Source organism: Caretta caretta, chromosome 2 (genome assembly GCF_965140235.1).
Source record: "Caretta caretta isolate rCarCar2 chromosome 2, rCarCar1.hap1, whole genome shotgun sequence".
In the NCBI taxonomy this organism is placed as follows: domain Eukaryota; kingdom Metazoa; phylum Chordata; order Testudines; family Cheloniidae; genus Caretta; species Caretta caretta.
This window is the reverse complement of record NC_134207.1, coordinates 221,096,595-221,240,773: the sequence shown is the minus strand read 5'-3', so window position 1 is coordinate 221,240,773 and position 144,179 is coordinate 221,096,595. Positions and strand designations below refer to the sequence as shown.

At 41.7% G+C, this 144,179-nt stretch overlaps 1 protein-coding gene and 1 long non-coding RNA gene across 3 annotated transcripts; both read left to right on the top strand.

Annotated features, from left to right (window-relative positions):
- The first annotated feature begins 33,393 nt into the window (after positions 1-33,393).
- Positions 33,394-112,287, top strand: SDHAF3 (succinate dehydrogenase complex assembly factor 3). 2 transcript variants are annotated; one of them, XM_048838208.2, is made up of 3 exons: positions 33,394-33,904; positions 34,545-34,619; positions 111,605-112,287. In XM_048838208.2, exons 1-3 carry the CDS (start codon positions 33,722-33,724, stop codon positions 111,806-111,808), a joined length of 462 nt encoding a protein of 153 aa, XP_048694165.1. In that variant the 5' UTR covers positions 33,394-33,721; the 3' UTR covers positions 111,809-112,287. The 2 variants fall into 2 exon arrangements, with proteins under 2 accessions (XP_048694165.1, XP_048694166.1); XM_048838209.2 differs by lacking the exon at positions 34,545-34,619 and having other exon boundaries at positions 33,408-33,904.
- A 9,894-nt stretch (positions 112,288-122,181) lies between these two features.
- Positions 122,182-132,359, top strand: LOC142070872 (uncharacterized). Its single transcript, XR_012666789.1, has 3 exons — positions 122,182-122,275; positions 126,088-126,174; positions 131,899-132,359. It is a non-coding gene; the product is annotated as an uncharacterized LOC142070872 (long non-coding RNA).
- The last annotated feature ends 11,820 nt before the right edge of the window (positions 132,360-144,179 follow it).

Below are 144,179 nucleotides of genomic sequence, written 5' to 3'. Positions count from 1 at the left end.
TCAAAAGTTGTCTTTGTATTTTTTTTTGTAATATGTAACTGACATAATAAAAAAGACAGCATTGTTACAATCAGAAAGATATTCCTTCTGATGTTGAATTCATTGAAATTTTTCACTGAGTTTTGGAAACCCAAGAGACAAATTCCTTAGGCAGAGTCTCATTAGAGTGCATGCTCAGGAACCATCACTAAAATTGAAAATAAACGCAAGTAATTACCACGTGGTTTATCTATTTATTTCTGTTTTAATAATTTTTGATGAAAGTGGCCTGCACCAAGTGGCAGGGTATCGGATCAGGCCTGTCATATGAAATGAGTCTGATACCTCTGCTCTAAAGGATCTTTACAGAGCATTTTCTAATTCTCCAGGTGGGTTCATCACATACCCATTTCATTGCAGAGCCCTGCAGTTGAGCTTTGATTGATCCAACATATAATCATTTTCTCCGCCTCTCAGTTGTCATTCCTTGAGGAGGAAGAATCCCATACCATCTTTGCGGATTGCTCCTTTGTCATGTATTTGTCTCAATGTATTTGTAGTTCAGAAAGCACCATAATAGTTTATGGGACAGATGAAATCATCTCAGTGCAGCCTGTCTCAGGGCTCATCTAACTTCTCCATAGGGATATTGCAGTCCCACTGCAGCTTGGGCAACACATATAGTAGCTTCCTACTTATAGTGGATTAAAGGGACAAAGGTCCAGATCCCAAGTGTATTTAGGTGCCTGCCACCTACAATGGGCATTAGGTACCTACATGCCTTTGAGGATTTGGGCCATACAGATGGCACCAAAGCCAAAAGAAGTCAATGGGAGTGTTTCCAGTGGCTTTAACAGAAACTGGATCAGGTCCATTGTTCTTAGACATGTTTTGGCGTAATAGCTGAAATCCTTGCCCCACTGAAGTTCATGATAAAACTCCTATTGAGTTTGGTGAGGCCAGGATTTTACCCAATGTGTGCTACATTAACTGATGTTGCTGCTGTTAATAAACCAAAACACTGAATCAATTCCACCTCCATTCAAAACATAAAAGGGCAAAATTAATAGGGGAAATATTTTCAGGTTCCCATGGGCAGGGTTTGAATTGAGGAAAGATAGGGAAGAACACTGCTTCCTTTGGTAAAACAATTGCTAATATTGAGAGGCTCAGGATAGCAAGGAAGGAGAGCTGCTCATGTTAAATATTTAACATTTAATCTTTGCCCAGCATGATTTCACAAACCAATGGAGTGTTAAAAAAGAGTGACGGTTACAGATTCCTGCACATCTTGTTTTTACAATTATGACATGATAACTGTGCTTATTTATCCTACCTAAGCATAAGTATCTAGGCAAATTTACAGCGGGTACTTAAATTCATTGTCTGCAAAACAAACTTTACACACCACAGATGAAAACACTTCAGGCTTATTTGAATAGAAAATAAAAGGGATTACATTACTCTACTCCTTTGCACATTGAAAAAAAGAGACCTATTCTCCCTTCAAAGTTCAGATTTCATTTTCTTCAAATGAAATTTTGGCAGTTATATTTACAAAACCTCTATTCTTTGCACAGATCTATAAACATTCCAGATTTTTTTTAAAACAAAACCCTTGTAGTGAGTTAAAAGGAAAATAATAGGCTTACAAAAATTCAAACCGAAGGTCCCAGTTTAGCATAAAAATGGCAAGAATGAAATGTGAGCAGTCTCTAATAACACTATAACCCCTATATCACTTTACATTGTTAAATTCATCTCCCCAAAGCTATTACATTTTATATATAAGAAAACTGAATATGAAGTGGAGAAGAAAAGTGTATAAATCACTTGGATTGTTAGAAAAAATACCTGAGTCATATGCCAATATACATAACCTATATTATAGGTGTGTATACAGAGTTATGGTTTGTTTTACAATTTGGCATTTTTTTCAGACTTCCATGATTTCGTAATTTTAGTACATTAAAACAAAGCGCGGAAACACAAAATACTTCTTCTACAGCTGTGTTTACTCCTTTTTTTTTTCTTCTCAACCAGGCAACCAGTCTGGAGATAAGAGGTTTTCCTGCTGTGCAACACAGTGTAATCAGTTGCACATACAGCACACACAGCACACACCTGGTGCAAGAGTAGATGGAAATGAAAGCATTAGAATGGAAAAGTCAATAGCTTTTCCAGCGAGGCATGTTTGACACAGCAATGGACTCATTCCCCTTTTAACCATATACATATATAAAGGAGCTTGGAGTATTTGCTTACAGTGTAAGTCTGGATTATACAGGAAATAAACAAAAGGGAACTCAATTTTTTAAATCAAAACTTTATTTTAAAGGCTTTCCAAAATATTTCCATATTATCTGTTTTTTTTACTGATAAGCATGACCTGACTAGTTATTTTACAGTGTTGTTAATACTTCTTGATATAGATTTGGCATTTGTGAACATGAAAACCTAATGGACAGAGATCCAATGCAAATGAAATTATTTTGCCCCAATTTTAAATTCTTGACAAATTTCAACAAGTCTGTATTAGATGGTCCCAAACCCCCCCAACCCAACTAGAACATTGCTGAATTTTTTTATAAAATATTTTTGAAAATGTTCATAAACAGTTTTGGCCAGCTCTAATATCTACCTTTGAAATGAAATGTACATGTCTGTGGCACTCTTTCTACCCTGGGAAAAATAGTAGACCTGGTGTAGAGAAATATACTCTCTCATCTTAAATCAATAATGCTGCTTTCTATTCTTCATCCATTAGTGACAGACGGTAACCTTTTCTAAAGCACCTATGTGACTTAGGAACTTAAGTGCCATTTTCAAAAGTGTCTTAGGTACTAGGGAGCCTAAGTCACATTTGTGACAGATGTGGTGCTTTCCTGCAATATCCTAGACATACTTTATTGAATTATATTAAATCTTATTCGATTAAGTTTATGTATCACTGTGGGCCAGGGATTGGATGTAATTTCCTGGGGAAGGGTGAGCATAGCTCTCCAGGAAATAAGAACAGTGCGGGGTGGTTAGGCAAATTCACTCAGGTTGTAATACCTCCAGAAAGCTACCTCCACTTAGGGTCAGATTTGCATATACTGGTTCAGACTGGATTTTCCAGGGACCAACAGACAAAGAAAAGATTTTTGGTTAAATAACTTGAGTTTAAATTGACTCAGGGCCTTCTTTCTGATCCAACAACTGGATAGGACCTTCAATAGGGCCCTCATCCTTCCTGTGAAGGGTTGGAAGGACTTGGCTCAGTCTGGTGGCTTGTTCTGAGCTAACAGCTGTTATGAACTGGTGATCACAGGAAAACCCAGGATGGGGTTTGAAGGTCTGCTCACTGGACAGAGCCCTTGTTGGAATGGGGGTGATCTCTGGTAAGCTTATTAGCATGCATGCAGGTTCCTTTTATTATTTTTACTATGTTTTCTCTGTACCGCTTTTACCCGAAGAATAAATGTGCTTGCTTATAAAGAACTGCTGGTAAGTTAACTTGCTGCTAACTCTCTGAGGAGAAAAGTAAAGAAGGCCTGCTTAGGCAGCTTGATTTGTAGGCTTATTTTTCAGCTCAGAGCGTCAGCTTTTCTCAGGATTTACGAACATTATTAAGTAAAAAAAATAGATGTGTGTAGACATAGACTGATCACATCCACAATGCCTACGCATTTCTTTCCTTCAGGATTGTTTACTATTATATCCCTATGAAAGACACTTCAAGTGCTGGTGTCCATAGAGTAGAACTGAATGAGAAGTGTTTTCCTTCTCATAGTTTTGAAACAAAGGTGATAATGTACCTAAATGAATAATGGGCCTTCAAATTAAATATTGAAAAAGAAACAAAGACATGATTCTTAAAAATGTGAACAGATTAAAAAGCAACAACCCACATTCTGTCCCCAAAGATCTCCATGCAGGAAATTAATGGACAATCTTGAGAAATCCATTGGATACAAAGCTATTTAACTGCCATGTGCCAATTTCCCTTTTACGTTGTTTGAGCATTTCTGTCATAACAAACATTGCCCAAAACTGTGGCACCCTTTTCTCTTACGATTTTTTGAGTGGTAGCAGAACACACGTGGATCTTTTCTTTCATTTTTTGACATCGTTATGTCATCTCTATCGATTTACTCTGACAGCATTTCATTTTGACATCATTGTGTCATCTCAACTAACTTTGCATTGAGAACACCACAGGAGTGTTGTGATGATACTATGCTAAGTGCAGTTTGCATAAATAGGGTCTTATCATGACTGAAGAAAAACAAATCCTATCCAAAGTAACTGATGTACATGCTCAGTAACAGAGTTTCAGACTCAAATATTTCAAAGCCTTTTCTTTTAAAAATGATGAAAAGACTTTATAGTACATGCTATGGGCAACATTTAGTCCCAGTGTAAGCGGGTGCAACTCCAGTAAAGTTTATATCCCTGTTGTGTTAAAAAAAAGGTGTTAAAACAATGTTGTTTATGTGGAAAAATCAAGCACGTGGTAGTTAAGAAATGCCACAATTTAGGATGCCATGCAACTTTAATTCTTCATCCATGTGTATATGCATTAGGATACAGTCTTTAATTACATGATCATATAACATATTGTTTTAGAGCAGAGCGGGCCAAACTACGGCCCATGGGCCATATCCAGCCCGCAGGACCCTTCCCTCTGGCCCCCGAGCTCCTGCCAGGGAGTGTGGTCAGGACAGGCTTGCAGAGGAGCCAGCCCAACTCCCTGGCAGGCAGCGTGGTGAGCGGGGCGGAGGCTAGGCCCTGGCCCTGCCCCTTCTGCTCCCCTCCTTCCCTGTCTCCCTCCCTCGCAGTCACAGTTACCCCAGTGCCTGGGCAGCATGGCTGCAGCTCCGGCCAGGCGGCACGGCTATAGCGCCGCCAGACCTGGTGCTCTAGGGCGGCGCGGTCAGGCAGAGTTCGGGGGAGGCAAGGAGCGGGGGGCGCGGTCAAGAGGCCTGGGCCCTGCTGCCGGGGACAGGGGCAGAGCAAGCCAGGGCCCCCCTCCACCCCCAGCATGCTTGGCCCCTGTCCCCAGCAGCCAAGCCCAGACAGGGAGCGAGCCCTGCCTGACTGCCAGGGAGAGCAGCCAAACGAGCAGGGGAAACGCACAGGGAAAGAACTGAGCCCCCTTTTCCCCCACCTCACAGGTAATGTGGGGCGGGGAGAGCAGGGAGGGTTGGCTAGGGGGCAGGGGGGCCCCAGGGGGGGCGGTCAGGGGGAGGGGAGCGGGGGAGATTGGATGGGGTGGGGGTCCCGGGGCTGGTCAGGGGGTGGGGAGCAGGGGGGATTGGATAGGATGCAGGGGCAGTTGGGTGCAGGGGTTGGATGGGGGTGGGAGTTCTGGGGGACTGGAATAGGGGCAGGGGCCAGGGCACGCCTTGCTGTTTGGGGAGGCATAGCCTCCCGCAGCCTTCCCTTCCCAGCCCTCCATACAATTTCTGTACCTGATGTGGCCCTAGGGCTAAAAAGTTTGCCCACCCTTGTTTTAGAGGATCCCTGCCTCATTCAGTGCAGAGGATGGAAGGTGCTCAGGGAATTAGGTTGTTCAATATTTTTTATCATCATCATTACATTAGTGGTCCCTAACTTATTTACTGCACACCATGCAATAAACACTTAGTCTTTACTTCATAGTCTCTTCTAGGACTCTCATCACTGAAATATTCAAGTGCAAGGTACACCCAAACTTAGGTTAAAATGTTCATGGTCACTTATTATTTTGGCAGACTCCTAATATTTTGTTGCTGATCCAAGCAACAGAATGGAAACAATGATTTCCAAAAGTTAGTATCTCAGTCAAACCTGAACTGAACACCTTGGGGAAAAAGAAAAGGCACTTGTCTGGACCTAGGGCTTTGTCCCAGCTGACTTGCAAAGGCATGGAGGTGTTAGTACTACTCACTAAAGGTCAAAAGAATCTTTTATAATGAAAAGTGTTAGGCAGCCTAAATCTAAGGGTTTCTGTCATCATAATTGCTCCTTCCATAATAATTGCCATAGAATTCTTTCCCCCCAAAAAACTATAGATGTATTTCTCATCTCACTTTAGAGCAATGCAAATCAGGTGTAACTTCAGTTTTTACACCAGGGCAAATTAGGTTATAATTCTACTGGAATCAAAGAATTTGCAGTTAGTGTGAGATTAAACTCTATGAGAGGAAGCATGGCCCAGTGCATAAGGGTACTGGACTGAGACTTACAAAATATGGCTTCTATTCATGATTCTTCTACCAATTTTCTGAATGGCCGCAGACAGAGCACTTTACCTCTTTGTGCCTCTCTTTCTCTCTTTCTATTTAGACTGTAAGCTCTTCAAGGAAGGGAAAATCTTATTAAGTGTTTGTACAAGGTCTCTCTGAATGGGGCCCTGATCTCAGTTTAGGCCTCTGTGTACTACTACAATACAAACAATAATATATGGTTCTCTCAGATCTAAATTATGTTTTTGCTTCGTCATAACTTAGCAATGATGTAACTAGTTAATACTATTTTGGACATAAAATGTTCTTGAATTATTAACTTTAGAAAAATTACCTTATAGAATTAAACTTGGTATCAACATTGACAAATGCTACCAGTCATTCTTGGCTTTTTTGTCTGAAGATAACAATACACACTATGCTGAATACATAAGTGCAGGGGGCTGGATGAGATGCCCTCTTGAGGTCCCTTCCAGCTCTACATTTCTCCGATTCTATATAGATATGGATTTTTTTCCCTTCTGCTTGGGCAAAAATTGCCATCTTTTATTATTTTTATATACTACTATAGCTTTGCACGGTGCTTTTCAGTCACTTTTCAGTTGCTTATTTAATATCTATTGATCAGGCACTTTTAACCTGAAAAATGACTTGAGACTGAATCCTACTTGCCTTATTCATATCAATAGTCCCAGTGAAGTTAGGAATGCTGGGGGCTGAGATTGTTTTTGTCTAAGTAACACAACAGTGTACTTTATATGGCTAGGATAGCAGATAATGGCAGGTGAGTATTTATGACACAGATATGTCATGGTATGAGGGACTTGGGTCTGATTCCTGTGGTTTGACTAGGAGATTGGAGTTGGTTTACAACTTGCAACATGATGCTTTCCTGTTGGTGGCGGGGGGGGGGGGGGGGGGCGGGGAGATCCCTGGAATATCTCTGTAGTGCTGTGTGCTGTGGCCCCCTCCCCAATAACTCCACCCACCCGTTGAGCCACCTACCCCTCCTTGCCACTTCCCATACACCAGGGCTTTTAAGGGAATCCTTAGAAAGCAGCCATATAGTGTCTCCAGAGTGCCTGCACACAGGAAATTCTCCACTGGCCAGAAATTGGTATTTTAGAGCCTCTACGCTGCTTCGGCCAGTGCAAAGGGGGCAGAGAGAGAGAGCGAAGGTCTGACCTAGTGTGCCTATCTGTGGTCCTCATGGTGCCTGCACATCTAAGGTAGCCGTTGTGCATCGGTTATCCCACCTAAAGGGTAGTATATTTTTTTTATACTGGACATGACCTCATTTCAGCCAGATTCGAACTAGTAGGACTTGAAATAGAATTTGTTGAGGTAAAAATGCTCCTTTTAAGTCAAAGCACACTGCCTTTTTCAGACACTTTGGCCCCAACAGAGGTGTGTGGGACACATCCCATGGAAAACCTATCTGTGGCCTATTCCAGAGCCAACTGAAATCAACAGAAAGATTCCCATACACTTCAGTAGGCTTTGCAGCAGGCCCTTGGAGCCTAAATTATCTTGTAAAGGGCTACTTCTACACTGAAACTGAGACAAGGGGCCACATTCTCTACTGGTGTCAATTAATGCAGCCCAGCTGAAGTCAATAGCTTTGCACCAGTTTACAGCAGTAGAGCATTTGGGCCAATAATGTCTTTTCTGACACTCATCACATGAGAAGATTTCACCCTCAATTCATATTGCTTTTGTTTCCAAACTCAAACTCCATTTTCAGAATTTCCATTTCAGAAATGAATTATAGTTTAGAGTACAGATTTATTTTTTAAATATCAAACCTTATTAAAATAACTAGTTAAGTTTTTAAAAAGCTATTTTCCAACAAAAGCCTAAAATGAAGTTTCTTGAGTTTCTGTTGATCAAAAACCTGCAGTGTCTTGCAAAGCTTAAATCTGGGATTACTGCCAAGTGTTTGGTGCTCTATTGCTATCATAGTCTGACCTCAGATGGAACGCTCTAACTATATTACAAATATTATTATGTCATGCAAATTAGGAAATGTTTAACATAAAGCCTGAGATACAATAGTTGCTCCTGCTGCTTTCAGTTATTTTATGAAGGGGGGAAGCTGTGAAGTATTTTAAGTATTCAATCGTTTCAGTTAAAATGTTGAAGAATAAATTACTCTGCAGAAGAGTGTCTCTCGGAAGTTTGCTGAGCCATGATACAGGTCATTGTCTTCTTCCCTTGTCACTTTCAATAATAGCTCCTGAACAGTGTTTTCTGTCCCACTAAGAGTTATGTTTACTTTACATCATAGGTACCATCCTAGATTAATCCAAAGGTATTCTGGCCAGTTAGTCACAGCTAAGACATTCCTTAAACTTAATTTTCATCTTTTTTTATGGTAAAGATCTTAATTTTTAACATATATTTTGCTGGAGGGGAAAAAATCGCAGAACAATTAACAGTATTGTTTACAGGACTGGGTTCTTCATTTGCAGCCAGATGAATATGATTAATATGCTGTTGCTGTGGAACAACAATGACACCTAGCGTTCAGTTAGAGTGCTCTTAGGAGTGTTTCATGACTAATATATGTGACATCTCGTCACCAGATTTTCTGGGGCAGCTGATGGCAGGATAAGCTAAACACTAAGAACATAAAATGTTGTTTTAATAAGACGTGCATTATATGGAGAAATTAGCTGGCAATCGGCTAGAAATGATAAGACAAATCAAGTGTTTTACAACTGTGCTTTTATTAATATTTGAAAATAAAAATAATTGGCTAGCTCCTCAGCTGGTGTAAACTGGTGTGTCGCCGTTGAATTCAATGGCATTTTTAGTTATACTTCGCAACTATAGAGACAGTGGAGCTATGCTGATTTATAACCTCTGTGGATCTGGCATAAGAAAAACGAAAAGCAGAGGCAGGAAGTACACAATAAAGGAAACATCTACTCTTCTCTTTAAAAAGAAAGAGACACAAATAAAGGCTTCCAACATTTAAAATTATATAGTCATCACTTGTGTGCCACATTGCTAATGCTATTTGCCAGTTTTCTATTTGAATATTACAAACTCTGTAAACTTCATGCAAAATGTTGCCCCACAATCCCAGAGAGATACACGGTATTCCAACAAACACTTTTAAATGTAATTCATATACCGTGGCCTTTACAAATCAATAAAATAGGCAATCAAAACAAGTATTTTTCTGAATATGTGGAAGGTAAGTAAATTTCACGCCAGCTAAGTTCAAAATGTATCATTTTGAAGTGCCCTGTCTTCCATCAACTCTACTCCTACAATTTTTAGTTCGGCTGCTTCACCAAGATGATGCAGTGCAGCAGAACCAGCACCATAGAAAATCATCATATTCTCCTTCTAAAAATGCTAGGTTGTACCAATTTACTGATGAGTGTCACTGGCTTGGAAATGGAACACGGCTAGTGTCAGCGTACCATCCAGTGGAGGAATACTGTGCTTGGAAAGAAGGTTCTGACTCAAGGCCCATGAAAGCAAATCAATCCGGAGTTAAGTGCAACAAAGGCCTTGACTCATCTCACTGGACTAGACCCAAGTCAGGATTACCTGGGGTTCCCAGGTGAAAGGCCCTCAGCAGCAGAATGTCTGTCGAGGCAGCAGAAAATAGAATAGCCAGTACTGGGCAGGGAGAGTATAGCCTGGGGAATGCATTGATTCAAATATATGGATTAAGAGTTAAGGCCCTGATTCAGCAAACTACTTGAGCATGTACTTAACTTCAAGCAGGTGCTAAAGTCCCATTGACTTCAGTGGGACTTAATAAGGTGCTTAATGTTAAGCATGTGCTTAAGTGTTTTACTAAATTGGGGGCTTACAATGCAACAGAGCAGCTGAAATCCCCAGTACAATTTTGAATGTATTTTTTGACTTACCTTTGTTACAATGAGCTGCTCACAGGACAGCCAGAGGAGGAGACTGGAGAACAGAATTAAAGGGGATAGGGGAACTACCTCTGATGTCACAGCCCTACTACCCAGCAATGAGATTTTCTCAAGGCAGTAGCGAAAAGAAGAGGTGGAAGAGAGGGAGAGAAGGGAGGAGAAAAGGCACGACGTGCGAAAGGAACAGAAAAATCAAAGAGAGGCAGAGCAGCACCAGTCAGGCCTGTTATGCTAGTAATGATATTTATTTGTTGTAGTAATAAAACAGAAATCTATGATGACAATGATCTGATGTTTGAAACACCACAGAAAACGCTAGGAAACCTTATGCAGTATATAGGACTTCAATCTCCTGGTGTGCGCTCCACGCTTAGAATTTGCCTTTAGGTCTTCGCTGTGGTAATGCTAGCAGCTGGAAAATTGTGAAATGAATTCCCCCTTCAAATGCCATCAGAATGTAGCATTTGAGTCCTGACTTGCAGCATTCAGAATACGGGACAAAACAGGCATGCACATGTGTGTTACGCTGCTTGTTTGAGTCTGATATCCCGGCTTTCAGTTTTGAATGGGTAGATTGTATGTTGAAAAAAATCAAGACCAGGAAAGCATTGTCCATATTTTCACATACATTTAAGTTCTTTTAAAAGAAATATCATGAGATGTGAATTTTCATGTTAAACACAGTGACCTCTAATAACGAAAAAAGAATAAATCAGATGTAGATTTCCGGGCTGCTCTCACAAGTTACCAGTTCATTCATAACTTCTGTAAGAGTTCTTGCATGTTTGTGATTTCCTTAGCTGCAGTAGCCAAGATATATTTAGGTGGCCTGAAAACTACAAACATAACACACTTATGTCCCTGTTTCTTGATTATATTTACTTTAGAGTGGGTGTTGAAGTGATTTGGACGAGTGTGTGGGTACAGAGTGAATGACAATGTAGTTGTCCCCTAAAGAATTAAAGGAGCCAATCAACATGGCTTTATGGAAATAGATCCTGTCAAACTAACTTGATATCTTTTTGATGTTGTTGTTGAGATTGCAGATTTTTCTGATAAAGGTAATCGTGTTGATGTAATATGCTTAGACTTCTGTGTTTGCCTGAGTATCGCATGCTATTTTGATTAAAAAACTAGAATGATATAAAATTAACATGGCACATATTAATTGGATTAAAATATGACTAACGGATAGGTCTCAAAATGTAATTGTAAATGGGGAATCATCATCAAATGGGCATATTTCCAGTGGGGTCCAACAGGCTTTGGTTCTTGTCCCTACACTATTAAACATGATTATCAATGACCTGGAAGAAAACATGAAATCATTACTGATAAAGTTTGTAGGTGACACAAAAATTGGGGTAGTGGTAAATGATGATGAAGAGGACAGGTCACTAATAGAGAGCAATCTAGATCAGTTGATAAATTGGGCACAAGCAAACAATATATGTTTTATCATGGCTAAATTAAAATGTATACATCTAGGAACAAAGAATGTAGGCCATACTTACAGGATGGTGGAATCAGTAGGAAGCAATGACTTTGAAAAAAGATTTGGGAGTGGGGCAGATAATCAGCTAAACATGAGCTTCCAGTGCGACACTGGCCAAAAGGGCTAATGCAATCCCTGGATGTCTAAGGAGGAGTATCTTGAATAGGAGTAGGGAGATTACTTCACTTCTGTATTTGGCACTGGTGTGGCTGCTGCTGGAATACTGTGTCTAGTAGTTCTGGTGTCCACAATTCAAAGTGATGTTGAATAACTGGAGAAGAACCTGAGAAGAGCCACGACAATGATTATAAGATTAGAAACTCTGCCTTATAGTGATAGACTCCAGGAGCTCAGTCTATTTAGCTGAACAAAGAATTTTAAGGGATGACTTGATTACAGTGTATAAGTAGCTACATGAGGAACATATATTTAATAATGGTCTCTTCAGTCTAGCAGAGAAAGTTTTAACATGGTCCAATGGCTAGAAGTTGAAGTTAGACAAATTCAGACTAGAAAGTAAGTTGTAAATCAACAACAGTGAGGATAATTAACCATTGGAGCAATTTACCAAGGGTTGTGGTTGATTCTCCCTCACTGACCACTTTTAAATCAAGATTGGATGTTTTTTTCTAAAAGATCTGCTCTCGGAATTATTTTGGGGAAGTTCTAAGGCCTGTGTTATACAGTCAGACTAGATGATAACAATGGTGCCTTCTGTCCTTGGAATCTATTAATCTGTACTGTGAGAACCAGAAACTATTTAGAATCTCTTTGAGAATTCTTTGTTTTACTTTATTTAAATTCCCTGCAGTCAGTTACATGCCATTTTTTATATATATATAAAAGTTTAAGAAAGATAATAATGGGGTTTTCTTTTAACCAACCAAACAAAAAAATCTCTTGAACAGTAAAAAGACAATTTATTGTAACCACCAGTCTCCCACTGAAAAACATAGGGTTGCTCAGGCTTTTTGTCTAAAGGGGCATTGTGATGTCGGACTGGAACCTACTTTTAGGATTTGTAAATGCAAGTTTTCACATTTCCATATTGATAATTTCCAATGGAAACAGGGGATTTTGTTTACCACAAATAAACCTCTCTCTATAAGGTCTGCAGCTCAAACATTACAGCCATGCCCATAAGAGCCAGAGAGTGAAACTGACTAGAAATGGATTACATACAACTGAAACTAAATTTTTCTTGTACAAATTGAGAGACGTGTGAAAACACAAAGAAGCAGCTAAATGGTGTAAAATAAATCAGGTCTTTGCAACGATCTAAGGTGTGGTTAGTGAAAGAGTTCAGAACAATGGTTTTAAAAAAATATATTGGGCAAGATCCTCAGCTGTGCCATAGCTCTGCTCCATTTAGCTAAGGAGGCTGTTAAGCCACTTTGTGCTACTCCGACCTTTTGAGCAGCTGGGGCCTGGGTCAGTTCTGCTTCTTTTTGGCAGAATCATTTAAATTCAGATTCCCATTCATGGTGACCATCTAATCCTGACTACATACCATCTATCAGACTACATACCTTTCAAGTGAGGTACTTTCTTATGTGGAGCATGTCCTTTTATTGGCATCTTTTGTCCAAGACCAACTTCACCCATAGCAAAGTAAACGATGTTTGATGTATCAGAAGAGTAATTTTAAGCTCTTGTGTGTTAGTGGCCTGATTTTCAGTAATCGGGTCTGCTTACAGCATGTGTGTACAATGATGTACCTCCTTTGCATACCCACTGCTGTGTATGTATACGTGAATTAGGGACTTCTGCACACACATGGCTAGATAGACCATAATGGCCTAAATTTTCACCAATGATTTTGGGTGCCTCAACTTGAGACATCTGAAAAGGACCTGATTTTCAGAGACACTTTGGTATACTTCTGAGCTGTGTCTTGCCATCTGAAAATCAGGCTCTATTAAGATGTGTAAAGTTGGGCACTCAAAACACGGGTCACTTTGGATAGTTGAGGCCTTATAACATATAACTGTCACAAACATTATCAACCAAACCCATCAAACTGCAAATTTCTTGTCTAACCTTAGGACTGCAAGAGATTGTTCACGTTAATCTGCCAAACGAGAAACTCTTCTCTTCATCTTGAGGGACATACAAAAGATGGACATGTAGGCTATCTGGGTTGGAGAGATGAGCAAAGGGCTGGAAGTGAGGATGGTCTGAGTTCTAAATCTGGCTCTGCCCCTTACTTGCTACAAGGTCTTGGGCCAGTCACTTCATCACTGTCTCAATTTTCCCATTGGTAAAATGGTGGTACAGTACTTACCTTCCGCACAAGGCTGGGTTGTAAGGATTCATAGTAAGTGGCTGTACAACCTTTAGAACATGCAACACCCTACATATGCTAATTATTATAACAAGCTCAGAGTCTTCTTCCTCCTTAGATGTTTTCCCTTTGTGGGCATGGTCAGCCTCCTTCCTCTGATCATGGAATGTAGTACACTGGCTGAGATGTACCTTTCCATCATCATGGGACAAAACAGTCATAATGTCAAGTTTTTATTTATTTTTTAACACAAACACTACAGCCAGCCAGTGCTGACACAGGTATCCTTCCTTCTCTCCCCTCTCTCATTTTAGAGACTAAACAAAGAAAAGATTAAGATGTGTTTAAAGTCTCCTGAGACCTACAAGCATCCTCTTATTAGATGGTGTTCAAACTATTTCTGAATGCTTCAGCATATCTTTACTTTTCTTTGATTCTTCTGAGGTTATATGGGTGGTTACTGGCAGAACTGTACAAATACAGTGTTCACAGCTCAGCAATTCTTGGATCCAGATTTGGAGTTCAATGTGGGTGGCATGTGAGTAAATGCCAATAAGGAGGCTACGACAGGGTTGTTCCTTACAGAAACTAAATGACTCAGTATAGAGCCTTTGCAAGCTGCAATTTAAGGGCCAGAAGTATTTTTCTGTAACTACTCAAATGCAAGTAGCAAAGCTCAAATTTTGCAATGATGTTATTTATATTTTTTATGAACATTTTTAATCTTGCCTGAAGGCATCTTTCTGCTAGCCAGTGTCAAGAGACAATCAATGTCTTTCAGCACTATTGCTGCTAAGAGCATTTGCAACTCTCTGTGCTGCTGGAACAGAATTCAGCTCATTTTAGGGTTAAGACTTCAAACCTCAATAACTGTGTTCCCTCTGAGACAGCCTAAATAATCTATATATAGATTTCCTTAGCACACCCTGTACTTTTCACTGGTTTCATGGATAACTTATCTCATGATGAGAAAACATCGCCCAAACTACTTTTCATAAAATCCATCAGATCGATAGATTTTAGACCAATACAAATCTGTGCAAACCATCGAGGAAACAGGGTCTAGTGGACTAAGCATGGATTTGAGTGCCAGGAATGATGGCAATATAATCCCAGCTTTGCCACTGACTCAATGTGTGGGTGGGTTTGGGGCATATCACAAGCTCCCAGATTCTCCATTTGTAAAATGGGCATACTAGCACTTTCAAAGGCAGGGGTTCTCAAACTGGGGGTCCTGACTCCTCAGGAGGTTGCGAGGTTATTATGTGGGGGGTCGCTGTCAGCTTCCACCCCCAAATCATGCTTTGCCCCCAACATTTATAATTGTGTTAAACATAAAAAAATGTGGTTTTAATTTATAAGGGGGGGGTCACACTCAGAGGTTTCCTGTGTGAAAGGGGTCACCAATGCAAAAGTTTGAGAACCACTGTTCTAAGGTGTTCTGAAGTTTAATTGGATTAAATTTGTACAGTGCTTTGAAATGTAAAGTAATATGTAAGTGGCAAGTATGTGTAACTATATTTGCATCATAACACACAATAGCCAGCTAGGAATCTGGAACAATATCAATGACAGCAAGAAAACAGACGTTCAATTTATGTAAATGCTAAGTATTTTATCCATATGTGTGATATCATCCATCTAATGAATATATATATATATATATATATATACAATTAAAATTGGTGATATATATCAATTGCAGCTGATGATCACCTACTGAGAACATCCTTTGCTGGAGTCTGCTGTTTGTCACCCAGGGTACGTCTACACTACAGCTGAGCATGCCATCTTTTTAATGCTTCTGTAGGGTCCCCCTCTGTCTTGACTAACTTTGAACAGGTCTGTGCTTATCCTCAGATTGAAGTTCTTCTGTCTGCACTTTGTTTCTTTGCAGAAGATTCCACAGTCTTTGATATTTTCATAAATGTATTTAATCGGTCCATTAGCAATGGAAAACTCACTTGTTCCCAGTTTTCTAAGTCTTAGTTTGGTCCAACACCAGGAGGATGGAAAAGCTGTACACATCTGTTTTTTTTCTCCTTATCAGTACAATTGTCATTCTTTCTTAAACCTGATGTGACTTGTGTCCTGTGATCATTTTGCTGTATTTCTGAGCTGTGTCTTGATGTGTTTCTAGTAAAGCAATAGATCTGAAATATTTCAAAACTGGTCCTTGGTATTGTTCAGTAGCTGAGCTCAGGGGTGATGTATGCTATATGTTTCAAGAGGCTCAGAGCCTTAGATTCCCCCTAGATCTACAACAAAATAGTTATAAGAATCTGAAATTGTTATAAACATTCATTTTAGGGTTGCTGTATCTCAAGAATCCCTTAACCAAACCTTCCCAATTTGATCTGCACTACAACCCCTGTTGTGGAATACCAGTTTCAAGACAATTGACTTATGAATGTGCATTATTCTAATAATTTGCATATTAAAAGCAGCTTCTTACTGGGGGGAGCAGGGAAAGGGCTTTATCTAAGGAACCCTTGGATCAAATGACTCTACATTTGCACAACCAACCCTACTCGTGTTCCTGTTATGGTATAGAAATGTTCAAAACAACCAGGGTACGCCTGTGGATTTTACAGCTCTTAAGGTTGAGATTAGTGTAGTGTTTAACTATAATGGAGCCATTACCCTGGTATGATACACTTTGCTTAGATATGCCCTGAAGGCTCAATTTTCATTGATTTTCCAACATGTGAATTAAGTGTTTCACCCAGTCATTAATCTAAAATAGATATTTTCCACCTTTGTTCAATGATCAACATTTTTATTTAAAATAGGAGACTATATGTTATCAGGACACTTCATTCATAGCCTCTTAACAACAGAATTTCCTCAAAATAAACATTCTAATTTCAAGAGGTCAGTTTCCAGAATACTTTCTACAGTTACAGTGAAACATAATCATTTTCTATATATTAATTTGATTTCCCATAAAACTGGCATGTTATTTCCATAGTCTCAATATATTGCTGTCAAATATGATAACAGTAAATCATCACTAAATATTTCACTGTATACCAGGTCACTGAAAGTTAAAAAGCGAATGTTGTTCACAAATTCACCGGGAGTTTGTAGTTAGTAATCTTGTCTTTTCCAAATCTGAAAACTAGTTTTATGTGGCACATAGAAAATACCTTCCATTTGCCATATCAGGGTTTCAAGCCTATGATCCACAGAGCTAATTAACAATATAATTATAATTAATATTAAAATCCATATTTCATTCATGTCATCTTCTCAGTGATGAGAGACACAGCACTTCCTTTAGATTATTATTAGCCCTGCCTCCAGATGTTATTTGATATGCAACCATGGCATTGTAATTTCCAACTAGGCCAAGGAACTTTCAGTATTTATACTTTTCCATGTCATGCCAGATTTTAATCTGGATCACTGATACCTGGTGTTACACAAAGAAACCACAAAGGAAACATATTTAGAAGAAAATCGCTTGCCAAGGCACCAAAAAAAAACCCCACACAAATGTGCAGATCAGATGAACAAAACAAAAACATTAGGATGAATAAACAGCCACTCTGATGCCCTCAGTCTGTAATCTAGTACTGATTTTTCCAACTAAGGAATGCCATAAACAGAATAGAGTGGTTACAGTACCGCACATTGTTTCATGTTGGGTTTATAGTTGTCATATGATATCAGCCTCTGAAATTGGTTTGAGAGAGGAGACTCATATCCAACAGTCTAGGGAAAAGCAAAGTATTTTAATAGATGGCCAAATGGTTAAACTTCCCTGGACAAGTAGGGTGCAATCAGAGAGCATCTAAGGGGATAGCAATGTTGTTTTTCTGGTAGAATATTGCTTGACAAATGATGAGTGCCAGCAGATTATGTATATTTTGTTTTATCAATAGAAAATTATTTGGATTCTTTAAATGCCAAATCATTTTAAAAACAAAGTATTGTATCTGAAACCCCCCAAATTCTGATGAAGTGGATCCACATCTGAACTTTGTGGCTTTGTGAGAAATCAGAATGATGAATATGAACACCCTCAAAGTATGGAAAAGTTCAGATTTCAATTACACTTTTCAAGTTCAGGCTCAAGCTGTGTTTTAAAGTTTGCAGCATGGTTTGGCTTGCCTTTCACCATGACATCTCACACTATCAATACATTGTTCCTACAGTGGTTGGGTATAGTAGAGTGTATACCGGGTGCAAACTGTCACAACATTTAACAAGGCTCATGCTTTGTTACTTTCATGTGTTGTTTCTCATCCCTCTGTCTTGCCATGTTGCAAAGGTAGAGGAATTATAACTGATTTGTGATTAGACAACCTGGAAAAAAGGGTATGTTCTTCTCAACTCCTTTGCCATGAGTACTGCTGCCAAAACTGAAGCAGCCACATAGAGTGCCAAGGAAACTTTAAAAACGTAATTAAGGGAGAAAGGCAAACAAAGTAAAGCTGTAGTGTATTTACTCAGACTGCAAGATCGCCAGGGAAACCACATAGTTTGAACTTATATGCTTCTCATATAAAACATATTTAACTAAAACAGGAGATGGGACCATGAGCTTACTTCTAAATTCATTTCAGTATATGTTTGTTGTGTTCAGATTCCCTTTGGGTTAATGTAAAGTTGATCTCAAAGCTTTTAGAGCAATGTAAACCAATCAGTTTTTTCCCTATGGCCTTGGGGGGGCCCTATCCTGTGAGATTTGGAGTGCCCTTAATTTTCATTAGTAGTGGAAGCTGCAGATTCTCAGCTGCTCCAGGAAGTGCTCTGTTCTTCACAGGCTTGGGCCATAAACGATGCTATTGTTTTACAGTCATATACATTTGTTCTACTCACCTGGCAACTTTTTATAATCTTAATTAATTTGATGTAGTGATCTTCCCCTTTGTATCGCTTTCCCTCTCCCTTGGAATCATCCATGTAATAATTTTAGAGATATTGTTGTGACCCTTTATACAATACTTTAAATCACTGATAGAAGCATCTTGGTTTCTTTCTTATTTTCTAAATGGCTTGCTAACTAGAGTAATAAAACAAAACTCTTCAAATGAATATTGCACACATTTAAAATATATTTTAATAATTTATTGTACATATTGTACATATTTCATATTGTACATAAATATATATACATGAACAGAACATGAATTATGTTTAGGATTATTTTCCAGCATATTGTACATTTTTCCTTTACATTAATATATATATTAACTTCCTAAAAGGCTAGTATGTATTGCAGAGTAAGAAGGTGTATTAATATCTTTTAAAAAAAGGATCATTAAGGAAAGGAAAATAGAGTCATTCTAAACATTTAATTTTTAGGCTATATTTAAACTTTCAAAAGTGGATTCATATAGTCAATTCTGCCTTGATCTCCATTTAGTTACATATTTACACTGAATACTGAAAAAAAATGTGTATACCATATAGACAGAGCTGGTAGTTAAGGTTCCCTGGTCCTTCCCATTGTAAGACTCTGTTTTCAGTTGTTTATAACTTGCCAAACTTCAAATGTTCAGATTGAAATTTTCCATTCTGGGTGTCAGCCCTAGGCAGAACTCTTTTGAAAAGTTTCATCTAAGATAATCAGTTTCTGAGAAGAAAAATATAGTTTTGGCCCCTGTTAATAAATTCTTTGGAGCAGAAACTTGAAATCTGGTGGGGGATGGAGTGCTGCCCTAATTCCAGGGATGTTCCTTGCATTGTTTCAGTGAAACTAAGCTTAAATTCAGCTGAATTAGAAGTGTTTGAGAAACCTCAGTTTGCACATGTTCATTAGAGTTTCGCAGCAAAATTCTTTGAAGATTCTATCTGCCTTGGGCGTGCTTGAACCCAGGGCTACACAGGCTGAGCAGGACTTACCCTGCAGTTGATCCTCCTGGGTCTAGCAGTTGGAAGAAGATATATATCAGTATATTTACCAGGAGATCAATATATGCTTCAGAGGAATGATACAAAAAATCCTGCAGTTATGGGATAACCTGAACTCAGGGAAAGTTTCCTCATCATCCGCAAAAAGCCATCAACAAACAGATGATGAAGGTGGCTCAAGTTCAGAAGCACAAAGCTTTGTATCTGTTCCAAGAACCTTTTCTCCCCCAATATTTACTATAACGCTGAATATTCTTTTATCCACATAAATGTCTGCATTTGTACACCAATCCATCTACATGAATATGAAATACATAATTTATTATGGTTTGCTCCTTGTTTACATATTTCCTGAATTAACACCATCTTTATGTGCCCTGTGTTCTATGGCTCTAGTTATTTTATTCCTACACTTTTTCAGTGTTCATGCCATTCAGGTTCAAGGATGTCAAAGTCATTCTGATATTTTCAACTGACATTTACAATTTACATTTACAAAATGACATTTCCACCACACAATTCGTAACAGGCCCCAAAACAGCAGGGCCAGGTAGGGCCCAGTACACCACAACTGTGGCTCACTGTTAAAGAGTTCTTTTAAAATCTCTAGGAGTCATATAGCTCTGTGCTGAGCCCTTGGGACTGACTGTTCAAACTCAGCAGACAGCCGCTCCATCTCCGCAGCAAGTTTTCACCCTTTGCTTCACAAATATTACGCATGATACAACAGGCAGCTATAACCGTTGGGATATTTTTCACACTGAGATCAAATCTGGTGAATAATCAACTTCAGCGCCGTTTCAATCTACCAAAGGCACATATAATGGTCATTCTGAACCTGCAGAGCCTGTAGCTGAATATTCCCTTGGCACTGTCGAGGTGGCTGGTGCATGGCTTCATGAGCCAGGGGAGCAAGGGGTAGTCTGGATCCCCCAGGATCACTGCTGGCATTTCAACATTACCAATGGTAATCTGCTAGTTGGGAAAGAAGGTCCCTGCTTGTAGCTTTCCAAACAGTCCTGTGTGAGCATCATGCACCTTCCCTGACCAGCCAACACAGACGTCAGTATAGTGTCTCCAGTGATCCACCAGCACTTGCAGAACCACAGAAAAGTAGCTCTTTCTATTGATGTACTCCAAGGCAAGGTGCTTAGGGACCAACATAGTCATGTGTGTGTGTGCCATCTATTGCACCACCGTAGTTCAGGAACTCCATAGCTGCAAAGCCATTCACTATGTCCTGCACATTGCTGAAAGTCATAGTTCTGTGGAGCAGGAGACGATTAATGACCCTGTACACTTGCATGACAGTGGCCTCCAGTAGAGTTTTCCTTTAGAAAGTGGCAAGAACTTAGGTCCTAATTCTGCAGTGATCTCCATGAAGGCAGATCCTCTCCAAAATACCCTGATTCTGCAGGGTAATTATTTTGGTTTCAGCTTCAGATGGTAAAATACATTCTAATTATTCAAATTAGTTCTAAATGTGGAATAAGCCCTATTTGGTGTTTTGAAAAACAAAATATTCATAACATGACCAATATTTGTTTAACACCTCCTTGAGTTTGTGTATTTAAAACAGATGGGGAAATAATACAATGCAGCCACCAGGCCAGGTTATGCTTTGGTGAGTTCTGTGCATGAATCCCTCTGTGTCCATGTAGAAGGATTTAACTGCCTCTGCAACAAAATATCCCTGTCCTTCTAGACTGTGGAGAGCCCTCCATTGGCTTTGGGATCTGTAAACTGGCAGAAGGTGGGATAAGGCTGTTGGGTGGCCATATGTCATTCTTCCATTGACCTCCTGGAGAATCTACTGCCAAGTTGATAGATCCTAAGGGAGCGCTCTCTGTGATGTGAAATGCCAGAGGGAGGTGGGAGAATCCAGGCATGGCATTCATTCCAGGGAACCAGGAAGGGAAGAAATAGGAGGCTCAAGAGCTGACATCTGTGCAGATGGCTGTTATGTGTGCTAGTACTGTGGACTGAATAACTGCTTATTCTGTAAGGTCAGAAGAGACAACCCTCTTCTTCTCCAAGACGGAATTCCTAGGAAACTCCTCTGAGTTTTCTCTCCCTACACAAGGGGACACAAACTGAAGCAAAAAGTTGTAGATTAAGTTTAAGAAAGTTCTCACTAACAGGCTGATATAACTTTAAGTTAATCAGTAGCAGAATAACAAAGTATTTGTCCAGCAGCAGGCTCACATAGGCCACTGCAGAAAAAAATAAAGTATTAAGAACCATACATGCTGTATCGATAACAAATACTGTAGGTCCACAAAGCAAGTTGCCTGGTCATTATCGCAAAAAAGTCATGGAAGACTTAAATAAGCTTCTCAAACCAATGCAGCTTCACTAACTTCAGTGGGGTTCCATGAGTATAGGATAGGGCAGAAATTGGCTTCTTGAGTTCATCCTTTTTTCTAATTTGGAGGGTGTTAATGAGACACTGACAAGGAACTCAGGCTCAATTTATTTATTTACTTTAGGCACTACAGTAATATAAATTAATAATAATTTCATAATTACAAACCCCATTACTAACAGAAATGTAAAAAAAAAAATTAAATATTCAGTGAAAACAGTTGATTCTATGATTTAAACAAACCCCTGCAGTGTTCACAACCCTAACAATGCTGCACTATGCATAAGAATCAGAAAATGATAGACTAGAAACTGATTATAAGGAAATGTGAAAGTGACTAGGGCCCAGATCCTCAACGGTACTTGGGCTCCTAATTTCCATTGATTTAAGTGGAAGTTAGGAATATAAATACCCTTGAGGATCTGGGCCTAGCCCCTTTTCATTGTCCAAGTGGAATGGTGAGAAATTAAATAAGCATCATAAATGGTTATAAGTGAATTATATTCATATAATCCTTTCTAGAATAATGTAAAGTATTATTATATATTATTTGTAACTTGACAGTATGCTGTTACTACATTTCTTACCAACCTTGATCCAATATTTATTGGCAGGCCTATCAGGCCTGTAGAAAAGTTTCCTTGGATTTTACGAGTCAGTTACTTGATTGGTTACAAGAAGGTTAATATTTTATAATTAGGCAGGCCTTTTGTCACAGCTGCTATTGCTTGATTTTCAGTTTCTCTTAGGGTACAATGGTCTCACATTGTAATCTCAGATTACAATATAAAACACATTATTTTGGATATTATATTTAGTACAACTATATACTAATGATGCCTTAACCAGTTACATACCTAGTATTTTAACCCCTTGTTGTCTGCCAGACCATGCCTATGATTTAGCAGCATATTTCAACAGAACGTTTATTCAAATGAACAGAAATTTGATACCTAGCAGGTATATTGAGTAACAGTGGAGGACCATATTTCCTGGATTAAATCAGTCTTGCTGATTCCTAGCTTTACTATCCTGATGACCAGTGCTGTATAGAACTTTTGTGTTGTGCAGCATACCACTGACCAGTTAGTTCTCCAGTCTTGTGAATTTATTCTTCGTGAGCGCTAATAACGACTTTTATTTAAAAGACAGTAAGCAGATACATTATTTGACTATTCAGCGAGCAGAATTGGGTGCCCAGAAAATCACTGGGAGTCACAAAGCCTGTGTTAGGTTCTCAGGCTTCCTATACAATGAATGGAGGAAGATATACACCTAAAAATGAAATTCACAAAAGTCAGTATGTTAAGCAGGGAGCCACCTAAAATTGCCAATCAGAGATGTCAAGGGAGGGGTATGCTAAGCTCTGCCCTGCTCAGGGTTGTTCAGCACCTAAAACCAGGCTGCAGGGAGGCACCTATCTCTACTTGGGATTCTCATTTGTGAACCCTGTCCTGGAGTAGGCACCTAAAGTGTTTCTTGTGGTGCGGAAGAGGACCTCCCTCATAACTTTTAGCCCAGTGGTTAAGGTACTCACCCAGGACATTGGAGACCACTTCAAGTCTCCCACCCACCTAATGAGGAAAAGGAATTAAAACAGGGCTCAGCCGCATCTAAGGGGAGTGTGACAGGTTTAATGCCACCTGATGTGCTGGGGTCCCACTGATTCTGCCCGTTCCACCAGCCTGGGTTTCCTTACCCTGTCCTAGCTGTGCCAGGCCCTCAAGCCTTCTCCAGCACACACACAGGTAAGGGCACACCCAGCTGCAGATGGACACAGAGACACTCAGATTAGCTCTGTGTGGGAGGAATCAGGTTGGGGATTGCTCAGCACTCACATGCACACCACCTTTGGGGGTGTAAACCCAAAATAATAATGTCTTGGGCTGTACAGAAAGATCTGCACAGCGCAAGCTCATAAAAATCACCCTCTCCCTCAATGTGGAGAGATATAGGTACAGCTTCTTGCCCCCCAGGTATGAATTGCACAAACTGGGTTATGTTATATACAAGAAATAAGTTTATTAACTACAAAAGGTAAATTTTAAGTGAGTATAAGGGATAGCAAACAGAACAAAGCAGATTACTGAACAAATAAAACAAAACATGCAAACTAAGCTTAATACACTTAAAGAAATAGGTTACAAAATGTAATTTCTCACCCTAAATGTTGTTTTAGGCAGGTTGCAAAGTTTCTGTAGCTTAGAGTTCCAGTTATTTCTCTTTACAGACTAGACTCCTGTCTCAGCCTGGACTCAGCTCTTGCCTTACCCTCAGCTTAGTTCATCTCTTCAGGTACTCTCAGCAGTCTTTCTTCTTGGGCAGGCAGGTAATGGACAAGAGCCTAGATTGCCTTGCTTCCCAGCCGTAAACAGAATTTACATAAGGCGGGAAGCCTTTGTTTCCAGTGGAAAAGTACCAGCAGTGTCCAAGGTGGTATTTTGTACCAGTGACCTTATCACCTGACCCTGCAGTGTCAAAGCAACCATGAAACAAGGTTTATTTGCAATGTCCACAGGAAGGAACTGGGAAGATGGGGAATCCACATTTTCAAAGACTCACTGTCTTTTCCTAATGGTCCATTTAAGGCTGATTGCTTACTGTCTGGTGGATGTTTCAGAGTAACAGCCGTGTTAGTCTGTATTCGCAAAAAGAAAAGGAGTACTTGTGGCACCTTAGAGACTAACCAATTTATTTGAGCATGAGCTTTCGTGAGCTACAGCTCACTTCATCGGATGCATACCGTGGAAACTGCAGCAGACTTTATAAATACACAGAGAATATGAAACAATACCTCCTCCCACCCCACTGTCCTGCTGGTAATAGCTTATCTAAAGTGATCATCAGGTGGGCCATTTCCAGCACAAATCCAGGTTTTCTCACCCTCCACCCCCCCACACAAATTCACTCTCCTGCTGGTGCTAGCCCATCCAAAGTGACAACTCTTTACATAATCAAGTCGGGCTATTTCCTGCACAAATCCAGGTTTTCTCACATCCCCTCCACCCCCATACACACACAAACTCACTCTCCTGCTGGTAATAGCTCATCCAAACTGACCACTCTCCAAGTTTAAATCCAAGTTAAACCAGAACATCTGGGGGGGGGGAGTAGGAAAAAACAAGAGGAAACAGGCTACCTTGCATAATGACTTAGCCACTCCCAGTCTCTATTTAAGCCTAAATTAATAGTATCCAATTTGCAAATGAATTCCAATTCAGCAGTTTCTCGCTGGAGTCTGGATTTGAAGTTTTTTTGTTTTAAGATAGCGACCTTCATGTCTGTGATTGCGTGACCAGAGAGATTGAAGTGTTCTCCGACTGGCTTATGAATGTGATAATTCTTGACATCTGATTTGTGTCCATTTATTCTTTTACGTAGAGACTGTCCAGTTTGACCAATGTACATGGCAGAGGGGCATTGCTGGCACATGATGGCATATATCACATTGGTGGATGTGCAGGTGAACGAGCCTCTGATAGTGTGGCTGATGTTATTAGGCCCTGTGATGGTGTCCCCTGAATAGATATGTGGGCACAATTGGCAACGGGCTTTGTTGCAAGGATAAGTTCCTGGGTTAGTGGTTCTGTTGTGTGGTATGTGGTTGTTGGTGAGTATTTGCTTCAGGTTGCGGGGCTGTCTGTAGGCAAGGACTGGCCTGTCTCCCAAGACTTGTGAGAGTGTTGGGTCATCCTTTAGGATAGGTTGTAGATCCTTAATAATGCGTTGGAGGGGTTTTAGTTGGGGGCTGAAGGTGACCGCTAGTGGCGTTCTGTTATTTTCTTTGTTAGGCCTGTCCTGTAGTAGGTAACTTCTGGGAACTCTTCTGGCTCTATCAATCTGTTTCTTTACTTCTGCAGGTGGGTATTGTAGTTGTAAGAATAAATGGACACAAATCAGATGTCAAGAATTATCACATTCATAAGCCAGTCGGAGAACACTTCAATCTCTCTGGTCACGCAATCACAGACATGAAGGTCGCTATCTTAAAACAAAAAAACTTCAAATCCAGACTCCAGCGAGAAACTGCTGAATTGGAATTCATTTGCAAATTGGATACTATTAATTTAGGCTTAAATAGAGACTGGGAGTGGCTAAGTCATTATGCAAGGTAGCCTGTTTCCTCTTGTTTTTTCCTACTCCCCCCCCCCAGATGTTCTGGTTTAACTTGGATTTAAACTTGGAGAGTGGTCAGTTTGGATGAGCTATTACCAGCAGGAGAGTGAGTTTGTGTGTGTATGGGGGTGGAGGGGATGTGAGAAAACCTGGATTTGTGCAGGAAATAGCCCGACTTGATTATGTAAAGAGTTGTCACTTTGGATGGGCTAGCACCAGCAGGAGAGTGAATTTGTGTGGGGGGGTGGAGGGTGAGAAAACCTGGATTTGTGCTGGAAATGGCCCACCTGATGATCACTTTAGATAAGCTATTACCAGCAGGACAGTGGGGTGGGAGGAGGTATTGTTTCATATTCTCTGTGTATATATAAAGTCTGCTGCAGTTTCCACGGTATGCATCCGATGAAGTGAGCTGTAGCTCACGAAAACTCATGCTCAAATAAATTGGTTAGTCTCTAAGGTGCCACAAGTACTCCTTTTCTGTCTGGTGGATGTTTCCCAAGTACATAAACACACACACACACACAGTTGCAATTGTTACGTAGACAATATTCCTACCTTCAGATACAGAAATGATACATGCATGCAATTGGATAAACACATTCAGTAAATCATAATCTTTCCAATGATACCTCACATGACCCATCTTGCATAAACCATATCTTAGTTATTCCATATTCATAACAATATTTATATGAAAAATATGTCAGTGTAATGTCACAGGGAGTGCCCTCACCACTGGGCTATGGTATATTCTGATGTAGGTCTCCTTCAATCTCTCCTGTTAAAGTTGTTCCACTTTGGATAACTAAATATTACTGGGCCACAGAGACAGTGAGAATGATGCTACAGCCTGGTGGATAGAGTAGGGCACTCATTGTGGAAGGGGGAGACCCAGGATCCAGTCTGCCTACTCTTTAATTATTTATCCAAAGAAGAACAGCTTCAACAGCAGACACTGAGGGAGCCCTACATCAGAAAATCCCACAGTGCAATGATGAAGGCACTCACCAACGGGTGGCAGATCCCTGTTCCAATCCCTTCTCCTCAGTGGGAAGGGAACTTAAAAATTGGTGGTTTCACATTGTGGGTGAGCACACTAACCACTGTGCTAAAAGTTATGAGGGAGCTCCCTCCTTCTCTCCCCTCAGGCTGTTTTGTGTAGCATTGGGTGGCCTCTGAGCACACTTAATGGATTTGGCTCAGCATGTGAGTTAGGCAGACAAATACCTTCCCTTCCCCTAGTTCATGAACTGTACTGGAGCTTAGATCTTGAGTGAGGCTGCAGCACACATGCACCGAGGCAGAAACATAAGCATCTAGGGAACTTTTACTGCAAAAATGTAGGTGCTGAGTGTGTTTAGGCAGCTACAGGGTTAAACAGCAGCCACGTGGTGGTTTTGTGAATACCAGTGGCACCCCTACATCTGGAAGTCAGGACCCTAAGTAGCTTTGTGGAATCGAGCCCAATGTGCCCACATGCAGAATTCCAAATTTCCACAGAGTGGTATCTTTTTTTGCTAACAGTCACTTTTAGACATTAATGTTAATATTTAGACATTAATGAATATTTTCTAATTTCTGTTCTACATAACTTCTCCCACAGTTCATAATTTAGATAATTATGCTGTCTGAGTTGTACAGACTTCCCATGTAGAAAACAATGTTGGTTACTATGGCAAGGTAACTGAGACCAAGTGGCTATACATATACAAAGACCTAAGGGTACAGGGGATTTAATGCATGGTGGTGACATTACATCATGTAACGCTATATTTTATTATGTTAGTTAAATTCAACTTCATGTTTTGAAATTATTTGGCTATTTTCATTGTTACTAATTAATTTGGTGGGTACAGCTGAAACAAATGAGTGTTGCTATTTGAAACCCTCATCCCCCAACCACATACAAACACACCTACCTCTTCCTTCCTTGATGGGCCACACACAACTCTACCTCCCCAAAGAGACATTTTATATAGAGCATTTTCATCTCAGCCTTGCAAAAATTTTACTTCTTTGCTTGCCTGGGGAAAGCGCTCTTTGGACAGGCAAATAAAATATTATTTTTTCATTACCCGGGTAAGGATGGAGGAACAAATTACCACAGCACGGTAGACACAGCAGGGCACTGTCTGGCAGTGATCTGGGGAGAGGGTTATTATTTTTATTTCATAGTGTCCACACGTCTGCTAGGCACTTCACAGAACATGCATTAAAAAGCTTTAATGCCACCTGATGTGCTGGGGTCCCACTGATTCTGCCCGTTCCACCAGCCTGGGTTTCCTCACCCTGTCCTAGCTGTGCCAGGCCCTCAAGCCTGGCTTTGAAGAGTTGAGGATCTGTATGATACATTTATCAGAGGAGTGAGGATATCACACATGCCAGGGAAACATGTCTGCACTCAGGAAAAATAAAAAGTATAGTTTTTAACTCATGTTAAGCTAAACAATGTTCAAATCATAGGTAGCCTTCAGTGAAAAAAATGTGGTATTTACATATAGTTATTAAGGTTAAGATTTTGTCACAGTTAGTTTTAGAAAAGAAGTCACAGACAGGCCGCGGGCTTCCATGAATTTTTGTTTATTGCCCACAACCTGTCCGTGACTTTTACTAAAAATAATGAAGTGGGTGAGTGCGGTGGGCTGTCCGCTGGGGGCAACTGACAGCAAAGGAACGAGCTGCAGGAATAAAAAGATAATGCAGGGAGAAGTCCAGCAACAGAATTGGGGCTATCCAATTTATTGCACCCAATGCAGCATGTATGATTACGTGCCCTATGGGCAGGTGGCATATGTGTGTATTTGGTGCCAGGAGCTCCTGGCCCTCAGATACCGTTCACGGGCTTTGGAGACCAGAGTGGCTGAACTGGAGGAGCTAAGAGAAACAGAGAGGTACATAGATGAGACTTGGACAGAGTAGAACAGTCTCTCCCCTGGTCTGACAGCCTCTGTACTGTTGAGGAGAATAAAAGTTTCAGGGAATTAGAATATCCAACTGGAACAGAGAGAAATGATCACATAGTTGGGACCCTCGTTCCAGATGATGTTGTGGTATCCTCTTACACTAAGGATACGCCTCCAGGAGAGGGAATTCCAGTTATTAGGAAGAGACAGGTATTAGTAATGGGCAACTTGATCATTAGAAACATAGACAGCAGGGTTTGCGATGACCAGGAGAACCGCATGGTGACTTGCCTGCCTGGTGCAAAGGTTGCTGATTTCTCCAGACATCTAGATAGACTTATGTATAGCGCTAAGGAGGAGCCAGTGGTCATGGTACAGCTAGGTAACAATGACATAGGGAAGGATAGGAGAGAGGTCCTGGAAGCCAAATTTAGGCTGCTAGGTAAGAGATTAAAGTCCAGGACCTCCATGGTAGCATTCTCTGAAATGCTTCAAGTTCCATGCGCAGGGACAGTTAGACAGACAGAACCGCAGGATCTCAATGCGTGGATGAGACTATGGTGTAGAGAGGAGGGGTTTAGATTTATTAGTAACTGGGGAAACTTTGGGGAAAGGGGGAGCATATATAGGAAGGATGGGCTCCACCTAAATCAAAATGGAACCAGATTGCTGGCACTTAAATTTAAAAAGGTTGTAATTTTTAAACTAAGGGCTGGGAAAAGCTGACAGGTGCAGAGGAAAACGTGGTTCAAACAGAGACATCCCTTAGGGGAGGATCTATTAATGGAGATTCTCTATGTCCTATCAAGGAGGAAAGGATGGAAGATAATAAAATACAGGTATGATCTGATGAGAAACAGTCAAATGAAAAAAAGTCCCATTCAATTACATCAGCTAAAAAGTGAAAAGTTTTTAAAAGTGCTTGTATTCAAATGCTAGAAGTCTAAATAATAAGATGGGTGAATAAGAGTGCCTCCTATTAAATGAGGATATTGATATAATAGGTATCACAGAAACTGGGTGGAATGAGGATAATCAATGGGATACAGTAATACCAGGGTACAAAATATATTGGAAGAACAGAACAGGTCATACTGGTGGGGGAGTAGCACTATATGTGAAAGAAAGCATAGAATCAAATGAGGTAAAAATCTTAAATGAACCAAACTGTACCACAGAATCTCTATGGATAGTAATTCTGTGCTCTAATAATAGGACTATAGCAGTAGGGATGTATTATCCACCACCTGACCAGGATGGTGATAGTGATTGTGAAATGCTCAGGGAGATTAGAGAGGCTATTAAAATAAAAAACTCAATAATAATTATAGGGGATTTCAACTATCCCCATACTGACTGGGTACGTCGCCTCAGGACGGGATGCAGAAATAAAGTTTCTTTACACCTTAAAAGACTGCTTCTCGGAGCAGCTAGTCCTGGAACCCACAAGAGGAGAGGCAATTCTTGATTTAGTCCTAAGTAGAGCACAGGATCTGGTCCAGGAGGTAAATATAGCTGGACTGCTTGGTAATAGTAACCATACTATAATTAAATGTAACATCCCTGTGGCAGGGAAAACACCACAGCAGCCCAACACTGCAGCATTTAATTTCAGGAATGGGGACTACACAAAAATGAGGATGTTAAACAGAAATTAAAAGGAACAGTGAAAAAAGTGAAATCCCTACTAGCTGCATGGAAACTTTTTAAAGACACCGTAATAGAGGGTCAACTTAAATGTATACCTCAAATTAAAAAACATAGTAAGAGAACCAAAAAAGTGCCACGTGGCTAAACAACAAAGTAATAGAAGCAGTGAGAGACAAAAAGGTATTCTTTAAAAAGTGGAAGTTAAATCCTAGTGAGGAAAATAGAAAGAAGCATAAACTCTGGCAAATGAAGTGTAAAAATATAAGTAGGAAGGCCAAAAAAGAATTTGAAGAACAGCTAGCCAAAGACTCAAAGTAATAGCAATTTTTTTTTAAAGTACATCAGAAGCCTGCTGAACAACCAGTGGGCCCACTGGACAATGGAGATGCTAAAGGAGCACTCAAGGACGATAAGGCCATTGCGGAGAAACTAAATGAATTCTTTGCATTGGTCTTCACGGCTGAGGATGTGAGAGAGATTCCCAAACCTGAGCCGTTCTTTTTAGGTGACAAATCTGAGGAACTGCCCCAGATTGAGGTGTCATTGGAGAAGGTTTTGGAACAAATTGATAAAGTAATAAGTCACCAGGACCAGATGGTACTCACCCAAGAGTTCTGAAGAAACTCAAATGTGAAATTACAGAACTACTAACTGTAGTCTGTAACCTACCATTTAAATCAGCTTCTGTACCAAATGACTGGAGGATAGCTAATGTGATGCCAATTTTTAAAACGGGCTCCAGAGGTGATCCCGGCAATTATAGGCTGGTAAACCTCACTTCAGTACCAGGCAAACTGGTTGAAACTATAGTAAAGAACAAAATTTTCAGACACATAAATGAACATAATTTGTTGGGGAAGAGTCAACATGGTTTTTGTAAAGGGAAATCATGCCTCACCAATCTACTAGAATTCTCTGAGGGAGTCAACAAGTATGTGGACAAGGGGGATCCAGTGGATATAGTGTACTTAGATTTTCAGAAAGCCTTTGACAAGGTACCTCACCAAAGACTCTTAAGCAAAGTAAGCTGTCATAGGATACGATGGAAGGTCCTCTCATGGACTGGCAACTAAAAGATAGGAAACAAAGGGTAAAGATAGGAAACAAAGGGTAGGAATAAATAGTCAGTTCTCAGAATGGAGAGAGGTAAATAGTGGTGTCCCTCAGGGGTCTGTACTGGGACCAGTCCTATTCAACATATTCATAAATGATCTGGAAAAAGGGGTAAACAGTGAGATGGCAACAACATCTGAGAAGGGGGTAAACAGTGAGATGGCAAAATTTGCAGATGATACAAAACTACTCAAGATAGTTAAGTCCCAACCAGACTGTGAAGAGTTACAAAAGGCTCTCTCAAAACTGGGTGACTGGGCAATAAAATAGCAGATGAAATTTAATGTTGATAAATGCAAAGTAATGCATATTAGAAAGCATAATCCCAATGATACATACAAAAAGGTTGGGGTCTAAATTAGCTGTTACCATTCAACAAAGAGATCTTGGAGTCATTGTGGATAGTTCTCTGAAAACTTCCACTCAATGTGCAGCGGCAGTCAAAAAAGCGAACAGAATGCTGGGAATAATTAAGAAAGGGATAGATAAATAGATAGATAGGTCAAAAGATATTGTGTTGCCTCTATATAAAGCCACATCTTGAATACTGTGTGCAGAGGTGGTTGCCCCATCTCAAAAAGATATATTGGAATTGGAAAAGGTTCAGAAAAGGGCAACAAAAATGATTAAGGGTATGGAACGGCTTCCGTATGAGGAGAGATTAATAAAACTGGAACTTTTCAGATTGGAAAAGAGACGGCTAAGGGGAGATATGATTGAGGTCTCTAAAATCATGACTGGTGTAGAAAAAGTAGATAAGGAAGTGTTGTTTACTCCTTATCATAATACAAGAACTGGAAGTCACCAAATGAAATTAATAGGCAGCAGGTTTAAAACAAATAAAAGGAAATATTTCTACACACAATGCACAGTCAACCTGTGGAACTCTTTGCCAGAGGATGTTGTGAGGGCCAAGACTATAACAGGGTTCAAAAAAGAACTAGATAAATTCATGGAGGAAAGGTCCATCAATGGCTATTCGCCAGGATGGGCAGGGACGGTGTCCCTAGCCTCTGTTTGCCAGAGAGTGGGAATGAGCAACAGGGGATGGATCACTTGATGATTCCCTGATCTGTCCATTCCCCCGGCGCCCCCGTGGCACCGGCCACTGTCAGAAGACGGGATACTGGGCTAGATGGACCTTTGGTCTGACCCCAACAGTAGGGCTGTTCTTGTGTTATGCCCTTTCCAGGTCCATCAGTAATCTCCACGCATGGGGCTTAATTAAGCAAAAACTCCCCCTCCCAACTCTGCAACCAGAGGTAGAACGGCAGGGGAGGCAGAGCCACCCTTGGCCTATTATACCCGCAACCCAGGGCTGGTGGATTCTTACTTATGTGGCTCCAGAGGCTCAGGCCGCCCCACAGAGATAGTGGTTGTAGCCCCAGCCAGGGAGCCTCCATACGAGAGCATGGGGGCGCCTGAGTGCGCTGGGCTGGGGACTCCCGGGGCTCCGCTGCCCCTGCTCCGCCAGGGGGCGTCCCGCCCCGGCTGCTGCTCGGCTGCCGCCGGGGTAGCGGCTGGGGGCGAGAGAGCCGCTGAGCTCGGCCGGGCCGGCTTGCGGGGAGTCGCTGATCCGCCCCCCCGGCCTGGCGGCTCCCGCTCCCTGCGGGCCCAGGGCCAGGCGGGGCGTCCCGGCTGGGGAAGAGCCCGACGCGCCGCGTCCCGCCCCCCGGTGCCACCGCCTCAAAGCTCCGGCGTGCGAGCGCTTCTCTCCGCGCCCCGCTGCCCCCGGGGGAGCTTCTCCGGGGCCTGCGGCTGCCCTAGCACCGCCCCAGCCCGCCCGCTGCACTGACCGGCCCGCCCCTGCTGCTGAGCGCAGCCCGCTGTACTCCCAGCCATGCCGGGCCCTCTCGCCCCGCACGTGTCCCGAGTGCGGGCTCTGTACCGGCGGATCCTGCTGCTGCACCGGGCGCTGCCGCTGGAGCTGAAGGCGCTGGGCGATGAGTACGTGAAGGAGGAGTTCCGGAGGCACCGCTCGGTCGGGCCTGCTGATGCCCAGCGCTTCCTGCGGGAATGGGAGGCAAGTGCCCTAGGACAAGCCTCACCCCCCCCCCCCGCCGCTGCTGGGGGGGCTGCGGGCCACCCAGCTCCTCCCTCACCTCGGTGTTGCCTTCGGGCCCTGCCTCGGCTAATCCGTCAGCTCGCAGCCTGGGGCTAAGGCCGGGGATGGGGAGTCAGGAGATCTGGGCTGTGCGCTGACTTACTGCGTGGCGTGACCTGGCCTGGGGGAGTCTCTAGGCCCAATATTTTCAAAAGTAGCTGCTGAGCACCTGCAGCTCCCAGTGACCTCATTGTAGAAAATTTAGGGCTTAATTTCTCTCCGCCTCAGGCCTTCCCTGCATAGTATGGAAGCTGTGATGTTTAGACACCTCTGCAAAGTACCCTGAGAACTGCAGATTTTTTTTTTAAAAAGCTTATAAGTGTAACCTATTTATTATTGTATACTAACCTCTAACAACCTCAGCACAAAGTTAAGGGATACCCATGATAATAGGCTTCTCTCTGCGCAGGCTTCTCTCTGCGTGGCACCAGACTGGTAGAACTCTCATAGCGCTTAAGGTTTTGGCTGGGGTGGGGGGGAGTAGTAGCAGACCTCCTACTAACTGTCATGTCCCTCTCTCTCTCTCCCCCCCCCCCCCCCCCCCCAATTTTCCATTCAGTTTACCCTTCACCACAAGATGCTCTCACTGGCCAGTTCTCCAGCTGTCTCCCAGATCCCAACAATGCCTTGTCAGGTATTCTCTTGTATGCCTAACCTTTCCAATTAGCTAGATCTGAGACTGTGCTGTAAATATTAGAGGTCTGTGCCTTGGGCATTTTGGCACTCTACTCCAATATTGGCATCTGGACACACTGGGGGCTTTAGTGTTTGAAGTTGGTGGTACGGAGCTCTGGTTCATTGTGTGAAGCAGAGCCTCTGTAGAAAAGGCCAAGGCATGAAACACCAAGAGAGGTCTAACAGCTTCTCAAAGCCCATGACTCCTGGCAGCTTGAGTATGTAGGTCTCTGGGCATCCTTATGCATTCATGAGCTCAAAGCGGGCATGGGGCAGAGTTTCCTGATATTGGTATGTGTAGTGGTCTGTCACAATTATTCTTAGTCCTAGCACGTCTGCCACAAAACCCATAGTACCTTTGAGGCATTCCTCTGACCTTGCATTGGCAGAGGTAGGATCTCTTGATGCATTGGAGTGTTTTTTGTGCTAAGGCTGATGCTCATGCAGCAAGAGTCTGTTTTTCCCAGGTAGGAAGTCTTGACAATGATGATCTAGCACCTCTTACGCTATGGATTTCACAAAGCAGATAAGATGCTTAGAACCCCTCCATCACCTAGACAGTTCCAGCTGTGTAAATGAGGGCAGACTGAGTATCAGGGTGATAAAGGCTGTTCTTTGGACTCAGGTGAGCAAGAGGACTAGTTTTATGCCAAATAATTTCTGCGGTAGAGGAACACACCAATGCCTACAAGAGAGGAGCCCAACTTTCTCCAGTTCTTATAGAAGCTGACTAAACAAATGCATTTTAATTGAAACTGGTCCAAAAATTTGCTAAGTCCCCAGTTGAAGTACGTAGCCCAGGATACTCTTGCATCTTATTTTGGACCAGCAACTGAAGAAGGTGTAGCAGACCTCTCATGCAACTGACCAAGCCTGGAAGACAGCCAATGAAAAAAATATTTTCTTTGTGAGGGTGATCCCAGCTATCTAACTGTCTGGAGTGACTCAAGAGCAAGAGTACCAACCTCAGGGCAGCACCAACCCCCCAAATTGGTCATGAGTTCTATACTTAGATGTCACCAACCAATTATCAAGTATAAACTCTGAGGCACTACAAGAGCCTTAACACAGGGTCACAGACAGTTCTCTTGGGTACTCTCTCTGTGTTACCACCCGGATAAGCCTACCTTTGTGCTAGATGGTACGTTACATCAAGAGTCACAGCAATATTCAGGTTACTTGTAGTCCCAAAGGACCAGTCACTTACCTTGGGTCAGTTGCACCTTAGAGCTCACACCAAAGACCATGCTTGTAGCCAATCCTAAACTAGCTAAAGATTTATTAAATAGGAAAAGGAAACAGAGTTATTTACAAGGTTAAATCAGGTAAACATAGGTAGAGAAATAAGCTACAATCTTAAATTTCAAAAGGTAATAGTAGATTCTCTAATAAGCAAGCTCTGTATGTCCTTTAGGGCTAATCTAGGCTAAACTGCAGGGGATCACTGGCTTATGTTTAGGAACCTTGCCTCCAGGTTCCAAGCATCAATGAGAAACAGTTCCTTCTTGTTACAGGTTTTTATTCACTTCTCCCCTTGCGCTCTGAGCTGCAAACTCATCTAATGGGAGGAATTCACTTGCATGACTCATCTTGCATCTCATGGCAGAGAGCAATCAGCAAAGTCTTTTGTCCTCTTTAATGCTCCATAGTAGTTTGTTTGGAGTTGATGGGCCTTCCCTGTTGAGCAGGACATAACACCTTCTGTTGGAGACCAGCATTTCACACTAGTTAATGTCCCTCTCCTGTCTAGTGATTTACACAGTTACTGAGGCTTACAATACAAATGCTTAAATATTATTGTGTAATATGGGATACATATTATAAGTGAGAATGCATGCAGCAACTCACAAGCATTCAATAAAATCTAACACATTCTTATAATTCTAATATCTATTATAACAATACTATTACACAGGTGAGCCAGACTGATTCCAGTTATGGATATGTCGGTGTTCAATTGGGACATGGGGATCTTGGCATGAGCTGGTACCTGGTCTGTCAGCATCATACCCTCTACAGCTCTCACCCTCCTTATGTGAGTTTTGTGGAGTCAGCCATGGATAGAAGGAAGACTGTTTGTATTGATCCTGAGTATATTTAGAGGAAGGGTTTACAAGATCAGAACACCCATCTCAGTCTGAATCAATCAGTGATATAGTCTCACAGGTGGTAGGAGAGGAGGGAGTGGTGGATTAGGCCTTCTTCTGGAGGAGGACACCTTTCTCTTTGCCTTTCACTGGAAGAAAAAGCTAGTGGTTTGCTCATGGCATCAAGAAAAGACAATGTTAGCTAAAGATATTTTCTCCACCAGCTGGGGAAGGGATGCTGCTGTACTTTTCAACAGCCTACCTCTAGTAGCAAAGGATGTATTAAAGCTTATGAGACACAAAGGTTTAATGATTCTAATAGTCCCATATTGGTCTGATCAGGTTCAGAATCTGGCCTCAGTAGTCATTCAGAACTAGTACTTCTCTATCAACCTAAGAGCCATCTCTCTGACATCTTGTTCCTTTTAGGTTAGAGATCTTCAGGTATGGTATCTCTGAGCAGGTGATTTGGTCCTCCTGGCATTTCAGAAGCCATCTACAAAAAGGAGCTACAACTCCAAGTGGATAATTAAGAGTCCTCTCCAAGGTGGTCTTGAAGTTTCCACAATAGTGAGTCTGTCCTCTTGTCAATGCTCTTTTCATGACAAAGGAGGCCCTTCCTCATGAGTTTGGTTTAAAAGGGTCTTGGAATAGACCAAAACATTTAGACAGTCCATTTAACTTGTTGTTTCTTTTGTCACCAGTTCACTGGGCATGGCTGTTACTAGAGGACTATACCTGAATGAATATCTGATTGCATTTCACATTGCTAGGGACTGGCTGACCTGAAACTAGAAAGTTATGTCAATGTTCGCGCAATTCAGATGAACGCTGACCATAACCTACCTTCATGGATGTTTTCATCAGACATATGTAAAGTAGCTGCATGGTTTTCTCTCCATATGTTCACAAAGCATTATTGCATAGGCTCCTCATCCAGGAGGAAATCCTGTTTTGGATTCTTGCATTTCCAAGGTGGAGAAGGCCAAACTCTTTTACCTGGAGAAGTTTTTTTTTTTTAATGTCAAGATATCCCAAATTTTCATTTGTCTCACTTGTGTGGGTTTGTCTTTCTGATAATTATTTCTTTCAGCAGACTTCAATGTTATGTCCAATTACTTGATTTGTAAGAGGTCACTTGCTGCTCCTTATACTGTTTAATGCTGGACGTAATAAAAGAAGATCTCAGTTAATGCTTTTGTCACTAACCTTGTTATTGCCACTTGTTTTAATGTCTGTCTCTCTTTTTGGACATTTTTCAGTCTTTCTTTCCTGAAGTGAGAGTCCTGCACAGATGCTCTCATTAGACAGGGAAAAATACGTAATTTATAATTCTACTTCTCTAAAAGATCCTTTTTCAGGATTCTCGTTCACCTGCCCGGTTCCTGTAAGAGTCTGGAGGTTAACTTTTAACTTTTTTTAAAGACCATTTTCTCTTACACCTTGTTTTTCATTTTTGTCTGAGGTGCACTTTTTTTATTTGTAATCTCACATTGATCATCCTGAATGGTTTTTTCTTTCTCTTAGCTTCATGTCCTGCTCAATATAAGAACGGAATAATCAGAAGGCAGCACTTTTAGAGTCAGCAGTAGAGCCATGGAATGGCTAACGGGGGACCTGACTTGCATTTTTTATCTCACTATTGCTGACCTTAAGGGTCAAAAAACCTTGAGAGTAAGAACAGTTCCATCAGCTTTTCAGTAAGGAGTCACAGCTTGGGAGTGAGAATCCTACAAGATATCCTTTTCAGAATTAAAAAGTAAATGATTTTCTGATTTTCATTTCCCCATACCAGCTGATAGAGCTTGAAAACTGAAAATCTTGGTCATACCTCTCAAACAGCCCATGCTACCATGGATTTTATTTGGTAGTGAATTCTATAATTAAAGCTGTAAAACAGTTTCCTCTCATAGCTGCCTGTAGTGTACAACTTTGCGGTTTAAATTTTCCATGTTTGGTTCTTTTCCAAAAGTGACTTGGAATTTTTTTTTAACAAAATTCCTTTTAGTCCCATTGGAGTTGTAAAAATACATGGTTTTTCAGCAAAAAACCTGAATTTCAAAACCTGAAACTTAGGATGATCTTTAATGAGCACTAATGGTTTTGCAAGGCATGGGGGTGGGAACGGGAAATTGCTTTAGATTTAATAGTGTCTGTTTGAAAATGGCATAGTGCACACTTCAAGAGGGATGCATTATATGGACAATTTGAAAAGATACCAAGGAAGATTCAGGCTTTGCCAAGCTGTTCATGTGGATCCTTTTACCTATATCTCAGTCTTCTTATTTCCCCCCCAAATTGTGTCAGTCTGAAGGTGTGATAACTAAAAATCTCACATTTATTTCACAGAGTTAAGGGACTTTTTGCACCTTAGAATGTGCTAGGACTCCCAGAGCCTTGGAATCATGAAATAGATAATTGGACAACAGGCCCCAAAGCATTTCTTCATCATTCTCTTCCCTTGCTGGGAAACAGGTTCTCAGGCCAGTGTTATCTCTTTTTTTTTTCTTTTTTTTTTTTATTCCAGTGGGATATAGGGCATCAGTCTATCCCTTGGCTGGAGGGAATAGCCCATTCAATACTAATTTCGTGGAGGCTCTAGATTAGTTCTTGAACATCCTGCAATAGTGCATCTATGAAGTGCATGTATATGGCACACTTAAAGAAGTGTGCACTAGTGGTACTAGCATATTGCTTATTACAGCTGTGCTTCTAGAAATTCTGCGTGCACCCAGCTTCTTTTCTTTTCTATTTTTTCTTTAAAAAACATCTAGAGGCATTTTTAAAACTAACAAAATCATCCAAAGCACAAGACTTGGTGGTCATGGTAGACTTCAACTACCCAGACACCTGTTGGAGAAAATAATACCGCAGGGCACAAATTATCCAACAAATTATTGGAATGTACTGGAGACAATTTTTTATTTCTGAAGCTGGAGAAAGCTATTGGAGAGAGGCTGTTCTAGATTTGATTTTAACAAATAGGGAGGAACTGGTTGAGAATTTGAAAGTGAAAGGCAGCTTCGATGAAAGCGATCATGAAATGATGGAGTTCATGATTCTAAGGAAAGGTAGGAAGGATAATGGCACAAGAAAGATAATGGATTTCAAGAAAGCAGACTTTAGCAACCTCAGGGAGTTAGTAGGTAAGATCCCATGGGAAGCAAATCTAAGGGGAAAAACAGTTCAAGAAAGTTGGCAGTTTTTTAAAGAGACATTATTAAGGGCACAAGAGTAAACTAGCCCATTGCGTGGGAAAGATTGGAAGTATGGCAGAAGACCACACTGTCTTAACCAGGAGATCTTTCAATGATCAGAAACTCAAAAAAGAGTCCTACAAAAAGTGGAAACTAGGTCAAATTACAAAGGATTAATATAAACAAATAACACAAATATGTAGGGACAAAATTAGAAAAGCCAAGGCACAAAATGAGTTTAAACTAGCTAGAGACATAAGGGTAACAAGAAAACATTCTACAAATACATTAGATGCCAGAGGAAGACAAAGGACAGGATAGGCCAATTACTCAATGGGGGAGGAGATTTGGGGGGGGGGGCATGGGACGGGACAACAGAAAATGTGGAAATGGCAGATGCGTTAAATGACTTTTGTTTCAGTTTTCACTGAAAAGGTTAGTAGCAACTGGACATCTATAATAAAGTGAATGCCAGTGAAAATGCAATAGGATCAGAGGCCAAAATAGGGAAAGAACAAGTTAAAAATTACTTAAGCAAGTTAGATGTCTTCAGGTCACCAGGACCTGATGAAATACATCCTAGAATGCTCAAGGAGTTGACTGAAGAGGTATCTGGGCCATTAGGGAATATCTTCAAAAAGTCATGGAAGACAGGAGAGGACTGGAAAAAGGCAAATATAGTGCCCATCTATACAAAGAGAAATAAGGACAACCTGGGAAGTTGGACCAGTCAGCTTAGCTTCAGTAATTTCCAGAAAGATAATGGAGTAAATAATTAAACAATCAATTTGCAAACACCTAAAAGATAACAAGTTGGTAAGTAACAGAACAAATCATGTCAAACTGAACTAATGGGTTTTTTTGACAGGATAACATGCTTTGTGGATGCGGGGGGCGGGGGAAGAGGGGGAGATGTGGTATATCTTGACTCTCGTAAGGCTTTTGATACTGTCTTGTATGACCTTCTCATAAACAAACTAGGGAAATACAGCCTAGATGGAGCTACTCTAAGGTGGGTGCGTAACTGGTTGGAAAATCATTCCCAGAGAGTAGTTATCAGTGGGTCACAGTCAAGCTGGAAGGGCATATCGAGTGGTGTCCTGCAGGGATCAGTTCTGGGCCCAATTCTGTTCAATATCTTCATCAGTGATTTAGATAATGGCATAGAGAGTACACTTATAAAGTTTGTGGGCGATACCAAGCTGGGAGGGGTTGCAAGTGCTTTGGTGGATAGGATTAAAAATCAAAATTATCTGGAAAACTGGAGAAACGGTCTGAAGAAAATAGGACAAAAGTCAATAAGGACAAAATGCAAAGTACTCTATTTAGGAAGGAACAAATAGTTGCACACATACAGAATGGGAATGACTGCTTCGGGTGGATTACTGCAGAAAGGGACCTGGGGGTCAGAGTGCATCACAAGTTAAATATGATTCAACAGCGTAATGTTGTTGCAAAAAAAGCTAACATTCTGGGATGTATTAGCAGGAGTATTGTAAGCAAGACACGAGAAGTAATTCTTTTGCTGTACTCCACACTGATTTATACCGCAGATGGAGTATTGTGTCTACTTCTGGGTACCACATTTCAGGAAGGATGTGGACAAATTGGAGAAAGTCCAGAGAAGAGCAACAAAAATGATTAAAGGTCTAGAAAACATGACCTATGAGGGAAGATTGAAAAAATTGGGTTTGTTTGGTTTGGAGAAGAGAAGACTAAGGGGAGACATATCAGTTTTCAAGTACATAAAAGGTTGTTAGAAGGAGAAGAAAAACATTCTCTTTAACCTCTTGAGTATAGGACAAGAAGCAATAGGCTTAAATTGTAGCAACGGCAGTTTAGGCTGGACATTAGGAAAAACTTCTTAACTGTTAGGGTGGTTAAGCACTGGAATAAATAGTCCAGGGAGGTTGTGGAATCTCCATTGCAGTTTTTTAAGAGCAGGTTAGACAAACACCTGTCAGGAATAGTTTAGAATACTTAGTCCTGCCGTGAGTGCAGGGGACTAGACTAGATGACCTCTTGAGGTCCTTTGCCGGCCTACGATTCTATTAAATGCTAGATAGTGTGTCAAAGCAACTTTGAAGTTTCACAATTAAAATGACGTAATAGTTAAATTTCTTACAGTAACATTAACTTGGCATGTTGCATATGTGAAGTATTTTTATTCCTGATTTTCTTGTTAGATGTATAGCTTACTGTTGCACAAATACAATTTTAATTCCTGGACAGGCTTTTTCCTCACTCTCTACACACTGTACAAGATGCATATTGCAATGTGGTTCGATATATTGTGTTAATGGAGAGAGGGAATGTGTGATCCTATAATTAAATATTGTATCTGAATGTAAGCACATGAGAGCTGAGCTAAAGTTGCAAATGTTAACTTTGTCATTTCGTGACTTTGAGTATCTAATTATGCAACCTTAATGTTCTCAGAATTTTTTTGTTTTTTTAGTGGATTTTCCTAGGTTTTAAAAGAAATCCTTAATCTGGAACTACTTGACTTTGTGGTTGAAACTCCTATTAACTCCAAGAGAAGGCTTGGCCTTGCACCACTGAAGTCAGTAGAAGTTTTAACACTGATTTCATTCATAGGAGGATCATGCCCACTGTGTGTATCATGTCTTATTGAGTATGTATACTGGGCCATTGATAATTGGGACTGTGGTTGTGTTGTGCCTTCTTGTTATCCAGCCTTCCTCCTGGATACTTACTAATTGTTAAAATAGCCCTGGCATTTTTGACCAAAACTTACCACTGTTCCAAACAATTTTATTGTTCTTACTTTATTATTTACATAAAAAATGCAGATTCAGGAAAGTGAGCGCATCAGGTGTTTATGTCAAGGAAATCAATCCACATAATTTAAGTTCTCTGTTTCATATTTTGGGACCATCTTTTGTAACATAGTATTTTAGGATTTTAGTTTCAGGACAGCTCTCCTTGGATATGAACCCAAATCTCAATGTGAAACTTGAACCTATGATTTAGTTCACAGGCAAGAATGCTGCCATCTTAAATATATTTGCAGAGTATAAAAAGATAGGTGAAACATTAAAGGCAGATTTTAAGACTAATTTTAAAGAAAAATGAGAGAAATGGGATCAAGTTTGAGATATAATGTCTCAATAGATAAATGAACACAGAATAACCATTGAGTTACTGTAATATTGCTGTATTTAAGGTCCTACTTCATTTGTGATATTCCAGAAATTGCAGATTCTGCAATATTAGGCTTCCACCGTAGTTTTATTTTAAATCATCTTACTTTGCACAGTCCACAATTTGCATACATTTTGAGTTTTGCAACACACTTTTTTGCCCATTAGTACTTCAAATGATCTTGGAGAGTTTTGGGATTCATCTGCAGTTCTACAGCGTTTTCCAGAGTTAGCAGAGGCAGCAAAGCAATCACTATTGATCTTACCTAATTCTGTGGATGCTGAGTGTGCAACATCTCGATACAGACAAGTCTTCACAAAGCAAAGACAGGACATGAAGGAGACCCCTGTAGTGGGGTGTGCTGCAGTAATATTCAGTGCCTGTAAAATATAAATGGCTAAAGTGACTGAATTCTATAGCAGTTCTGTTAAGAATTTGTCTTCTGAATTTTATATTGCACCAGTCACTTTTTAAAAAAATGAATAAGAACATAAGAACAGCCATACTGGGTCAGACCAAAGGTCCATCTAGCCCAGTATCCTGTCTTCCGACAGTGGCCAATGCCAGGTGCCCCAGAGGGAATGAACAGAACAGGTAATCATCAAGTGATCCATCCCCTATTGCCCATTCCTAGCTTCTGGCAAACAGGCTAGGGACACCATTCCTGTCCATCCTGGCAAATAGCCATTGATGGACCTTTCCTCTGTGAATTTATCTAGTTCTTTTTTGAACCCTATAATATAATATAGTTGCACCAAATTGTCTGGTTGTCAAAAAAAATAATAATGAGGAGGCATAACTGTCATGGATTCACAGGTCCCGTGCTCTGGAACAGCCCCTGGGAGAACTCCCTTCATTGTGTCATCCTTGCTCAAGGGTTGCACAAGTTCTCTGGGGTAAGCCCCTTGGCTTCACTGCCTCTTGGGACTGAACTTCACAGCCTTGAGCACCTCTGCGTCACCTCATGAGTTCCCCTCAGTTAGTCCACTCGAATTGGACATCTGGGGAAGGCTTGCACACCCAAAGAGGACAATGCAGCCCGACTTCCTTAAACTGGAGTGACTCCTAGAAAGTATTGTAAAGGCAGATGGGTTTATTAGATTAAGTCCTTACGTTAGCATAAAGAACGGAGAAGTTACAGCAAAGTCCACCGGGGTCTGTCCAGACCCCTGATCTCTCATGCGCTCTCTCTCTGACCTTCCTTGAGTCCCAATCCAGAAGTGAGAGTCCTGCTTCTAGTAGCCTGCACTATACAACACTCCAAAGCCATCCTCTGTCCTTTGTTCTGATTCCTGGGAAAAACAGGTCACCTGGCTACTCAGCTCAATTCTTTGTTCTCTGGCTGGTTGTAGCTGGCTGGCTTCTTGCAGAGGGTGGGTCCCAGGGTCATCAATTGCTAGGTTACAAAAGGTCTGGGACATTGTATGGGCCCAGACAGCTAGGTGGCAGTCACACTTGGTCCCCTGGGTCTCTGCAAAGATTAAACCACCTTTTCCCACCACCTAGTTAAACATGCAGTACATAGGGGAAACTGAGGGACACACAGTATTTATATAGAATATTAAGAAAAATTCCCACTTTGTCTCAAGAACATAATAAGTGAGTGTTTATCATTCCAGCAAATTTTTTTTAAACAAATAGGTCTACTGTGGCTTTTCCAATTACAACTAAGGTCTGTAATTACTATTCTACGATTTTCCATGTCTTGTCCGCAACTCCGCAGCAATTATTTGAAGAACATCCCATGATTCAGGTAGGGTCTTAGCTATACTATAATTTTTACTAGAAAGAGACAAGGGTCTCTTTAGTTTGCTTAGTACAGGAATTTAGGAAGCTTGTTAAAAAAATAAATCCCTAAACTCTTGAAAAGATGTAAGTGGGTAATGAAATATTTTTATGGGAAATCTAATTTGACTTGTTTGAACTTACAAAATAGAAAAATGAACTGCTTTTTGAATGCTGTTGCATGAAACAAGGCCTCTAAGAATTAGATTAATAGAAACAGTATGTATGTAAATGTTAAATTTATAAAAATAATTAGTTGTATAATGTCATGTTATGCCTATTTATATTTTATAGCAGTGGGCTCAGATTAATGGTTTGTATCTTGAAACCCGTGGGGAAGTATTAATACTAGAAGGAGATACTTCTAAAGAAAACAAGCTTTGTTAGTCAGGAACTGTAGCTCTTCAGGTGGATTCAAATGAGGCATATCAATTATTAATATACATTGCTTTCTATTTTCTAAATATTTAATATTTTAATTAAAATAATTGGTGCTCATTAACAAGAGGCAGCTGGTATAATTAGATTGATGATGATTATTGCCTGGGAATGTAATGAATGTTGGCAGAGCTGATAAGTAATTTAGCTCAACCTCTAAATTGTACAATAATTGATGGGTATGTATTGCTTAAAAACAAATAATAACAAGCTAATATTAATTACCAAACTGGTTGGGTTACAAATTATGGGTTAGTGTTGTTACAGCAGAAAATTCAGCTGCATCTTTTTTTATTCACTTCTAAGACATTTGAATTGTCCTCCTCCAATCCTTAAGGCTGCCATGTTACGAGGACCAGTCCTCTAGCTAAGAAGGTTTAGGCTGTCTTGGGGCTACAGAGAATCACTAAAGAGTGACAAGAGAGTCCATCTTCCTAATAAGCTAAATAAATTGCCTCTACCAGTTTCTAGCCATTGTTAGCCCTGGAGCACTGGATTTTGACAGCCTTTCTATGAGCTACCACGTGACTGAAATTGATTCAGAGTTATGCTTTACCATAGTGTGCTTGGCTCATTGAAAAAGGGAGATGCTTACATTGCTCTCTAGTAACACATGAAGGCATTCAGGAGCTGTGGAAAACATAATTCCAACTATACATATAAAATGATGGGGTCTAAATTAGCTGTCAAGAAAGAGATCTTGGAGTCATTGTAGATAGTTCTCTGAAAACATCCACTCAGTGAGCAGCGGCAGCCAATGTTGGGAATCATTAGGAAAGGGATAGCTAATAAGACAGAAAATATCATATTGCCTCTATATAAATCCATGGTACACCCACCTCTTGAATACTGCATGCAGATGTGGTCACCCCGTCTCCAAAAAGATATGTTGGAATTGGAAAAGGTACAGAAAAGGACAACAAAAATTATTAGGAGTATGGAACAGTTTTTTGTATGAGGAGAGATTAATAAGACCAGGACTTCTCAGCTTGGAAAAGAGGCAACAAAGGGGGGATATGATGGAGGTCTATAAAATCATTTCTGGTATGGAGAAAGTAAATGAGGAAGTGTGTTATGAGAAGGAGTAAATAATGAGAACTAGGGTTCACCAAATGAAATTAATAGGCATAGGGTTACCAGGCATTCAATTTTCAACCGGAACGCCTGGTCGAAAAGGGACCCTGGCGGCTCCAGTCAGCACTGCTGACCAGTCCATTTAAAAGTCCAGTTGGCCACTCTCAGTGGGGCAGGCAGGGTGCCTGCCAGCTCCACATGGCTCCTGGAAAGCTGCTGACATCTTCCTCCAGGTCCTAGGCGTAGGGGTGGCAACAGGGGCTCTACACGCTGCCCCATTCTCGAGCATTGCCTCTGCAGCTCCCATTGGGTGGGAACTGTGGCCAATGGGAGCTGTGGGGGCAGTGCCTGCAAGCAGAGGCAGCGTGTAGAGCCGCCTGGCTCCACGTCCGCCTAGGAGCCAGAGGGAGATGCCGGCAGCTTCTGGGAGCCACCTGAAGTAAGCACCGCCTGGAGCCCTCGTCCCCTCCCGCACCCCAACCTCCTGCCCCAGCCCTGAGGCCCCTCCCATACCCCAAACCTCTTGGCCCCAGCCTAGAGCCCACTCCGACACCCCAAACCCCTCATGCAAAGCCCCGCCCCAGAGTCTGCCCAAGCTGGAGCTCTCACCTCCCTGAACCCCGTGCCCCAGCCCAGAGCTTCCTCCTGCACCCTGAACCTCTCATTTCTATCCCCATCCTGGAGCCTGCACCGCCAAATAGAAAGTTGCAACCCTAAATAGGCAGCAGGTTTAAAACAAACAATAGGAAGTATTTCTTCACACAGTCAAGGTGTGGAACTCTTTGCCAGAGGATGTTGTGAAGGCCAAGACTATAATAGGGTTCAAAAAAGAACTAGATAAGTTTTATGGAGGATAGGTCCATCAATGGCAAGGATGGGCAGGGATGCAAAACCATGCTCTGAAGTATCCCTAACCTCTGTTTGCCAGAAGCTGGGAATGGGCAACAGGGGATGGATCACTTGATGATTATGTGTTCAGTTTGTTTCCTCTGAAGCACGTGGCATTGGCCACTGTCAGAAGACAGGATACTGGGCTAGATAGACCATTGGTCTGACTCAGTATGGCTGTTCTTATGTTCTGGAGGGGCTGGTCATTTAGACAGAGTACCTCTAGGATTATTAATTGTTCTGTTTAGTTTTTCTCATGAATGCTTCAGATAAAAGCTCTCATAAATCAATGTTATTTAATCAGATTCATTTCCAAACTGTTGATATGACTCAAGATGTTGGGTTTATTTACTTATTTTTTACATACTGGATGACTGCAGGATGTGGTTTTAGGGATTTTATAATATTTTACAGAACATAAATTAAATGCTGCTATTCACACACACTGTCTGATGTTCTGCAGGGTCGGCCTTTAATATTGGCCTCATATGATCTTGATGTGACTTCCGTTAAGTTCAGTGGGTTTTGGATTGGGCACTATATTAAGTAACATGTGAAAGGCCCCATCCAGCTTCCTCCCTGTCAATGATTGGGTCTCCTACTTTCACATAACCACAACATCATTTCCTGTTTCTGAACTCCTTGGGCTGGTGTGATTCTCCCTACATCACTTTCACTTGTTCTTAAGGTCTTTGCCCACCCACAAATGGACTGAGATTTGAGAGGTGAAACTGAAAAACAATTTTTCAGGTGATGGTTGAGGAAGATCATTTAGGGGACTGAGCTTCCGCTATCATCTGTGAATGCTGGAATCAACCTGGGCTATGAATGGGAAATCTGGGGTGCCTGTTTGATTGTCCCTCAGCAACTGTATTGGATATATAAGCTTAAGACCGCTGCTACCTTTTTGTATTCTGCTGTAAGTGACAATGAAGTACATTGATTAGATGATCTGGTCTTTGTCTAACTTTCAAAAATCTATTACATTGTTAAATATGATTTTTGAAGCATTTGTCATTTCAGATTTTAATAAAAATAGTGACCTAAGATTCAGGAGTGCTATTTCATTGACATAGTCGAAAGGTCACTAAAAACCAATTCTGCAGTATCTGACAATGTTGCATTATGTGGATCAAAAACTATTTATTAAAAGTAAATTCCTATTGCTGCTGATAACCTTAACCCTAACTTAGAGTGTTCAGTGAGCATTCGGTTGTAAGGATCACATTGGAAACTGTTTCCTTAGGGTTTTTTTTGTATTTCTCAAAGTCAGAAAAGACTTTTCTCATTCATTTGAGTGTCTTTAGTTGTAGCTGATGAATGAGAGAGCTTGTGAGAATCAGACATGACCGCAGATAGGAAATCAGGATGCTGTTCTGACTGTCAGGCTAGATGTGTGTGGTGTGGCTGCAGTGACTTCCCTTAATCCGCTTGATCTGCTTTGGCATTAAATGCTTAGTCTTATTCACTCTCTGTGCAAGGCAGAGAGTTTGTTTTTTCTGCATCTTTTTGATTTGGGAAGTTTCCATAAAACAGCATTGAGGTGTAGAGATCATTTGGATAGAACAGCGGTGGGCAAACTTTTTGGCCCCGAGGGCCACATCTAAGTATGGAAATTGTATGGTGGGCCATGAATGTTCATGAAATTGGGTTTGGGGTGCGGGAGGGGGTGAGAGCTCCAGCTGAGGGTGCGGGCTCTGCGGTGGGGCCAGAAATGAGGAGTTCAGGGTGCGGGAGGGGGCTCTGGGCTGGGGCAGGGGGTTGGGGTGCAGGTGGGTGGGACTGAGGGGTTTGGAAGGCAGGCGGGGGATCAGGGCTGGGTAAGGGATTGGGCATCAGGGGTGCAGGCTCCGGACGGTGCTTACCGCAAGCAGCTCCCTGGAAGCAGCAGCATGTCCCCCCTCTGGCTTCTACACGGAGGCGTGGCCAGGCAGCTCTGCGCGCTGCCCTGTCTGCAGGCACCGCCCCTGCAGCTCCCATTGGCCCCATTTGCTGGCCAATGGGAGCTGTGGGGTTGGCGCTTGGGGCAGGCGCAGCGTTCAGAGCCCCTGGGCAGCCCCTAGGCATAGGAACCGGATAGATGTGCCACTGCTTCCGGGAGCCACGGAGAGCAAACCCCCAAGCCCACTCCCCGGCAGGAGCTTGAGGGCCAGATTAAAACGTCTGAAGGCTGGGCTGTAGTTTGCCCACCCCTGGGATAGAACAATCAAAATGAAGGTTCCCCAGACAGATTTGTAAAACAGGATTCCATTGTAATATAGCCTTAAAATTTCATGGCCCCATTCTCATTCTACCGGTGCTGCCTCCAAATCTAGAAAAACACAAGCCCCGTTAGGGCCCTTAGTCAAGAATCCTTATCATATAGTGGAATCTTGTCTTTCAGAGAGAATTGGAATGATCTGTGAGTATACCCAGTAGATGAATTTGTATGTGTGTGGTACACATCTGTCGTGGGAAGAAGCATTTGGTACCTCTCATTTGGAAAGTGACATCATTCTCTTTTAGATTAGTCTTTCCACTACTGAGGTCGGTAATTTTTGTGTTTTTCTTTGTTCACATGGATATGGTATAATGTTTGATTAGCTTCTTTTGTTAACTCTGTTATATGTAAATACAGTGCCATTTCCCCTGCATTCCAATAATGGTGTGGTCTTGAGTTAATGGAAAATGAGACTTAAAGGAGGATGTGAGATGGGCATTTGGTACAGGCCTTTACTGCATGTTCCAAGTTCAAAATGGCATGGGCAATACCATTAGTATTTTTAACACTGCTGCCATATTGCTATACCACTTATTGTTTTTGTTGTTAATATATGAATTTTAAAGCTTACCCTGTAGTTGTACCTACGTGATCTTATGTCTAAATATTTAATGCTTTCAGTAACAACAGTGAAAGTATCAAGAGTCATACTATTACTAACACATTATTTAAAAATATTGTAGTTTAAGTACAGAATTATGTCCTGGAACCCATTTATTCATCTGTGGATGATCCCTGCTTCTCTCATAAATACAGTTTAGTAATAGCCAACACATGATTAGGTCTCTCAAAAGAATATTATAGTGAACACACTTGTTATAATCAGCATTAAAAAGAATATGAAGTTATCTTTTAAAAGATAATTTAGGCCTCCACCTAGTGGTGGTAGGGTATTCTGTCCAACAGAAATGAGACAAACAGGAAAAACATTATCTCAGCTACATATAACCTATTTATCTTGTTATGGGGCTTGTAGATTTCAAACTTAACAAATCAGAAGATTGTGCACACAAATTATGTGCATAACTGTACATGACCGTGAGGTTTTTGTAACTTAGGGCCATCATGATTAGAACCTGTTATCCCGGGATTACATTCAGGTTCCTGAAGAACTTCTGAATCTATCAGAACATGATCTCCTGTTCTGCTGCAAATTTAATAATATTTCTGTTTTTTTCAGGGCTCTTGGATTATGCTTTAAACAAAAAGTCTAACTGGATATAAAAAAATAGTGAAGATCAAATCTGTAAAGCCCATCTTTGTTTGTATGTGTACAAGTAAACATATTTTGTTAAGTTTCCAACTTTAGCACTCCTTAATTATTTGGACAAAACTGACTTTATTAGGGGATCCCTTGAGTAAGAACTGCTGAGTATGGCTTTGAAGAAGAGGAAAAGTTGCCAGACATTGTCTTTTCCATTTTGTTATTCTTCCAGTATCCAGTTTTATTATTTGTTTCACAGTAATGCCTAGAAACCCTAACCAGATTAGGGCACTATTGGGTTGAGGTTCTCTACAGACACATAGTCAAAGACAATAACTGCTCAAATGAGCTTGTAGTCTTACCTTACGACAAAATGTAACAAGTGAGTGAAACAGGCTGGGGAAAAGTAAGATGGAGTAACAGAAAAACAGTTTTTTTTCATAGAGCTTCTGTGTGCATGATTTGCAGATAGGGAGCTAAATAAGGAGATTTGTGCCAGTAATTTCTGCTTGCCACCTGCCTAGCTATTATCTGGAAATGATTTATAAACATTGCAGTAAAAGTGAATTCAAAAATAAAAAAGTAGAAAAAACTAGCATACCAACTTAAAAATCACTAGCTTTCCACAACAGCGATAGATAAAGTAGCATGTTCTGGAATAATTGCAGTCAAGTATCTAGTGCTGTGTTTGTGTATACGTTAAGCATGTCCACTTCAGTACTGTGAAAGCCTGTGTAAGACTGAGGATACCTCAAAAAAGTTATTTTTATGAGCTAATGTAGTGGATGCATTTCATATTGAATCTGGAACTCTTCTTAAATAGTAACTCTTACCATAGATGCATAAATTCCAAAGCCAGAGGGACCATTGTGATCATCTAGTCTGGCCTCCTCTGTAATACAGGCCATAGAATGTCCCCAAAATAATCCCTAGAGCATCTCTTTCAGAAAAACATCCAATCTTGGTTTAAAAATATCAGAGATGGAGAATCCACCATGACCTTTGGTAAAATGTTCCAATTGTTAATTACCCTAACTGTTTAAAAATGTATGCCTTATTTCCAGTCTATTTCTCGCTTCAACTTCCAGCCATTGGATCATGTTATAACTTTGTCTGCTAGACTGAAGAGCCCATTATTAAATATTTGTTCCCCAGGTAGATACTTATAGACTGTAGTCTTAAACTTAACAAAGAGAAGGTAAATTGATTGAGCTTTTTGAGTCTATCACTATAAGGCATGCTTTCTAATCCTTTAATCATTCTCATGGCTCTTCTCTGAACCCTCCTCAGTTTATCAACATCTTTCTTCAGTTGTGGGCACCAGAACTGGAAACAGAATTCCAGGAGCAGTTGTTATATATTGAGGTAAATTAACCTCCATATTGTGTACTCAAGATTCCCCTGTTTATACGTCCCAGGACTGGATCTTTTGGCCAAAGCGTCACAAAAGGAGCTCATGCTCAGCTGATTATCCCTCCCGCCTCTAAATCTTTTCATAGTCACTGCTTCTCAGGATGGAGTCCCCCATCTTGTAAGTATGGCCTACATTCTTTGTTCCTAGATGCATACAGTTACATTTAGCTGTATTAAAATGCATATTGTTCGTTTGCACCCAGTTTACCAAGAGATCCATATTGCTCCGAATCAGAGACCTGTCTTCTTCATTATTTACCACACCCCCAGTTTTTTGCCATCTGCAGACTTATCAGTGTTGATTTTATGTTTTCTTCCAGGTCATTGATAAAAATGTAGAAATAGCTTAGAGCCAAGAAATGATCCTTATGGGACCCTAATAGAAACATAACTGCTTGATGACAAGTCTCCATCGACAGTTACATTTTGAGACCTATCATTTAGCCAGTGACTAATCCACTTACTGTGTGCCATGTTCGGTTTTTAATCAAAATGTCAAGCAGTATCAAGTCAAATGCCTTATTGAACACTAAGTGTATTATGTCAATACTATTACCTTTTATCAACCAAACTTGTAATCTCAACAAAAAAAGATATCATTGGTTTGACAGGCTCTGTTTTCCATAAACCCATGTTGATTTGCATTAATTGCATTACTCTCCTTTAATTCTTTATTAATCAAGTCCCATGTCAGCTATTCCGTTACCTTGCCCAGTATCAATGTCAGGCTGATAGGCCTGTGACTACCTTGGTCATCCCACTTATCCTTTGTAAAAACTGGCACATTAGCTTTCTTCCAGTCTTTTGGATTTTCCTCAGTGCTCCAAGACTTATTAAAAATCAACATTAACGGTCCTGATTGCTCCTCAACAGGCTCCTTTAAAACTCTTGGATGCAAGTTTTCTGAACCTGCTATTTAAAAATGTCTGATATTAGTAGCTTCTGTTTAACATCCTCCAGAGTTACTAATGGAATGGAAGGAGTGTTATCACCATATAATTATAATGAGACTATATAATCTGTTTTCCCCCCAAATTCAGAACCGAAATATTTCTTGAGAACTTTTTTCTTTTCTGAACTATTATTGATATTTTTACCCTTCCTGTGCAGTAATAGACCAATACCATTGTTGGGGTTTTTTTTTGTTTTGTTTCCAACATATTTTAAAAACTCCTTTTTGTCCTTAGCTCTGCAGGCAATAGATTTCTTCTTGTATCTATTTGCTTCCTTCATCAATTTTCTACAATTCCTAACTTCTGATTTATATTCATATCAGCTTCCCCTTTCCTCCATTTGTTATATATTACCTACTTATTCTGTATAGCTGCCTTCACTTCCCCTCTTGAAACCAGGTAATTTTTTAAAACCAGCGTAGCCTTCTTCCTCAGTTATGAGATTGTGGCTTTTGGAGCATCTAATAAGGTGTTCTTAAATGATTCCCAATGTATCATTCACATTTTTCTTATTAAGTTCTTCTTCCTCCCAGTGGATTTGTTTTTAGCTCTGTGAAATTGGCCCTATTAAAGCAGCAAGTAAGTGTGTGTGTGTGTGTGTACACACTGGTCTGCAAATGTGATCAAGTCATGATCACTGGTACCTAAGCTACTGTTAATTTTTAGTTCTTTGATCAGTTCCTCATTATCTGTTAGGACAAGGTCTAATAAATAATTCCCCTGTGTTGGCTGCAACATCTTTTGTGTTAGGAAATTGTCATCTATAATGTTTAGAAATTCCAAGGATGTTTTAGAACTGGCAGCATGAGACCTCCAGCATATACCATTCAAATCGAAGTCGCCATGACTATGCAACTTTTGTTCCTATACATCATATATAAGTGTGAAAGAAGGTGGTCATCCTGTTCCCCAGTGTGATTTGGTGGTCTGTTGCAGACACCAACTAATGTTGTGCTTTGTCTATTAGTACATTGATCCATAAGCATTCAAGATAATTTCTTCCAAGTTATCAGTGACTTGGAAAGAGGTAATGGCATTTTTGACATGGAGTGCCAGTCACCCTCCCCTTTTGTGCACTCAGTCCTTCTTAAATAGGCTGTAACCACTGATTTTAACATTCCATTCATGCAAATCATCCCACCAGTTTCAGTAACACCAACTTGATGGAATTTATGCTGATAAATGAGCAATTCCAATTCCTCCTTTTAATTACCCAGACTCTAGCATTGGTGTATAGCAGTGGTTCTCAAACTAGGGCCTCTGCTTGTTCAGGGAAAGCCCCTGGCGGGCCGGGCCAGTTTGTTTACCTGCTGCGTCCACAGGTTCGGCTGATCATGGCTCCCACTGGCCATGGTTCGCCGCTCCAGCCCAGTGGGGGCTGCAGGAAGGGCGGCCAGCGCATCCCTCAGTCCACGCCGCTTCCCGCAGCCCCCATTGGCCTGGAGCGGCGAACCGTGGCCAGTGGTAGCCGCGATTGGCCGAACCTGCGCATGCGGCAGGTAGACAAACCGGCCTGGCCCACCAGGGGCTTTCCCTGAACAAGCAGTGGCCCTAGTTTGAGAACCACTGGTATATAGGCAACTCAGGAATTTCTTCTTTTCATGTTCTTTGGTTTCTTGGTTAATTTTATTCTCAACATCTGACTTTTGTGCTGAATGCCTATATTTCCCCCTTTTTTTACCCTCCCTTTTTGCTGTTAGTTTTATCCTCTCCTGGCTACTGTATCCAGTCTGTTCCCAAGGAGATTGGCCCTCCCTTCTATGAGGGCAGTGGACTCTACAGTTTGGATGGCCTCCATCTCAGCAGAGTCCACTGCCCTCATAGAAGGGAGGGCCAGTGTTCCACAGACGAAAACCCCTACCCTACACCATTTAACTAGCCAGCGCTTTACTTCCAGGATTCTCTGTCTTTCTTTGCTCGTGGGACTGGAAGGATCTCAAAAAAGATTGCTTGGATTCTTTTTTTCAGCATGCTTCTGAATTCCCTGAAGTCATCTACTATCTATGAAATATCCCACGACTTAGTGTTGTTAATGCCAGTATGAGCCATCACCAGTGGATCTTTGTGTGTCAACTTCAGAAGCCTATCCAATCGGACATCTCATGTCTTGGCTCTGGGAAGGCAGCAGGCTGTCTTGTTGTCTGCCTGTCCCATGTAGAATGTTCTTTTGATTCATCTGAGTATTTGATTCTCTAACAAGAATTGTCCGTCTTCCTGGGACGATTGGAGAACTTTCTGCAGGCAAGCTTGATTTTCTTACATGTTGGACTGATCTGCCATCTATGTGTGTCTGGTACATCTCTCCATTCCCTTGGACCTATGGGATCATGAGAGGTATATTTTCCAAAGTTTTCACATTGAGGACCTGGTATTGATTTGAAACTTCTAGTTGTGTGGAATTCTTCTTGATCCTCTTCTCTCTAGTGTCCACAGCCTGCCTATCCTTGTATGTCTGCAGCCATGTCAAGTGCTGCCATGACCTTTTGCCTCTGGTGGTTACAAATGGCCAAGCCTCTTTTCTGACTTCCTCCCTGTCCGATTCCTTGGTGGCCAGCTCAAGTGTTCCTTGAGCCTAGGATATTGGTATTTCCCAAACCTGGCCATCTCAGAACTCCTCAGCTCCTCTGATTCTCAGAAATGTCTCTCTTTGGCCCTCCAATCCAAGATGTTGTGTCTTGCTGGAGCATCATGATGAGTTGCCTGCGCAAATGTCAATATGCAGGTTTCAAAACTGTTTTAGTTTTTTAAGGATATATTTCGTAATTGCATTTGTGAGGGCGCACCTCTGCACTTTTGTCCCATTGGCTTACTTGCATGAAGTCAATTGCAGGATCAGGACCTAAGGTAAAGTTTACTGTGGTATTGGATTCTGTCAAATCAAGTATGCATTTATGTGAGGTGAGGAATTTAAAGTTTTGTTTTTGTAACCTTGTGTTTGGATTAGCAACATAGAGGATCTTCATTTTGCTTGAGAAGGCTTTTGTATTGCTGAAGGTTTTCATCACTTGAAGCTGGGCCATGTGAATGTACATACAGTAATAGCTTCTGTAATTGATTTCTTCCAGTTTACACTGTAACCTAATACTTGGAGTACACTGAGCGGCTTGTTGTTTGTACTGAAATCTTTTTCCTGTGCCTGGGAGCTACTAATTTCAAATTGTATTTTAATTGGCAATTACTTGGAAAATCAAGCTCTTGATAATTATAGTGCACTACAAAGTACATTGTTTATCTTTCTGATTTGTTTAAGGTCATATCCTTTAATTTCTTTTATATTAGATTTGTTGGGGTGTAGTGGGTTTAGATGACTCATTAAAATGATTTGTGCATTTTCTTTAGTTGTAGTGATCCATAGTACAGGTGAAAGCTGAAACTGCTGCATGTTGATAGTTTAGGGTAATAGGAATTTATCTGTTTTCTTTACATTAAGAAATGAAGCCATTCCACGGACTCAAAAAGTCAGATCATTGGTCATCCATCCACTTGCCTTATCTACCCAGCACAAAGCACTGGAAAGTGGCCCTTCTGGGGCAGCTGCAGATTTCCTTGATCTAGGGGAATCCCTGGGTGGCATAAAACTAGTGCAGCCAACTCTCTCTTACCTCTTTCCTTTCCTACTTCTCCTAGTTACTCCATTCCTGACATTGTAATGTATAGAATTCCTATAAGCCAACCCATTATATCTTGTATGGGTCAGTGTAGGCTATAACCCATTACCAATTCAGTTTGTCTGAATCTGGACCTGAATAGACCATCTCTGAGGATTTACTTCTCCAAGCCATTCAGTCCTTAACCTCAGCAGAGAAGCTATCGGCAAAGTGCTGAGTTGTGATGATGGTTTTATGACATGAGTACCAGCCCATAATGAACTGAATTCACCAATTTGTGTTATGGAGATCAGTGAACAGTCTTAATCTGATATCTACTGTCACTCCAGAACTTCTTGTTATAAAACATACGGAACTGTGAATTCACATAGTGCTTTACATATGACTATATCCAACTCTGTAATCTGCCATACTGTTAAAAAAAAAACAAACTCCATATCCTATTGCCAATCTTCCAAATGATTAATTCCCCCTTTACATAAAGAAATTTTAAAAGTTTAAAGCTTTAATAGATATTCTGGCAGTTTGTCTGTTTCTATGCATTATCTTCAGTTTTTGTTGACATAAGTGCCATTTCTGAAGTTTCCACATGATGGCAGCAAATACTTACATTTCAAAAGCTTCTTCCTAGACTGGAAGAACTCAGGAATTTTCATGTTTTAAATTTAATTTAATCAGATTGCTTACACTGTAAATTCTTTCCAAAAATCAAACACTAATCTTATACTTAGAAGTGTAAATATTTAGTATGGGTCCATCCCTCAGTCCTTCAGTTCTGGCCTATTTGTTTTATCCTACCCTTTTGCTTGGATACATTCCTCTTGCTTTTTTAATTATTTCTATTTTCTTGTCTTTGAATGACATTTTCTTTTAAATTTTTTACAAGAGATTCTGAAAAGTGCAAAAGTGATTTAAAAATATTTTAAGTTGAATCTATAGATTTTATGTTATTCTCCATTGTGTTTGCGCTCTAATATGTTTGAAGACCTTACGTGTCTCTGTAATCTTACTTCTATAATACATCCAAATAATCTATGTTCTAAAAATGTCAAGGCTGCAAATTTTAGCACTCAAAAGTCTGGAACTGCTAGAATTAAGGTTGCCAGTGCAATCTTAATTCACACACCCCTCACCCCCAGGCCCAAGCAGTATGTTTTTTTCAGTACATGATCTACTTTTTCCACAGGGCACCTGCCTTGTTCAGTGAATGAGGTAGTTATTCAGTATTTCTTTTTATTTTCCTCATTCATCCAAACTAGAGCTGGGTGAATAACTGATTGTTGGAAGTTCTGAAAAAATAGAAAAAAATCTATTTGGGTATGAATGACCATGAATAGTTAGGTTTCAGAGTAACAGCCGTGTTAGTCTGTATTTGCAAAAAGAAAAGGAGTACTTGTGGCACCTTAGAGACTGACCAATTTATTTGAGCATAAGCTTTCGTGAGCTACAGCTCACTTCATCGGATGCATACTGTGGAAAGTGTAGAAGATCTTTTTATACACACAAAGCATGTGTGTATAAAATTGCTTTGTGTGTATAAAAAGATCTTCTACACTTTCCACAGTATGCATCTGATGAAGTGAGCTGTAGCTCACGAAAGCTTATGCTCAAATAAATTGGTCAGTCTCTAAGGTGCCACAAGTACTCCTTTTCTTAATGAATAGTTATTGGACCAGAGAAAGCGTGAGAGTGACTCTAGCTTGGTGGTTAGGGCAGTCACCTATGATATGGGCGACACAAATTCAAGTCCCTGCTCCAGTGAGAGGCCCACCCTGGAATATCTGTCTCTCCTGTAGTGAAGGAGGCCCAAGTTCATATCCTGTTTCCACATCAGGCAGAGTGCGGAATTGAATCTGGGCCTCCCACATCCCAGGGGAGAGCCCTAAGGCCATGTCTACACTACAAAAGTACTCCGATTTTACAGAAGTCGATTTTGGGGAACAGATTGTATAAAGTCGAGTGCATGCATCCACACTAAGCACATTAATTCGGCGGTGTGTCTCCTTAGTACCGTGGCAAGCGTCGACATTCTGAGCAGTGCACTCTGGGTAGCTATCCCACAGTCCCCGCTGCCCATTGGAATTCTGTGCTGAACTCCCAATGCCTGATGGGGCCAAAAATTTGTCGCGGGTGGTTATGGGTAAATGTCATCAGTCAACCCTCCCTCTCTCCATAAAAGCAACAGCAGACAATCATTTCACTCCCTTTTCCCTGGATTACCCGAGCAGACGCCATAGCACGGCAAGCATGGAGCCCGTTCAGCTCACTGCAGCAGTTATGACCATTGTAAACACCTTGCGCATTATCGTGTAGTTTATGCAGAACCAGCACTTGAGAAACCAGGCGAGGAGGTGACGGCAGCATGGTGATGAGGACATGAACACAGATTTCTCTAAAACCGTGGTCCCCAGCAATTTGGAGATCATGGTGTTACTGGGACAGGCTCATGCTGTGGAATGCCGATTCTGGGCCCGGGAAACAAGCACAGAGTGGTGGGACCTCATAGTGTTGCAGCTTTGGGATGCAACAGTGGCTCCAAAACTTTTGCAGGCGTAAGGGCACTTTCATGGAACTTTGACTTGCTTTCCCCTGCCCTGAAGTGCAAGAATACCAAGATGAGAGCAGCCCTCACAGTTCACAAGCGAGTGGCAATAGCCCTGTGGAAGCTTGCAACACTAGACAGCTACTGGTCAGTTGGTAATCAATTTGGAGTGGGCAGATCTACTGTGGGGGTTTCTGTGATGCAAGTAGCCAACGCAATCATTGAGCTGCTGCTATCAAAGGTAGTGACTCTCTGGGAAATGTGCAGGTCATACTAGATGGCTTTGCTGCAATGGGATTCCCTAACTGTGGTGGGGCTATAGACGGAAATATATTCCTGCCTTGGGACCGGACCACCAGGGCAGCCAGTACATAAACCGCAAGGGGTACTTTTCAGTGGTGCTGCAAGCACTGATGGATCACAAGGGACGTTTCACCGACATCAACGTGGGAGGGTCGGGAAAGGTTCATGACGCTCGCGTCTTCAGGAACTCTGGTCTGTTTAAATGGCTGCAGGAAGGGATTTACTTCCCAGTCCAGAAAATAACTGTTGGGGATGTTGAAATGCCTATAGTTATCCTTGGGGACCCAGCCTACCCCTTAATGCCCTGGCTCATGAAGCCGTACACAGGCAGCCTGGACAGTAGTAAGGAGCTGTTCAACTATAGGCTGAGCAAGTGCAGAATGATGGTAGAGTGTGCATTTGGACGTTTAAAGGGTGGGGTGGGAGGTTGATGCAAATCGCCTGGCTGCTGCATACCTGCAGAGCGGTTAGAAGAGCATAGCAGGAAGCGCTGCGCATCAGAGAAGCTTTGAAAACCAGTTTCATGACTGGCCAGGGTACTGTGTGACACTTCTGTTTGTTTCTCCTTGATGAAAACCCACGCCCTTGGTTGCCTCTAAATTCCCTGTAAGCCACCCGCCCTCCCCGCTTCGATCACAAGGAAAGGAAATAAAGTCACTATTGTTTAAAAAACATGTATTCTTTATTAATTGATTATAAAAATAGGGAGATAACTCACAAGGTGGGGTGTGGGAGGAGGGTAGCAGGGAAGGAAAAGGCCACTTTAAAACTTGTTGAATGCCAGCCTTCTGTTGCTTGGGCTGTCCACTGGGGTAGAGTGGTTAGGTGCCCAGAGCCTTCCCCCCTGCCCCCCAGCGTTTGGGCGTCTGGGTGAAGAGGCTATGGAACTTGAGGAGGAGGGAGGGAGGTTAAACAGGGGCTGCAGCGGCAGTCTGTGATCCTGCTGCCGTTCATGAACCTCCACCAGATGCCAGAGCATGTCCGTTTGATCCCTCAGTAGCCCCAGCATTGCCTCATGCCTCCTCTGATCTTCCTGCCACCACCTCTCCTCACATTCATTGGCCGCTTTCCTGTACTCTGCTATTGTGTCCCTCCACACATTCTGCTGAGCTCTGTCAGTGCCGGACGACTGCATGAGCTCAGAGAACATTTCATCGCGCGTGCTTTTTTTTTTCGATGCCTTATATGAGATAGCCTTTGGGATGGAGGAGGGAGGCTTGAAACATTTGCAGCTGCTGAAGGAATGAAGGGAGTGAAGTATTTAAAAAGATACATTTTACAGAACAATGGCTATACTCTTTCATGGTGAACAACACTATTCACATTACATAGCACATGTGATTTTGGTACAAGGTCGCATTTTGCATCTTATATCGAGTGCCTGCGGCTTTGGTGTTAGAGATCACACACGCAGTGCCAGGCAACAGATTTCGGCTTGCAGACGGCCACGGTAAGCCATAGTCTTTCGGCTTCTGCAACCTTCATAACAGCAGTGCCCTCCTCTCCCATACCAAGCAAAGCACGTTGAGTTGGCCATTTAGTGCTGTGGTTTTCCTGTTAACGTGCAGCAGCAGAAACCAAACTAACCCCCTCCAATCCAGTTCTCTGGGATGATCACTTTTCCCCCCTCCCCCCACCACCTGGCTGGTATCAGGGAAGATCCCTGTTAGCCAAACACAAATATCTCAGTGCCAATGCTGCCCCCCCGCCCCGCGTGGCTAACTGTGGATTTCTTTTCAGCCACAGGCAAACAGCCCAGTAGGAACGGCCACCTCTGAATGTCCCCTTAATTAAATTCCCCTATTTAAACCAGGTTACCATGAACAATATCATTCTCCTGAGGATAACACAGAGAGATCAAGAGCGGATGTTGCTTGAATGCCAGCAAACACCAGGACCATACACTGTCAGGCTTTGTCATGCAATGATACCAAATTACTTGCTACTAGCATGGCGTGGTAAAGTGTCCTACCATGGAGGACGGAATAAGGCTGCTCTCCCCAGAAACCTTCCTCAAAGACTTTTAGAGTATCTCCAGGAGAGCTTCATGGAGATGTCCCTGGAGGATTTTCGCTCCATCCCCAGACACGTTAACAGACTTTTCAAGTAACTGTACTGGCCACAAATGCATCCAAAGTCCTCAGGTCTACTTAATCATTAAAAAACGTTTGCTTTTATAACATGTATTATATTTAAAAAGGTATACTCACCAGAGGTCCCTTCTCCGCCTTCATTGGGTTGGGAGGGTATTTCAGTCAGGGTGATAAAAAGATCCTGGCTGTCGGGGAAAAACAGTGTGCTGTGTGCTCTCCTCAAGCTTGTCCTCCTCCTCTTCCCCGTCAGCAAAATCCTCAGGCATGGCGGAGACTACCCCATCATCGGAATCCCGGGTGGGGTAGTGGTGGCAGCCCCCACTAGAATTGCATGCAGCTCAGCATAGAAGTGGCATGTCTGGGGCTCAGTCCCGGAGAGTCCGTTTGATTCTTTGGTTTTCTGGTACGCTTGTCTGAGCTCCTTAAATTTCATGGGGCACTGTGTTGTGTCCCTGCTGTAGCCTCTGTCCCTCATGACCTCAGAGATTTTTTGAAATGTTTTGGCATTTCGTTTTTTGGAACGTAGTTCTGCTAGTACGGATTCCTCTCCCCACACAGCGATCAGATCCAGTACCTCCCGTTCGGTCCATGCTGGAGCTCTTTTTTGATTCTGGGACTGCATGGACACCTGTGCTGATGAGCTCGCCTGGCCAAACAGGAAATGAGATTCAAAAGTTTCCAGGGCTTTTCCTGTACACCTGGCCAGTGCATCCGAGTTCAGAGTGCTGTCCACAGCGGTCACAATGGAGCACTGTGGGATAGCTCCCGGAGGCCAATATCTTCGAATTGTGTCCACACTAACCCTAATTCGAAACGGCGATGTCGATTTCAGCGCTAATCCCCTCGTTGGGGAGGAGTGCAGAAATAGTTTTTAAGAGCTCTTTATGTCGAAAAAAATGGCTTCATTGTGTGGATGGGTGCAGGGTTAATTCGATTTAACGCTGCTAAATCCGACATAAACTCGTAGTGTAGACCAGGCCTAAGTGCAGGGTTAAAAGTTAAAAGGGGAGACCGCCACTGCTGCTATCTCCTCTTCCTGTTTTGTGAATGGCATATAAGTCCCAGACAGATTATTTTTGGGTTGAAACTATTTGGCAATTCATGTGAACACGTAATTAGTGACCAGTTGTGAAAACGTTGGTTGAAAAGACTTGCCTGGCATCATATAGGAACTCTGGCAGAGGCAGGGGTAGAATCAAATTCTTTCCAGTGGCATTCAGCTGTATGAACCACAAGACCATCCTTTTCTCCTCCTGCAGTTCCCTGCCTATTCTCTCCATATTTTCCAACTTCTGCAACAAATGAGGCAGGACCCTATGGACAACAGCCTCAGTCACTACGTGATTGTGATGCATTCCCAGCACAGGTTCATCCTGATCTGTGCACCGAATGAGGCAGGCGTCTGGTGGAAAAAATAGTATATGATCATGTAATTACTATAACATAATTGCCTACACAGCCTTAATTCTGGCATTTCCTAATTTTTGGCTGATTGACTTTGCAACCTTAATGTTCTTTTTAACATAGCTTATTTTTAATGCAATTTCTTAACTTTTATATAAAAAACCCCAACTGAAAAAAACAGAAATTCCATCAAGATATTGACCCCCAACTTGGGTCATCAGCTGGGTTTAAGACTTCAGAACCACAGCAAAAACCTCTACCATTTGAGCTAATGGAGTAATTGGTAGCAGAGGTAGACTGCTATCCTTTATGTGGACCAGTAACTATAATGGGGGGATGAGACACACTCTTTGCCAGTGAGTTTCACCTCTGTTTTCTGCAAGCAGAGGAAAGTAGAGACTGAGGACTTCTTGGTTCAATTCCAGGTTCTGTAGGGGGATGGGCCGTAGTGGTTATATACCCTTCTGCTGCTGGTCTTAGCCTGCCCCCCTGCCTCTGCTCCTACTCACACATGTTGGCTCCTCCCTTCCCTCTACTCATATCCACCCACAACCTGACTCCTGTCCTTCCCCTCCTTGGCTATTATCCATCTCCTGGCTCCAGGCTCCCTGCCCGTCTGCCCCCCTTCCAACCACCTTCAACTTCTGTTCCTCCCTCTCTAACCTCTCTGCATCCCAGTCAGGTTCCTTCCATCTTTTCCTCCTTACTGTTTGGGTACCAGCAGAAGGGACATTGAGAACACAGGGGAGGTAGTCTCTGCTCTCAGTTCTGTTGCTTGACATTGGTCTCTGGCAGCTGGGATGAGCAATTGCAGAGAAAGTCCTGCATGCTCAGTGCACATGGAATCTTCAGAGAATTTATCTGCTAAACTTTAGCAAGCCTCTACTGAGCATGAGTGAATTGAGATCTTTGGAGGCATGTAACTTGGCCTATTTTGACAGCAAAAGGTCCATCTGTGACACCACTGCAACCCTCGCCTCACCCCCTTGCCAAATATCAAGTCCCTGCTCCAAAATATGGAGGTGCTCCAAAACTTCTTAATGAAACAGTTATAAGATATAAATATGGGCAAAACAACATTTTTTTTCTAATTTCAGTTTCAGAAATGGCAACACCCAGCATGAAAAAATTCAGCCTAAATGGTTAAAGTTCGGCAAAGTTATAAGCAACATTGAAACAGGATCTTATAATGGGAAGTGTATGGCAATCTTAACCATAGATGTCAATGCCATCTCCCCTTACAATTATGTTCCAGTTTCTCTAGGAATTATTAGTTCACTCTGTGTGTGTGTGTGTGTGTGTGTGTGTATACACATCTATACAAAACCTTTTTACTTCATTTAAAATAGTTAAGCTGTGTAATTTAAACTCTAAATTTTTTTCACACTTCTTATTTTAATTTACACTTGTTTCAAGATTACAGCAAAATGCCATAGCTGTTCTCTGTTCCTCTTAGAGTGACAGTTTTTTTAGAAATTCACTTTGGCACCTGTTGGCAAGCTTCCTACTATGATTACAGTAAAACATAAGAGTTTCTGTAAAATAGCTCTACCTTTCAAGTGTTAGATTAAACAAAGCATACAATATCATGTCTTTAGTTCCTGGCAAAGATGGTATCTCAGGTATATTTTCTGCAGTTCTGTTATTGATACACAATTCTGTATGCTTTTTTTTTCTTCTTTTCATGACTCTAGTGTTGGTACTGTAGCATCCTGGTTCCTATCTGGTAGTACAATACCATCATTATTGCCATGAGGAAAGTATATGAATTGTATAGTTCTCCTTAAGAAAAATAGTGTTGTCCCAGGAACTGATGAGGTGAGTGGAAGGTGCTTTGTGAACAATGTACTTTGTTGTCATGAATGGTTTCAGAGTAGCAGCCGTGTTAGTCTATATTCGCAAAAAGAAAAGGAGTACTAGTGGCACCTTAGAGACTAACCAGCTTATTTGAGCGTAAGCTTTTGTGAGCTACAGCTCACTTCATCGGATATATCCAATGAAGTGAGCTGTAGCTCACAAAAGCTTATGCTCAAATAAACTGGTTAGTCTCTAAGGTGCCACTAGTACTCCTTTTCTGTTATCATGAATGTCAGTTTTGCTTACCATCTGACAGCAGATGGCAGTCCTGAACAGGGAGACCAGCATATGCAGCAATGACTGAATGGCGGACAATGTTTGTGAGGTGGCTTGTTCCTTAGAAGGCTTCGTGAAAATAATCTTGGTATTTTCATTTGTCTCTTTAGAGTATGCAAATTATACTTCAAGCAATTAAATACTTATTGGTGACTTTCTTAACACTACTCAGTACAAAATATTGTAAAAACTGTTCTGAAGAATTTTTTCTACTGTTGCAGTGAAAACAGGTGGATTAAAAAGCCAGTAAATAAAATTAGCTTTCTGGTCCTGCAAAGTTATTGAATTTTGGAATTAGTTGAGTTGAGCAGCTGTTTTAGTTGACTGGAAACTAAAGTAGAAATATCTCCGAGCTCAAGGAGCTTTGTTATGAGATTGATCTATACATTAGGGTTCACTGAAGGGATTAGGGGTCTTTATTGGGAACTGGAAAACCCCACTCATTATCATAGTTTTTTAAAGTGCCTCACTGATTTTGGAACACAGGTCCCCGTGACTTTCAATGGGACTTTTGCTTCTAAGTCACTTAGGCTCTTGGGAAAATAATACCCAGTCTCTAATATATGTGTAATTACATATGTCAAGAAACAGAATGGAAATGCCAAACAATAAAAACGGGCCATGATATTTTAGTCCCTAGTAAGAATTTTCTATTATTTACGTATTTACTATTTATTTTGGAAACAACTTAACGTGGCTAACTGTCTTTGGTTATGAATGATGGCATGTCCCCATATCTGAACCGTAAGTTACATGCACATATACCAGAAGCAGACTCCTATTTTTTAATGGTTGAGGGTTTCATGCGCTCATGGTATGGATAAACCTTGTGTTCGCCATAGAAGTCTGCATTGGAGGACTAGTGGCTCTAATAATCTGCAATTGGTGAGGACAAACTGTGGTTATTATTACGGCTTATACGCTGGAATATCAGCCTTCCCTTGCTCAGCCCCAGGTTATGGGGATAGATTTAATCTCCCTAACCTCTCCATGCTGCACCAGTAGAGAGCCTGTTCTGCTAAATGTAAAAGGCTTCCCAGTTTAGTTAAAAATTGATTTAAGGTACTGTATTATTCAACAGTGCTGTATTGGATAGTGGAGGAGGGACCATTGTAAGGATCTTTTTATTTTCTATTGTACTTCATGAATGTGCTAGATTCTTGAAGTAGTGGATGTGTCATTACACAAAATAAAACTATTTCCCCATGTTTATTCCCCCCCCCCCCCCAACTGTTCCTCACACGTTCTTGTCAACTGCTGGAAATGGCCCACCTTGATTTTCACTACAAAAGGTTTTTTTCCCCTCCTGCTGGTAATAGCTCACCTTACCTGATCACTCTCATTGCAGTGTGTATGGTAACACCCATTGTTTCATGTTCTCTATGTGTATAAATCTCCCCACTGTATTTTCCACTGAATGCATCCGATGAAGTGAGCTGTTGCTCACGAAAGCTCATGCTCAAGTACATGTGTTAGTCTCTAAGGTGCCACAAGATCTCCTTTTCTTTTTTCTAGATTCACTTGTGTTGGTGCAGGGAAGCAGGTATTGACAATGGGGTGCCACTCCAACCCTGGGGGATTCACTGGGGAGGAGAGCAGGCAGTGTCTCTGTCACTGCACTCCCCCAGGGTTTCCATCAGAGGAGGGCAGCTTTAAATTGTGGCTGGGATTCCATGGAGGCTTTGTCAGATTAAGGCTACTGAGGATGTACTGAATCAGAGAAGCCTTTGCCACCTTAGCCATACCTCGGCCCAGCCAATACTGCTGCTGTTTGTAGCAACGCTACTGTGGGCCTTGTGGAAGAGCCGTGATTGCAAGGTGCTCTTTAATGCCCCAGATCATCTTTTCAGTCCCTTTGATTTAGATGAGAAGAAAAATACACTTAACCATTTAAAAGAAAAAGACTTGTGCACGTATGATAACTCAAACACCATCTCTTTAAAACTACTGTTTTCTTTAATAAAAAAAAAAAAAAAAACACTCTTGGGCTTGAGGAAACAAGCAGTTAAAATGAAAGATCGACATTCAGTAGTGTAAGTGCTTCTATCATCTGTTTTGGATTTTATTGTGTGTCTCCTGTCTTCAGATGGATAGTTATTACATTTAATCTAATCTGGTTTTTTTTAATGGGAAAATTTGGAATGCACATTCATATTTCTGAAATATTGCATGATTGATGCATTGAGCAGTAGAGGTAGCTATATATTAAAAGTCCTGCATTTGCAAATGTGATTTCAGTTTTGAAATGCTAAAACCATGTGCTTTTTTCATCAGTATGAAAGTTAAAAGAATGAACTGACACAAAGACACTTTGTAGAATCCTTTTCTGGCTGTTACGTATTGTAAAATGGGTTTTGGATAAATCAGAGAAAAACAAATCTCCTGTTCGTTAAATTGATACTTTACAAATGATGTCCCATAGCCTATGTAAAGGAGAACATGAGGACCAGAAACCGTTTTATAATATGCATTTATTCATATTAGTCAGCTTTTGTAATGAGTTTTTTTTCTTCTAAGGACTCTTGTTGTATTCCCACTAAGTTTCAGAAACAAGTCTTCTGACTTCAATGTCCACTGTAACATGTTGAATCCTTCCTTTTTTAAAATATTCTCTGTAGTCTTTCCTAGTATGAGCTATTAATTCATTGACTGCAGTTTTCCTGATACTGAATTTGCAATGTGTTAATTGTTCTCCAAGATTTGTTTGATGTCTGTTCCTTTGTCTTGTTATGCATGTTAAATAGTAAATAATAAGACCTGATCCAAAGCCCATTGAAATTGATAGAAAGACTGCCAGTGACTTTAGTGGGCTTTGGATCAGTCCCATAGTGCAATACTGCTCTGTTTAGAGGTCAGTGAGGTCCACATTGTGCTAGGCGCTGTATGAACATATGGTAAATTCCATTCCTTGTCTCAAAGCAACGGACACTTACTGCAGTAACTGACAAGGTCATGTAGCCACAATCAAAACCGTGACCTGATTTTGCTCTGTTTACTTTGGTGGAATTACTCATAATTCATAATGCTGAACAACTTTTGTATTGAAAGATGTCCTGGTAAGGGACTGTGCCAGTGCTAAGGGAAGTGGGGTTAGAGGAGTAAAATAACATGTAGCAAGCCAGATGGCTGGCTCTGTTATGGAACAGCTCCTGGAGGGCACTGCATTTCGTCTGAGCAGTTCTGGGTTTAATATGAAGAAGGCTAAACTGTGAAAGTTGAGGTTTAGTCAGTGTGTGTTGGACAAAATATTCCATTTACTGGGCAATATGCACTCAGCTCCAGTGACTGTCTGAAATCACCCTTTCAATCAGAATTGTGGAATGATCAAATAAATACAATCCAGTTTCTTGGTGGTGGGTTTTTTTTTTCTTCTGCACTATGTCAGGCTTTCAAACTATTGTTTTTTAATTGAAACGATGGCTTTTTGTGATACTTTTTGCAACTGCACTATGGATTCACAAACAGCAAAATTTTTATTATAGCCTTTTTAGTATCAGTAGTTTGAATTCTTTTTTCTGATAGTAAAACAAAATTGAAACCAAATATAAGAAACAAATGCTTAACAGTTGTCAAAATAATCTGTTCTTCTTATGCTCCTCTTCCTTGTTTGTTTTCCTTTGCCAAGTAGAGTTGAAATCTTACATGCTGAAAACAAAACTGCATCTGTCCTAGTATTTGTTTGCTTTATTCCATACACAACAGTTTTATTTAGTGGCTTTTGTACAAACAATTTGTAAGTGTCACTTACAACATAGGTAGGGAAACTGGAAAAAGAAAATAACTAAACAAAATCATTACATTTTTGTAAGTGTCCTGAGTAGAACAATAATGAAAAGACATACAAACCTATTCCAGACTTTTAGCAAAGACTAACTATAAAATATAAAGAGACAAAACACTTAGGAAAGTTGAATTTAAGGCGTGAAAATATACATATATATATTCTGAAATAAGTGAAGATCAAAGTAACAATCACACAAGTTTGAGGAAGGACACATCTAATTTGAAATACATTGGATTTTAGAAAGAGACACTATGGGGAATGAGATAAAATACAGGGAAACTAAAGCCATGTCTAGTTAAATTCTTACTCATAGAGACACTGTTGAATATGGACATAATTCTGAAGGTGATATAATCATGTGAATATATGCAAGCAACAATTGTAAATTATCCCAGTAAGATTTCTTCATTTTAGCTCAGAACACTGTTCAAGGCAAATGATGGCAGGCAGTATCACTCAGATTTATATTTTCTGTCGACTAGCATTATCAGCGCTAAGTGATCATGTGACAAACCGTGTTTAGTATTGTGTCCCGCATTAGGATATGTAGAGAGACAAAGATAAGTTCTCTTTAAAAGAAGGTATGATGTGCCTCTTCATTTACTTTACTGAAATATACCTTATAATATAAAAGAGACCATAAAGTATGAAGATGGACCAACTCAAATACAAAACTATTCAGCTAAGAGAATGGAGCCAAATTCAGTTTTCCAGTACTTCATAATTGGAGAAAACTGAGAAGATTGAAGAACGTGAACTAAACTTTTATTCTCATGTACATCCTGCTTTTTCACTCAGTCTTCTAACACATACAATTAAATATTACAAAAGACAGATCACTAATGATTCTGGTAGTCCATAACTAGCCTAAAAGAAATTGATATCTGGATTTAGTAAACATGTTAGTGTTTTGACTGATTCCTCTTTTATTCTGACCCGAATTTTATAGCAGGGATTTGTCAGCCATTCAAACCTCTTCAGGTTACGCTGTATGTCTTTGAAAGAAAAATTTTGCTCAATAAAAACTACTCATCCCAAGAGAGAATGCAATACTTGTCTTTGCACTGAAATATCATTAAAACTCAAGCTGTTATGTGAAAGAAACATTTGACTCAGAAAGGTAACCATTGCAGAGAATATTGAATTCTCTACAGCCAGGGTTATCACTGGGCCTCAGCACTGGCGCTCTTGGAGTTCAGTTGTCAGCACTGAGTACTACTTTACTGTCAGATGGACAAAATCTAATCTCTTCCCATTATGTTCTCAAATTCTCATAAGCTGTCAAATTGTATATAGTTGTCTCCAAATCAGGAAGTGTCCTCTTTGGAACCTGAATGCAGTTCTGAAAGCTTTAACAGATATCTCTCTCTGAACTTCTTTCTCACTCTATTTCCAACCTATTAAAGCAGTAGTCCTTATAGCCATTACCCTAGCAAAAAAAGGTTTCAAAGCTCAGCAGTCCATTCGGTGAAGAGCAATTCTGAGTAGTCCACAGAGGAAAAAATCCTATTAAGAACTTTGACTCATTCCTTAAAGGAGAATGTAGTTTGTCAGAGGGTAAAAGAAATCTTACTGTCTTTCTAAACTCTCTATCTGTGTCAGGAAAGACGGTGTGGTACATGCTTGATACAAGAAGAACTATAAGGCTCTTCTTCAGCTGAACAAAGGATTTTAGGCAGTGATAGCTTGCATTTGTTATTTTGTATCCTGGAGGTAAAAGGGGGAAAGAATCTTCATTCTTTATAGCTTGGTTTCTGTATCCATTAGATACACTTATATAAACTTATTCAGTTTCCTATAAAGAAGCACATTCATCTAGAGCGTGTCGAAGTCCTTTACATTAATTGAGAAAATGTGTCAAGTTGCTATTCAGTCCATTATACACCCCCTCCTCACAAAACACTATTGGCTAAATGTAGCCTAAGTTCTGGTGGCAGGCTTCAACCCATGTCCCTATCTTGGCACCGGAGCACCAAGCCGGCGAGTACATAAACCGCAAAGGGTACTTTTCAATAGTGCTGCAAGCACTGGTGGATCACAAGGGATGTTTCACCAACATCAGCGTGGGATGGCCGGGGAAGGTACATGACGCTCGCATCTTCAGGAACTCTGGTCTGTTTCAAAAGCTGCAGGAAGGGACTTAGAAAGTCCCAGAAAATACCAGACCAGAAAATAACCGTTGGGGATGTTGAAATGCCTATAGTTATCCTTGGGGACCCAGCCTACCCCTTAATGCCATGGCTCATGAAGCCGTACACAGGCAGCCTGGACAGTAGTCAGGAGCTGTTCAACTACAGGCTGAGCAAGTGCAGAATGGTGGTAGAATGTGCATTTGGACGTTTAGACCTCAGCAAAACCAATATTCTCACTGTTATTACTGCTTGCTGTGTGCTCCACAATATCTGAGAGTAAGGGGGAGACGTTTATGGCAGGGTGGGAGGTTGAGGCAAATCGCCTGGCTGCTGGTTATGCACAGCCAGACACCAGGGCGGTTAGAAGAGCACAGGAGGGCGCGGTACACATCAGAGAAGCTTTGAAAACCAGTTTCATGACTGGCCGGGCTACGGTGTGAAAGTTCTGTTTGTTTCTCCTTGATGAAACCTCCTGCCCCTTGGTTCACTCTATTTCCCTGTAAGCTAACCACCCTCCCCTCCTCCCTTTGATCACCGCTTGCAGAGGCAATAAAGTCATTGTTGCTTCCCATTCATGCATTCTTTATTTATTCATCACACAAATAGGGGGATAACTACCAAGGTAGCCCACGAGGGGTGGTGGAGGAGGGAAGGACAAGGCCACACAGCACTTTAAAAGTTTAAAACTTTAAAACTTATTGAATGCCAGCCTTCTGTTGCTTGGGCAATCCTCTGGGGTGGAGTGGCTGGGTGGCCGGAGGCCCCCGCACCGTGTTCTTGGGCATCTGGGAGAGGAGGCTATGGAACTTGGGGAGGAGGGCGGTTGGTTACACAGGGGCTGTAGCGGCGGTCTGTGCTCCAGCTGCCTTCCTGCAGCTCAACCATATGCTGTAGCATATTAGTTTGATCCTCCAGGTCTGATAGTACAGATTCCTCTCCCCATACAGTGATCAGATCCCGTACCTCCCATTCGGTCCATGCTGGAGCTCTTTTGCGATTCTGGGACTCCATCATGGTCACTCTGCTGATGAGCTCTGCATGGTCACCTGCAACTTGCCACGCTGGCCAAACAGGAAATTGAAATTCAAAAGTTCGCAGGCCTTTTCCTGTCTACCTGGCCAGTGCATCTGAGTTGAGAGTGCTGTCCAGAGCGGTCACAATGGAGCACTCTGGGATAGCTCCCGGAGGCCAATACCATCGAATTGTGTCCACAGTACCCCAAATTCGACCCGGCAAGGCTGATTTCAGCACTAATCCCCTTGCCGGGGGTAGAGTAAGGAAATCGATTTTAAGAGCCCTTTAAGGTAAAAAAAAAAAAAGGCTTTGTTGTGTGGATGGGTGCAGGGTTAAATCGATCTAACGCTGCTAAATTCGATCTCAACTCCTAGTGTAGACCAAGGCTGAGGGTGAAGGTCTACAACAGTGGTTCTCAGACTTTTGTACTGGTAACCCTTTTCGCATAGCAAGCCTCCGAGTGTGACCCCCCCCTTAAATATATAAAAAAGCATTTTAAATTTATAACGTCATTATAAATGCTGGAGGTGAAGCTGGGGTTGGGGTGGAGGCTGGCAGCTCACGACCCCCCATGTAATAACTTTGCAACCCCTTGAGGGGTCCTGACCCCCCGTATGAGAACCCCTCCTCTACAACCTCCATTCTATCAGGGAGCCTTTTAAGTTAGCACAGCTTGAAAAGTGAGTGATGCTGCCTGGGAAGGGGATATGACCAGGGCAAAGAGAAGGTATCCTGATTAGCATGTCCCCAAGTGGTGATGACTGTGGAGGGAAACTGTGGAGTCCCTGGTAGAAATTAGAGCTGTCCCTATCTGATGGAAACACCAAAGAAGGTCAGACAGAATGATCACCACCTGCTTTCGCTTGGGGTGAACACCAATAAGTGGGTTTGCTGTCACAAGGATTGTGATTTACACGTTCTGTCACCAGTTTGGCTGAGTATGTTTTTGTGAATTAGAATCTGCAAGTTTCATTGCATGCATCCTTCAGTCCAAGATGCTCCAGGATGTACTTGGCATAAAGTAGATTGTTCTTAAAATAGAAGGCATTTTCCTCTCTTTCACTTATTCCCTTCCTTGTGGTATTCAGCTATTATATATTCCATATGTAGTGGCTTTGTGAATATGTAGCCTAGTGGGCAGAAGAAAATTTGGCAAATTTTATTTTTCTCCAAAATGGCTGCCAAACTTGTTCTATATTATTTCTTTTAATAAAGTATAGTATAGAATTTTGGGGGCAAAATTCAATTTACACACACAAGCAAGTGCTCATATTCTTAAGATTATTTACTCAAATTACTTTTTTCTGTATCAGTCTCAGTTGATGTTACAGTTCTATCAGTTTACTTAATTTGAGATGTTACCGATTTGTGACATTCCCCAGGGTACAATCTGGACTATTGAACGGTTGTGTCCTCTCATCTGTCCAACCTGGGGTGCCTTTTACCTGCTTCGCTGTGAAAACAATCACTCCTGTCCTGTTTACACCCAGCCTCTAGCATGCAAAATCACTCCCAGCTGAATTATTTGAGTGCTTCTAGCCAGCCACTCCTGAATTGTATTCCAGAGCGACACCAGCGAATTCCTAGTCCCCGACTTGTCCCTAGAAATGTTTGTCTTGTACTGCCCAGCTCTTTCCTTCTGTGCAGTACAAGCTCATAGAAAGTCCATCATTTCATTAATAGAAAATGGTATGCACAAACTCTGCTCTCTCAAATGGAGTTTCCCAAACGCTTCAATTCAAACACACATTAGTTTAAATCAGCGGTTCTCAAACTGTGGGTCGGGACCACAAAGTGGGTTGAGACCCCATTTTAATGGTGTCGCCAGGGCTGGCTTAGACTTGCTGGGCCCGGGGGCTGAAGCCTGAGCCCCGCCTCCAGGGGCTGAAGTCCGAGGGCTTCAGGCCTGGGAGGTGAGTTCTCTGGCTTTTGCTGGGTGGCAGGGCTCAGGTTACAGACCCCCTGCTTGGGGCTGAAGTCCTTGGGCTTTGGCTTTGGCCCCTTCATCAGGGGAGGCAGGCCCAGGCTTCAGTTCCCCATCTTGGGGTCATGTAGTAATTTTTGTTATCAGAAGGGGTTCATGGTGCAATGAAGTTTAAGAACCCTGATAAAAGATTTTAAGCGATTACAAGTAATGAGGCAAGAAAGTCAGAATTGGTTACAAAGAAATAAAAGGTAAAATGCAAACTAATACCTAACTTATCAAACTAAGTGACTCCAAAGCAAAGATTTATCTCACCATATGATGACAGCAGTCTGGCTGGATCTTTCAGCCAGGACCCCACCCTCAGTTCAATGATGCTCCTTTTGTCTTTCAAACGTTGTTGATGCTGTGAGTAGAGATGAGGGGAGAGAGATGATTTGTGTCCTCTGTTCACCCTTATAGCATTTCTCTTTGAAAATTATCTTCAGCTGGGGTTCAGGCAACAGCAAGTCTGTTTGCCAAGATGTAAGTTTCTTACCCACATGCCTCTTCCTGCCAAAGAATGGCCGCTTACCCAGGTGATTGTCCAATTGATTTTGTTGACACTGGCTGAGATGTCCATTTGTCTCTGAGGAGCTGGTTTGGGCTGTTTCCTCAGATTCGGAATATGCCTTAGGAACATCATACAGTATAATCTTATGACTTTACATACAATATTGCCACACATGTTTTACCATGACAATAATGATCAGTGAATTATGAGTTTTCAAATATACCTCACAAGGCATACTTTTTGTACAAGATTTATCATAGTTTTGTATATGTGATGAACATAAGGGCACGGTCTGTCATACCTTTACCAAAGTTTATTTTGCAATTTAGTTTTAGTGGCTCTATACATTTTCTTTAGCTCTTGCCCAGTATTGTGGTTTTCATACAGTTCCACCTCTCCAGTGTTCACTCATATCTTTCATCTTCAGCAGGGTTAACCACTGTTGGCCAGCACCAGGAAAAACACCACACATCTAGTAGGGTCTCAGCATAAGTATTCCAAAGAGTTTACATGTTTTACTGCCATGTTCTTAGAGTGATCCCCTCCTAGTAGATTTCCAATTTCATTTAATTATCCTAAACTATAGGAGTCCAGTCTATTCAGGTTTTTCATTTGTGTCCATCACCATGGTATCTAGGTATCTAAGATGCTGGCAGTTCATGGTTTCAGCCTTTGCTATTGACTGTAATGTGCAGCTAGACCAATGAGTGCACAGAGGCAGGTGCATCTACATAAGGTTTAATAGCTTTAATGAAGATAACTTGGAAGTACCCCATACAAACTAGTCTTCTCTAGGAACTAGTGGGCCAAGCATTCTTTGACGATACCTTAATTCCACATTGGCCACCTCTGCTGTATTTTGCTGCTTTTTATGCAGGTTGGTGCACTGGACTATTTTTCTCCAGCTACTGTAACTGAGCCAAGGGCCCCAGTTACTACAGTGTGTGTCCCTTGACTGTTATACTGTAGTAAAAATGTGCTGTGTGCATGGGTCCTAACCATTTTCTTTAATCAAGCTAAAGTTTGAAGCATGGATGCAGAACATGGTTAGGCCCCATCCATATTAGAAATTTTGACAGGCTTGTAATCGGGTGGGGGCACAGCTGTTATCACTGGGTCCCAGGGCTCAATGGCAATTGAAGTGTAGCTACGTCCTTGAGCTGACCAGCTTAATTGTCAGTCTTGATAAATCCAAGTTGAACCTTTTTTGAGGCATAAGGGCCAGATTATTCTTTCTGCTTCTTCCCCTTTGTGCCATTCAGTTGCTATAGAGGGACTGATTCTGGCCATAGTTGGCTAACAGAGACTTCACTTAGTGGTTAGTAAATCTTTATTGATGTAAAATGACAAGAACTAGTTTCTGCATTAGGGGCTACGTGCCAGTGTGTAAATTAGAGCAGCTAGTGCCATAACTCATGTTTGGTCTGGTGCAGCCGAGCCAAGCACACAGGATTAGAGAGCCAGAACCCCCTGAGCTCTGATTCCCTGACCCCTCAGTCCCTCCATATAGACGTACCTTTTTTTCCTACAGAGGGCGGAGCTCATCACAGGACAGAATCTGGCCTCAGGTTCAGGTGCCCTGATCAGAACCCCATTTGATCTTTGGGTGGGAATTCTGAAAAAATGGACTAGGGGATAGATTCTGTGACTAAGGAGGAGAGAGCTACTTATTGGAGTGTCAAACTGTCCAGGAGGCAGCAGTTGCAGGGGGTAACCTGTCTCACCCAACGCGGTGTTTGGGGGAGGCTGGGGCAGGTAGAACCTGCATACTCTGGCAAAAAAAGCTAAGTTTCAGGAACACACAGTGAAGTTAGGCTTTCGTTATTTTTGGCCCTGGCCTTTTGGAAAGGATGCCCATGGGAGAGACTGTAAGAGAGATCACAAATACAGGTCATCCCTGAACTGTAACAGTGAGTTTAGGACCAGTATTCAAAGTATTCTTCCATTTATGCATATGTTCAAATTTTGCACACTATAACATGTACAGACTAACCATAGAATTTGCATGCACAAATCCATTTGTGTGAAAATCTCGTACAAATGTGTTTTGCACATGTTCATTCTGTCACTGTGCACAAGTAATGGTGCATCAAAATTTCATGCATGAATGATTAGTGGATGGAAGCTGGGTTGAGAGTTATATGAAAAATTGGCTCTTAATGCCTTCATATTCTATTCCTGGGGGAATTCTGCGCCACTGCGCATGCACATAATTCATGTCCCCCCTCAGATTTTTTTCTCTGCAGACTATAGATTCTGCTGTAGAGGTGCTGCAGTTATACCTTTTGCCCACCAGGTGAGAGGGCAGCCAGCGGGCCGAGGGGGATGGGAGAGACTGCGTTCCTCACAGCAGGGCCAGGTGAGGAGACTTGGGATAGACAGCATGGGACATACGGAGCTGCTGTGGGGGTCACGGACTGGGGTTCAGAAGTGGGGAGCAACCAGAACTGGACAAAGTATTCAAGGTGTCAGCACACCATGGATTTATATAATGGTATTATGATAGTTTCTGTCTTATTTTCTATCCCTTTCCTAATAGTTCCTAACATACTGCTACCGTATAGTATCTGTGAATGCAAATTAGGCATGTGAATCTTTAAAGATTTTAATTTTGAAGATCAGTCCCAGAGCATCAAAAAGATTTTGTTCCAGATGGTTTCTTTCACAAGAATTAAAACGTTAGGCATGTATTAACCAAATCAGTAAGTAATGGTACCTCACGTGAGTTTATTTAGTAACCTGGCAGAAAACAAGCAACAGCAGATAATGAATTTAATTGTGAATGAGCACTTCAGATTCGGGTTTATTTTCTGTTTTGTGTCTTTTGTTCTTCACCTTCAAATGTGCTCATTGTGTTGCATTTATTGGAGTTCTAATGACCTTGTCCTAATTATCATATTCCATTTATTGATTAAAACCTTCCAGAGAGTAATATTTCAATGGCATGTGTTCCTATGCTTGCCAAGGTACATAAAACTACAGGGTCTCCTCTTTCATGAGTATTATAACTTTTTTGTTTGTTATGTTTTTGGTTAGAAATTGCTTATACACCACATTTCTGAGGGAACACATGATCCCAAAGATTTTTCAAATAAGCATGATAACTTTGACAGCAATAGTGGTAGAATTTCCCTAGGAAAATTCTACACCCACCTGGTGAAATAACTAGTGATGGCATTTTGCTGTGCAGAGGAGAATATTTTACACAGTTCTTGCTCAAAAAAATCAGTTACCACTTTGTCATATTTTTATACTTTACCATTTTTAAAATAGAAATGGAGGGAAGTTCTGTAAAGGAGGATATAAAGGTATGCATGGGATTGGCCTGTTTTTTAAAAATAAGAAAGTGTAGGCTATACATTATCACATCGTGCTTTTTCAGTCAGTAAAAAATAGAAGCAAGACAGACAAGAAATACAAACACATATATCAGAAGTGTTTTCATTGTGCAGCTGTATTTTGCATTTGTACAGCGTAAAATTAATTTCAACTTCAAAAAAAAAAGTTTGGGCAAACACTTGTCGGTTGCCATATTTCTCAGTAAAGTATTTTTTTCTTTTGGCTAGTGAAGGTCTTTTGGCTTCCACTACCCACAACCAGTTGCTTAAAAAAAAAAGAAAAGAAAGAAAGAAAGAAAGAAAGAAAGAATTAGGAAAGGCTGAATACTTTTTTTGTGATAGGGCAAGGAATATTGTGGTATTGTGGAAAACTTGGTAGTCCTATGTTACTTTTGATTATGTGGATTTTATTTTTGATAGAGAAAATATTTACGTGCAGTTGTGGACAGAAAAGCAGTCATGTAAAAATAACCCTTTATTACTCAACAGATGTCTAAAGTCATATCTGCTTACTGGCAAACTTTGTTTTAAACTAATTTTTACTTCTTTTTGCACTGCAGAATCAGCACAGCTGTGAGATAATCATCTGGATTCTTTTGTGTTATGCTTCTTTCATAGAACAATTTAACAGTTCCAATTACAGAATATTTTTTTTGCTGGGTTTGAGCCAAAAATAGCTCATCTTAACTTTCAGATATCTGGTTGATTTTACAGGGCTGGTACTCTCTCTAAAAATCGTATTTGTACTTATAAGATGAGCAAATTTGATCTAGTTATTGACAGACAATACACTTGGACTCCCATAATGCTGTTTACAGGGGCTAACATTTCCAAATCTGGGTACCTCAAATAAGCTCCTAAATGCATATTTAGGCCGCAAAATTACAATGAGCTCCTCCCAGTCATAGAGCTCATTGCAGGATCAGGACTGTAGACTTATAAGGATAGATATAGGAGTCTAACTTTAGGCACCCATCTTGGAAATATTTGGTCAGTCATATATCCCTGTAATATTTAAAATTGTAGCTGTTGTAAACATTTGTTTTGGTACAACTAAAATGCTTTACTTGATAGCTTTCAAAACCTTCCAGTGGATTTTAGCTTGCGTCTTGCTTATATATTTATGCAACAATGTGGATGGGTAACAGGGTTAGAGAATTTTTTAGAGAATTAGAAGTCATTTTTTAAAATCTGTGTAACTTTCTATAGGATCCTCAATTTGCTAAAGAGCTTCTGTTAAAAGGTACTTTTTGGTCTCATTGTCAAACCTGCATTGGGAGCTTAGAATGTTCAGTGAAATCAATGCTACTTGCAAGTGTGTTTTTTAGAGGAACAGTGAAGGTTCTACTGTGCAATAATATATTTTCATTATTTAGTGGAGTGAATATTAAATTGAATACCGCTCATTGGAAACTTCATAATTATCAAGAGTGGAGTTTCAACGCAGAATCCAGTCCCTTTGTAGTATAAATGTTATTTCACCTTATTCTGACATTGTCCTGACGCAGCTGATTTGGCAGTTCTTCCACAGTGGCAGTCCTGGTTTAAGACTCCTGTGAATCCTCTGATACATTAGAAAATAAGTGGCAGATCTCATTAAAGTATACAGCCTTTAAAGCTATGCTCGTTAGTAAAGTTAGACAGTAGGTCAGTGTGGATGAACTTAATTTACATACTAAACACTTAGGAATGTTCATGTAATCAATTGTCCCCAAGAAGAGGTTACCTTATGCTTGGTTGTACAGTGACAGTGAAAACTCTTCCTTTCTTGAAAGCCATAGATGTTCCCTAGAAAAAGGTATACTTTTCCAATTCACAAATTGAAGAGCAGCATAAAGAAGGCTCCATTAGTCTTGCTGCTAATTATAAACTTGTCATTAGACTCAAGGGCTAATGTAGCTATGTACGTGTACCTCCTATGCCAAGGCCATAAAATTATGCCACCGAACATACAAAGAGCAGAGGTGGTTATCAGAGACATTTATGTATAATAAGCAATGCTGTTTTCTATTCTTGGTACTTCACTATACAAGCCCAGTGTCTTCTCCAAACATTGATACTGTTGGCTAAGGATTTCCTAAAGTAATTAGAAAAAAAATCATCAATCCAGAACTAAAATTAAGAATTTAACAGTTGACACAAGTCATCAAAGGGAAAAGGGGAGGCTGGTAGCAAAACAGAACCTAATTAAGATTGCTTGAGACAATGACACTTACCTGTAAATAATTTTCTTCTTAAAGCTTTTCCTTAACTTAACATTTCCTAGCTTTTCCAGTGTTTGTTTTTTACCCCTTAACATTCTTTCTATTGGGGTTGGACTAGATGACCTCCTGAGGTCCCTTCCAACTCTGATATTCTATGATTCTATACTAGGGATGTGCACTGTTGCCAGAGATTTTTCCCTTAGTGGCATCCATTGGGACAGCTCTCGCCCCCCCGGAGCCATGCAGATACGCGCTGGTATAAGGGGCGCCACCAGCCCTGCACCCTCTCAGTTCCTTCTTATTGCACCTGACAGTTGCTGGAATGACACTTTCTTGCTCTGGCAAGGATTCTTCGAAGTAGTTTTGAACTCTTTCTTCATTCGTAGTGTTAATAGTTTAGTGTATATAGTTTTTGCAAGTAGTGGTAGTGTATATAGTTCCTATCGTCAAGGGACTTTTCACCCCAGGGGCACGCATGCTCCAGTCCCTGGGCTTCAAGCCTGGTACCTCCTGTGGCAAAACTATGCCTGTGACTAACCCGCACTCCAATTACTTAAAGTGCTTGGGGAAAAGTCACATAAAGGACAAGGGACAGATCTGTCAGGACTTCAGACCCTGCACTAAGAAGGACCAGAACATCTGGCTAAAGGCTATCCTCAATGGAAGCCATCCTCAGATCTGTGTCAGAGCTGAGCCTCTCTGATTTGGTGCCAAGTACTTTCGTGTACTTTGGTGTGAAGTGCTCCCCTGCACTGAGCTCTTCTTGGCACTGTTCTCCATCCCTAGTGCTGAGGAAGAAGTACAAAAAGCAGTGCACCAAGAGAGGATGCTCACTGGTTCAGAAGAGAGACAAGTAGGGAGAAGAATGAGATTTGCACCAGGCCACTGTTCTACCCCTGGACCCACGTCAGCACCATCGATTCCGCCAAGGGCGTTTGAGTCCGGTGCTGGACCCCCTCACACCAGGAAGCACCACGGTACCAGTGGACTAACAGTGCCATCGACCCTGGAGGCTTTTCAGGTGGCTAGGGACCTCTCTTTTCCGGTCCCTCCAACCCCAATGGGGCACCTACGAGCTCCAACATCCGGAAGCAGAGGGGAACAGGGTGCATCCACTGGCACCATCCAGGGACAAGCCCCACCTGATCCCAGCATCCCGATTCCCAGCATGCCACAAGTCCCTGGAATGATATGGAGGCAGAAGCGGGTACCGCTCCACCATTGTCACCAAGAGAAGAATCCTCTTCCGAGTCTGAAGGGGAATCCTGTATACTGCCGAAAGCCCACCATTGGTACCCAGCCTACACACCACCAAGCTTCAGTGCTGGTCACCCAGCTGGCACCTGGCCAGCAGGTCACCGGCCTTATTGAATTCTGGGAGGCAGGCAGGTGGGTGCAAGCCTGCCTGCATCTAAAGGCCCCTCCCCCAACCTTTGAGGAGGAGCCACAGAAACCGGGACTCAACTGAAGACAGGGGACAAATAAGGAAAAAAAGGATCAGGAGTGGGGGTCATAGGTTCAAAATGCAGTGGCCCTACTGGCCAACTGGGGTTTTCCCCTGGTACCAGTGCCTTCCTCCCATTGCTCCTATTTGGTGTTCTCTGAGAAACAGGCTACCTACTGCTTCCTGCTCAGCACCGACTCTGGTACAGACCTTGGCACCAAAATCCAGTAGCTGCCTCCAGTGGACATAGTTGAGGAAGAGGAAGGAGCCCCTCCTCCGGTGCAAGCCTACTCCTCGACCTCCCCAGATGAGGCTTTTGCAAGTCCCAGCAGCCTACTTCCCCGGGATGATTTGAGGGCCCATCAGGACCTTCCAAAGTGGGTTGCTTCAAACCGGGGCTTCAAGATTGAGGAGCTTAAAGAGACATTGCACAGCCTTATTGATATTGTGGCTTCAGCAGTTCCATCCAGGGTGGTTCTGCCCATCAATGAGGCGATGATGGGACCAGTCAAGGCCCTATAGTAAACTTTTCCTGTGGACTTCAAATAGGGCAGAGAAAAAGTATTATGTGCCAACAAGCGGATTTGATTACCTGTACTTGCACCCCACAGGCTCTGGGATCCCTGGTGGTGTCTGCAGTGAATGAAAGGGACATATTGGGCCAGTCAAGCATTACCCCGAACCAAAAAGATGTTAAGAAACTGGACCTTTTCAGAAGAAAGGTTTATTCCATGGGTAGCCTCCAACTGCATATCATCAAACAGCAAGCTTTTCAGGGAGATACAATTTTAATCTGTGGGACTCTCTGAATAAATTCAGAAACTCCCTGCCCAAGAGTTGAGACAGGAGTTCGTGGCCCTCTTAGAAGAGGGTAAGAATGTGGCTAGGACCTCTCTCCAGGCGGCCGTGGATGCTGCTGACTTGGTGGCCTGGACAGTGGCCTCCACGGTCACCATGAGGAGCTATTCCTGGCTCCAGTCCTCTGGCCTTCCCCACAAGGTCCAATAGTCCATCCAGGATGTTCCATCTGAAGGCTCCTCCCTTTTTCTTGGAGCAAATGGACATGAGACTTCATGGACTGAAGACTGGAGGGCCACTCTATGATCCTTAGGCCTCTATGCTCCATCTGCCTCCAGAAAGCAATTCAGGCCCCAGCAGCGTCCTCCCTTCTCAGTGCCTCCAAGACAGGAGCCTTACCAAAGAAGAGGCAGAGATTATAAACAGTGCCAGCCACTTCTGTCCACCTCAACCTCCCAGTCGGGTCTCAGAGATATTCTGGTGGGCCTAAGAAGGACTTTTGAAAGTGCGCCTGAAGGTATTGTACCAGTCACCATTTCAGATATTCCTCTCCCCCTTTCATTCTTGGACCGTCTGTCACTCTTTAGTATGGCATACGCATCCATAACATTGGACCATTGGGTTCTGAGTACAGTGACAGTTGGATATACCCTTTGGGTTTTTATCCACCCCTGCCTCCCATCCCACCCCCATCCCTCTTCAGGGACCCTTCTCACAAGCAGCTCCTCGTCCAGGAGGTGCAATTCCTCCTATGTATAGGGGCTGTGGAGGAATTGCTTCAAGACTTGAGAGGAAAATGATTTTACTCCCAGTATTTCCTAATCCTAAAGGCCAAAGGGGGGATCCAGCCCATCCTGGACCTGCATCGCCTCAACAGATATCCCAAGAAACTGAGATTCCTCATGGTCTACCTGGCCTCTGTCATTCCCTCCTGGGACCCAGGAGACTGGTATGCTGCCCTTGACTTAAAGGACGCATACTTTCACTTTCTTATCTTCCATGGCCACAGAAGATATCTCAGGTTTGTAGTGGGTCATCGCCATTACCAATTCACCACCCTTCCTTTTGGCCTATCAGCAGCCTCATGGGTTATCACAAAGTGTATGGCGGTTTTAGCAGCCTTCCTCAGGCGGTGGAGGCATACAGGTCTACCCGTCCATCAATGACTTGCTTTTTTTCACTTGAGCCTGCGAATGACCATTGATCAGCATCAGCAAGGTCTGTACCACCTTTAGGGTGCTGGGCCTGCTGATACATGAGCAGAAGTCAACTCCTGTCCTGGTTCAGAGAATAGAATTTACTGGGACAGTGCTCAAATTGACTTAAGCCAGGACCTTCTTGCCGGAGGCCCGCTTCCAGACCATGGCAGACCTGATATCCAAGGTCATGTCCCACCTAATCACGACAGCTCGGGTGTGCCTCAAGCTATTGGGTCACATATCATCTTGTACTTACATGGTTCAATATGCAAGGCTGTGCCCCAGACCCCTCCAGATGTGGCTAGCGTCAGTATACTCCCTGAGCAGACAGCACTGGGATTCTGTGCTTACGGTCCCTCCCTTGGTCCTCACCTCCCTGGGCTGGTGGAAAGAACCAAGATTGGTAATGATGGGGGTGCCTTTTGTTAACCCACAACCATCGGTGTCTTTAGTCTCGGATGCATCAGACCTAGGATGCATCACCCCAACAACCTCAGAACTCAGAGCCTCTGGTCCCAGGAAGAACCCTCCCTGCACATAAATGTCAGGAAGCTCAACGTGACAGATTTCTGTTACCAATCTGCTGCCGCATCAGATGATCAGACTGATGCCACAGGATCATTGGTGGGGAGATGGTGAAATACATGAAGCATCTAAATTTTAAAGCTTTATTGATAAAATAATAAAATAACAACAGAGAGTGCTGGGAATGCTCCCACGTCACTCAGGGGAAGAAAGAAAGCGTTAATGCCCCAAGTCCTAACCCACTTTCATACTCACACATACACTACCCAAGACTGGCCAGGCCTGGGTGTAACGTCAGAAGAAGCAGGGCGGTGGGGGAGGGTGAACGGGAGTGGTGTCCTGGGCCCAGGTCGTCCAAGGATGCACTGTTGATCTCCAAATTGCTCCAGCTCTAAGGAGGGTTTTAAGTCCTGGGCTCCTTGGGCGGGGGGTGGGGGTGGGGGAGGGTATTCCACTTAAGGACCTCTGCTTCTGGTGCTCTTTGTGCCAGTCCAAACCGGCTTGCTGTGGCCTCCTCGGTTTCCCAAAACATCCCGGATCTGGAGACTTTGTTTTTCCTTCTGTTGGCCTTCGTTGTCGCTATCTTATTTGCTCTCACTGTTTTTGCTGCTATCTCTGCAGCTCTGCTCAACTTAGTTCTTCTCTTTTTAAGGCCGGGCAGCTGCTGATTTCTCATCGAGCCCATGATCTTGGGCCGGGGCCAGTGTCTTATCTTCACACAGAGCTAGCTGAAGTGTTGAGTTAACCCGTTCTCTTCTCTTCTTCTTTCTCTCCCTCTTGGCCTCTCGTATTCTGCAAAGGAAACTTCCACTTTCCACTCACACATCTTTGACCCTCCCCAAAATGCTTTGTGATGCTTGCAACAGTGTTAGCCACATACAATGCTGATCTGCCTTCCCAGGGGAACCCTTGAGGTTGTGATATCAGGGTGGTACATCTGGCACACCAAATGTTCCTTCCCCACATCTCAGGCAAGGTGGTACAAGTCCTGACATACCATGGCCATGTTCTATATGAACAAGCAAGCAGGGCTCAATCCTCTGCCCTGTGTCATGAGACTGTTTGTCTATGGGACTTCTCTGCGAGACACTACACATTCATCTCAGGGCTCTCACCTCTCAGGAGCTGGGAACGTACTGGTGGATCACCTCAGCAGGTCCTTCTCTAACCACGAGTGGTCTCTTCACTCAGAGATCATAGGTGTCATCTTCCAAAAGTGGGGCATCCCCAGGTGGACCTGTTCGCTACCAGACAGAACAGAAAGTGTCATCAGTTCTGTTCGCTGTGTGGGCACAGCCCAGGCTCCCTCTGTCAAGGTTCCTCCCCTACGCTGAACTCTAGGGTACAGATGTGGGGACCTGCATGAAAAACCTCCTAAGCTTATCTTTACCAGCTTAGGTCAAAACTTCCCCAAGGTACAAAATATTCCACCCTTTGTCCTTGGATTGGCCGCTACCACCACCAAACTAATACTGGTTACTGGGGAAGAGCTGTTTGGACGCGTCTTCCCCCCAAAATACTTCCCAAGACCTTGCACCCCACTTCCTGGACAAGGTTTGGTAAAAAGCCTCACCAATTTGCCTAGGTGACTACAGACCCAGACCTTTGGATCTGAGAACAATGAAAAAGCATTCAGTTTTCTTACAAGAAGACTTTTAATAAAAATAGAAGTAAATAGAAATAAAGAAATCCCTCCTGTAAAATCAGGATGGTAGATACCTTACAGGGTAATTAGATTCAAAACATAGAGAACCCCTCTAGGCAAAACCTTAAGTTACAAAAAAGATACACAGACAGAAATAGTTATTCTATTCAGCACAGTTCTTTTCTCAGCCATTTAAAGAAATCATAATCTAACACGTACCTAGCTAGATTACTTACTAAAAGTTCTAAGACTCCATTCCTGGTCTATCCCCGGCCAAGACAGAATATAGACAGACACACAGACCCTTTGTTTCTCTCCCTCCTCCCAGCTTTTGAAAGTATCTTGTCTCCTCATTGGTCATTTTGGTCAGGTGCCAGCGAGGTTACCTTTAGCTTCTTAACCCTTTACAGGTGAGAGGAGCTTTCCCCTGGCCAGGAGGGATTTCAAAGGGGTTTACCCTTCCCTTTATATTTATGACACCCTCTCTGACGTTTCTCTGCTCTTGTGGGCAGACTGCCTACTGTACGCCTTTTCCCCCCGATCTCCTTGGTTCACAAGGTTCTCTGAAAATCAAATGGACCAAGGCAAGAATTATCCAAATAGCATTGGTATGGCCATACCAGCATTGGTTTGGGACACTTCTGGGCCTCTCAGTGGCAGCTCCATTCTCACTCCCACTCCGCTGGGACTGGATTTCACAAGACCATGGCCAGTTGCTTCACCCGAACCTTGCCTCCCTGCACCTAACTGCATGGACACTGAGTGGCTGAACCCTGAACAGGCTTGCTCAGAACAGATTCAACTGGTCTTGCTAGGTAGTAGAAAGCCTTCCACCATTGGTACCTACTTGGCCAAATGGAAATGTTTCAGTTGTTGGGCTTCTGAACAGGATCTCTCTCCATCTCGATCTTCTCTTCAGTCTATCTTGGACCAGGCACTCTGGTCTGTTAAGGTTCATTTGGCAGCCATCAGCCTTCCACACCCCAGTGAATGGCAGATCAGTATTCCCCCATAATATGACGGTCCAATTTCTCAAGGGGTTGGAAAGATTCTATCCTCAGGTCCATGAACCAGTTCCCCCATGGGACTTAAACCTGGTCCAGGCAAGGCTTATGGGCCCCCCCTTTGGCCCATTAGCATTATGCTCCCTACTACTTCTCTTCTGGGAGGTCGCCTTCCTGGTGGCGATCACCTTAGCCAGAAGGGTCTCTGAGATCAAGGCCCTTACATCAGAACCACCTTACCCAGCTTTCTTCAAGGACAAGGTCCAACTGCACCCCCATCTGGCCTTTCTGCCAAAGGTGGTGTCGTAATTCCACAACAACCAGGTCATTTTTCTGTCCGTCTTCTTCCCAAAACCGCACAAAAGCTCTGAGGAATGATGGTTTCATATGTTGGACATTAGGTGGGCCCTCGCCTTTTACACTGAGAGGATTAAGCCCTTCTGTAAATCCATGTAACTCTTTGTAGCAATAGCAGAAAGGATGAGAGGGCTGCTGGTGTCAACCCAAAGAATCTTGTCCTGGATAGCAAGCCTGAATACAGGCAGTTATGAGCAGGCGAACGTCCCACCTCCAGCCATCGTGACCACTCATTCCACAAGATCCCAGGTTTCGCTAGCAGCAGTCCTCACACAAGTACCAATCCAGAACATCCGCATAGCTACAACCTGGTCATCGATTCATACCTCTGTGTCCCACTGTGCCATCCCCCAACAGGCCCAAGATGATGTTGGTTTTGAGAGATCATTGTTACAGTGAGCATGTCCATAAACCCTGAGCTCACCTCCTAGGGTACTGCTTGTGAGTCACCTACCATGGAATGTTTCAGAGTAGCAGCCGTGTTAGTCTGTATTCACAAAAAGAAAAGGAGTACTTGTGGCACCTTAGAGACTAACAAATTTATTTGAGCATAAGCTTTTGTCATCGGATGCATTCAGTGGAAAATACAGTGGGGAGATTTATATACATAGAGAACATGAAACAATGGGTGTTACCATACACACTGTAACAAGAGAGTGATCACTTAAGGTGAGCTATTACCAGCAAGAGAGCGGGGGTGGGGGGGACCTTTTGTAGTGATAATCAAGGTGGGCCATTTCCAGCAGTTGACAAGAACGTCTGAGGAACAGTGGGGGGTGGAGGGGGGGAATAAACATGGGGAAATAGTTTTACTTTGTGTAATGACACATCCATTCCCAGTCTCTATTCAAGCCTAAGTTAATTGTATCCAATATGCAAATTAATTCCAATTCAGCAGTCTCTCGTTGGAGTCTGTTTCTGAAGTTTTTTTGTTGAAGAATTGCAACTTTTAGGTCTGTAATCGAGTGACCAAAGAGATTGAAGTGTTCTCCAACTGGTTTTTTAATGTTATAATTCTTGACATCTGATTTGTGTCCATTTATTCTTTTACGTAGAGACGGTCCAGTTTGACCAATGTACATGGCAGAGGGGCATTGCTGGCACATGATGGCATATATCACATTGGGAGATGTGCAGGTGAATGAGCCTCTGATAGTGTGGCTGATGTGATTAGGCCCTATGATGGTGTCCCCTGAATAGATATGTGGACACAGTTGGCAACGGGCTTTGTTGCAAGGATAGGTTCCTGGGTTAGTGGTTCTGTTGTGTGGTGTATGGTTGCTGGTGAGTATTTGCTTCAGGTTGGGGGGCTGTCAGTAAGCAAGGACTGGCCTGTCTCCCAAGATCTGTGAGAGTGATGGGTCATCCTTCAGGATAGGTTGTAGATCCTTGATGATGCGTTGGAGAGGTTTTAGTTGGGGGCTGAAGGTGATGGCTAGTGGCGTTCTGTTATTTTCTTTCTTGGGCCTGTCCTGTAGTAGGTGACTTCTGGGTGCTCTTCTGGCTCTGTCAGTCTGTTTCTTCACTTCAGCAGGTGGGTATTGTAGTTGTAAGAATGCTTGATAGAGATCTTGTAGGTGTTTGTCTCTGTCTGAGGGGTTGGAGCAAATGTGGTTGTATCTTAGTGCTTGGCTGTAGACAATGGATCGTGTGTTGTGGTCTGGATGAAAGCTGGAGGCATGTAGGTAGGAATAGTGGTCAGTAGGTTTCTGGTATAGGGTGGTGTTTATGTGACCATCGCTTATTAGCACCATGATTATCACTGCAAAAGGTTCCCCCCTCCGCTCTCTTGCTGGTAATAGCTCACTTTAAGTGATCACTCTCTTGTTACAGTGTGTATGGTAACACCCATTGTTTCATGTTCTCTATGTATATAAATCTCCCCACTGTATTTTCCACTGAACGCACCCGATGAAGTGAGCTGTAGCTCACGAAAGCTCATGCTCAAATAAATTTGTTAGTCTCCAAGGTGCCACAAGTCCTCCTTTTCTTTCTACCATGGAATGGACATGAGCAAGCACTCGAAGAAGAAAAAACGGTTACTACCCTTTTGTAACTGTTGTTCTTTAAGATGTGTTGCTCACGTCCATCCCATGACCCACTTTCTACCTCTCGGTCAGAGTTACCAGCAAGAAGGAACTGAGATGTTGTGGGGCTAGTGGCACCCCTTATACCAGTGCGCATGCACTGCAGAGAGCACTAGAGCCAGCCCAACTGATACCACTTAGGGAAAAATCTCCAGCAACAGTGTGCGCAGCAAGCCACTCCTATCATGGAATGGACATGAGCAACACATCTCAAAACAATAATTACGAAAGGTTAGTAACTGTTTTTACAAGACTTTTTCCTCAGTTTATTCAAATATAGTAAGAACTTTAAGGCCAATTTTAGAAATATTTTTACTTCAGCATATATGCAAAATGGATGAGAGTTCTATGGGGGCATTTAGGATTTTTGTTGGTACAACTTACAGAATTACAAAAATGTATATGCATTTCTAGGCAAATTGAACACACCTCTCAGCAATTATTCTGGCTCCCCCCCCCCCCAATCTATTTTGGGCTCACAAGGCAAAGCACACATAACATTAGGAAAAATGCTTGTGTGGTAGCAGAAGTAGAAAAGAAAGAACAGGAGCAGATTTAAGTGTGTTTGTCATTCTAGCAGGATTTATTTTATGGAGTTAACAGCAATAAGTTTTTCAAAGAAACAGATTTGACACATTGTATTTGATCTCTGCTAGGAGTTTAAAGGTGGATAAAGAGGATTTAAAGGTGTCTTCTCAAAGTGCTTTGAAATAAGTCAATCTTACATTGCAACACTTTTTAGTATTGAATTTCCTAAATATCAGAGGGACATTCAGCATATAAAATGAATTCTAATTTTCTTTCTCTGTGTGGTTCCTTAAAATCTTGCCTCTGGGTCAACCCCTAAGGGGACAGACAGAATACTTATTTTCCCATCCCAACCCAACTCATTGATAGTTCAGAAGGCGACTGAACGTAGAAGACCCCATCATACAAAAGCCACCGCCTTAGATAAAGAGACTTAGAGGCTGGGCCTACTGGGACAAAAGAACTTCTTTTCAACCAGCCTTCTCCTTAGGATTGTGAAGTACCAACCCTTTTTGCTGAAGTATGACTTTCTCCATTATTATAGGCTGGTAGAGCCGGCTGACAGACTACCTTCGGGGAGTAAGTTTTAATTTTGGGCCATATTTGATGAGGGAAGCTAGTGGCCAGGTTGTTATTACAGGAACCACTTGATGCAGCAGACATGGCATCCTGCTCACTAGCAACCTTTGTGGTCATGAGACAAACCTTGTTACAGACATCTGGGTTCCCTAAGCAACAATAGAGGACCCCCTCTTTGAAGGGAGCACTCTCTTCAGCAGAAGATGTACGAGGCACTCCACTCACTGAAAGATTCTTGCGCCGCCCTTTGCACATTGGATTTATATACCTCACCTTCATAGAGAAAATTCTTGAGATCACAACCAATACCGACCACCGCCACACCACCCAGAGTCTGTAAGCTACCAAAAAAGTGGCAAAGACTGCAACAGGCAGAAATAGGGCTTCATTACCATTTTCCCTGCAGATTCAGAAGCCTTCTAAAATGGTATTTTAATGAGAGCTGTCACCAGTTGTTTTAGTACCACCTTCTTCCCCATTTGACAGTCGCCTAGCTTGTTTCCTCCCACAGATTTTAACCTTGGATGGATGGGTACTGGACATTATTTCCACTGACTGCACCATCAAGTTGCAGTCCACCCCACCTTCTAAACCCCTCTCCCTGTTCCTCTTCAGGGACCCCTCTCATGTGAGGATTCTCAACTAGGAAGTGGACTGCTTGATCCAGCTAGAAGCCATAGAGCCCATACCTCTTGATTACAGAAGGAGGAGTTTTCTCTCCAGGTATTTCCTAGTTCCAAAGAAGACGGGTTGGAGGCCAATCCTGGACCTCAGACAGTTGAATGTTTTCATCTGTCATACAAGATTCAGGATGGTTGCACGGTCTGCCATAATCCCCTAGCTGAATAAACATGACTGGTTTGGAGCTCTTGATCTGAAAGATCCATATTTCCATATATCCAACCCACAGGAGATTTCTGCATTTTATGGTGGGCATGTACCACTTCCAGTACAAAATACTCCCCATGGGGGCTATCAGCTGCCCCAAGGGTATTCATAAAAGTCATGGCAGGAGTAGCAGCCCATTTCCACAAAATACCATATTTCCCTGTCTCAGTGATTGGCTTCCGAAGGATCGACCACAACCAAGAAGTATACATAATATTGACCACCCTACTAGACCTGTGCCAGTCCTTGGGGCTTCATGTAAGGTCCACTTAAACTCTATAGTTCATGTAGGTGTTAATCAGAGCAACCCTGTACTCAATTATGGCCAAAGCATACTTACCACAAGACAGGTTCCTAGCCTTCAGGGACCTCAGTGCCCAAATCCTTCTCAGGCCTCAGACGACAGTTTGTTTCTGCCTGGTGCTGTTGATGCGCATGGCAGTATGCATCTATGTGACCTCATTCACCAGATTACACCTGTGAAGTCCTCAAACCTGGTTTAAAATCGGTCTCTATCCTGAACAAGGACTCCTTAAAGAAGAAGGCCTTGCTCCTGCTTCCAGTTTGAATGCTTCTCACCTGGTGGGAAAAGAGGAATGATGTATGCAGAGAGATCCCCTTCACTCCCTTTCCTACCTCAAAGATACTCATTACTGATGCGCCTCTCCTGGGTAGGGGAGCACACCTGAACAACCACATAGCCCAAGCCTCATGGACCCTGCAGGAGTCCATGCCTCATATTAATCTGCTAGAACTACAGGCTGTCTGCAATACTTCCTATCCATCAGCTGATCCACTCAAGTTCAGATCAGGTCAGACAACATGACCACTGTTTACTATATAAACAAGCAGGGAGGAACCAGGTCCACACGACTACGCAGGTAAGTGGTACAACTGTGGAACTGGTGCATCCAGCACATTACCCTTTCCGCAGTATAGGGCACATCTTCAGGAACTCATGAATTCCCTGGCAGACATTTCAGAAATGACCACGAGTGTGAACTCCACTCTTTAGTGGTCCAAAAATTTTTCCAACAGTGGGGGTACCTGTCCTGGGACCTCTTTTCAACCAAAGAAAACAGGAAATGCCGAGCTTATTGCTCTCACAACAGCAGGGGTCTGAACTTCAGAGGGGATGCCTTCCTAGTCTTGGGTCAGAGTCATTTAATGTATCGCTTCCCTCTCAGATCTCATGTTCTCTGGTGAAGGTAATTCTGACAGCATATTGGTGGCCCCATCGTGACCACCCGCATGTGAATTCACCTACAATCATTTTGCCCATGACTCTCTCTGAATGGGGACAGGACAGACCATCCAACCTGACTTCCTTCCAGTTCAGAGCCTAGTTTTTGGCTGGGCAACAGATTTAGAGTGAACCTGCTCAAATAAGATGCAGTCCATCTTGCTTAGTAGTAGACAACCTTCTATACCTGTTATGCTGCTATGTGGAAGCATTTTTCACTGTGTTGCCAGAAACCTCACCTTTCTGTGGAACCATCAAAACATTCCTATATCCCTGACTACCTCTCCCTAAACACATCAAGACTTTCAGTCAGCTCAGTGAGAGTGCATCCTGTGGTTATCATCACATTTCACCATCCTGTAGAGAGCTACTCAGTTTTTACTCATCCCATGATGGTCCAATTCCTTAAAAGCATTGTTAGCACTTTTTTCCTCTGGTAAATCGACCAACAGCTCCCTGGGATCTGAATTTAGAGCTGACCGTGCTAATGCAGCCGTCCTTTGACCCTTTGGTTTCATATGTATCAATGAAGGTGGCCTTTTTGACAGCATTTACTCCAGCTAGGAGGGTAGGATGAGCCTCAGGGCAGATCTGCCTTATATCATCTTTCCCAGAGACAAGATGTCACTCTGACTACATCCTAAGTTTGTTCCTCAGGTCCCATCAGACTTCCATCTGAATCAAACAATTCATCTACCTGTATTTTAGGCAAAACCGTACAGCACTAGAGTCACTGGAAATTATACTTTCTAGATATACGAAGGGCTCTGGTTTTCCACTTGGATCAAACAAAGCTTTTTCAAAATCTCCTTCACTGTTCATTTCATTTGCCAAAAGATTGAAGGGCAATCTCTGCAACCAGCTTTTAGAAACTTTTCCTCTGCATGGTATCTGGGCTCACTCAAATAGGGCACAGGATGCCCTAGTAGCATCACCTCTTTTTCTCAAATTGGCAGGGCAGCTACTTGGAGCTCAATCCATACATACACTGCCCTGACTCAAGTCTTGGCAGATTCTGGTGCCATTTATTTCCTCATACCTTCCTCCTTAATTAGTAACTGCTTGGGAATCACCCACAGTGAATACCCATAGGGACCAGCACTCGAAGAACAAAAAAAAGGATACTTACCTTATAGTAACTGGAGTGCTTTGAGATGTGTGGTTCTTTTAGGCATTCACGACCTGCCCTCCTTCCCCTTTGCTTCAGATGATTTGTGAGGGCCAAGACTATACCAGGGTTCAGAAATAACTAGATAAATTAATGGAGGATAGGTCCATCAGTGGCTATTAGCCAGGGTGGGCAGGGATGGTGTCCCTAGCCTCTGTTTGCCAGAAGCTGGGACTGGGCGACAAAGGAGGAACACTTGATGATTACCTGTTCTGTTCATTCCCTCTGGGGCACCCGGCATTGGCCAGTGTCGGAAGGCAGGATACCGGGCTAGATGAACCTTTTGGTCTGACCCAGTATGGCCATTCTTATGATTTGTGGTATTGTTGGAACTGAAGGGGCAGTCGGTCTACATCATCACTTATACCCTCGGCTTGCAGCATGAGGAAGCATAGTGCACAGATGTGGACCAATGCATGGTGCTATTGAATTTCTGATCACAGTGCATGGAGTGCATGTGAACCCCCAGTGAATATCCATAGAGACCAGACATCTTGAAAGTAAGTAGCCTTCCAACATTTTTTTGGTTTTCCCATAATTAATTTATAGGATTTTACACAAATGAGCCTCCCTTACCAATAATCAGTTAAATTGCTACTTCACTTGGCTCTCCTGTTACATGGTCCTTCCAAAGAGTTATTGGACACACAGTGGATATAAACCAGTCTGTAGTTTGGTATATTAACCAATTTTATTGAGGTTATTCTTAAGAGAATTAATCTATATATTTCTTTTCACAGAGATATCACATAAAAACAAGTAAGGAGGGAATTTTAATGACAAATAATTTTTTTTCAGTCTTTGGAGCCATTGTCTGCACATGCATGGCTGTTTTTGGAGGGTGAGATTTTCAAAGGGGCTATATTGAGTGCCAAATTCCGTCTGAAACTTTTGAAAATCCCAGCCATGTTGCCCAATGCCAATGACTCTTCATACTTAAAAAGCACATGGCTCCATGTATAGGTTTTCTTTTTATTGAAATCCTAATGAAATTCCCAGGATTAGCTCCAGGGGAGGAATGCCTAAAGATGCATACGCAATTTTGTTGAAATAACGACCCCCAAGGGGCTGTAATTCCCTAGGGATAGCTGGACTAGGGATAGCTGGACTGCCATAGTTGGTCTATACTGGGTGGGACCAGGATAGAACTGGTCAAGGTAGTGCAAAGAACTGCAGGACAGAATCGTGTACAGTATTTTTTATTACCAGTTTGTTTTCCAGATTGACCACTGAAGGACCCAATTTATTCTATTAAAGTAGAGAATATGGAATTTATTCAGATAAATAGGTTTGGTTTTTTTCAGTCGGTGCTTTGTGCTGTGCGTGTCAGTTTTTCAGACGCAACTTTCTGGATGATTTATGAAATATTACCTACATTTTATATAAAATTATTATTTTAACAGATTATTCTCAAACGTTGTATTTATATTAGGCCAGTAACAGCAGCATACAGTGTCTATGTGTAGAAAGAATTCTGTATTCTCCCACAGGAATTTCAGTGTTTAGATTTTCATTGCTACATTAATTTCTAGTATATCTGAGTCTTTGGCTACAATCATCCTACATGACCAGTAAAAGAACACCAGTATTGAGTCCTTTTTGGAAATATTTATGCTTGAAGAGCTTCATTGGGTATAAATTAAGTATAAGAATGTGCACTGAAACATGGTGCATGCTCTTTAAATTGCCATCAGCTGCGATGCGTAATCTTTCATGCATTCTTGTTTAGTGTCTGCTGATCTGGAAGCTAATGTGGTTGTCTTGGAAACAGGGTTTTTCCTTGCAAATATCTACATGTTCTAGCATATACTGTTTCTGATGTTTTTACATTGGCTTCCAGGAAAACCTGGAAGTAGTAGGCTTGAACTTCCCAAAGAAAAAACATTGATAATTTAAGGTGATAGTCCTTCAGCTAGAGAACTTTGAATAGAGCAGTGTAAGAGATGTTTCCATTTTGTGCTTTAATTATGTGCTGCTGAATTAGATTGGCAAAAGCCCTATAATTTATTACATCAAAGGTCTGAATGAGATTACAATTGCAATTAACTGGAAGCAGTCAGTGTTAGAAAAATCCCAGGCTATAATTTGCTTTAGTTATATTTTTTAGTATAAAAGTGAAAAAATGCAATACAATCTGTTAAACCTTTTTTCTTATGCTTAATTGATGGTGTGGTTAAAAATGTTGTTCCTCATTCTATTCTACTTGTAAGCAAGTGGTAAAACTTTGTATTCTGCCTGTGTGTGCGGCATTACATTTGCCAGACAAAATAGCAAGTGTAGGCAAAATGCATTGAACATATTGTTTAGTTGGCGAGAAAGCTGCCAAATAAAGCAGAGAAAGTCAAAACAAAACAGAAACGGAGTCATCTTTGGAATTGACTTTTCTTCTGAGGATTTGTTAGAATGTGTATGAATATTTTTCAACAAAGCAATTATTTCCTTTCTGTAACTTCTTTGGTTACTGTCTATTCTTCTAGAGCTAGGTATAATTTATCATCATATCGCAGATTATAAAATATGTTTATCATCCTGTTTATATATTAGAGCTCCAGAATGAACAATTTTCTTTGCTTGTTTTGAATTTTTAATTAGATTCATTAAGATTTTTATATTATCTTTCTGAAAGTAAATATTTTTTCAATTGGTACCACTTTAAAAGCCTCCCAGAGCACACTGACAGATAGTTGGAGAAGCTTTTTTTTCCTTAGAAGAAGAAGATAGTGTCTCTTAAGGCTGGATTGAAACCTTGATATGTCCAAGCAGGGGAAAGTAAGAACCGCTCTTGAGCTGCTACATGGACTACCCAGACATGTGTTCTTTCTTCATCCCATTCCCTTCCTTCTGTTAATTCCCTCACTTATTGCAACATTTAAACTTCAGGTGGTAATCTCTTTCCTTCTCCTCCTCCTCCTCCTCACCACTTCCCTGTGCAGGGTTGGTGATTTTTATAGCTTTCTTCCAAAACTCATGATAATATGTCTGTCTATTGCGCATATTGGTCTCTCTAAGGAAGGGGTGGGCAAACTTTTTGGCCCGAGGGCCACATCAGGGAATAGAAATTGTATGACGGATCATAAGTGCTCACAAAATTGGGGTTGGGGTGCAGGAAGGGGTGAGAGCTCTGGTTGGGGGTGCAGGCTCTGGGATGGGGCTGGAGATGAGGGGTTTGGGGTGCAGGATGGTGCTCCAGGTTTGGAGAGCGGGAGGGGGACCTGGGGCAGGAGGTTGGGGTGCAGTCTCCGAGCGGCGCTGACCTCAAGTGGCTCCCGGAAGCAGTGGCCTGTCCCTTCTCCGACTCCTACGCATGAAGCGGCCCCCCACCCTCCGAGTGGGGCTATGCGGCTGCTTCCGGGAGCTGTGTGGTGTGGCCCCCGATCCGGCACCCCGTGGGCCATAGTTTGCCCACCCCTGCTCTAAGGTCTGCTAATATCTGGTTTGGGTACCAAGTCTTTGGCCTCCCCCTTGGTCATCTTCCGTCCACGATCATTGCAAGGGCCATCCTACCAATATTACTCACGGTCTTCACTGTACTTGTCCATACCAATGTATGGAACTTAGCTTCCCTCAACTTATCTTCAGTTGGGGCAACCCACATGAGGCCCCCCGTCCTGAAGTGCCCAAAAATTTGACCATCTCAACATCTTTGTTTCTGTTGTGGAGAGTAAACTGATATTTTTTCTTGTGGCTGGCTAAGTTTGTTCTGTATACTAGGAGAGGTCAAGTTCTCTGCTTTCTAACTTAATTGGCATCTTTTTATCACAGAGAAGTGAGCTCAGCTCCCGCCATTTGCACCAGGCAGCTTCAGTACAAAGCTGAAAGGCTCAAAGCTGTTGCCATTTTTCAAAGTTGGTTTGCAGAGTCTCACAATCTTCTGCACATATCACTAAGTCATCAGTGAACAGCATATTTGAAGGCTGGATCCCTTTGTATATTTTTACTCATCACATCCAAGACAATCGCAAACGAAAAGGGTTCAGCGCTGACCCCGGTACAGACCAGTGTTTACTGGAAATTCTTTGCTGTAGCCCCATTTGGTTTTGGCTATAATTGTAACTCCATCATACACATCCTGGATAAGACTGATGTATCCTCATGGTACACCACTCAATCACAAGCTCCACCAAACTAATTCTTGGTACATGATCACAGGCGTTCTCAAGTCCATAAAGATTATGCCCAGTTGCAGTCTTTTACGAATCCTGTTGGAGAAGTTCGGAAAAAACAGATATAGCATCAATTGTACTACTTCCTGGCATAAATCCATACTGACCCTTCCAAATTTCAACTGTTCTATGCAGACACTTTTCAATGATCTTCTCCCATAGTTTCATAGCATGTCAATTGCTTTTTTCTTTCTTAGACTTTGCGTCCATATTTTTTCACTAAAATTGGGGGAACAAGTTCTAAATTTAAGGCCTGATCCAAACCCCGTTATCATTAGTGAAGAGGCCCTTTAAAGATTATGGGTTATTATGAGACCATGTATAAGGCTTTTAGTGACCAAGAATTTATCTCTTAATTATTAAAATCACCATGCCTAGTCATAAATAGTGAATATTAGCAAAGTTATGTTACTACTTAAAAAATGAGACATTCAAGACATATATTCTGCATAAAAATAACATACTTAAGTACAGATTAATCATCCATAAATTACAATATTCCTACCTCTGTTACGTTTTATTACTGTTATACCATATTACTGACTTAACAGCATTGCTCTGCGCCTAGCTTAACAGCGAGGACACACAAACATTCCAGTTTTGTCCCAGTTTAAGATGTCTCATGTACAAAATCATGTCCAATTTGAATGTCCTTTATGACCGGGTGCTGGGCAAGAACTGCTGACTCAGCCCTCTGTCACGCCCGCTCCCATTAAGGGAAGTAAATTGGAGCTGGCCTAATTGGTGAATGGGAGGCAGCTGCCTGCCCAATTAGCCTGGGGCTACAGAAAAGACTGGGAGGAAGGGAGCCAGAAAGGGGGTGGGAAGTGAGGGAGCGGAAGCAGAGCGATAGCTTTTCCCTCCTGCCTGCAGACCCTAGAACCCAAGCTGTGTCTGGTGAAAAGGTGGTGGGAGCACAAGCTGTAAATGAACGGCACTCGTGGCAGCTGAACCCCAGGGTCTCCGAGTGACTTTGTCAGCACATCAGTCGCAGGAGCGAAGAAGACCCTGCAGCAACCCTGCTACGTCCTTAAACTAAAAAAACTGAATCTGTCATTGAGCCATTTCACATTCCTCTAAATAAATGTCATTCCTTCCTCTTAACATCATTAGTAAATTATGTTCAAATAAAGCAGCCCACTTACTATCTTCCTGATCTAATAATATTTCTCCATACTCATTACTAAATACTGCATGATTATATTCATCAGCTCCATTGTAACTGAACAATCTTTCATTCTCTTCTCCCAAAGTACAAAAAACAAAACAGGAAATAAATAAATAAATTTTAAAAACGTGACTTATGTATATGTGGTTGTAATTCACATGAATCACCACATGGTCTTGACCCCTCTCCTGTTTCATTACAATACCTTTTCCTGAATCTCAAACAAAATCATGATAATAGCCAAATTCCTCTTCTCTTATTGAGCCTTTTGTTTTTTTCCAAATTGGAATTTAGGACTCTTGGAAGTTTTTCTGATTGTTTCTGTATTTACACAACACACACGTTTCATCCTGGAGAATCCCCAAAATCTTGATTTAAAACTTTTAAGTGATAGAGAATCCACTACGACTCTTGTAAATTGTTTCAAGGGTTAATTACTCTTGCCATTAAAAAATTACACCTTATTTCCACTCTCAATTTGTCTAGTTTCCACTTCCAGCCATTGGATCAGTTATAACTTTTTCTGCTAGATTGAAGAGCCCATTTTTACATATTTGTTCTCCATGTAGGTACTTTATAGAATGTAATCAAGTCACTCCTTAATCTTCTCTCTGATCAGCTAAATAGATTGAGCTCCTGGTGTCTGTTACTATACGGCAGGTTTTCTAATCCTTTAATCATTCTCGTGGCTCTTCTCTGAACCCTCTCCAATTTGTCAAATCCTCCTTGAATTGCGGACACCAGCATTGGATGTAGTATTCCAGCAGTGGTTGCACCAGTAACAAATACAGAAGTATTTTACAGAAGAAATAACCTCTCCACTCTTACTCAAGAGTCCTCAGTTTATGTATCCCAGGATTGTATTAGCTCTTTTGGCCACAGCATCATAGGCAGAGCTCCTGTTCAACTGATTATCCAGCATGACCCAAAATCTTTTTCAGAGTCACTGCTTCTCAGGATAGAGTCCCATCCTGCAAGTATGTCCTACATTCTTTATTCCTAGATGTATGCATTTCCATTTAGGCATGTTAAAATGCATACTATTTGCTTGGGTCCAGGTTACCAGCTTATCCAGATTGCTGTGTATTAGTGACCTGTTCTCTTCATAGAATCATAGAATATCAGGGTTGGAAGGGACCTCAGGAGGTCATCTAGTCCAACCCCCTGCTCAAAAGCAGGACCCATCCCCAATTAAATCATCCCAGCCAGGGCTTTGTCAAGCCTGACCTTAAAAACTTCTAAGGAAGGAGATTCCACCACTTCCCTAGGCAACGCATTCCAGTGTTTCACCACCCTCCTAGTGGAAAAGTTTTTCCTAATATCCAACCTAAACCTCCCCCACTGCAACTTGAGACCATTACTCCTTGTCCTGTCCTCTTCCACCACTGAGAATAGTCTAGAACCATCCTCTCTGGAACCACCTCTCAGGTAGTTGAAAGCAGCTATCAAATCCCCCCTCATTCTTCTCTTCCGCAGACAAAACAATCCCAGTTCCCTCAGCCTCTCCTCATAAGTCATGTGTTCCAGACCCCTAATCATTTTTGTTGCCCTTCGCTGGACTCTTTCCAATTTATCCACATCCTTCTTGTAGTGTGGGGCCCAAAACTGGACACAGTACTCCAGATGAGGCCTCACCAATGTCGAATAGAGGAGGACGATCACGTCCCTCGATCTGCTCGCTATGCCCCTACTTATACATCCCAAAATGCCATTGGCCTTCTTGGCAACAAGGGCACACTGCTGACTCATATCCAGCTTCTCGTCCACTGTCACCCCTAGATCCTTTTCCGCAGAACTGCTGCCTAGCCATTCGGTCCCTAGTCTGTAGCTGTGCATTGGGTTCTTCCGTCCTAAGTGCAGGACCCTGCACTTATCCTTATTGAACCTCATCAGATTTCTTTTGGCCCAATCCTCCAATTTGTCTAGGTCCCTCTGTATCCTATCCCTGCCCTCCAGCATATCTACCACTCCTCCCAGTTTAGTATCATCCGCAAATTTGCTGAGAGTGCAATCCACACCATCCTCCAGATCATTTATGAAGATATTGAACAAAACCGGCCCCAGGACGAACCCCTGGGGCACTCCACTTGACACCGGCTGCCAACTAGACATGGAGCCATTGATCACTACCCGTTGAGCCCGACAATCTATCCAACTTTCTACCCACCTTATAGTGCATTCATCCAGCCCATACTTCTTTAACTTGCTGACAAGAATACTGTGGGAGACCGTGTCAAAAGCTTTGCTAAAGTCAAGATACAATACATCCACTGCTTTCCCTTCATCCACAGAACCAGTAATCTCATCATAGAAGGCGATTAGATTAGTCAGGCATGACCTTCCCTTGGTGAATCCATGCTGACTGTTCCTGATCACTTTCCTCTCATGTAAGTGCTTCAGGATTGATTCTTTGAGGACCTGCTCCATGATTTTTCCGGGGACTGAGGTGAGGCTGACTGGCCTGTAGTTCCCAGGATCCTCCTCCTTCCCTTTTTTAAAGATTGGCACTACATTAGCCTTTTTCCAGTCATCCGGGACTTCCCCCGTTCGCCACGAGTTTTCAAAGATAATGGCCAATGGCTCTGCAATCACAGCCGCCAGTTCCTTTAGCACTCTCGGATGCAACTCGTCCGGCCCCATGGACTTGTGCACGTCCAGCTTTTCTAAATAGTCCCTAACCACCTCTTTCTCCACAGAGGGGTGGCCATCTATTCCCCATGTTGTGATGCCCAGCGCAGCAGTCTGGGAGCTGACCTTGTTCGTGAAGACAGAGGCAAAAAAAGCATTGAGTACATTAGCTTTTTCCACATCCTCTGTCACTAGGTTGCCTCCCTCATTCATTAAGGGGCCCACACTTTCCTTGGCTTTCTTCTTGTTGCCAACATACCTGAAGAAACCCTTCTTGTTACTCTTAACATCTCTCGCTAGCTGCAGCTCCAGGTGCGATTTGGCCCTCCTAATTTCATTCCTACATGCCCGAGCAATATTTTTATACTCTTCCCTGGTCATATGTCCAACCTTCCACTTCTTGTAAGCTTCTTTTTTATGCTTAAGATCCGCTAGGATTTCACCATTAAGCCAAGCTGGTCGCCTGCCATATTTACTATTCTTTCGACACATCGGGATGGTTTGTTCTGTAACCTCAACAGGGATTCCTTGAAATACAGCCAGCTCTCCTGGACTCCTTTCCCCTTCATGTTAGTCCCCCAGGGGATCCTACCCATCCGTTCCCTGAGGGACTCTTCATTATTTACCACTCTCCCAATTTTTGTGTCATCTACAAAGTTTATCAGCAATGATTTTATGGTGTTTTTTTCCCTAGGTCGTTGATAAAAATCTTAAATTGTGTAGGACCAAGAACAATCCCTGCAGTACCCCATTGGAAACAGATTTGCTTGATAAAGATTCCCTATTTACAGTTATATTTTGAGATCAATCAGTTAGCCATTTTTAATCCATTTAGTGTGTACCATGTTAATTTTATATCATTTTAGCTTTTTAATCAAAACTTTGTGCAGTACTAAGTCAAACACCTTACAGAAGTAAACATAGATATCAACACTACTACCTTCATCAATCAAACATGTAATCTCATAAAAAAAATTTACTTTGACAAGATTTACATTCCATAAACCCATGTTGATTTGCATTTACATTATTCTTCTTTAATTCTTTATTAATCAAGTCCCATATGACCCACTCCATTATCTTGCCTGGGATTGATGACAGTCTGACAGGGCTCTTAATTACCTGGGTCAAAAATTGGGACTCTTTTTAAAAATTGGCTCATCATTAGCTTTCTTCCAGTTTTCTGGAACTTCCCCCATGCTCCAGGACTTACTGAAAATCAGCTTTAATGGTCTAGTGCAGTGGTTCCCAAACTTGTTCCGCCACTTGTGCAGGGAAAGCCCCTGCCAGGCCGGGCCAGTTTGTTTACCAGCCGTGTCCGCAGGTTCGGCTGATAGCGGCTCCCAGTGGCCGCGGTTCGCTGCTCCAGGCCAACGGGAGCTGCTGGAAGCGGCAGCCAGGACGTCCCTAGGCCAGCGCTGCTTCCAACAGCTCCCATTGTCCCAAATATTGTCCCAAAATATTGTCCCAAAAATGGTCTCTTATGTTTGCTTTAGAATTTATTTCTGTCATCAGCATAACATAACAGCGTTCACTGAACTAGGTGGCAGTCTGTACATTGCAGTTCAAAGGAGACATTTTTCCTTTCTGCAGTTTGGAGCCCGCAAGACTAATACTTTCTTCCTTTGTCATGATATTTTAGAACTTTGAATATCATGCATTCAATTGCCTTTTTATAATTTATGAATTCCATGGATGTTAATAATTCATAAGAGAGGAAGAAAACTGTATGAACCTCATTATTATTTGACTAACCCATTCATTTTATCTCTGTGGTTATCACTTACTGTAAATACTGTCTTGCCGTTTTTTGTAGAAAAGGCTTAAAGAAGGTTTGCTTTTTTAAATTAACATAATAGATGGGATTTTCTAAGGAGCCTTAGTGATGTAGGACACAAGCGTCATTGAGATTTCTTTTAAATGGGACTTGTGCCTAAGCCACTTTATTTAGCCTCTTTTGAAAAATCCACCCAATAAACCTAAAAAGTATTCTTTAGTATCTCGTATTTCACTTGCTGGTATCTTAAATGTAGTTTTACTGGGGAATCAATTCTTAATTGCTCTTAGTATTTTGCTTCACAGAGTGGTCACATATAGAGTTACCTAGAGTCCTGATTGAGCACAGTTTTTGAGATTGGTGTTTTTCAACGGCTGTACATTTAGCATGTAAACTCTTTGGGGAAGGCACCTTGGGCTTGATCACTGCCCCTTCTTGTGCTCTTTGTACTGATAGACACAAGGGACAGAAAGCGGCTTTAGCAGGTCTCCTTGCATAGCGGAATACCCAGGTGGTGAAAAGTTGCTGCAGTTTGAGCCAATAAGGAGTCATTAAAGCCAGCGCTAGTTAGAGCAGTCCTAAGGCTGTTCTAATATGCACCAGGGGCCAAAGTAGCACTCGCTGACCCTGGCCCCACCGTACCTTGGACAGGAAGACAGAAAGACACCTATGTGCCTCCCTTTCCTCCTCAAGTGCACTCAGCATGGCTGTGAAGCACCTGCAGACCTAGCCACTTGTTTTCAGTTTTGTCCATTTTGCAGAGTGCCTGCTACAAACTATTAATAACAAACCTGGCAGAATAATCCATCCAGTGTGTATTGCTATGTAACATATTGTGATGTACTGAGGAGTTTTTCCATAGTTGGAAGTTACCAAAAAAAACCCCAAAAAAACATTGTGCCAGAAGAGAGGTAAATTACTGATATGGTAGTGAAAAACAAGAGTTCAATTCATTAATTGAATTGCTTTCAGTTCTCATTTCAAGGACACTGACACGCTGGTAGGTATTCACAGAAAGGTGATCTATATCTAGAGTATTTTATTAGATGAAAACTAAGACATGCTGCAGGCACTTCATTCTTGATGCTTGTTACCTACATGTATTCATCTCATGGGGACAGAGGGGAGATGCATATTTATTTGAAGATTAGGTTGTTTTCCTATTATGGCTTTTAACTTACTGTAGGAGTTTGTCTAAGCCTTGCATGTCAAAATATGTATGCAATGAACAAAATGTCACTTGATATTGTAAGCAGAACCTTAAATTTACAGTTTTCCAAGTCAGCAAATTATGTAATACATTTTACAGATATTTGCAAATTACGTAAAGAATAAATATGAATTTCAGACAGAAACAACATTGAATTCAATAAGTATTCAAATCAAGTTTGGGTGGTTCCTGAAATGGCACCACAGACAAAGCCAGATCCACTCTATTTGTTCTTTTAGATGCTACTTTTGTGTTGATGCATCATTGCCTTTAGGTATGATAAGGTCAGACTTTTCCATTTTCTGGTACATGCAAAAGAAAAGGATGACATATCTTTAAACTCGTATTTTCAAGTCTCTGTTTCATATCAGTTTGTGATGTATGCAGGAACTATTGAAGTTTTCTGAGACATCCAAAGCATTCTTTCACCTAGAGACAAATTCTGATGAACGCACCTACCCGCACAGAGGCAGATGTCTCCAGGGAAAGGGGAAATCAATGATTATATGCATCTAGATGGCAACTATTGGGTGCCACCCTTGAAATGTCGTGGAGCAGAGAACTGTCACACAGAAGAGGTGGAAGGCAAGGGATAGGTATTCCAAGGGGACATGTATTCAAATCCCTAGCTCTTGTCCCTTCTTGAGTGGGGATGCGGGAGCTAAGGAAACTGCTATATCCTCATAGTTGCAGTAGCAATCACAGAGTAACTCCCAGGCTGCTCACCACCACGTGGGGGAAGGTATTCCTGCCCCTTTGGAATCTAGCCTCATTAGGAATGGCATAGCTTCTGAGCTATGGTCTCGTTAACATCAGTGCCTTTCAAATTGTGATCCCATCCACAAACCTAGGGCCAGTTCCTGCCTAATGTAACTCCACTGAAATCATTATGCTCAAATGCATTTTATGCTTCATTTCTAACTTTTAGAGTTTTATTGTTCCCAGGTCATCTTAAGAAAAGTAAATAATTAGGCTCTAATCCAGCAAAACACTTAAGCCAGTGTTTAACTTTGAAATCAATGGAACTATTCAAATACTTAATCAGTGAGCATCCTAGGCAGCTCCTGACAAATCCAGTCAACAAAATGCTCAAACCCTATAGTGATCTCCCTCAAATCCCACCCTAGATCTGGATTGTCTTCAAAAATAAATCTGCCCTGAAAACATTTTGCTTCCCTTTTCACCCACCTCCCCCACACTTCAGAACTGATATCCAGTCCTGTTGTGTGAAACTGAGGTTTCCCAGCCTGCTCACAGTATCATTTTCTTCTCAGCTTCAGCAAAAGCCCTTGTGCCAAGCAGCACCGAAAAGTGTATATATAGGAGGTAACAGCTGGGAATCTTCTGGCTCAAATTGCAGCTGTCAGAATCAGCAAGAAGGGGCCTCTGAGTAGGTGGAAGGCTTGTTGAGATGTTCTAAGCCCAGCAGTGTTACAGCTGTATCCTGCTGCTTCAATTCCATTGCATAATTACCTGGAACAAATTTACAGAACCTTAAGCTGTCTGGCCAAACCTGGAGTCTTGACAGTCAGCAAGTTGCCGGAGGCTTTAAAAGAAGAGGGGGAAAAGTAAGTTTTAATTCTTGTCCCCCTTCCACTTTAATCCCATGCCACTTTAATTTCTTGCTATCTCTTATAAAAGTTAAATTGGAGGCCTTTTAAATAGCTCTCCATTTAATATTGAGGAATACACAGTGAGAATTGTACATATTCATTGGCCTACGCTCTACTGTTGAAAAGCTGGAATGGGATTGAGGAAGTGGTTTGTACTAGGAGAAAAGCAAAGGGGTCTTGAACTAACTTATTTTAAGTAAATATTCAAAACAATATGGAAATGTTTATCCTTTTCCTTGCCATTTTCCCTTATCTTTCTACTAGCAATTATTTGAAAAGATGGTTGCCATATTAGTGCATAGAGTGTACGAATCCCCATTAAGGATTCTGCCACCCTTGCTGTTTCTTCACATATGTACAATGTGCCTCAGGTGGCATGTGAGCTGGATTCATCACTGACTTTGGTCCACTGGTTGGATCATTAGCTTCCCCAGCCCCGGCTGTGTACTGACGGGGAGTGTGACATGAACACTGATCCGTGCCCCCCATCACCCTGGCTTATGGTAAGCAGTACCTTATACTTTAAATAGTCCTATTGAAACCAGTAGGGCTGTCCAAAGAGTAAGGTACTACACACCAAGAGCAAGTGTTGCAGAATGCGTGCCCTTAACCTGTGAAGGCTAGTTTAAACAAAATTATTTTGGGACTATTTTCACCACTGTTACTCATGTTGGGTAGGACCTTATTCCATAGTGTGGTTTGACGTTGATTGATGTTTGGCTGCATGTGTGTGTGTTTCCTCTGTGTACCGCCCCAACCCTACTCAGACAGCTGGCATGGCAGACATCAAGTGAACCACCAAATGATCACAAGATCCGTTAAGGGATGAATGCACCCAGCCAGGTTTATTGTTGACAAAGCATGGTACTAGTATCCCACAGACTCTACCAGACCACTAATATAGGTATGCCCCTAACAATGGATCAGTTCAGTAAACGGCAGGACTTTCCTTTCCTCCCTAGGCCAGACAAAGATACTCTTTCTGAGATACACTTTATACCCTGGTACAAACAAGTGAGTACTGTCCCCTGACGTGGCTAGTTATAACTAGGGCTGTCAAGCGATTAAAAAAATTAATCTTGATTAACTGTACGATTAATCATGCTGTTAATAATAGAATACCATTTATTTAAATATTTTTGGATGTTTTCTGTATTTTCAAATATATTTAATTCAGTTACAACACAATATGAAGTATACAGTGCTCACTTTATATTTATTCTTATTACCAATATTTGCACCATAAAAATAGTATTTTTCAGTTCACCTAATAAAAGTACTGTAGTGCAATCTCTTTATCATGAAAGTTGAACTTACAAATGTAGAATTATGTACAAAAAATAATTGCATTAAAAAAAAACAATGTAAAACTTTAGTGCCTACAAGTCCACTAAGTCCTACTTCAGCCAATCGCTTAGACAAACAAGGTTGGTTACAATTTGCAGGAGATAATGCTGCCCGATTCTTGTTTACAATGTCACTTGAAAGTGAGAACAGGTGTTTGCATGGCACTGTTGTAGCCGGCATTGCAAATATTTACATGCCAAATGGGCTAAACATTCGTATGTCCCTTCATGCTTCAACCACCATTCCAGAGGACATGCGTCCATGCTGCTGACGGGTTCTGTTTGATAACCATCCAAAGCGGTGCAGACTGACGCATGTTCATTTTCACCATCTGAGTCAGATGCCACCAGCAGAAGGTTCATTTTCTTTTTTGGTGGTTTGGGTGATGTAGTTTCTGCATCGGAATGTTGCTCTTTTAAGACTTCTGAAAGCATGCTCCACACCTCGTCCCTCTCAGATTTTGGACGGCACCTCAGATTCTTAAACCTTGGGTCATGTGCTGTAGCTATTTTTAGAAATTTCACATTGGTACCTTCTTTGCATTTTGTCAAACCTGCTGTGTAAGTGTTCTTAAAACGAACATGTGCTGGGTCATCATCAGAGACTGCTATAACATGAAATATATGGCAGAATGTGGGTAAAACAGAACAGGAGACAGAAATTCTCCTCCAAGGAGTTCAGTCACAAATTTAATTATTTTTTTAAAATGAGCATCAACAGCATGGAAGCATGTCCTCTGGAATGGTGGCCGAAGCATGAATGGGCATATGAATGTTTAGGTAAATCCCTTGCAACGCTGGCTACAAAAGTGCCATGTGAACACCTGTTCTCACCCTCAGGTGATGTAAATAAGAAGCAGGCAGCAGTATCTCCCGTAAATAGTTGTTTGGCTTAGCAATTAGCAGAACAAGAAGTAGGACTAAGTGAACTTGTAGGCTCTAAAGTTTTACATAACTGGACTCAAAAACAAAACAATGTAACAAAATCTATATTTGTAAGTTACACTTTCACAATAAAGAGATTGCACTACAGTACTTGTATGAGGTGAATTGAAAAATATTATTTCTTTATCATTTTTACAGTGCAAATATTTGTAATAAAAATATAAAATAAGCACTGTATACTTTGTATTCTGTCTTGTAATAAAAAGTCAATATATTTGAAAATGTAGAAAAACATCCCAAGCATTCTTCATTGCACCTACTAGCATAAGGCTATTGTGACTTAGAAAGATGCAGTGTGAGCTTGTGGATTTAATACATTTTGTAATAGTTAAAAATGGTGTTGAAAAATTGGAGAGAGTATAGAGAAGAACCACCCAAATCATCTCAGGGCTGGAGAAGATGCCATATAATGAGAGACTTAAAAGATCAATCTTTTGAGTTTATCAAAAAGAAGATTGGAGAGGTGATGTGATGACAGTATATAAGTACTTTCAGGGGGAAAAAATACTGGATACTAAAGGGCTCCTGCTCAGTCTGGCAGAGAATAGCATAACATAAGACTGAAAGGGATCTCCTGGGTCATTGAGTCCAGTCCCTGGTTTTGCAGGCAATTGTGTCCCAAGAACTTATGGCTCAAAGTTGAAGCCAGACAAATTCAAATGAGCAATCAAGCACAAGTTTTAACAGTGAAAGTGATTAGTCACTGGAACATGCCACCCTGGGAAGTGGTGGGTTCTTCATCTCTTGTCTTCAAATCAAAACTTGGATGCCTTTCTGGAAGTTGTGGTTTAGTCTAGAGGTCAGCAACTTTCAGCATATGGCCCATCAGGGTAATCTGCTTGCGCATCACAAGAAATTTGGTTTGCATTGACCATCCACAGGCACGGCCCCCCGCAGCTCCCAGTGGCCCTGGTTCACCATTCCTGGCCAATAGGAGCTGCAGGAAGTGGCTCCCATTGGTCGGGAAAAGCGAACCACGGCCACTGGGAGCTGCGGGGGGCTGTGCCTGCGAACAGTCAACATAAACAAAGTGTCTCGCGACCCGCCAGCGGATTACTCTGATGGGCTTCGTGCTGAAGGTTGCTGACCCCTAGTTTAGTCAAACAAAGTTATTAGGCTCAATGCAAGGGTAGCTGGGTGAAATTCTGTGGCCTGTGTTATACCAGATATCAAACTAAACAACTTAATGATTCTCTCTCACCTTAAAATCTGAATCTTTGCATAGTGAGATGCTTATTTTTCTAGTGTGCATACTTTTGGGGGTCTCTTTTAATAAGATTTTTGGTTACATTTAATTTCTTCTCTCTTGCCCAATAAAGAAAATGCTATCTCTGGGTCCATATTCCCTCGACAGATGTGTAATTGAGGGCTAAACTGTAGGATTTAAGTTTTTAAAAATGAGTGAAGTAATATAATATTCTTAATAAATCTTTCGGTCACTATAGTTGACAAATCTAGGACCTTGGATGGGAGGTGAGATTCCCTATTGTGATCATCTTGTATTTGGAGAAATTAGTGTTGTAAAAATAATTAAGTAGGATAATATTTTAAGTTCAGATAGCTACATCGGAATGCAGTTAGCATAAAGAATAGTAGTAATGTTCATTACCACTCCCATTTACTTTCCTAGTAGACTATTGCTGTCCATGGCAATTATTTAATCCTAGAAGGTAAAACAAGGTGAAAGCTCTGTGTAACGGAAAAGTTGGAATCAGACATCAGTGCCATAAGCAGTCATCTAAGTAATTGATAAGCATTTAGAATGTCTATTCACCAAATAAATCTTTTCCCATGAGAATATCTTCACCATTTCAAGCAAGTAGAACCTTGGACCTTGCAAAGGGAGTTAACTGGTGTAAATGCAGAATTCTCTTAACTTGAAGTCTTTAAACCATGATTTGAGGACTTCAGTTATTCAGCCAGAGATTAGGGGTCTGTTACAGGAGAGGGTGAGTGAAGTTCTCTGGCCTGCAAGATGCAGGAGGTCAAACTAGATGAACCTGATGGTCCCTGTTGACCTTAAGCTCTATGAGAACCATTCCACTCTATCAGTTCCTTTCACACAGTCATTGCCAATTCATAATATGGTCTTTCCTTTTAATTAGGTATCTGACCTCTTTCTGAATGCTACGGAATTCTCTTTTTGAAAAATTGCTTTCTTTATAAGTTTCACTTTCAGAGTTTGTGATGCTTACATAATGTATTGTAATTCATGAGAGACCTGATCCAAAACTCACTGAAGTCAATGGAAAAAATTTCCATCAGATGGTTAGGGGGAATGAAAACCAATGCCACTATGAGACTAACTGGAAATCTTGTATGCATTTTAAAAATGATTTGTACATATGCTTTGAGCTCTGGAGAGGTGCATTTAAAAAGTGCAATATAGATAAGCACCCCCAGATGAGGAAGACACATCAGCCCCAATTTAGGAAAACATTCCTGTTCAGAAAAACACTTAAACATGTCTTAGGTCAGTAGGGCTCAGGCATGGTCTTAAGCACTTTTCCAAATTGGGGTTAGAGACAGTATTCCAAAATAGGTAGGGTTTTATGGATCAAAATCTGATTTTACGAGGAAGCATGTGAATAGCCAATAGTTAGCTCAAGCTTTGGAGCACAGAATATTGTCAACATGCTACTAAGAAATCAGGGAGCAATATTATATATTAGCTGTTGAGTCATTGAGTAACTTTCAAGGCTAGCCCCATCAGTGTATTGCAGTATTCTAGTGTGTAATTTGCAGGGAAGTAGTATCAGTCCAATCACACCAATGTGCAAAGTGAATTCTGTTGATACTTTTGCTCAAAAAAGTCTATAATTAAATATACTATTGGCCAGTGGAGATGCATGAATTGATACAACAGACAAATAAATTGGTAGAGAGCTGATGCAGATTAATTTTTAAGTAGAAGTGTAAAACTACGAAAAGGTATTGAAATTTTGATACATATTTTAATAGGATTTCATTCTTATTGAAGATGCCCATTTCGTCATTTGTTTTGAGACAGATCCAGAGAAGGATGCGTGGTAAAAAAAACTGTATGCTTTGTATGTTTTAGCAGAGTCAAAATCAACACAAGTCTTGCTTTTGTCATCTTTCTTTGACTTTTTTTTTCTTCTTTCTGTACTAGATCTATGCAGAAACGCTGTGGCAGCAAGCTAACAAAGACAGACAAAACTCAAGAAAAAAGACTTGCTTTGGAATCCCCCTCACAGAGGAGAAACTTAATGACTTCCATAATGAACAGATAAGACAACTGCAGGAATTGATGCAAGAAGCCACTAAACCTAATAAGCAATTTAATATTTCTGATGATTCTGAATACAAGAACTAGATTTTTTAAAAATGCACTTAAAAGCATTTTATAGAGCTTCCTTTTTCAATTTGAATAGAACATTATTATGAATAATGAAAGCTGATAATATGGTAACTTTTTTGTGTTTTAACCTGATGTATCTGTTTCCTTATGCAATGATGTTAGAATTATTGTATGATCCCAGGTTATGTAAATTATAACACTTGCACTTTGTGGAACTTAGAAAATGTTCTTTATTTTAAGAATTTGGTAATATTAAAATTGTCATGTTTTCAAAATTAAAAGATTTATGTTAGAATTGGATTTAAGCACCTGGTAGGTCTTGATTTCAAGCAAGTCATTATTTGTGTATCATCCACTTCTTCCGCTAATAATGGAAAGGATGCAATCAACAGTAATTTTCTGATGGGGATTCAGCAATAACAGTACAAAGAATGAATGTGTGCTACTGATTTGGGTTTTTTGCATTGCAAAGAAGTAAACCATGCTTACAAGGATGTGTTGTTCTTTCATTTGAATGCTAGTTTTCTTCATCAGTTTTATTGTGTAATTTTCCTTAAAACAAGATACATTTTTATTCTAAACTTCACCCTGCTTAAAACCAGTCTTACAAGCAAAATAATCAGTTTGTCAGTTAGATCCCTAGAATCTATCAAAGTAGGATTCCCTTCCTTATCCCTGAAATCTTGCTATTTTACAGTCTTATTAATTCAGCAATAAAATAATTCTTTAGTAGAACTGCATACTCAGTCATTATTACACAATTAAAATATAAAGAAGCTTAAAGGCTCAGTATCATCCCATATTCTGCTTTATAGAAGAAAAAATGGTTGTATCCAACAACAGGAATGACCCCTCCCTTTCATAGTATTTTATAAATATTAGAAATAGATTAGACAAGCTTTGATGGAAACAAAGCACTGCATTCTGCAATACAGTGTGTACCTATTGTAATGCTCAGATCATTGTGATGTACAGAGTTTTGTAAAAAAAAAAACCCTCCCATCTAGCCCTCTCATCTCTTCAAAATGCACAGCCTATCTGCTCGAAGGCAATTTTCTCTTCCGTATTTTAAACCTCTATTTATAATTATTGCTCATGTTCTACTTTTGGATCTTCCACTGATTGCTACTGGTAGAGTATTCAAGATAATTTCTTTCCTCTTTCAGGACAGCAGCTTTGACAAGGAATTGCATTTACAGATCTCAAGCCATAGCAAAATGCTGTGTTTGCCAAAATTACTGTTCTGGGAGTTAATTCTGAGCGGTTTAGGGAGTACCCTGTATCTCCCAGCTCCTGAAACCCTCAGTAGGAGTTGCAGGCTGTTTATCACCATTCAGTGATCAATGCCTAGATTCTTTACAAGGGGTGCTTTTGATTGCTGTGCAGCATGTCCTGGCAGCATGCCTCAGCTGCGCTTGTTATTTTGCATTGTCGTACCACCCAAAAGCCCAATTAGTATCAGGACCTCATTGTGCTGTTATGTAAACACATAGGAAGACATGGTCCATTCTTCAATAGCTCAAAAGTCTTTAGATTTTTTTTAAAATCAAACTCCAGTTCAGACCTTTGAATATAGTTCGTAAACTTATCAAATTCAAATTGGATTTACAGTAAATTTGGTAAGTTTCTGTAATAAGTCTCCTTCAAGCTTGAATGTGGAACAATGTATGCGTTCATGGGAAAGCTTCTTTAAATAATCTCACTTGCAAAACCTTGTTTTTAATAGTTTCAAGCCAAGTCAGCACCATTTTATATTTCTGCCTCTAGACCATTAATATTTGAATGTGAAAAAACTCTTATTCTAAACGCATCTTCCTTTGTTAGCACATAAAAATGAAACCCATCTGACTCTTAAATAGCTAATTGAGTATGTCTATAGTCATATAAAAATATTTGGTGGCAGAGTTAGTCACACACATGTCTAGTAGACAAATTGGGTAATAGAGTGATTTGGTATGTAAATATCTACGTTAAAATATTTAAATAGGCCTGACACTTAAAGTAAACTGGGGATAAGATTAATCTATTTAAAAAAAAAAAACCCACCACCTCCTTTTAATAAATGCAAGGACTCAAGTTTAATTTTGGCCCTGAAGTTAAATTTTTTTCAGTTCAGAGTTTTTATTATCAGCTTGTAAGTTAAACAATATTCTTTGCCTACACATTTCACAAAAATCCAGTATTGATGGAAAAATCTCAACACATTATAAGCTTTATAAGACTATTGGTCATAACAAACAAGTTTTGCTCCAATCCTGCAAACACTGCAGGTGCTTAACTTCCCATACACGAATAGTCCTTAAAAAAACAACCAGCTACGCGTCCAGCAACAAACAATGAGGTGGTGAAAGGCTTTGGTTTGTAATACAATGAATGAAAAATAAAGGACAATGGGCATCTGCTACAGCCCACCAGCACTGAAGAAGAGTGAGAAAGTTGTTAAGGAATGCATCTATCAGGTTCCTTGGAAGCACAGGATACTCTACTGATGGGGGATTTTAAACTATCTTGTGTTGGGTAACAAGTATAGGCCAAACATGCATCAAAGTTTTCAAAATTATATAGCAAGCAGGTAATGATCTAAAATGTGAAGTCCCTATTAGAGGAAAACCTGTACTGGATCTACTATTCTTGAGAAGAATGGAGTATATGGGAATCTTGGGAACCAGCTACCTTAGGCTACTTGAATTCTGCACAATAAGGACTGGACTCCGAGAGCATACAGTGCCTAGATATTAGATTTCACACTGCAGATTTTGGAAGTGTAAGAAATCTGGTGAGTAAGGGCCAACTGAGGAAGTATTAAAATCCCCTAGTGTAGAAGGAGGTTGGGGAGTCCAAAAGGATGCATAAATTAGAGCACAAACCATTCTTTCACTGGAGCAAAGGAGGAGAGAAAAAAAGACACAACAAACAGCAGAAAATGAGGCTTCATGAGGAACTGATCAAAGGTCTGAGTAAGTTTGTGGTGTTAATCACTAGAAATGGAAAATGGAGAGGTAAACAGGAATACAGTCTGTAAATGCATGACCTCTTCCCGGGGCCCCCTGGGGGCAGGCCTACAGTGGCTCCTTACCTCAGTTTCCCTCCTGGGTCCCCACTAGCTCCATATCAGCTTATCATTTAGTGCATTAACAAGACGTAGTGCAGATAGTCCATAACAAAAGTCCCCAAACGTAATCCAATTCCCCACCCCCCACTGGTACATGTAGTCTGTAAAACACAGCTTTGTTCTCACTGTACCCTGCTGTCTTCTCTCACACTCGTGTCCCTCTGCCAGGACAGTCACCCCAGCCTTTCCTTGTGGGGTTCACCCCTTTCTTACCTGTGGGATCTCCCACCAACTCTTTGCTAGGAGCATTCTCATCTTTCACTCCCCCAGCTCTCTCACTGCTCCTCAGAGTCCAGCTCTCCAGCAAGGAAACCAGCAGGTAACTCCCCTTTGCTGTTCCCCCTTCCTTCAGCCCTGTCTGGCCCTTGGCTCTAGCTTAAACTACAGTCTAAATAGATAAATACCCAGGGAATAGGGGGAAAGATGCAACAAAAGCAAATAAGACCCATGATTAACAACTCACCTGTAACTACATTTTTTATTAGCTCATCTTGATGCACAACAACACAGCAGTACATAACACAGCTTCCTTTGAAGTTACTTGGCCCTTAATGACTTTTCCTAATTGAGGATTACCCTTTTATTGGAATTTTTCCCCAACTTGCATTTCGGGGGGCGGCTCTTTAAATTTGCTAGAAAGAAGCTGCTGCTCCCCTAGAAGTAGCCATTTTAATTGAATGCATTTGGGTGTGTCTCTCTTTTCTAGCTGGTAAATACTTTTAATTCCTGTTACATTTTCCCCTTCTTATTTTTGAGAAGATATATTCTTGTACTTTTCCAGGAGGCTTCAAGAATATGCTTTCAGAAAATTTCCCTAATTTAATTAGTAATCTAAACATGCCGACTAACAGTTCATTTAATTTGGGGCTATTAGCAGCACGAATGAGTAGAGGAAATGCAAATCTAGAACACTCCTTTTATCTTTTTATAACTAAGGGAAATATTTAGAGAGAGGCAGTCAACTTTTGACTTTAATACCACAGAAAAACAATAGATTTAAATGCTTATGTTCAGTATTATTAAACATGGAGCTCTTGAGAGCTGTGGGTAGGAGAATGGACATAAGGTGGAAGGGCAGTGTTGATACCAATCTAATAGGTAATATTGGCAGTAGAGTGTCTGTGCCCAATCGGGTAAAGAATGTGAGTGAAGCCAAACAGCAAAAATTAAGATGTTTGTACACCAATGCGAGGAGCCTAGGTAACAAAATGGAGGAACTAGAGCTACTGGTGCAGGAAGTAAAACCAGATATTATAGGGATAACAGAAACATGGTGGAATAATAGTCACAACTGGAGTACAGGTATTGAAGGTATGTGCTGTTTAGGAAAGACGGAAATAAAGGCAAAGCGGTGGAGTAGCATTGTATATCAGCGATGAGGTAGACTGTAAAGTGATGGAATGGATAAGACAGAGTCTGTCTGGGCAAAAATCACATTGGGGAAGAAAGCTACTAGAGCCTGCCCTGGGATAGTGCTTGGGGTGTGCTATAGACTGCTGGGATCCGATATGAATAGAGACCTCTTTAATGTTTTTAATGAAGTAAATACTAATGGGAATTGTGTGATCATGGGAGACTTTAACTTCCCAGATATAGATTGGAGGACAAGTGCTAGTAATAATAATAGGGCTCAGATTTTCCTAGATGCGATAGCTGTTAGATTCCTTCACCAAGTAGTTGCTGAACCAACAAGAGGGGATGCCATTTTAGACTTGGTTTTGGTGAGTAGTGAGGACCTCATAGAAGAAATGGTTGTAGGGGACAACCTTGGTTCAAGCGATCATGAGCTAATTCAGTTCAAACTAAATGGAAGGATAAACAAAAATAGATCTGTGACTAGGGCTTTTGATTTCAAAAAGACTAACTTAAAAAAAATTAAGGAAATTAGTTAGGGAAGTGGATTGGACTGAAAAACTTGTGGATCTAAAGGCGGAGGAGGCCTGGAATTACTTTAAGTCAAAGTTGCAGAAACTATCAGAAGCCTGCATCCCAAGAAAGCGGAAAAAATTCATAGGCAGGAGTTGTAGACCAAGCTGGTAGAGTAAGCATCTCAAAGAGGTGATTAAGAAAAAGCAGAAAGCCTACAAGGAGTGGAAGATGGGAAGGATTAGCAAGGAAAGCTACCTTACTGAGGTCAGAACATGTAGGGATAAAGTGAGAAAGGCCAAAAACCATGTAGAGTTGAACCTTGCAAAGGGAATTAAAAGCAATAGTAAAAGGTTCTATAGCCATATAAATAAGAAGAAAACAAAGAAAGAAGAAGTGGAACTGCTTAACACTGAAGATGGAATGGAGGTTAAGGATAATCTAGGCATGGCTCAATATCTAAACAAATACTTTGCCTCATTCTTTAATGAGGCTAATGAGGAGCTTAGGGATAATGGTAGAACGACACATGGGAATGAGGATATGGAGGTAGATATTACTACATCCAAGGTAGAAGTGAAACTTGAACAGCTTAATGGGACTAAATCGGGGGGCCCAGATAATCTTCTTCCAAGAATATTAAAGGAATTGGCACATGAAATTGCAAGCCCATTAGCAAGAAATTTTAATGAATCTGTAAACTCAGGGGTTGTACCATATGACTGGAGAATTGCTAACATAGTTCCTATTTTTAAGAAAGGTAAAAAAAGTGATCCAGGTAACTACAGGCCTGTTAGTTTGACATCTATAGTAGGCAAGGTCTTGGAAAAAATTTTGAAGGATAAAGTAGTTAAGGACATTGAGGTAAATGGTAATTCGGACAAAATACAACATGGGTTTACAAAAGGTGGATCCTGTCAAACCAACCTGATCTCCTTCTTTGAGAAGGTAACAGATTTTTTAGACAAAGGGAACACAGTGGATCTAATTTACCTCGATTTCAGTAAGGCATTTGATATGGTTCCACATAGAGAATTATTAGCTAAATTGGAAAAGATGGGGATCAATATGAAAATTGAAAGGTGGATAAGGAACTGGTTAAAGGGGAGACTACAGCGGGTCACACTGAAAGGTGAACTGTCAGGCTGGAAGGAGGTTACTAGTGGAGTTCCTCAAGGATCGGTTTTGGGACCAATCTTATTTAATCTTTTTATTACTGACCTTGGCACAAAAAGTGGGAATGTGCTAGTAAAGTTTGCGGATGATACAAAGCTGGGAGGTATTGCCAATACAGAGAAAGACAGGATATCATACAGGAAGATCTGGATGACCTTGTAAACTGGAGTAATAGTAATAGGATTAAATTTAATAGTGAAAAGTGCAAGGTCATGCATTTAGGGATTAATAACAAGAATTTTTGTTATAAACTGGGGACGCGTCAGTTGGAAGTAACAGAGAAGGAGAAGGACCTCGGAGTATTGGTTGCTCACAGGTTGCTCACAGGATGACTATGAGCTGGCTGTGAAAAAAGCTAATGCGGTCTTGGGAGGCATCAGGTGAGGTATTTCCAGTAGAGATAAGGAAGTGTTAGTACCGTTATACAAGGCACTGGTGAGACCTCATCTGGAATACTGTGTGCAGTTCTGGTCTCCCATGTTTAAGAAGGATGAATTCAAACTGGAACAGGTACAGAGAAGGGCTACTAGGATGATCCGAGGAATGGAAAACCTGTCTTATGAAAGGAGACTCAAAGAGCTTGGCTTGTTTAGCCTAACTAAAAGAAGGCTGAGAGGAGATATGATTGCTCTCTAAAAATATATCAGAGGGATAAATACCACGGAGGGAGAAGAATTATTGAAGCTCAGTACCAATGTGGACACAAGAACAAATAAATATAAACTAGCCATCAGGAAGTTTTGATTTGAAATTAAACTAAAGTCTCTAACCATCAGAGGAGTGAAGTTCTGGAACAGCCTTCCAAGGGAAGTAGTGGGGGCAAAAGACATATCTGGCTTCAAGACTAAGCTTGATAAATTTATGGAGGAGATGATATGATGGGATAGCCTAATTTTGGCAATTAATTGATCTTCGACTATTAGCAGTAGATATGGTCAATGGCCTGTGATGGGATGTTAGATGGGGTGGGATCTGAGTTACTACAGAGAATTCTTTCCTGGGTATCTGGTTGGTGAGTCTTGCCCACATGCTCAGGTTTAGCTGATCGCCATATTTGTGTTCGGGAAGGAATTTTCCTCCAGGGCAGATTGGAAGAGGCCCTGGAGGTTTTTCGTCTTCTCTGCAGCATGGGGCACGGGTCACTTGCTGGATGATTCTCTGCACTTGAAGTCTTTAAACCAGAATTTGAGGACTTCAATAACTTAGACATAAGTTAGGGGTTTGTTACAGGAGTTGGTGGGTGAGATTCTGTGGCCTGTATTGTGCAGGAGGTCAGACTAGATGATCATAATGGTCCCTTCTGACCTTAAAATCTATGATTCCATGATTCATTATATATTTGTGCCTTGTACAGGGCTGGTGCTTAAACACAAATCATTATTCATTAAGTAGCTAGAGTCTTCTAAGCATTGTACAAGAACATCTATTTGTTATTATGATACTGGCCTGAACCAAAACTCTGTTTCTAAGCACCCCCAAACTTTGGGAACGTTAATGAACTGAATGGCTTGGCTCTTATCAATTTAAAAGTACACATCAGAGGCGAACAAGGATGCAGTTATTTTTGAACAGGATGCAGTTCCCAAGGATTCTTGCATCAATAGCACTGGGCTCTTGTACCATTTTTAAACAAAGCCTGTAATGTTATCTGTTAAAAAACATTATGTTTTCTATCATAATTATTTGTATTACAGTAGTGCCCAGAAGTTCCAGTCAGATTCGGGACCCATTGGGCTAGGTGCTGACAATCCCTGCTCGGCAGAGTTTACAATCTAGAATAAATCAAGATGCAGAAAGGGAGTGTAAACAAACAAAGGCAGGGTGTTATGAAGGGAAGTTGATGGTAGCAGCAACGTGGTGTAGGTGATTTAAAAATGCATAAATAAACTATAGAATAAGAACCATAACCCCTGATGGCTACTTGCCTAGTTATTATGAGTTGGCAATTTACTCTAGGCAACATGGTAGGAGCGGTTGTGAAAGAAGAATGAAAAGGAAGACAGGGTAGTGGCTGTGCAGTGAGGATTTTCAATATGTAAAGGGTGGCATGGAAAGAAGCTTGAAGGTCCTCGTGGGAGAGAAGAGGCCAAATCAGTGATCAAGCCTGGCATTGTTGACACAATCAGAAATTGGGCTTGGAAGATGATCTTTACAGGAGTGTTTAGAATGGAACTTTTGGGTGAGGTGGGACAAGAAAGGCCGTAGAGAATAAGGTTGTAGGCACCCAGATGAGAGAAAGGACCTGGATGAGAGTTTTAACACTGTGGATAGAGAGAAAAGGCATGATCTTGGAAACACTGAGAAGAAGAAACAAGATTTTGATATGGCCTGGTTGCATGGGGATTTAGTGAGGGTTCCGTCAGAAAAGTGGCCCCTAGGTTACAGGCCAGTGACTGAGGATGATGATGATAGTTACTATTGGCAGGAAAAGGGAGGACTTGGGGGTAAACTGAGGGGTTCAGTTTTGCTGTATTTAAGCTAACAGCGAGAGATCCGCAAACAAGTGTCAGACAGACTGGCTGAGATGTGGGATTGGATGCAGGGTGAAAGGTCAAGGGTGGAGAGGTCACAGGGTGAGCTGGCCCTTTAAGAGCTGGGGCTCAGTTGCACCTGTGACTGACCCAACTCACCTCCCCAGGTGGAGAAAAGCAGTCATTTGAGGAGGGGTCAGGTGACTAAAAGCTGGGCCTGCTGGAAGATAGAAGGGCAAACCTGACAGCAGAGAAGAATTGATTCTAGCTGGAGAGCCAAGAAGAGAGGGGCTTTAGGTGTCAGTTCTCTATAAAGAGTGGGAGGAAGTGGGGAAGCCTGGTAGGAGGGCCTAGGAAGGAGAAACAGGGCAGGTTGAGGCTATGTGGAGCAAGCAACACAACTCTTTAGGGTCCCAGGGCTAGGAATCCACAGAAGGGTGTGGGTTCCCCCTGTACTGCCACCTCCCAAAGTGAAGCAATGACCCGTTATAATAAGGGGAGAAGTGAGACGCTGATAAGAGCCCAGAAGCAGGGCCAAATGTATGGCTGAATAGGACAGAACTTTTGGGAAGTGAGGGCTGTGCCCAGCCTAAGAGTGGGGCTGAAGACTCTTTTGGTTTTGTGCTTGTTTGTACCTTGGAAGGGATTGGACTTCTGCCTTAGAGAGAGGGCCAAATCACCTCAGTGACCTGACCATGCCGAGGGCTGAGAGAACCAATGTGTGTGAGGGGGAAACTGAGGCAGTAACAAGCCTGGAGCCAGATCACGTAGCTGTGTGATGTTACAGAGTGCAAGCATATAGATCATCTAGAAAGAGGGTGTAGATGGAAAGGGGTGTGTGTGTGTGTCAAAGACCGAGTTCTGTGAGACCCTGACAGGAAGCGGGATATGGAAGGTAGAGGACCGATCAAACAAGACAGTGAGGGAACGATCAGAAAAGTATTTGAACTGCTAAGAGAAAACTGATAACTATGCTTCTACTTCGGGCAGTGAGAAAGACTTGAAAATTGTGTGTTGGAAGGGGGAGGGCTTGAGTTAGGAAGATGTCTTAAGTTCTGTGCCATGGAAGCCAGAATTTGTGTTGACTTTTGTCTCTTTCATAATTATAAAATCTGCCACCTCTGTACATTATCAATATCATATCTTTGCACTGATTATTTTAAATTTACGTAGTCCATGGTATGTCATTATGCCATTTGTGAATGGAAGCACAAATCAGCTGGCTCTAATTCACATTCATAATATTCAATTTCACAAGCAATTGCTACCTGCAGCGATTGCTTAAAACCTCAAAATATATGCTGTAATTGAATGTTCTAGCAGAATTTATATAGAAAAACATACCTTTTCCCTAGTTGAGGCAACAGATAAAAACAGATATAATGGTTAGGTATAATAATTTGGAGGCATTTCAATTGCTTTTACGGTATAATTGCAAAGTAAAATAATACAAATCTAAGAAAAGCTAAAACATTAGAATGTGAGTTCTTTACATCTTGGATAAAATAATTCAGGGAATTTACATCAAAAACAATGTTTTTACTTGCATATACTTATATTTATCTGTTTAGAAAACAATTATTTATTTACTTCAAACCTTTCTTGTTTTTCCTTTGTAAACAAGTTGCTTTCTAAGACCCCCCTCTCATGATTATTAAACCATAGACAATAGAATTATGTATAAATCTGAGTAATTCCCTTGATCTACAAGAAATGGTATTTAGCTGCACATTTACTGAGGCTGTCAGAGGCAGAATAACAGATCAAGGTTCTCATCTAAAGAGTGTTGAAATGACAGATCCCTCAGAGATGTGACAAACTCTCCCACTCAATGTGCCCAAAATACAAATTTGGCAGGTAAGTAAAGTCTAAATGTCGTAATGCTGAAAAGTAACTGTAATATCTGTTGTGGTCAGGGGGCTGTTTTGTGGACCCTTCCAGGGGTAATATACTTGAAGGGCTGAGCTCTGTTAAATATTTACTGTCTTTTCATGCCACAGTGCTAGATTCATAGTGTTGGCTTCTGGAGCAAGCTTCTAAAAAAGCTTTGTTTTTATGTACATTATATGAAGGAGCTATTAAATATTGCAAAAGAAATAATGGGTGCAGTACTAGATTGAAAACAGCATCAATTAGAAATGGTCAACGTTTTTTTCATTTAAACATTTTTTGATTAAAAATGGCTTTTTGACTAAAATATTTGTGAATGTTTTTTCTCCAGGCTTCCTTTCGCTTTTTTCCCCTTTCTCTCCTTTCAGGTGGAAAAAAATGAGGAAAGGGTCAGGGAATGAATATGTTTCAGTGTGAAACTCAAAAATTATTTGTCTCTTTGAGCATTTGTCCACATGAATCCAACTGTAGGTGTGTGCATCCCAGATGTGTGAACTTGGAGTCTTTTAGCCAGCAGTGCCCACTGCTGGGGCTATGCATGAACTCTGCATGCCCCCCTTTCCTGAAGGCACAAAGGATGTAGCAGCCCCAACTGCCACTCAGATCCTTCTCACTGCCTGCGGCAGTGAGACAGAGCTACAGTATCCAGCTGCTTCCCTGTAGTTTTTTTAGGGCTCTTCTATACTGTCCCAAAGTCCAGATTACGGGGATTGAAATAGCAGTGTGCACCAAAGTGCTGCATTGTAACTGCCATGATGTGGACGCTGCAGGCATAGTCCTCTTCAAACAAGAACCTTTTAGTTTGCTCCTGCTGTGTCCACACAGGGAAATCACAGCACAGTACTTCAGTGTGTGCTGCTGTTCACACCCCTGTAATCTGACCTGAATTAGATAGTTTTAGGACAGTTAATTCGTCAGTGTTACTGTTTGTGTAGCTATAAATAGAGGTGGTTGGAAATTTTCCAGTGGTACTTAGTTTCACTGGAAAATACTCGTTCATCAGAAAATGGCTGGTTTCCTAACAGGCTGCTTGCAATCATGGGTTCTGGGATCCACAGCTCCAGGGCAGCCTGCCATGCGGATTGTCCCAGGCCAGGGACCCCAAAACTGCCAGACTCCCTGCTGCAGAGCATGAAGCCTACCAGCCCTGATAACCATGGCCAGTCACCCCAGCTGAGAATGGTGCATTCTTTGTCAAATCAACCTGGTAACCCTTCATTTGCTAGGGCAGGGAACAATTTGGTGAATTGCCTTAGCAGGAAGGGCTGTAAATAACTTGGGAAGGGAAGTAAATAACTTGGTTCTAGGTCAAGTATTCCAGAGATGTGGGGCTGGGGTTCCCTCTGTAGACCTATTTGCTACCAATATTAGCAAGAGGTGTTCCATATTTTGGTCCTAGGGAGGAGTGAATCCAGACACTCTAATGGATATGTTTCTGATTCATGGGGGAAAAAGCTGCCATATGTCTTCTCCCCCTGCCCTTATTCCACTAACTCCTAGCATTGTCAGGAAGGTTAGTCAGGATAAGGTCTGGGTAATAACAATAGCTCCAGCCTGGTCACATCAGTTTTGGTTCTTATTCATTTATCAATCTGCCCACCTTTTCCACTTCAAACCTTCCAGACAACATTTCACAGAACCAAGATCTAGTACTTCATCCAAACTCAATATTTCTACATCTGAGAATGTGGAGATCAGCTGATTAATCTTTGTTGACAGAAGCTGTACGGCAGCAGGTCAAGAAGTTTGGATTCAGAGCAGAAATGCCTCTAAAGGACTGACACATAAAACTAAATGGAAGCACTTCAACCCTTAGAGCCTTCTATCTCAATTTTTCTTGGACTACTTATTGTCTGTGACACATGCAATCAGTTCTATTAGAGTGCATTTGGTTGCTATCTCTGGTGCATCATCTGTAAGTGAAGGGTCATTTGTTTATTCCCCACTCCATTGTATCCAGATTTCAAAAGTATGACTCATATATTTCCAGCTGTTAGAGCCTTTCCTACCAGTGAGTTGACTGCAATGCTTCTGTCCTTCATGGTCCATCCTTTTGAACCTGTCATCCTGTTAATTATATCCTCTATCGAAACAGCATTTTTAGTGGCTATCATTTCAACTTGAAGAGTGAGATACAGGCTTTGATGGTGGGCCCTCCATAGCTGTATTTCGTAAGGACAGAGTCACTTGCAGGCTGCACCTGAAATTTTTAAGTTTTTGGATTTTAATTTAAACTAATTCATATGTTTGAGGGTTTTTTTCTGCTCCCAAGTCTCAAGGCTCTCCGATGGAGATTCAACTTCATAGACTTGAAGTTCTTAGAGCCCTGCGCTTTTACCTTTCTAGGCCAAAACATATCAGAAAAGTCTCCCAAGCTTATCATAGCTGGTGAAAAATCCAAGGGACAGGCTCTTGAAGTAGGTTTCAGATTCTATTAAGGTCTCTAATGTATTGAACAAACCACTCTGTCCCTCTCAAGTTAAGGCATACTCTTCTAGGACTCAGGCAACATCTGTACCTTGTTTTAGGCAAATCCCAGTTTCTGAGATTTGTAGGGCAGCCACTTTGAGTTCTGCTTAGACATTTACCAATCACTACTCCATTCTAGATCAGATGCCCTATTTGGCAGGGATTTCTTACCGTTATTTAGACAGGACTTCCATCACTCACCTCCTTGCGAGGTAACTGTTAGTCAATCACCTACAGTTGGATCCATCTGGAAAAATGCTCCAAGAAGAGAGACAGGATACTTACCTTATAGTAACTGGAGTTCAAGATGCCTTTGTCCACACACATCCCACAACCCATCCTCCTTCCCCAAGGATTTGGGGAGAAGGAGCCCCTTTATACCTGGATGTCTGTGTGAACGAAGGAACTGAGTGCCGGGTTGGGGTGGCTAAAGGCCTTTGTGGAGCCCCAATGGATGCTGCTGGTTAAAAGATTCCAGGCTTGCACATATGGGTTACACACACCTACAGTGAGATCTGTGGGGACAAATGCATCTCCAACTCCAGAGACCGTATGGCAAGTAACCTCTTTTTCATTGAATTTAAAGTCCAAAAAGTTCTGCAAAAAATTTCAAACAAAAGTTAGGAAGTGTCTTATATTTTTTGTGGAAAAAAATCAAAACGTTTTTAATCATCCGTATTGTCAATTATTTGAGCATTTTCAAATTGAAGTTCCACTATAGTGTTGCTTAGGTGTTTTCATATAAAGGTTTTCCTGGGTTGGAAAGTGAAAATATTTCTACAATTAAATGTATCCATCCAGAGTGGGGGTGCAGAGTGAGGGCAGCCAGCTTCAGCAGTGTTACTGAGTGTTACTGAGCATGCTCAGTACAAGCCAAGCACATGACTCAGCATTCCCCCCCACCACCACCCATGTGTCACCTCTGTATCCATCTACAGTAGTTAAAAGAAGGTATCATGGGCTCGATCCAAAAACTGCTGGAGTTGATGGAAAAGATCTCATTGACTTCAGTGGGCTTTGGGTCAGGACTTAGGTATTAATAGATGTGCAGTTTCAAGCCTTTGTAATTGGGACTGAATATGGCTATTGTATACAACTAAAAGGGCATGGTTTGTTTTTTTCATCCTCAGTGGAACTTAATTTTATTTGAGTGTTTCTGTCACCACCACCACTGTCATGTGAAAAGCCATATGTAGGTGTGCACTGTTCCAGTATGCAGGTGTGCACTGAAACCGGTATTGGAGAACCTATAATTCAGCTTCTAAGCGACTGAGGATTACAGTTTGATTTCCTTGCCTTCAATATTACAGGTTGCTGGTGAATGTCAGGCATTTCAACAAGCCCATTGAAATGCAGAGGATGTGGAGGAGATACCCCATCAGAGCTATTCTTTTCAGGTGACAAATCTGAAATACCGTCCCATGATGTGTCAAAAGAAGAAGTTTCTGAACAAACTGCTAAATTAAACAGTAATTCTACATATATATAGAATTCAGAAAATTCTTTCCTGGGTATCTGGCTGGTGAATCTTGCCCATATGCTCAGGGTTTAGCTGATCACCATATTTGGGGTCGGGAAGGAATTTTCCTCCAGGGCAGATTGGAAGAGGCCCTGGAGGTTTTTCACCTTCCTCTGTAGCATGGGGCACGGGTCACTTGCTGGAGGATTCTCTGCTCCTTGAAGTCTTTAAACCATGATTTGAGGACTTCAATAGCTCAGACATAGGTGAGAGGTTTTTCGCAGGAGTGGGTGGGTGAGATTCTGTGGCCTGCGTTGTGCAGGAGGTCGGACTAGATGATCATAACGGTCCCTTCTGACTTTAGTATCTATGAATAAGTCACCCAGACCAGATGGTATTCACCCAAGAGTTCTGAAGGAACTCAAATATGAAATTGAAGAACTACTAACTGGGGTTATGTAACCTATCACTGAAACAAGCTTCTGTACCAGATGAGTGGAAGGTAGCCAATGTAACACTGATTTTTTAACAAGATCTCCAGACGTTATCCTGGCAATTACAGGCCGGTAAGCCTAACTTCAGTACTGAGCAAATTGGCAGAAACCATAGTAAAGAACAGAATGATCATACACACATATGAATATGATTTATAGGGGAATAGTCAGCATGCCTTTTGTAAAAGAAAGTCATGCCTCATCAGTCTATTAGAATTCTCTGAGGCTGTCAACAAGTTTGTGGATAAGGGTGATCCAGTCGATAAAGTGTTATTTGATTTTCAGAAAGTCTTTGACAAGGTCTCTCACCAAAGGTCCCACTTAAGGAAACTAAGTAGCCATGGGATAAAAAGGAAGGTCATCTGATAGATCAGTGACTGATTACAAGATAGGAATAAACAAAGGTAGGAATAAATGGTAAGTTTTCACAATGGAGAGGTGTAAATAACTGAGTCCCTCCAGGACCTATACTGTTCAATATATTCATTAATAATCTGGAAAAGGGAGTGAACAGTTAGGTGGCAAAGTTTGCAGATAATACAGAAATACTCAAGGCAGCTAACTGTGAAGAATTACAAAGTGATTTCACAAAACTGGGTGACTGGACAACAAAATGACAGACAAAATTCAACATTGATAAGTGCAAAGAAATACACATTAGAAAGAAAATAATCCTAACTTCACGTATAATGATGGGTTCTAAATTAGCTGCTACCACTCAAGGAAGAGATTTTTGGAGACATCATGCATAGTTCTCTGAAAATTTCAGCATTGGTCAAAAAGGCTAATAATGTTAGGAACTATTAGGAAAGGGATACATAATGAGACAGAAGATATAATGCCCTTATATAAACCCATGGTGTGCTGACACCTTGAATAATGTGTCCAGTTCTGGATGCTCCATCTTAAAAATGTTATAGGGAAATGAGAAGAGCAATAAAGATGATCGAGGATGTGGAACAACTTACATATGGGGAGAGACTAAAAAGATTAGGACTGTTCATCTTAAAGAAAAGAGATGATTAAGGAGGGATATGATAGAGGTCTATAGAATCATGAATGGTGTGGAAAAAGTGAATAGAGAAGTGTTATTTACTATCTCATAATTAGGGCTGTTGATTAATCGCAGTTAATTCATGTGATTAACTTAAAAAAATTAATTGTGATCAATCACAGTTTTAATTGCCCTGTTAAGCAATAGAATACCAATTGAAATTTATTAAATATTTTTGGATGTTTTTCTACATTTTCAAATATATTGATTTCAGTTACAACACAGAATACAAAGTGTACAGTGCTCACTTTATATTTATTTTAGATTACAAATATTTGCACTCTAAAAAAACAAAAGAAACAGTATTTTCATTTCACCTAATATAAGTACTGTAGTGGAATCTCTTTATCATAAAAGTGCAACTTACAAATGTAGATTTTTTGTTACATAACTGCACTAAAAAAAACGTAAAACTTTACAGCCTGGAAGTCCACTCAGTCCTACTTCTTGTTCAGCCAATTGCTCAGACAAATAAGTTTCTTAACATTTGCAGGAGATAATGCTGCCCGCTTCTTGTTTACAATATCACCTGAAAGTGAGAACAGGTGTTCGCATGGCACTGTTGTAGTAGGTGTTGCAAGATATTTGTGCTAGATGCACTAAAGATTCATATGTCCCTTCATGCTTCAACCACCATTCCAGAGGACATACATCCATGCTGATAATGGGCTCTGCTTGATAACCATGCAAAGCAGTGCAGACTGATACATGTGCATACTCATCATCTGAGTCAGATGCCACCAGCAGAAGATTGATTTTCTTTTTTGGTGGTTCAGGTTCTGTAGTTTCCGCATTGAAGTGTTGCTATTTTAAGACTTCTGAAAGCATGCTCCACACCTCGTCCCTCCCAGATTTTGGATGGCACTTCAGATTCTTAAACCTTGGGTTGAATGCTGTAGCTATTTTTAGAAATCTCACATTGGTACCTTCTTTGCGTGTTGTCAAATCTGCTGTGAAAGTGTTCTTAAAGCGAACATGTGCGGGGTCATCATCGGAGACTGCTATAACATGAAATATATGGCAGAATGTGGGTAAAACAGAACAGGAGACATAGAATTCTCCTCCAAGGACTTCAGTCACATACTTAATTATTTTTTTGATGAGCATCATCTGCATGGAAGCATGTCCTCTGGAATGGTGATGGAAGCGTGAAGGGGCATATGAATATTTAGCATATCTGGCATGTAAATACCTTGCAATGTTGGCTACAAAAATGCCATGCGAATGCCTGTTCTCACTTTCAGATGACATTGTAAATAAGTGGGCAGCATTATCTCCTGCAAATGTTAACAAACTTGTTTGTCTGAGCAATTGGCTGAACAAGAAGTAGGACTGAGTGGACTTGTAGGCTGTAAAGTTTTACATTGTTTTGTTTTTTGAGTGCAGTTATGTAACACAAAAATTCTACATTTGTAAATTGCACTTTTATAACAAAGAGATTAAACTACAGTACTTAGGTGAATTGAAAAATATGATTACTTTTGTTTTTTACAGTGCAAATATTTGTAATCAAAAATAAATATAAAGTGAGCACTGTACACTTTGTATTCTGTGTTGTAAGTAAAATCAATATATATGAAAATGTAGACAATATCCAAAACTATTTAAATAAATGGTATTCTATTATTAACAGTGTGATTAATCATGATTAATTTTTTTAACCACACGATTAATTTTTTTAACCGCTTGACAGTCCTACTCATAATACAGAAACAGGGGTCACCCAATGAAATCAATAGACAGAGGGTTGAATACAAACAAGAGGAATTACTTTTTCATACAATGCACAATAAATCTGTGCAACTCATTGCCCTAGGATGTTGTGATGACCAAAAATATAACTGGGTTCAAAAAAGAACTAGATAAGTTCATGGAGGATGCCTCTGTGGTTTCCGGCCAATGGGAGTTGCAGGGGTGGTACCTGCGGGCAGAGGCAGTATGCAGAACCATCTCGCTGTGCCTCCACCTAAGAAGAGCAGGGAGAGGTTGCCACTTGCACGGAGCCGCCTGGGGTGAGTGCCCCTGGATCCAGCACCCCGAGTCCCCGCTTGCATCCCAACTCCCTACCCTGAGCCATCCTCCCGCACCCAAACTCTCTCCTAGAGCCTGCACCCCCTCCCATACCCCAGCCCCACACCTCCTCCCACATTCCGAACCCCTCATGGCCATTCCTCCACCTAGGAGCAGCAGGGACATGTCGCCACTACCGAGTAGCTATGAGGAGCCAGGTTGGAAGCCTGCTGGCCCCGCACCAACCGGACTATAAACCGGACTTTCTATGAAGATTAGAAATGCCAGTTTATAGAGCTTTCCGTCTGGTATAGAGCCAGATAACAGCTTTTACTGTACTTATTTTTGCATATTAGTTGATGATTTACCACAGTGAATTTCCGCTTCTGCAGTTCAGAAATTAGCACTCAGGGCCTTAGAAATAAATCTTTTATTTCATAAAATGACCTTCATTGTTCAGCATTTTTCAGCTTGTTATGGAAATGCTGTAAAACACAGAAACAAGTCTGTGGTTTTATCTGTAATGACTTTAAGGTACGGTCAATTGGGAAACTCTATTTGAAACATACAACTCCTGGCAAAGGTGAGCCCTCTCTTTGATTATCTTTTGATATGTTGACCTTAACAAAATGAACTGAAACCTCCAAGTGCTGTTAAGAAAGCTAACGACTCCATTTACTGGCTTTCAACAGGCGAAGAGTCCTGTTTTGACTGGTGAAATAGCAAAATTTTAGCTTGTTACTAAGTGGTTTCTTTGAAAGCATATTTTAGCATATAAAATGAAATGGACCAAATTCACCTCATGTGTAACTCCACTGGAGTTACATCAAAGGCCAGATTTTATTTGGTTTACGCTGATGGACCTGAGGCACAAAGCCCACCCTGTAGAAAGCCCACCTAGGAAGAGTTTGCAGCTGCAGCAGAAAGTAACCACAGTCTGCCCTGGGCGGGAGTTCGGTCCAAAAAAGAGGATGATGCTAACTGGGAAGGGGTTGTGGCCAGGCTGGGTGATGCAATGATTCAGTAGAGCCCTCCAGCAACCTCTGCCAATGGGCCTCCTATTAAGCCCTGGCTGCAAACTAATTCAGCTTCCCACATCCCTTATTCTCCTACTGGAGAAGCCATCCATTGTGGTAAATCACCCAGATTAGCTGCTGGAAGGGCACCTTCAGTGGCTCTTTGGATATGGCCTAATGTGTTTAAATGAATCTATCAAAAACTTGGGAAAATATCCTGCTTTGTTTTTCTTTGTTTTAAACATTTTTATTGTTTTTATATGAAATATAAGAACATAATAGAACAAAACATACATAAATACATATACAAGATGGAAATAGTGTATAAATAACACAGTTCAATGTTCATTTTTTGCAAAACCTGAAAGCAAAACTAACAAAACCTGAACCCGTAAAGGTCATGCAGGGCATTGATTATTAAAACAACAAAATAAGTGCAAACATAGTCTGGGGACTAATATATACTAAATTGCAAAGGTATGCAATAGTATCACGTGTGACCAGACGTCCTTGTATTTTTTCCAAACATTTCTGAGGCATTTTCGCCCGTTAATGCATCAGTAGAGAGCTAACTCAGCCAGTCTGTGAATGAGGGAGGACTTGTTGATTTCCGTTTTCTCAAAATGATTTGTTTGCTCACTAGAATAGTTACTGGAATCCATTTCTTAATGATAAATGTTAAGCCCAAGTCATCCAGCACCTCTAAAATACACTAGCTTAGAGAAGGAAAAAGAGTTAAACTAAAGGTTTTTTAGAGAGCACTGACTATAGTATTTCAGAATACATCAATATCCCACTTTTCAAAGTCCCACATAGAGTTTGTTTGAGAGGTTGCTTTTGTGCATAACATTGAAATTTTGTAATACCACACTCGTCGTTACAAGATGCAGAGCGGTTCAAGAATGGCTGAGACCTGATTGTGACAAAATACCTGTAGTTCCCGTCAGTGTTAGGGTCATACCTGTGGTTTTAACTCATGTAAGCAGGGTCTGAATGAATGCTTCCCTGACAGCTACCAGCAGGGGAAGAGACTTTGGGTGTGTCTATGTACATACAGTTTGCTCCTGCTCTGTTTATATATTCATCAGATACAGCAGTGTCAAAGTGATCAGCAGAAGGCGACTGAGTCAGCTGGTGAACAAGTGGCTGGTGCGGCAGAAAGGTGCAATGAGTGGCCAGCCGGGCGGCTGGTGTGGCGAGCAGGTGGCTGGTGGAAGCAGCGAACAGGCAGCTGGCAGGAGTGGCCGGTCAGCGGCCAGCAGGGTGGCTGGCAGAGATGGGTAGCGAGCGAGTGCCTGAGCAGTGAAGTGAGTAAAGTACCTCTTTACCCCACTGTGGGGGGGAGGTGAACTCTTCAGATGCACCTCTGAACTCTGGGTCTGCATTGATCAAGGACAGCAACTGTGAGTGGGGTTCAGAGAAGGGTCGGGCATGTGAAAGGGACTTTTGGGTTGCTGGACTTAAGAACCTGAGCGGAAAAGGACACTGCCCATCCTACTTGGGAGTGGGTCTTTTACTCATGGTTTGTTTATGAACCCTGTTTGCAGTGTTTTCCCAAATTAACACCCAGTTACTTTCCTCCTTTTATTAAAAGTTTATCTTCTACACTCAGACTCTGTGCTTGGGAGTTGGGAAGTATTGCCTCTCAGAGGCGCCCACAGGTGGTGTGTAAATTTCCCTGTTTATTGGGTGGGAGCTCAAGCTGGTTCTGTGTTGTATCAATGGAAAGGAACCCCTAGATATTGAATCCGTCCCTGGTTGCTGCTGGCTCCACCTGGCAGAAGGGTTACACTCACGTGAATAGTTCCACTGATTTAATAGGGTCACTGAAGCTACTCACATAAATAAGGGTTACTGGAGCTACTAGCATTCATAAGGGCTGCTGGATCTCATCCAAAGTGTTGTGAGAATGGCAAAAAATATGTTGAAGCATATTGAGGTATTTCCATTTATTAAAGTTTATATGAAAAGCAAGGACAAATGAAGGGAGGTGTAATGTAGATTCAAAGACACCTTTTAGAGATGTGACAAGAAATGTGGTGGGGGATAGGCAGGTGAGTTCAGAGGTTCTGCCGAGTATGAGTGAAGAAATTGATACAGGAGACTAAGTATGGATTTGTTCAAGATGTATAGAGTGGATAGGGTTGCATCCACAGAGCGTTGGAGTGCCTTCTCTCATTATATAATCTTTTAGGTAGACAGAGTACTAACCCTCTGGGTTTGAGAATGTCAGGGCTTGTTGTACAGGTATTTTTCAAGTTAAGCATTAAAGATTTATCTGGATGGCTTCCTGAAAAAAATATTGCCATTTTCCCAGCAGATAACTCTGCAGATCGAAGCCATGAAACTTCACCCTTAAACAATTGTACAGATTTTCATGAAAAGCATTTTTAAAAAGTCTCATTTCTCCATGTGACTGTACACAGCTGAGCTGATGACTTTGCACACCTCTGTGCAAGCACTCCATGCCATGAGTAGGCTTTAGGGTTGCTAAGCAAAGAACGTACCTACTCACTGCATGTACTGTGTCTGGGCTTTATTATAACGGTGCATGTCCAGAGTGAGCCACACTTCTGCATGTGCCATTTCACCTACAGGTACCCAGATATTCTGGGCACTAAAACACTTCCACAAAGTTGGTGTTTCTGGGAGTGACAGTTCAGCAACATGTGCAGGATGTTGCTTCAGAGGTTAAGTAGAGGTACTTAGAATAAACTATCCAGACTGCCTATCGGTTGCAATGTGCAATGGTGGAATGGTGCAATGTGCAATGGTGGGAATTCCGTTAGCTTTTCAAAAGGGTCAAAAGCCTGCCGACTGCTGTAGACATGGAGGTGCTGTTATGGCCTGCCCCCTTCCTGCTTCCTTTGGGTAGCAAGTGTCCAAGGAAAGAAGATGGTGAGGGAAGGAACCTTTTTAAGTGCTGTCTGGCCCCTATATATCTTACAAATCTGGGAACAATCCAAGCCCTTAATTTTTGTTATACTTACTGTTATATAGCTGGATCTAGCCATTAAATGTAACTTTGATTCTTGTCTTTATATAGCAGTACACCCAGTTAATATGTAGGTAAATAACTGAAGAGGGAAGACTAGTTTATCTCAAAGGCAAACCATTTTCTAGGAAGTGTTTCATTTAAGAAAAAGAAAACATAAACTTTTCCAAAGCACTTGTTTACTTCACTGAATCTAATCTGACCCTTTCAGACCTAGTTCTCAAAACACTTTTGAATAAAATGAAGCTGCAACTGCTGTTTCTGAGGATGCTTTTGGCTTAATTATAGTTTTGGTTATTTGGTTATTTGGGGATGAGGAGGGAAAAAAAAGCTTAGGGCACTAAAGGAGTTATTTGTTCTCACCCCTTTGTATGCCACCAACCTTTTCAGATATAGTGATGTGGTGAAGTGCAGTGTTGTTTTTTCTTTCCCCCTATTGAAGCTTGCCTAATGCTCTTGGAATAACAGACATGTCTGTGTACTGTACATATAAGCTATAAGAACTGACTGGTTTGCTGAAGCCTGGTAAGTACGCTAAAGGTTCATCTAAGGCTCACGGGTCTGAGCTTTCATTCACTTAATGGGACAAATGGGTCCTTGCAAGTGTGACTTGTGCTGTCAAAAGGTGATAACTTCAATAACTTTTCCCTTCCCAGAATTGTGCTAAGGTTTAGTGCTGTGGCCTGAACTTTTGATATAAGCAAAATATATCCTCATCCCAGCTCACCATGTTTGTTATTCCCTTCACACTGAATGTATCTTATGATTCAGCTGAGTCACCAAGGGCAATTTGCACTTGTCGTATAGAACTCTCAAGCCATCAGTTTGTCTGTTCGTGATATTTTGCCCTTCGTGATGCATCTTTTTATTACCATAGGAACCACTTGAAGTTTAAATATAGTGGCTAATTTTTTCATGTCAAAGAATAATTAGGAACAACAATGGTACAGGCTCTTAAGACAAATAGTTATGAAAACCTGAGATATTGGAAAGCTAAAAATGCCTGAGAGACATACTTAGACTGCTAAAAAAATTAATGAGATTATCATTTGATGTAAAATACAATACCTGGTCCAGGAAGCATACATATCCAATGACTCCATCGGAGAGCTATAATCACTGTGATGATTTTAATTGTTGCTGCAACATGCTCTACATAATACACTTTCATTAAAGCAAATGAATTACTGAGCAGTTAGTTAAGGCATAGTAAATTGTAAGGGTTTTTACTGCCCCTTCTGCCTTAAGAAACTTGGGGACATCTTGTAAGATGGAATATGGGTGCTACTGTGGTAGCTGTTTCAAACTGCTGTTTTAAACTAGATACTAGGATGAATAGCACATTCTACACCATTGTTCTCCAATGTGGCTGTTTCATGAATACCAGGTGTAATCCTTAGCAATGATTACAAGCAAAACCACGTTGTTTTGTGGCTTTCATTTTATAGTAGCTCCCTCCCTTAAACAGAGATTTAGTTGGGCAATTTGGGGTCTCAAAACATGCTGTCTGCTGGGGGCCAAAGACATCCTTTGCCCAGGCCACAGGGCGGATCTGACATGGTTTACAGTAATCTTGGGCTATACTAATCCTGAAGGCTGCTGTACCTCTGTCTCATGAAGGCTGCATTGGCCGTCCAAATCCTGCTCTCGCCACTCCTGCATAGCAAACCCACAGGACCTCTCTGTTTAGGTCCACCTGTACCCAGGGGGAAAGTAAGTTAGAGGACTTACCGGTATGCTGGAGTTCTGAGCAGAGGGCGTGGCCTCAACCAGAAGAGGCGTGGCCTCAACCAGAAGAGGCAGGGCCTTAAATCTCTGGGCCCTTTAAATCAAGATTTAAAGGGCCAGGGCTCCAGCTGTGGTAGTGGTGGCTGGGAGCCCAGGGCCCTTTAAATCACCCCCGAGCTGCCAGCTGCAGAGGCAGCTGGGAGCCCCGGGGCTCGAGGGTGATTTAAAGGGCCCAGGGCTCCAGCTGCCACTACCGCAGTGGAGCCCCGGGTCCTTTAAATCACTGAGGAGCCCTGGGGGCTCCCAGCTGCCACTGCTACCCTGGGGCTCTGGGCTCTGGCAGAGCTTTAAAGGGCCTGGGGCTCCGCTGTGGTAGCAGCTGTTGGAGTCCCAAGCCCTTTGAATCCCTGCCTGAGCCCTGTTGCCCAAGCCCTGGAGTAGCAGTGGGCGGGCTCCATCAGGGATTTAAAAGGCCCCGGGGCTCCAGCCACCGCTACTGCTCCGGGGCCCTTTAAATCTCCGCCAGAGCCCTGCCGCTGCTACCCCAGGGCTTCGGCAGCAGGGCTCAGGTGGGGATTTAAAGGGCCCCGGGAGGGTAGCGGGGGCTGGAGCTCCAGGGCCCTTTAAATCCCGGTCTGAGCTCTGCTGCCCAAGCCCTGGGGTAGCAGCGGTGGGGCTCTGGCGGGGATTTAAAGGGCCCCGGAGCTCCAGCTGCCGCTACTGCCCCGGCCCTTTAAATCCCCGCCAGAGCCCCGCCGCTGCTACCCCAGGGCTCGGGCAGCAGGGCTCAGGCGGGGATTTAAAGGGCCCTGGGGCAGTAGCAGTGGCTGGAGCTCCGGGGCCCTTTAAATCCCCGCCAGAGCCCCACCGCCACTACCCCAGGGCTTTAAATTGCCCTCCCAAAAAGCCGGTCCTAGTATGGCACACCGCATCTTACCGGTACTCCGTATCGGGGCGTACCGGCTTACTTTCACCTCTGGCCTGTACCTACAAAGAGGGTAAGGGGATCAGCAGGATTTCCCCCTACAACTGCTGTCAAACTCACCTGCTGTGCCATGTTGCATTACACTGCCAGAATATTATCACTCCTTGTGAAAGGTTCTTAGACATCGAGCCGTGCTTTATTGTTGCCATGGAAGTGGTGGATTTGATGAGTTTGCGCTCCCGCTAAATTGCAATCTCATTGTCTTCTAGCAAAAGAAACACAGTAACTATAAAGTTACCAGTAGTACCTACCAACCCCTTTCCAAGGCAATTGCCCTCAGAAATGATGTTCAGTGTTAAGGAATCAAGAGAAAAAGACCACTTCTTAAAAGGAACGTACGCATAAATAATTTAGTCTTATTTTGTGAAGAGCATCCTCAACTCCTGGAAACTGAAAGCGTTCAGTGCTTCACAGGATTAGGCTTTCAATCTAGCAACAAGAAGTTTGCTATGGCATTTAAGTGAATATCTCATGTAGAAAATATTGTATTAAATAACACTGAAAGTACACCCAACAAAATAAAATTCACATTTTAGAACCCCATGGAGAACAATAAGCATAACAGAAAAACCATATAACATTTTTTCAAAGAAATTATATCAATTTTAAGTTTAAAAATGGGTGGGTCTCGTGTGTGTGTGTCTGACTCAAATCTGAATTGATAAGTGATACATTCTAATGAGATACACTTCTTAATCCACCCACCTTGAATTTCCCTGGCCTTGGAAACTACTCAGTTATTGTGGACTTGTGTATGATGAAATGAAAAGATCTTCCCCACATCAATCATTTCTCCTCAGTACTTCTAAGATGGGAAAGTCTTGTCTATTTAAGGAAAGTGTTGTCTATTTCTGCTGGGCTATCTAACTATTAAGTTCCACTCTAGGTTCAGATTTCCATTTTTTATTCTTTTATACAACAGCTCTTAGCTGCTTGTTCCTCATGACCCTTTCATTCAGTCTTCTGTTTCAGTTTTCTCTTTATTTATTGAGTTTTTAAAATGTTTCAGCTTTTATTCACAGCCTCTTCTCATGTGAATTTTTCCTTCAGAGTACTATATAGTCATCAATATTTCACTTACTCAAATGGAATCTTCATTCTTAAGTAATTTCTCCACACAGTCCAAGCCTAAAGCTAATCTCAAAAAGATCTCCTGAGATATGGGCTTGCATACAATGCGAATGGTACTTTGTTCACTTCAAAATTACACCCTGAGTCCCCAGAATCCCCTTTTTTGACTGAAAGGTGGCATGTGAATTATGTTACACAACATTCATTAGCACAGACCGCAGCCACCTAAGAGTCAGGAAATACTTATATCTCATGTGTTGTGAGAAATAGTGTATCCATGATAATGATCTTGATGCTGATGTAACAAACTGTGGTCCCCTACTGCCCAGGTGTAGGCACTAAGGTGTTTGTTCAGTGGGCACTGAAATCTAGATCTTCAGCACCAAAAGTGAAGCCCTTTACTCCTTCAGCAGTCAGAATTTAGTAGACTTTTGGTCACAAGCATTAGGACAGCGTGTTACATAACCCTCCTGCTTAATAAGCCTCCAAGTCCCTGAAGTCCACACAGGAACGCAAATCCCAGCTGGGGTACCATTATTAGGGCCCTACCAAATTCACGGTCCACTTTGGTCAATTTCACGGTCATAGGAATTTAAATATTGTAAATTTAATTATTTCAGTTATTTATATCTGAAATTTCATCGAGTTGTAATTGTAGGGCTCCTGACCCAAAAACAGTTGTGGGGGGTGGGTGAGGTCGCAAGTTTATTGGGGGTGGAGGCTTGCAGTACTGCTACCCTCCCTTCTGCGCTGCTGCTGGCGGGGCGCTGCCTTCAGAGCTGGGTGTCTGGCCAATAGCCACCGCTCTCCTGCCGCCTAGTTCTGAAGGCAGCACAAAAGTAAGGGTGGCAATAACGCAACCTCCCTAAAAGAACCTTCAATCCCCCGGCAACTCCCTTTTGGGTCTTGACCCCCAATTTGAGAAACGCTGGTCTCCCCCATGAAATCTATATAGGGAAAAGCACACAAAGCACACAAGACCAGATTTCGCAGCCTTGAATTTGATAGGGCCCTAACCAATATGTAAAAAAACCCCAAAATTTAACAGATATACAGACACCGGGGTGATTCCATGTTCTATCCCCTGTTAACTTTCAGCACCAAAACCAAAAACGTCTAATACTTGAGCTGAAAGAGAACTTCTTTAGCTACTGCTAGTAATTGGTCCTCTTTTCAGACCATCCACTGGGGAGAAACAATCATTATAAACAAAGCCAAAACATTATGGTGACCCTTTGGTTTATCACATAGGTAACTTGCTGCTAGGGATGATTGATAATTTTCTTTCAGAACTGTTTTTGGACACAAAATGGGATTATCTACAAAATGAATTTTTTCATGAAGTGTCTGCTTTGCAGGGAAAATTTTGATTTTTTTTCATTGAAAAAACAAATATTCAAATGTTTCAGCCAAAGCTGCAAATGTTTTGATTAAATTATCCTGTCTTTGTGCCTCATAGAAATTGTAGTTCAGTTTCCTCACATCTCCGTTATCCTCCATGGGCTGGTCTTGGACTACATCTTGCGTAATACACCAAAGCCAGAGACTCCCATGATGCACCTCCCTCACCGGGGGAGACCATGGTGCATTGTAGGTGGTGTAGTCTGGTGAGGCCACCCTGCCTATAGAGGAGAATGGATCATGAAGCACCCAAACTATAACTCCCATGGGATCCCACGGAACATTTCCAAGTTAAAAAATAAACTATTTTCAACTGATTCCCCACCCCCGCTATTTTCTGAAGTGCATTACTTGCTGTACATCCTGATCTCTTGCGCCCATATATACATATGGAAGGCAGTTTCACAAGTACGAGAGAACACAGTAATAGAAATAGAGGTTTGAAAGGAGCAGGGAGGGATGGGTAGGAGGGAAATAGAGATGAGCAGTAATTTGAAAATAAAGGTATAGAAATAGATTTTCTGAAAAAGGAAAAATATAACTAGGCAGAGATTTAATAAGAAGTAAGGTGGAACATGGACATATGCAGAGGTTTTAGAAACAAAATCTGACAGTGGTATTAAAAAAAAAAAGTTCCCCAAATGATCTGGAATAATCAAATTGTGCATATTGTTAGACAGCAACTGTGTGATCTTATTACTGTTATCTTTGTCTGTCCTTGCTCTTCCTTTCTATTGTTTAATATTCATTCACTCTTAAAATAGACTGTAAACTTCTTTGTGGGGTGTTGACCATGTCTTCCCCACATCAATCTTGTGTGTTTGGAGCATCTAGCATAATTGGACCTCAATTTTGATCCTGAATTTTTTTAATTTGGATTTCAGTTAAGTTGCTATAAACTGGTAAACAAGATGCTTGCTCTTCAGGCAAATCCCATTCTGTTCTCAGGGTTTGTGTTTTTGTATTAATATGTTGTGTAGGTCTCCAGGTTAGCACTCTTATTTTGGCTCTCAACAGCTGGTTTTCAGAGGGTTTAAATACAAAGCTACAGCTGTAAAGTTCTCATCCTTGGGGTTTGTCTCATGTACCTCACCTCATTGATTATTCAATTTGTAGAATGCTTCCCCAACATATAAAATTGATTAATAAAACGACTGCCTTTATTTTCCAAAGACATCAGTAACTGCATTTACAAACTGACCGTAATGAAAATCACCATTTGTGGTGTTGTCTGGATCAGTGTGCTGGTATTCTCCACAAGCATTGCTTGATAGTGGTTAAGGTGAAATTGTAATATGCCATCCAATTAATCTTATTTTACTAAAGTCCTTTTGAGAAAATCTTACTCAGGCTGCCTCAATCATCATAAACATCTTCTCTAGCATTTTCTGGGAGTCTCCTCTGGGCCTTTTATTTCTTGTCTTAAGTAAAAAGTTCCAGATAAGGCAGCAGAATAGCACAGACTAGTTCTAACATAACATTTCAAGCATTTCCTAACCCAGGGCGCTGTCTCATATTCACTGTTCAGTCACAGCTGCTCCTAGGGCCATGGTTTTATATGTCCTGAATTAACAAGGCAGCCTTGTGAAATGTTGCTTTTCTCTGCTGAAATGGCAAGCACGATGCACTATTTTAAAGAAGGGTGAAGTCAAATAGCCTGCACACATTGACTTCAAGGGAGAAAATGGTGATGTCTGAGGATGTTTTCATATCAGTTATGTTGATTTAATTAATAGTAATGTTGTCCTAGAGATGAAAAATGAGGACTCTTCCCTATCACTTGGAAAAAACACAAGGGCCTGCTCCTATTGAAGTCAATGGCAAAACTCTCATTGATTTCAGTGGGTATAGAATCAAACTCCAAATCATTCGTCTCTTATGCAAAACTACAAAGGAAGTTTTGCATGAGTATAAACTGCCAAATCAGTTCTGTTCTATCCGTAAGTTCTGCCACTTTGGCTGTTCTGATGAGGAATAGAGCTGGGCAATTTTTTTTTTTTTTTTTTTAGCAAATAGTTTATTCGTCCAAAAAGATGGGGTTTTCATCAACCCGAAACGATTCATGAATTTGTGTCGACTTTGGTGAATAGTTTCAATGGACCCAAAAAATCAAAATGTTTCAGGGATGTTGAAATGAAGTGTTTCATTTCTACCCAGCTTGCAGTTTTTCCTTTTGGATTTTGGGCATTTTGACAAAAGCAAAGGAGGACTAAATTAACAAACCACTATGGGGAGGGGAAAAGGAGGAGAGCGGCCTTCTCTTATAACCTTTAGCTCGTTGGATACTCACCTGGGATGCGGGAGTCCCAGGCTGTATTCCCCTGTGGGGTGGAGAAGGGATTTGGACTTGTGTCTTCCACAGTGCAGAAGAGTGCCCTAGCTATGGCTGCTCTATGGGATATTGTGGTGTGGCACTTTCTCAATCTCTCCTGTTGAAGCTGTTCAACTTTTTATAAATAATGAATGACTGGAACACATATATATATTTTTAATTAATGCTCCTACATATCCTACGTGAATGCCCTAACCACCAGGCTAAGGAGTCATTCTCACTCTCTTGCCCTGTCCCAATGGCTATTCATAGTCATTTCATGGTGGCTCACCATGGCATATTAGTTCAACAGCTGAGCAAGCTTTTGCTGTTGCGCTGGCAGGTGGAATTAGTATCGCCAGTCATATCGATCCACTTTTAAGAAACACTTTTAAAAGCTATTTTTAGTAGGGCAGTTGTTGGCTTTGTATTTATTACCTATCCACACCACCCTGTCACTGATCCCAGTGAAAACCCCCTTGCTGGCCACCCACTAGGATTGCTCTGAGGGGAATCCAAATCTGTGGTGCTCTCGAGTCCCAGGGCCTTTTGGGCCCCTGGTGCCTGAATGGAGATCAACCACTGCCCCCATCCTGGGGTCCACAGCTACATTCTTGGGGCACCAGACCTAAGGGCTGGCACCTGCTGTCCAGCTGCCTAGACCTTCTGAGTGCAGCACCAACACTTCAGACTCCCTTCTACTTGAACATGCCCTATCCCAAAGCTCCATCCCCAAAGCGTGAAGCTCCTGGTTTACAAGTTAACTCTCTCAGGCGATGCAGTTGCTTGTGAAGCTGTTAACACACTCAGTGTATCTAGCTTTGCACAGAGTCTAACACATGACTGGTCGTTTAGTTAACCGTAAAAAGCACAGACCATACAATACAATCCACACTGTAAACTTACTGTAACGTCTTTCACTAGCTCACCCTTCCCTTGTGAGTCGTTAGGGACCATTGGTGTCCAGGAAGGCAGGCAGTCCCCTAACTCATGCAGGCTGTTACATGATGGGTAGTCTCCCCCTCCTGGAGCCCCTTACCCAGCTTCTTGCTCTCTCCTACCCCACACGTCCTCTTCCTGTCTGACTTGCTATTAACTCCCCCAGCTTCCTTTGTTCTGGCTTTTGGGCAACATTCCACTGCTGCTTTCTTTCCCCCCTCCCTTCAGAGGAGTCAACTGACTAATTTTCTAATGACGTATGTAGGGGAGTCAACTGACTAATTTTCTAATGACGTACGTCGCCCATTATACCCGGTGTTTGCATCTGAATAGGGTTACTGAGTCCTAAGCACCCCTTAGTGAATCTGGCAGCTTTGTATCTGTCACAGGGCTGTCAGCAATGGTGGGTCCACATACGTTTAGGCATTCATGATACAGTAGTTTTTCATAATACAATCAAATCACCCCTTAACCATCTCTTTGTTAAGCTAAATAGATTGAGCTCCTTGAGGCTATTGCTATAAGGCATGTTTCTAATCCTTTAACCATTCTTGTGGCTCTTCTCTGAGTCCTCTTCAATTTTTCAACACCCTTGTTGAATTGTGGACAACAGAACTTATCCACCACGATCCCAAAATCTTTTTCAGAGTCACTGCTTCCCTACATTCTTTGTTCCTAGATATGCATTTCCATTTAGCCATGTTAAAATGCATATTGTTTGCTTGCGTGCTGTTTACCAACTGATTGATATTGCTCTGTATTAGTGATCTGTCCACTTCATTATTGATCACTCCTCCAATTTTTGTGTCATTTACAAATTTTATCATTAATGATTTTGTTTTCTTCCAGGGCATTGATAAAAATGTTAAATAGCATAGAGATAAGAACATCGCTGTGGGATCCCACTAAAAACACACCAACTCAGTCATGTTTCCCTATTTAGAATTACATTTTAAGACCAATCAGTTAGCCAACCTTTAAATCCATTTAATATATATATTCACCTTGTTCATTTCTTATCTTTCTGTTTTTTTAATCACAATGTCATGCCATGCCAAGTCAAAGAAGTCTATGCATATTACATCAACGCTATTACCTTTATTAGCCAAACCTGTAACCTTATTTTTAAAAAATTCAAGTTAATTTGACTGGGTCTATTGTCTGTAAACCCATGTTGATTGGCATTAATTATATTACCCTACTTTAATTTGTTATTAATTGAATCCATATCAGTTGCTCTGTCTTGTCCAGGATTGATGTCAGATTGACAGGCCTATAATTACCCAGATCATCCCATTTGAAATATTTACACAATAACTTGCTTCAAGTGTTCTAGAACTTCTGTGGTGTCCCAAGACTCATTGAAAATCATCATTTATGGTCCAGTGAGCTCCTCAGCCAGCTCTATTAAAACTCTTGGTTGCAAGTTATCCAGACCTGCTGAGTTAAAATTGTCTAACTTTAGTAGCAGCTGTTCAACATCATAATGTCACATTGCAGGAGGCCCCACAGTACAGCTGAAATCACATATGACATTTCCCTGCTAACCTTGTTGCATGCACAGTGGTTGGTATTATCGCTTGTTGCTTTTCTGCCCCAACAGCTTGATCCTGTTATGCTCTCACACTCAGAGAGAACCATGATATCATCACCACTGTCTGATGTGCCATTCCCATATCAAACAACTCTGACTGAATCTTTCTAGGAGCTTCCTCTGCTCTTGCATACACTGCTAAAATGGTTCAACAAGCTGCCTTTCTTGCAATGCTGTCCTGATGTGGGGCACACTTCTTTTACCCACTCAGAATGTCTCCCACAGTAAATGTCTCATGGGTATGGAACCCTGGCCGGCTGCTCTCCTTTACTGTTGTCTCCCTGCATGTACCTCCGGGGGTGCTGTGCTTCCTACAGCTTTCATTATTTCTCTTGAGGCTTCTGT

What these genes read in the sequence shown, in the direction of transcription:
- SDHAF3 (XM_048838208.2), top strand. Translation starts at nt 33,722, where the DNA reads ATGCCGGGCCCTCTCGCCCCGCACGTGTCCCGAGTGCGGGCTCTGTAC. An exon ending in GCTTCCTGCGGGAATGGGAG is followed by an intron (nt 33,905 to 34,544) that starts GCAAGTGCCCTA and finishes TTTTCCATTCAG; the next exon opens with TTTACCCTTCACCACAAGAT. An exon ending in TCCCAACAATGCCTTGTCAG is followed by an intron (nt 34,620 to 111,604) that starts GTATTCTCTTGT and finishes TTTCTGTACTAG; the next exon opens with ATCTATGCAGAAACGCTGTG.